Source organism: Trachurus japonicus, chromosome 17 (assembly GCF_045865225.1).
Source record: "Trachurus japonicus isolate A0001 chromosome 17, Traja_1.0".
In the NCBI taxonomy this organism is placed as follows: Eukaryota; Metazoa; Chordata; class Actinopteri; order Carangiformes; family Carangidae; genus Trachurus; species Trachurus japonicus.
In genome coordinates this window covers 25255907-25361737 of record NC_140923.1, presented here as the reverse complement: position 1 = coordinate 25361737, position 105831 = coordinate 25255907, and the positions used below count along the sequence as shown (strand labels likewise).

General features: G+C 41.9%; 4 protein-coding genes and 2 long non-coding RNA genes across 9 annotated transcripts in view; 1 reads left to right on the top strand and 5 right to left on the bottom strand.

The window, feature by feature from the left end:
• Positions 1–5008, bottom strand: part of plvapa (plasmalemma vesicle associated protein a) — a 5123-nt gene extending 115 nt beyond the window's left edge. Inside the window, exons 1-6 of the mRNA XM_085804247.1 lie at positions 4404–5008; positions 3972–4032; positions 3119–3837; positions 1900–2869; positions 1261–1318; positions 1–192 (exon numbers count right to left, since the gene is read on the bottom strand). The exon at positions 1–192 is cut by the window's left edge and continues 115 nt beyond it. Coding sequence (XP_085660373.1) covers positions 159–192; positions 1261–1318; positions 1900–2869; positions 3119–3837; positions 3972–4032; positions 4404–4799 — 2238 coding nt within the window. The 5' untranslated portion in view covers positions 4800–5008 and the 3' untranslated portion in view covers positions 1–158. The remainder of the gene's footprint in view (positions 193–1260; positions 1319–1899; positions 2870–3118; positions 3838–3971; positions 4033–4403) is intronic.
• A 5232-nt stretch (positions 5009–10240) lies between these two features.
• Positions 10241–12716, bottom strand: LOC146970687 (uncharacterized). Its single transcript, XR_015038040.1, has 3 exons — positions 12605–12716; positions 12345–12536; positions 10241–11588 (listed from the first exon to the last, which is right to left on the bottom strand). It is a non-coding gene; the product is annotated as an uncharacterized LOC146970687 (long non-coding RNA).
• A 1426-nt stretch (positions 12717–14142) lies between these two features.
• On the bottom strand, positions 14143–17446 carry LOC146970686 (uncharacterized). Its single transcript, XR_015038052.1, has 3 exons — positions 17183–17446; positions 16445–16636; positions 14143–14332 (listed from the first exon to the last, which is right to left on the bottom strand). It is a non-coding gene; the product is annotated as an uncharacterized LOC146970686 (long non-coding RNA).
• Positions 17447–23371: 5925 nt separating this feature from the next.
• nr2f6a (nuclear receptor subfamily 2, group F, member 6a) lies at positions 23372–34190 on the top strand. Of its 2 annotated transcripts, none has more exons than XM_085804257.1 (6): positions 23372–24308; positions 24681–25537; positions 28031–28125; positions 29563–29888; positions 30090–30336; positions 31610–34190. In XM_085804257.1, exons 2-6 carry the CDS (start codon positions 25269–25271, stop codon positions 31882–31884), a joined length of 1212 nt encoding a protein of 403 aa, XP_085660383.1. In that variant the 5' UTR covers positions 23372–24308; positions 24681–25268; the 3' UTR covers positions 31885–34190. The 2 variants fall into 2 exon arrangements, with proteins under 2 accessions (XP_085660383.1, XP_085660382.1); XM_085804256.1 differs by having other exon boundaries at positions 29560–29888.
• Positions 34191–34243: 53 nt separating this feature from the next.
• On the bottom strand, positions 34244–52245 carry ocln1 (occludin1). Its single transcript, XM_085804258.1, has 14 exons — positions 52194–52245; positions 49719–50939; positions 48071–48270; positions 47757–47928; positions 47508–47558; positions 47077–47182; positions 43938–44494; positions 42242–42445; positions 42001–42162; positions 36970–37115; positions 35931–36185; positions 35208–35379; positions 34885–34926; positions 34244–34744 (listed from the first exon to the last, which is right to left on the bottom strand). Exons 2-14 carry the CDS (start codon positions 50862–50864, stop codon positions 34643–34645), a joined length of 3315 nt encoding a protein of 1104 aa, XP_085660384.1. The 5' UTR covers positions 50865–50939; positions 52194–52245; the 3' UTR covers positions 34244–34642.
• Positions 52246–55571: 3326 nt separating this feature from the next.
• Positions 55572–105273, bottom strand: kcnn1a (potassium intermediate/small conductance calcium-activated channel, subfamily N, member 1a). 3 transcript variants are annotated; one of them, XR_015038021.1, is made up of 9 exons: positions 103496–105273; positions 82042–82515; positions 78214–78309; positions 77042–77460; positions 66085–66226; positions 65315–65425; positions 64546–64682; positions 61929–61998; positions 55572–60488 (listed from the first exon to the last, which is right to left on the bottom strand). XR_015038021.1 is itself a non-coding variant. In XM_085804230.1 (9 exons), exons 1-9 carry the CDS (start codon positions 104840–104842, stop codon positions 60183–60185), a joined length of 3093 nt encoding a protein of 1030 aa, XP_085660356.1. In that variant the 5' UTR covers positions 104843–105027; the 3' UTR covers positions 55572–60182. The 3 variants fall into 3 exon arrangements, 2 of the variants coding, with proteins under 2 accessions (XP_085660356.1, XP_085660357.1); XM_085804230.1 differs by having other exon boundaries at positions 64555–64682; positions 103496–105027; XM_085804231.1 differs by lacking the exons at positions 55572–60488; positions 61929–61998 and adding an exon at positions 62599–63998 and having other exon boundaries at positions 64555–64682.
• Between the last annotated feature and the right edge of the window lie 558 nt (positions 105274–105831).

Here is a 105831-nt window from a genome sequence, read left to right as displayed (position 1 = left end):
ATAGTACACACAATGTATAGTACACATAATGTAGGCCTATATAAGTTTTATATAGTACATTTATTCTTATACAACATATGAACTCTGATTAGCTTGCATTTGGCTGTGTGCAGTTGATGTAATGGATAAATCCCTGTGGCTCATCAAGATAAGGTGGACTAACCCAGCATCCTGGAGAGATCTTGTTTGTCCCTGAAAGAAAGAAAGAAAGAAAGAAAGAAAGAAAGAAAGAAAGAAAGAAAGAAAGAAAGAAAGAAAGAAAGAAAGAGAAAGAAAGAAAGAAAGAAAGAAAGAAAGAAAGAAAGAAAGAAAGAAAGAAAGAAAGAAAGAAAGAAAGAAAGAAAGAAAGAAAGAAAGAGGTTATTACATTGTACATCAAATGTAGTTCGTACGAGTCTCACAGATTTCAATTAATGTCCACAAACTAAAGGTCCCATATTTTACACATTTATTTATTTATTAATTTTATTTAAAGTGAGTCAATAAGGTGGGTGTGGTTTTAAGAACCAAAAACCATCTCTCTGGAGCTCTAGTAACACAAAATTTGGCAGTGCCAACCAGAGGAGAGGAGGGTTTTTTTGTCTCTTTTCTCATTGGCCAATCTTTTCTGAAAAAATGAACAAGAATAAAGCAGATGTGTAATGAACATGTAGAGAAACCATATCCTGCAAGACCGGGTGGGGGGTCTGGGTGTGCTGGGCTTGAATCGTGGCTGAAATCAGTGACTGCTCTGTTGTGACATCACAAAGTTATGGGAGACTCATGTCTCTGTGGTGCACTTTGATACTTTGTACAGTACAACATGTAAATCTGGCCTTATACAATATGAGCATACATAATTAAAGCACACCATTGCATGAGGTAGCAATAGTATGACTTTCACACACGCCGTCCTAGTGGCAAAGATCATGAAATATGTACTCATGTGTGACTGAAAATAGTCCCCAACAAATGCATTATTTACCTCTGTTTGAACATTTGATTAAAACTAAAGAGCACAGCTGTGATCAAATCATTTTGCCTCTTTGAAAACTCAAAATTTTAAAAACTTAAAAAAAAAAATTAAAACCAATATGGTGATAAGAAGCATAAAGAGGGTAGGGGGGTTGTATTACACAGAGATTAATTAATGTGTTGCTGCTTTTGTCTTTCATTGGATTTATTGACAATGAACCAAATATAACATATTAATTATCAGCCTGATATGAAAACATCTTCACATGCACTCTGAACCTGCAGTTGAGAAAAGTTTATACTCACTCCGGGCTCGGGGGGTTGATGATGCGCTGCAGACTTTGAATATGCTGAGCCACGTTGACTGTTGGTAAAACATAAGAGAACAGTGATTTGTCATTATTTAGCCATTAGAGGGTCATCAATCAGATGCTTTTGACCTTAATACTATTAAAAACTGCAAACAGGGAACAGGTTCCACAGATGTTAAACATCATTTTAAGTTTAATGAGCTTGTGAAATTATTGATTAATACATGCAGTATGTAATGTCCTGGTTTTCACATGCATTTTATTTAAGGTCTAGTTCACCCAGATTATCTATTTGTCGACTCAGATAGTTGTGGTTTTAGTCATCTGTTTTATCCATGGCCCCTGAGAATTGTGTTTGTGCTGACATTTCAAACGGACTTTATACTAGACAGACTGTATAGAGGGAACAGTTTCTGTTTTTATTTTTTATATTTTCCAAGGTTTTGAGCACTGCGCGAATACATGTCCATTCAAAAATGTCAGAAATGGATTTTCTCAGACCCTCTGCAAATTATCATTATCTCCATGGCTTGATTCCATGTACTGTATGTATGTTTGTGAGCAAATCTTTGTAATCTGGGTAGAGCAAGCCTTTATTTTGAAATGCATGCTTCTGCATTTACATTAGTCTTACCTGGGCCACTTGTCCTTCCAAACGTTGATCCAGTATTTCCACTTACTAGTCCTCTCCCTGTTCCACTCCCAGGCTTACTTGGACTTGAGTTACTATTCCCCATCCCAAACCAGGACCCAAACCCTTGAGAGCTTTTCCCATTTGATGGAGTCTTATTTGCACCTATCCCACGTGAGTCAAGGCTTGAACTTGAGCCAAGGCTCGAACTTGAGCCAAGGCTCGAACTTGAGCCAAGGCTTGAACCTGAGCCAAGTGACCCAGAGGATGACCCCAGGGTTGATGTGCCTCTTCCACCCAATGCTGGCTTATTTGCACCTATCCCACCTGTTCCAAAGCTTGACAAACCTCCCCCATTTGAACTAGGTTTATTGAATCCGGACCCAGTGGAGCCCAGGCTTGAACTTGACCCTGGTGATGAGAAGGATGAACTTGAGCCCATTCCAGTGGATCCTAGCTTGTTGAAGCCTGTACCACTGGAGCCTAGGCTTGAACTTGAACCAGGCGATGAGAAGGATGAGCTTGAAGAGCCCGTTGCAGTTGACCCTGGCTTGTTAAATCCTGTACCGCTGGAGCCGAAACTTGAACTCGACCCAGGTGATGAGAATGATGAGCTAGAAGCCCCTGTTGCAGCTGATCCTTGCCTATTGAATCCTGTACCAATGGAGCCAAAACTTGAACTTGACCCAGGTGATGAGAAGGATGAGCTAGAGGCGCCTGTTGCAGCCGATCCTTGTCTATTGAATCCTGTACCAATGGAGCCGAGATTTGAACTTGACCCAGGTAACGAGAAGGCTGAGCTAGAGGCGCCTGTTGCAGCTGATCCTTGCCTATTGAATTGTGATCCAAAGCTAGAACCCAACCCACCAAACTGACCCCCCGCAGAAGAACTGGACCCACCACCATTAGGCAAATTCCTCCCAGACTGACTAGATGTACCCATCCAAGAGGTCGACCCACCTCCAAAGCCCGGCTGGAATGAAATAAAAGTAACGTCAGTATGGGAACATTTGATTCTTACCCATGGAGTTCATTAACACAGCTCCTTTTGTCATTTTGTTCTTTAATAGTAGATATTACATATATGCTATATAAATAATCATTTACTTAGATAAAGATAAATACAGCCATATACAGTCATGCTGCTGTTCAGACCACTGTAGAGCCTATAACATGTTCATATAATGTAATACATACATAAGTAATGGTGCTTTTGTCTTACCTTAGGCGTACAGGTCATGTTGAGATGCCTCAGTTGCATTGCGAGGTGATCCATCTCTTTGCTTTTATACCTGACACTTTGCTCCAAGACCTCTTTATCTCCAATAAGCTTCATCTTCTCCATCAGGAGTTTCTCCTTGTCTTCATCATGTTTCCGCTGAAGCTTGTCAAAGTTCTGTTTGTGCTGCAGAATCAGGCCTGTGCGGTTCTGTGTGCACCAGCGGTAGTCCTCGGTCAGTCGCCAGTTCTCTGCCTTGAAGCGACTGTTCTCAGCCTGGATTTCTGACACCTGGTCGCCCACAATGTTCAGGTAACGCTGGAACTTGTCCTCCACCTCTCTGGACAAGTTGGTGCAATTGGCTCGGATCTGCTCCAGGTGATCCCTCTGCCTTGGACAGGTGAGCTGGAAGGGAATGTACTTTGGGAAGAGGGTTTCGATCTTCACTAGGAAAGCTTTGGAGACATTGGAGACACCACTCAGGGACTGGGAGAAGTCTTCTTTACATCTCTGTTTATAGAACTGCAACTCCTTCTCTTGTGTGGCTTTGTCTCTCCTCAGGCGGATAGCCTCCAGGTTAATGTAGTCTCTTTCTTGGGCAGTCTGCTCCATTTCCACCCTCATCAACCTGACTGTTTGGGTGAAGTTGGCCTCAACAAGATCAGACCTGGCTTTCATCCGTTCAAACAGCAAACCACAGTTACAGGTATCAGGCACGGCCACTAAAGAAGTTGTAAAACAAAAAAGAAAAGAGGGAAAAAAAAGGGGGGGGGGTCAACAAGATTAAGGAGAATAACTATGTTTCATTTACTGTTCGATAAATTTTGGGTTGACATAATTACTTAAACTAACTTACCCCGATTGTTGCAGTTTTGACCTGACATCCTGATCATCAGCAACTCCATTTTGCATTGTTGCTGTTCATATGATCAAAAGCAATCCATTAGTGTTTTAGTGATTCATTCAAGACCACTTGTGTAATGTAAAGAATCAGTTAGAACAACTGATTCAACTTGATTACAGTTACTTTTATATTCAAACTGTCCTAGAAATATGACTGTTCTCATTATCATTGTAAATATTCTCAGTATTTGAAACCTAACAGTAGTTGATGACACATCTTTTCTAATTTCATCACTTTTTATGGTGGTTGATACATGAGAAATCCAAATTAACAAAGATGTTAAATTACACAAGAGAACACACAGTAAAAGTAAAGAAAGGAACTTGCATATTAGAAATGATAATTAAAAGTAAATGAATAATTTAAATAATCTTAGCTCCTCACCTGTGCCTTGTCCATGTCTTGGATAATGACCAGTGAGATGTTGATGTGGTGGCGCATATTGACCAGGTCCCAGTCATTACGGGCCTTTTCGGTCAGGGTGGCGTTGAGTAAGTTGGTCAGGTTTTTCCTTTGTTGCCTGAGGGCGACATTTTCAATGGAGAGTCTGCTGAAGCTCTCCTCCAGGTCCTGGATGCGGGCTGTGGATGCAGAGTCCTGATCTTTACCATAGACCAGGAAGAGTACAAGACTAACTATGATGAGAGACTGAATAAGTGAGGAAAAGAAGAAGACAATGCGCATGTAGTAGCCACAGCTTTTGCCCTTGGAGCGGTACTGCATCTTCTTTTGGGCCTGCGGGCTGTGCTTGGACACCTGGGAGTAGCCGCTGCTGTACATGGCTGCTGATAGCTAAATCAGGATGAGAAAGCAGTAGTACAGTCCCGTTCAAGACTTGAAGATTACTATGAGTGGCTAGTCAAGTTCAAAGCTCAGGGGTCCATCTCTGTCTCAGACTGACCTAACAATTTCACAGTCCATTTCGTGCTAAACTTGTGCCCCTTCCTCTAAAAAAAAAAAAAAAAAAAACCCCAAAAAACCAAGATGCTAAAGATGTGTGTGAGACGTTCTCTGCAGTGTTGATAAGATGAGGGTTGGTCAGGTTGTGGGCAAAGTGTAAACATGGATATGAATTTATAAACTCTTCCTGGGATGGGAAGTTGTCCTGCCCCCAGTCTCCTCCCTCCATTTGCAATCTCCCCTCACCATTGGCCCCCGTTATCCTGAGGTTATCAACACACACGGCCAAATCTGATGCATGTACAATGCAATCCAACTCGCTATCTCTCTAACACACACACACTTCACACGTCAGTATTTTTCTTGGATGAAGCTCTGCACAGTCAAAGCGAGAGAACAGCAACTTGGGCATTTCCTCATTTTGTCCTTGCATGTGTTGATCAACCATTTTTCAAGCATCATAGCAACAATGCTGAATGGATCTAAAATAGATACAATACTTATTGATTGGACATTTACATTGACACCACCTTCTGTTTTCTATTGTGACCACAGGCCATAAAGAGCCATGTGCAGCTCTTCCATAAATGTGCCAAAAACATTTTTTATGGGATCATGGACAGTGTTTTCCGGTGTAGAGCCGGCCAGGAGGACAATGGATCATGTTGTTCCTCTGACGTTCTTGTTCAGTGGCTCTTTGATGCTGTGGGTCTCAGTCCAACATGATGACGTGGGTAAGATGCCCTCTGTCTCATAGGAGGTGTGCACACACACTCATACAAACACACAAGCGGACACACACACACACACACACACACACACACACACACACACACACTCCATTTGAAATGAAATTCAAGAGTCTGACAGTTACAGTCAGATCTTTTTCCTGTCAGGCATTGTTGACGTGCCAGGCCTCATCTTGACAGGAAGCAGTAACTCATAGAGGAACTGGTGATGGCGAAACCTTCAGCAACATTTAGGATGAGATCCCAGATAAAAGGCGCAAACAAACGCAGGATATCAGAGGCAAATAGAAGACATAAACAGATAGAGTGTTGATTTAATTGAGGTTGAAGTGTGTTGTTTATATCGCCATGTTTAGACAAGGGTGTGGGAGGGCATTTGTTTTCTTTTGCTATATTTGCAATTTGGATTCATTCACAGGATGGTGTCAGCCTGGCTCGCACACCGTTGACAAATGAGTAAGAAAGGCCTGTTGCATAATTTACACACTCGAGTAATTGTCTTTTATCAATTAGAGAAATCTTAGTTTATGAAATTGTTATTCAGGTAAAAGGTTATGGGCGTTTTGCCGAGTGTTGCCACTTGATTCCCAGCAGAGCAACTGAGCATGTAATGCTGTTCAGTTAAACTAAGAACCAATCATTTATTATAACTAAAACATAAAATAAACATACAATGAGTTGTGCAAGTCTGCATGACTCACCATGAAGGCAGTGATTGGATGAGTGCTGTGTGTGCTGTGGAGGTGTTGGATATGCAAAACAAAAAGGATGTCACCAGATGGAAGGGAGAGACAACTAATGTGTTTGTGAACAACCAATCTCCACAACCAGTCTAAGGTTTCAGAACACATACATAGGTGTAGTTGTTTCTGAAATTAGCAATATCTGACAAAGTTCAGTCATGCTGACATGTTAAAACTTTCGTGGAGTTAAAACTTTCGTGGAATATAATTTCTTGACTAATCCAGCATCAAACCAACAGTTTCTGCAGTGGATATAAAATATAGTTCATAAATTCATCGCAACACTGTTGCAGAATTTCCCATCACTGTGTTGCACCTGCAGTACTTTTGTACCTTTTGTACACTTCATCAATACCAGCTCCATGAAGTTCAAAGGGATAGTTCAACATTTTGGCAAATTGACCCATTGCCATAATCCCATAATCCCTATAGTCATAGCAGTAGGTTCGTTACCTTTAATTGTCAGTGCAAGCTATTTTTAGAACGGCGGAGCAGAGCCGCAAGCTGCTCAGAGCTAAGCTACGGAGGCTAATGGGATTTCTTGGTTTCGCTCATCAAACTCATCAAATACACAATCCAACAACTCCAAAACGCTCTCGTGGACAAGTTGTGACCTGCACATTCACCACGCTATGAGATAATAACAGAACGTTGCAAGGCAGAGTTGTTTTCAAGGTAAATGCAGAGACTGCTTGCCGAAAAACTGCCCCCAACAGGTAACAAAGCAACTGCTATGACTATAGGGATTATAGCAATGGGCCAATTTGCCAAAATGTTGAACTATCCCCTTAAGTCTACAGACTGTGCTGGTCTTCCATCATCTGAGGTGTTGGGTCATTATTTCACGTTTTGGGTCATTAACTTCTTGTATCTACAGTGTTCTACTTAAGTTCCACTGCAACCGCCACACATTAAAAATATTTAACGATCACAATGGTGGAAGCAGTTTTAGCTATAGAAAGTAGTTCTAGAGAAAACTTTATCTAAACCATATGTTTCCAAACCAGCCAAATACTGTAATTTAAGTCTCCTCAGAAGCAACTTTCACATCATGTGTGAAACAGAAGAATTACATCCAGCAGCCTCAGAGTGCAGTTAAGGTTACACAGTCTGAACAGAACGTCACAGCTCTTACAGGGGGCTCTGGATGTCACTGATTACACCCTCAGTGGGTCAAGTAGAGAGGGAAGACAGCTCTATTGTTTTGGTAGTGTTTATGATATAAAATGTTCTGCTGGCACAAAGCAAACTGAAGTTGTTTACAGGGATGGCTTCCTGTCAGCTGAGGGAGTCTGTTCAGATTTTCTTGCTCTGGTTTGAACACTCTGTGATGGACACTAAAACTAGGTCTGTGACTGACATTACCCCTTCACCTCTGTGGTCGCAGCTGGAGCACAAACCAGTGTTTGAGAAGAATTCCTCAAACTGACCGGCAGATTCAAAAAAAATGTCTGAATGGATTCAAACTGACTGGAGGATATGAGATGATGAGAGAGTATATATTGCAGTGTTTGCTGTGATATCTGAAAGATCAAGAGTTTACAGCAAAGTCACCTGAGTGAACCCAATACTCAACCTATACCCACAACATCGACAAAGTGGCCTGTGTTGACTTTAAGTTAACTTATCTGAGGTATTGATCCCCGAGTCTGTTTTCTATGAAAATTGAGCTTTTTCAGTTGTTGGTGTCAGCTGCTGAATAAACAGGACCATTCCTAAACTTTAGACCATAGATATGCTTCATATTACATGAATAATTTTATTTTTATTTTATTCAATTTTATTGCAGAACTATTTATCTAAGTTATAAACTATAGAAGAAAACACAATCATAACAGAGGATAGATGTATAACTTTTCACACTTCCGTCTGCTAAAGTCTTTTTGATCATTAAATCGACATACCAACATGGACTAGTAATTACCTCTTAGTGCTACTTCTACAAACAGCATGAGGATGGTGAAAGGTTTAGTGGTGTGCGTGCCTGGAACGGATATATCCAGTATAGAAGGATATAAGTCTTTCCTGTGTAAAGGGTGGCTGCACTGTACTTTTGTAGAACACCCTGAACAATGCACGAACATCGACAAGCGAGAACAAACAGGTACATACTCTACTGGTCTGAAAATCACATTAAAGGTGCCCTCAATCCTGCAAAATGTCCAAAGATAATGTCCAGATAAATCTGGATAGTCACAGACACCACATCTTTAAAAGCTCTAATTAAGGTCACTGGTCCTCAGATAGACCCTTACAAACATGCATACAGTACAACAAGAACAAACAACATAAAATGCACAATAGTAAAATAAAAGTCCAATTACGAAAACTAATGAAAGGCATGTGATCATCCAATACAAATTCTTCTAATTTTGACATAAAAATGATCATTTCTATGATTCATTTTGATTTCTGTGACTTTGTGTCTATGTGGAAGAAGCTGACAAGGATTTATGAGAGAAAATGTTATTACACAGACAATCCCCGAATCACTGAACTACAAAACACAGGAGCTTTCATCATGTCACTGAGCACCTAAATATATTAGCAAGGTTAATAAAAGACTGAACATTTTGCTTCTTCAGAACAACAGTAAGATATTTGCAAGTCAAAAGTATTAAATGATCACTTTTGATTATGGTAGAACTGTTTTTTAAAAGGTTGATTTGATTTTAGAAACTAGTTTCAAAGAACTTTTATCTGAACCGAATGTTTCCAGACCAGTCGAATTTTGTTTATCAGCTTAAGAAGTGCTCTCAGAACGTCACAGCCACAGTCATAACAGAACGTACAGCTCTTAGAGGGGGCTCTGATTACACCCTCAGTGGGTCAGGTAGACAGCGAAGACAGCTCCATTGTTTTGGTAGTGTTTATGATATAAAATGTTCTGCTGGCACAAAGCAAACTGAAGTTGTTTACAGGGATGGCTTCCTGTCAGCTGAGGGAGTCTGTTCAGATTTTCTTGCCCTGGTGAGAACACTCAGTGATGGACACTGAAACTAGGTCTGTGACGTTACTCTCTAACTTTGACCTGAGTCGCTGCAGCTGGAGAACAAACCAGTGTTTGAGAAGAATTCCTCTAACTCAGTGGTTCCCAACCTTTTTTGTATTGTGTACCCCCTGAGCCTTTTCACCGTGCCATGAGTAACCTCTCACTCATACTGTACCTGTTGATGATTCTACAAAAGTGGTCATACACAACTGTAACTGTAAGACATTTTACATGTATTCTCCTGCATTTTAATTGTTCCTGGCTGTTTTTGTGTTTATCGTCTCCACATTGTCACACTAAAAATAAAACCCTTTTTCAAAAAAAGGGTCTTATGTTCCCCGCTGTTGCTGGTCCATGGACTCTCTCTATTTGTCAATTCAATTCAATTCAATTCAATTCAAAAAACTTTATTGTCTGTCACAGGGACAGAAAATTGTCACCAGTTTGGGCTCAGTTAAACATAAACATATAGACACCAACATAAAAACTCACATTAAAAAAATCTCACATGTCTGGACTCTATCTATCTATCTGGCCTGTCTAGCCTCTACCTGGTCTTTTTACTAAACTTAACCAACTCCTTTCTTCATTGCCTAAACCCAACCAATGGGACAATTCCACTTCTCGCTCAAAGTCACAAGTCAACTTCTCATTCAGAAATAGGCAAACTACACAACTACACTTGCGACCAAAAATTGCATGTTCCCCGGGTCCTTTTCGGAAAAAGTGGGGAACATAGGACCCTTTTGGGCAAAAGCGGAGAACATAGGACCGTTTTTCAGAAAAAGGGTTCTATGTTCCCCAGTCCCATACAAAGTGGGGAACATAGGACCCGGGGAACATAGGGGATGATCCCGTGCAATTTCAGTGTCTGTGTTGCTATTGTTTCATTACATTCATTACAATGCATTTCTCCTCTCCTCTGACGGGTGGGGGGGCTCCCCCCTCCCTCCTCTCTCACAACACACACACGTGCACTCAGACAGCGGAGAAGAAGAGAGGAGGCGAGAGAGGAGTGTTGCCGTAATATCGCCGTTTTTTAAACGATGTATACAGATGCGCCGTTTTAGCTTCAATACTTTTGACAACCCTACACAGAGTTGTGCCACAGGTTGTTGTCTTCTGGTGAGAACCAATTGTGGTGTGCACGTACTATTCTAGTAATGGGCTTATGAAATGACATAGTATTTACTTGTATTTACTCATCTTGGAAATAAATTAATAAATGTTTCCACGTACTCCCTGCAATGTGCCCTACTGGTTGGGAATCACTGCTCTAACTGACTGACTAACTAATAAAAAATAATCTCAAAGTTACTGATTTAACAAGACCATAGCATGCTGTTTACTAACTGTCTTAACTGAGGATAGGAGATGATCAGAGGGGAGATCTTACAAAATAGTCACTTGACTGAACCCAACACTCCTCAACATACACCCACAACATCCACATAGATTTGCATGTGTTGACTTTAAGTAGTACTAAGTACTACTGCTTTAAATGACTAGCCTAAAACATGGAACACAAGCAAGTCTTCGTGGCATATTGGACTTGAAACTTTATTACCATTACAACTCATCTTACACTTTTAGTGTGAGGGGGTAAAGAAAAAGTCTTAATATATGCCCAAATGTTATGTTGATACATATACAGAGATACAAAATAATATAATATCATATTTCTATTACTATTTTTGTAGTCCTTTTTTTTTTTTTTAATTTGGCACTAAAAAAAACGTATAATATAATATAAAAGTGGCTCATGTATTTAACAGCTAATACACTTGTCTTGTCAGTATTGTACATAATACTGACATGTATTTATGTAAACATTAACCATGTTTAGATGCACACAATTCAGTTCATTATTTTCAATGGTAGGCTACAGCGGAGAACGGAATCAGTGCAACGCACACACACACACAGACAATGTAGTCAATATACTATGTAACACACTGACACCTAGTGGATCAATAAGGCTACAGCAGCTGGAGGCTGTCTATTGATCAGTGCAGTGGGTGTTTGAGATCTCCATGAAGTAAATTTAACTTCAAATCAGTGAAATCTGCTCTTCAAGACGTCACACTGATAGAAAGCTCCATAATCCTACCTTCAGCTGTAAGTTGTCCCACACGGCCAGTAGCTGTGCCCCCTCCAACACCTCCTGCTCCTGAAGAACCATCACCTGGATCAGTGGAAAGACAGCATTGATAAGTTGAAGATGGCCTCTTTACAATTTCCAAAGTGTATAACCAGTGGTGGCACCTAATTGGGGGGGGCTACGGTGGGGCCTGATTGTTTATAGGGGTGCAAGTGAATTCTGATGCAACAAACATCAACAAACAATACTACAATGGATATTGATATAAGAGTTACTGATCCCAGGTTAATAGGCTACAAAAGTGAAATGCATGTTACTAAATGTTATCATACAACAAAGCAAGCATATTTAACTCCTTGTATTTAGAATCAACAAATGCCAAACAACAAGCACAACCAACAAACAATAAAAACCATAGCCACCACAGAGAACATCTGTGGATTTACAAAATAGTGTAACTGTGAGCAGAAACAACTGTAGCACAGCTTATAGTTGAATATAGTGATACAAAGCCATTTTACAAAATAATCTGTTGCATTGCTTGTGTGTCACTGCTCTCACCCACTCTTACTACTGTCTCTCACTGACTCTTGCATCTCTGAGACTTTTACAGGAGGGGCTTAAGACTTTGATTGACGTTGATTCATGAATTTAGACACAGAGACATAAGTATCTGTATTTTGTTTGTTTTCTTACAGTGACTTTAGGGGAATCTCTGTATGAACAGAAACAGGAACAGGAACAGGAACAAAGTTGTGGAGGATTGATTGACACTATGGAGCCAGACAGGTAGCTTGGTTAAAACTAAGACAACTATAGATGTATTTAGGGAACACATACCTATACATTGTGCCTGATGAGACCATTCGCCATTTTCACATGCGATTGTGGCCCACCAACCCTTCACTGCAGGTTTAAGTCCTTCATTGCAGATATAGGTGAGCTGGGTTCCACTAGAGTAAGTCTCCTGCCTCGGGGCAAAGACACCACCAGGCAGTTCAGGAGCGTTACAGGACTGTGATTCACTTTGTGCTGAAAAACAACAACAGGCAAGATGACATAGTTAAGTTATTGTGTATGAAAATACTCAATGCCCTCACCATGTAGCACTGCAGGAAACCAAACGTGGAGAAGACATCCAAAATATCTGTTGCACATCTTGTCAAGGCTGAATCATCTCACGACAACGCAGAGCAAAGACTGCCGTCCAGGGGCCTGTACCACGAAGCAGGATCACTGGCTTAGCGAGATAACTTCAGGGTTAACCCTTACTTTCCGGTACCACGAAGCTGGATTCATTCTTACCGAGGTGAGTTACCATGGTAACTTACTCTGAACGGCAAACCTGCTCCGGGGCAGGGTAGCTTTCAGGATTGATCTGAACTCCGGTGCGCTCACCTCGTTTCTCTCTGACGTGTCGGTGCTCATGGTTGTGATTGGTCTGCTGCCTTGAATCCGCCCTTTATACGTACACGTTCACAGATTCACAGCAAGACAAGCCGGGGTTGAGTTACCGAGTTGATAACCAGCGTCGTGGTACCGCTGATCCGGAGTGACAGTGTTGTGGATAGGTTCAGCTGGATAGGCTGACAGTAAGCCTGGGTAGGCTGAGCTCGCTTCGTGGTACAGGCCTCAGATCTGTTCTTCAAACATAATATGCTCTCAGGCTAGATCCACAAGGCCATGGAAAATTATTTGTTTTACAACTGTCAACAAAAAACTAATGATCAATGATGATTCAGAGTCCAAATTTACAAAACGATTTCCCGGATTGCGGTGTTTTCAGGTTCAGGTCAGGTGCCTCCACTCGTTTAATTATTTATCCATCATTACCTCGGGATGAGCATAATAGTTCAAAACAAGACATTTCTGATCTTTGGCTGCTTCTGAGAACAACACACACCTGCAGTCCAGTCTCACAAATCAAGCTTGACTATTCAAACAGTTTTTCAACATAAAGACATTGAATGGTGGAAATGTGATCGGCATGTTCCAATAATGCATTCACGAAGGCCTCATAAGGCATGACTCAGCATTCATACATTGGGTTACATTGCTATGGAATTATGAATTGGGAAATTATTTCAAAAAGTGAAAAAGTGAAATGCATGTTACTAAATGTTATCATACAACAAAGCAAGCATATTTAACTCCTTGTATTTAGAATCAACAAATGTCAAACAACAAGCACAACCAACAAACAATAAAAACCATAGCCACCACAGAGAACATCTGTGGATTTACAAAATAGTGTAACTGTGAGTAGAAACAACTGTAGCACAGCTTATAGTTGAATATAGTGATACAAAGCCATTTTACAAAATAATCTGTTACATTGCTTGTGTGTCACTCCTCTCACCCACTCTTACTACTGTCTCTCACTGACTCTTGCATCTCTGAGACTTTTACAGGAGGGGCTTAAGACTTTAATTGACGTCGATTCATGAATTTAGACACAGAGACATAAGTATCTGTATTTTGTTTGTTTTCTTACAGTGACTTTAGGGGAATCTCTGTATGAACAGAAACAGGAACCGGAACAGGAACAAAGTTGTGGAGGACTGATTGACACTATGGAGCCAGACAGGTAGCTTGGTTAAAACCAAGACAACTATAGATGTATAGGGAACACATACCTATACATTGTGCCTGATGAGACCATTTGCCATTTTCACATGCGATTGTGGCCCACCAACCCTTCACTGCAGGTTTAAGTCCTTCATTGCAGATATAGATGAGCTGGGTTCCACTAGAGTAAGTCTCCTGCCTCGGGGCAAAGACACCGCCAGGCAGTTCAGGAGCGTTACAGGACTGTGATTCACTTTGTGCTGAAAAACAACAACAGGCAAGATGACATAGTTAAGTTATTGTGTATGAAAATACTCAATGCCCTCACCATGTAGCACTGCAGGAAACCAAACGTGGAGAAGACATCCAAAATATCTGTTGCACATCTTGTCTAGGCTGAATCATCTCACGACAACGCAGAGCAAAGACTGTCGTCCAGAGGCCTGTACCACGAAGCAGGATCACTGGCTTAGCGAGATAACTTCAGGGTTAACCCTTACTTTCCGGTACCACGAAGCTGGATTCATTCTTACCGAGGTGAGTTACCATGGTAACTTACTCTGAACGGCAAACCTGCTCCGGGGCAGGGTAGCTTTCAGGATTGATCTGAACTCCGGTGCGCTCACCTCGTTTCTCTCTGACGTGTCGGTGCTCATGGTTGTGATTGGTCTGCTGCCTTGAATCCGCCCTTTATACGTGCACGTTCACAGATTCACAGCAAGACAAGCCGGGGTTGAGTTACCGAGTTGATAACCAGCGTCGTGGTACCGCTGATCCGGAGTGACAGTGTTGTGGATAGGTTCAGCTGGATAGGCTGACAGTAAGCCTGGGTAGGCTGAGCTCGCTTCGTGGTACAGGCCTCAGATCTGTTCTTCAAACATAATATGCTCTCAGGCTAGATCCACAAGGCCATGGAAGATTATTTGTTTTACAACTGTCAACAAAAAACTAATGATCAATGATGATTCAGAGTCCAAATTTCAAAACGATTTCCCGGATTGCTATGTTTTCCGGTTCAGGTCAGGTGCCTCCACTCGTTTAATTATTTATCCATCATTACCTCGGGATGAGCATAATAGTTAAAAACAAGACATTTCTGATCTTTGGCTGCTTCTGAGAACAACACACACCTGCAGTCCAGTCTCACAAATCAAGCTTGACTATTCAAACAGTTTTTCAACATAAAGACATTGAATGGTGGAAATGTGATCTGCATGTTCCAATAATGCATTCACGAAGGCCTCATAAGGCATGACTCAGCATTCATACATTGGGTTACATTGCTATGGAATTATGAATTGGGAAATTATTTCAAAAAGTGAAAAAGTGAAATGCATGTTACTAAATGTTATCATACAACAAAGCAAGCATATTTAAAGCAGAAGTAAGTGGTCCGGTCGTTTTCGCTAATGCTGCGTTCCAGGCAGGCTTTTGAAATCGTAAATTACAGCTTCAAGTCACAACTTACGACTTTGTAGCGTTTCAGGCAACCCACTCGTGTTTTTCCGACCTGTTTTACCGGTGAAAGTCACTATAACGGCCACTCGTAACTTCCGACCGGTGAACTCGTGCCAGATCGAACTGGTACCACTTCACGGTCGGAAAAATACGAGTTTCCTTGAACGCACCATAACAGTCCTCGTCCCTACGTCGCCACATTCACGGCGTTCCTTGGCTGCGCACACAGCCCTGCATGCCGTTCTCTCTCCTCATTGGATAAAAACTGTAGGATACGATAAATGTTTTCTCTTCGGCTCAGAGCAGAGCAGAGGGACTGAGAGACCTGTGTTTCAGTCCAAACACTCTATGTAAGTGATTGCTGTTGGAAGATATAACTATTTAAGACTTATATTAACACAAATATATCACTTACTTCTGCTTTAACTCCTTGTATTTAGAATCAACAAATGCCAAACAACAAGCACAACCAACAAACAATAAAAACCATAGCCACCACAGAGAACATCTGTGGATTTACAAAATAGTGGAACTGTGAGCAGAAACAACTGTAGCACAGCGTATAGTTGAATATAGTGATACAAAGCCATTTTACAAAATAATCTGTTACATTGCTTGTGTGTCACTCCTCTCACCCACTCTTACTACTGTCTCTCACTGACTCTTGCATCTCTGAGACTTTTACAGGAGGGGCTTAAGACTTTAATTGACGTCGATTCATGAATTTAGACACAGAGACATAGGTATCTGTATTTTGTTTGTTTTCTTACAGTGACTTTAGGGGAATCTCTGTATGAACAGAAACAGGAACAGGAACAGGAACAAAGTTGTGGAGGATTGATTGACACTATGGAGCCAGACAGGTAGCTTGGTTAAAACTAAGACAACTATAGATGTATTTAGGGAACACTTACCTATACATTGTGCCTGATGAGACCATTTGCCATTTTCACATGCGATTGTGGCCCACCAACCCTTCACTGCAGGTTTAAGTCCTTCATTGCAGATATAGATGAGCTGGGTTCCACTAGAGTAAGTCTCCTTCCTCGGGGCAAAGACACCGCCAGGCAGTTCAGGAGCGCTACAGGACTGTGATTCACTTTGTGCTGAAAAACAACAACAGGCAAGATGACTTAAGTTATTGTTTATGAAAATACTCACATATCCAATCAATAGCGGACAAATATTTAATGAAGATATTATTGATTGGAGCAAAGAAAGCTATAACAAGGAAATGGCTACAACCCAACGCACCGACACTGGAAGACGGGACTGTTCACCAAATCTACATCATGGAGAGACTGACATTTGCTCTAAAATTGCATTCGGAGAAATTTAAGAGTTGGTGGTCCAAGTGGATCAGATATACAAGACCACTGAGACCTGAACTTCTTTAAGTACCTCTATTACAAGGCTTGAAGTACCAGTCTATTAATCTTGATGGAAAAATGAGTAAATGTAACTTCTTTTGTTCAAATGTTCTTATTTAAAACATTGTAAAATGAAAGGGGGAGTAATAGCTTGGTTAATATGTTAACACTATTGTCCAAATACATGTTTTTGTTTTGCTCTGTATGAGTGTAATGGCGCTGAAATGACTTTGTATGTTTCTCCCTGATAAAAAAAAAAAAGAAAATATTCAATGCCCTCACCATGTAGCACTGCAGGAAACCAAACGAGGAGAAGACATCCAAAATATCTGTTGCACATCTTGTCAAGGCTGAATCATCTCACGACAACGCAGAGCAAAGACTGTCGTCCAGATCTGTTCTTCAAACATAATATGCTCTCAGGCTAGATCCACAAGGCTGTGGAAGATTATTTGTTTTACAACTGTCAACAAAAAACTAATGATCAATGGTGATTCAGAGTCCAAATTTCAAAACGATTCCCCGGATTGCTGTGTTTTCCGGTTCAGGTCAGGTGCCTCCACTCGTTTAATTATTTATCCATCATTACCTCGGGATGAGCATAATAGTTCAAAACAAAACATTAATGATCTTTGGCTGCTTCTGAGAACAACACACACCTGCAGTCCAGTCTCACAAATCAAGCTTGACTATTCAAACTGTTTTTCAACATAAAGACATTGAATGGTGGAAATGTGATCTGCATGTTCCAATAATGCATTCACGAAGGCCTCATAAGGCATGACTCAGCATTCATACATTGGGTTACATTGCTATGGAATTATGAATTGGGAAATTATTTCAAAATAAAAAAGTCTCCTAATTGCGCCTGGAAATACAAGAACAAAATACCCCTGTTCAGTATTCTATTACAATGCTTCATAACAGACACAACAAATGTTAAATTGTATAATTATGATATCATTTTTTACTAAATACTAACCTCCAATTTGTCTGTTTAGATGACACCTCCTGAGCCAACTTAACTGGGTCGCTCTGTCAGTTTGGCATCTCCTGACTTTAGTTTCAAAATAGCGCCAGATCACACATTTAAGTCTTTGCTGTCATTTACACTTTTTTTTATTTATTCAAATGTAAGAATGACAATTTGCCTTTATGTCTTCCAAAAAAGAAAGCCCGAGTTACTTCACTGTTCTCTTTTCCCTCCTCCATTTCTCACTCCTCCCACCTTCCATGCTGCCGTCCTTTACCTCACCAACCTCATACAACAAGCAGATTGATTTTCCCTGTGACGAAGCCTAAGCAGCACAAAGAATCACACCACGAGGTTTCCCTCCAGAGATGCTCGGCTAATTGGTAACTTGCTCTGAAAGATCTGATTACACAAACCACAGCCGTCTGCTATATCAGATGGCCGGCCTGAAGAAACAGGTCTCTGTTAGTGAGGGACACAGAGGGGGCAGGGAGGGGGTGTGGGGGTGGTAAATACTTGGCTGACCAACAGACTGAACAGAGACAAATAAACAATACGGTGCTAAATAACTACATATGCACAGTTTGTGTTAAGTGGAGAGAGAAAGTGGGAATGCTTGCTTTTGTTGTTTGCGCTCAAGCTACTGAGTGGGCAATATCCCATCGTCTGAATTCAAATGATACTGTACTGCTTCAGCAGGGTTAAAAAAAAAAATTCAGACACTCATTTACCATGACAATGCATGATGATATCAAAGCCAGAATCATTCAAATTAATTTTCTCAACAGGCGCTGTGATGTGCAATCCTCTCAGATCATTTATTCAGGCTTGAATTTAATTTAAAAATGAAAGACTGGCTGTGACCAGTGGCTCCTGTGGTGCTGTGATAAGAGACACGGCAGCATTCATATCAAAGAAATTCTCCCCTCATATTGTATTTATCTGCGTATTTTTTTAAATCAATTTTTCCCACTAAGCCAGGGAGGCAGCTGGGGCGTTAATGGATGAAATAAGGAGGATTTGGGTGGTAATGATGTGATGTACAGTGGCTTTCTGCATGTTCCCAGCAGGCACCTCTCAACAGAGGTGGCTGAAAGACGGAATGATGGATACCCGAGAGTTAATCCCACCCCCTCCTCTTCTCTCTGTGTCTTCGGCCCAGCAGATGTTTTTCCTTTGACCCGCACAAAAGGCCTCTGTTTTTGTTTCCAGGCTTGTCCATTCCTCAAAGGTCACAGGTCACTCTGGTCTCAGGGTGAAGCTGTCACTGCAAGTCTAAACATTTGACGGCCACCAGAGCGTGATGAAAACGCCGCTCCCGCGAGAAAGCTGCACAGACACCTCATCATGATTACTTTAAGTAAAGACCTAGTTTCCATATGCTGATGCGGTTGAGAGCACACTGCTAACACCCTGTGATTGAATTACTGTCTTTGGTGGGGTCGCCTTGGGGAGAGGGGTGGCCTAACTTTAGAGATCCAGACATGTGTGATGGGGGGTTGTATTTGTTATGGGATGGTCTTCTGTAACGACCCTTAAAGGTTAACTTAAATGGTTAAAATGTTAACTGGATCAATAGCTAGAGTGAGTCGTGTTTGGGCCTGCACAAAAATGTCAAAGGGTGGGGTTTAATGACCCACCTTGTGGTACGCCAGCTATAAAAGAACTCTGACATCTAGACAAAGAAAACAGAGAATCAATTGGCCTGATTGGCTTTCTAAACAAGATTACAAGGTTCACAAAAGGCAGACCGCACACCAAGTCACAAAACGAACCACTGACATATAACATTGTTCAAGTTTCTGATGCTGTAGGTAGGCATTGTTACACATGTGGAAAACAGGGTCAGATCCTAGACATAAATTCACAGAGTCAAACAAAGTATTAAAGGTGAAGAAATTGTGACCTGAATGACTGAATGCTGAAAATGTTAAACTATTGGGTCATTAGAGCAGATGGATAGAGTCTAGCAAACAAGGCTGCCATGAAGGACTGACCGGTCATTTTAACTGATCTAGAGCCTTTTACACCACAAGGTTATGCACTGATCTCTATAAACTAGCTGACTGACACAGACTCCAGATTTGAAACAAAGAGGCTGTTTATACATTTTCCTACTACAGAACTGTAGGTAGGTCACATACTGTGATCCCAACCAAGCATGCTCAACTTCAAAGAAAGGTTTCAAATTACAACCATGACTTGTTAATTAACTTCCTCAAATTACACACCAAACTTGGAGACCTTTCACCCCAATAAAGCAAGACCCGGCCAGCTGAACAAAGACATGCAGTTTTTAGCTAAGATGCGTCTTCCGAGTGCACTCGATATATCACAAGGCTGATGTGTGCTCCAGTCACAATCTGTCTGCAACAAAAGTAGGAAAAAACAACACCACGGTCCACCGAAAAAAGAATAATGTCAAACCCTTTGGAAGAGACATGGACAAACATGGCGCTGCATACAAATACGTGTCTACCTGCTGCAGTGTATAATTATTTATTTATCTATGCTCACTGGTGGTGGTGCATGAAAACTCAACAGGTGTGTGTGTGTAACCATGGGAGATGAGGAACACAAGTGACTCTCAATGGCTGCAGGAAAAGAAAGACACACTTCTATTGTAAGTCATAATCTTTGCGTACCAATATAGCCTAAATATTTGGCAATCAAAAGACGTTAACCAACACTTCCTGGTGAATTCGGTCAACACCATAGCAGTATTAACCTTTTAATAATTCAAATATCGATGCACTTGTCTAAGAGCTATAGGCTATTTCTATTTAGATCCTCTTTAGATCCAAGTTCTGAATTATTTTCTCTCAAATCAATACCATAATGCACTAACTTCTTTGCCCTCAGCACCCAATAATATACCATTGTTGTACTGTTCATATTTGACCTATTACTTTTGCTAGCCAAGCTGGTAGCTGCACAAATCATTATCTGTAATGCAGTGCAAAATAAATAGATCAGGTTTTTGGACAATCTAGATGGCTGTCCTGGATTTAAGTATTATTTTGTCCTTGACATCTGGCTATGTTAACATCTTTTTTGGCTGCTTCAAACAACAATGTTTGTTTTGTTTTTTGTTTTTTAACATAGGTCTTGGTGGACATCCAAAACCTGACATGATAGATAAGTTTATTTTAGAGCGTAAACTATGCACAAATTGTTGCCACGATAATTCAATGATAAAGTTAAGTGTCAGGGTCTGCCACCAGGACAGTTGGAAAACTGTAACCCAGAAACACTTAGCCTAATGTTTAGTAGCTTGATGCTTCATAAATGGCACAAGTTGAGTGATTCTCAAGTTTACAATTTGGGGCTGCCAAAGCCTTTAATGTTTTGTGTAAAGACAGTGTCTGAATTATAAATTACAACTAGACTGTTGTGCCTCACTGTTTGCTGCCTGTGTATCCGTGTCCATTTGTCAGGCATCTTTTGCAGTCTTGCATTTCTGGATTTGTTGCTCTCACCATCCAGATTCCTAACTGTCAGTTCAAAGGTCACATCACTCCTGTCCCCAGTGGTATCTCTCAAAGTGGAATCTGTGGGGCAGCATGCACACGCACACACAGACACAGACACACACAGACACACACACACACACACACACACACACACACAGAAGTGGAAATGACAGACATCCATGCCATTTTTGCATGTTCTCACTTTCATATGGAAAATTCTGTCTGTAATGCACTATTCAGTCTGCATAATGTTATTTTAGAAAGTACTGACTATTTGTAGATATTCTAATTTAATCAAATTTTGCTCTTGCAAATGTATGATCTGCCAACCTAAGAATAACCCACTATTGAAAATATTCCATTTCATATCTACTAGAAAGCTAACAGGAGTCTTCTTTTTAGTTGATGGGTAAGAGAAATCTCAAGAATGTGCCACTGTCATGTCATGATAACAACCTGTTGGAAAACTGCCACAGCTCCATGAGCTTAAGCTGAATGAAATCTACAGAAACATTGAGAGAGAGATAAGTTGCTAGTCTAATAAATGTCAGTGTGAATAAAACTCTCCGACAGTGTGATTTCAGATTTTCCAGAGCAGTGATGGTGCTGAAATTGAGTAATATTTTTCAAACATTACAGAAAATAAAGAAAATGATGTTACAAATAATGAACGCTTAACTAATTATGCCACATTTTTCTAATGTGTAGTCTAAACCCTATACAAAACCTATTTACTAAAATGTACTGTATGTTTTTTTTTTGTTTTTTTTTTACTTTTGATCAGCGACCCCCCCCACACACACACAATCCTTTGCAAGTCCCCTTTATTTGACAAGCCTAATCTTACCCAACACAAGAAGTGACAATAAGCAGGCACAGCGGCCTAATTAAAGGGACTTTCATTCAAATTAACACACACACTCTCTCTCTCACACACACACCCCTCTGATGACCCATTAGCTACACAATAGCCGAGACAATGCCTCTGTGTCACACACACACACACACACATTTCTGCTCTCCAGGGGGTAAAGATGGGTTGAGATTTTAGGAATGCCATAAAAATGTCCACGGGGTGAAAGAATGCCTTTAAAATCTCTGGTAAATGCTGCCTAGATAAGACAACAGGTTGCATATAGTGAATCTCCAAAGGCACTGACACTTTCATCTCTCCATATCTGCAGCTGCAACCCCCCATTCAGCCCCCAAAGAGCTGCACATTTACAAGCAGATTCACCACTTATCTCTTAAAGCTCTTATCCAGGGTTGTTGTGTGTCCTCTCCTTCCTTTATCTGCATTTGACCCTGGGCATTTAAGCGCGGCAGGGGCGTGAAAGTCAGTTTGACCTCTTGGGGTAACCTCGAACACAAATCACCGCGTGCTCCACAAAGCGCTGAGACAGAGGCCCTTTGAGAAATGAGCAATGACCACAAAATGGTAACCTTTATTTCCAGCACAATAAGGTGTTCTGGAGAAAGCTGCTCGCACATATGCAGGAATCAGGATCAAAGTGTCTTTTATCCAATAGGTAGAAAAAAATATTCTCGCTTTGAGAGATGTAGTTCATCTGACTGCTGCTCCGTTTGGCTTCTTAAATTGTGCGCTGCCCTGTGAAAACTTTCAGATACAGCATTCAAACGGTTTCTGGAAGACAAAGAGCGTGCAGGCGATCGGCATGCTTGTATTTGTTGCGGGGCTTCAGGGTAATCTGGTATTGTTGAGGTGGTTGTGAGGCCTTGGGGTCATGCTTTCTGCATCTCTGAGGAGAGAGATCCTCCACATTCTTCCTGTGTGTGTGTTTGTGTGTGTGCATGCTGCCCCGCACAGCCCACTCTCTTTGCTCTTTGACTCCAATGGCCATATAAGGCAGCCGGCACCATGGTAACCACAGGGCTTGAATAGCAGTGTCAAATCCCTGGGAGCACACACACACACACACACACACACACACACACACATAGACTGCCCCCTCCCCCTCTGCACACACTCCCCTCTCTCTCTCTTTGCTCTCTCTCTCTCAAACCCACACAAATAGGTTGGAGGAAAACAGACAGGACGAAAGAGGGCGAGAAGGGAAAAAAAAAAGAAGCAAAGGCTAAGAAATCCAGCCTGTCTCCGGCTCTGGCCATTTCCTTGAATCATAATTTGATTTGTGGACTCTGAAGCTGGAAGGAGAGAGGGAGAGAGGGAGAGAGAGAAAGGAGGAGGAGGAGGAGGGGGGGGAGAAGAGCACCCATCCCGTCCACCCCCACCTCCTGTTTTGCCTGAGCCACAGGGAAAGGTTTCACACACACACACAGACACACACACACTGGCGAACAGCAGCACACAGGGCTAGGCCGCAAGTCATTAGTTCTTGGTGGGCAAGCACTGACAAAAGGCTGGAGGCAGAAGCCTGCATGAGTGCCGGGAGAGGGACCAGAGGAACTATGGAGGGCTGAGCAGGCGGACGCTCTCTCCTGCTTTCTTGATTTCCTTTTTTTTTTTTTTTTTTTGTTCCTGAAAGGAAGCAGCACAGAGGATCCTGTCACAGCCGATCACTCGTGCTACAACAAGCAAAGGGGGGAGAGACACACAGCACTTCCTTGTGTTTCAGGATCTACTTGTGCTGTGTTATTTGGGAAGTGAGCACAGGCGGTCCACGTCGCCCTCGTCCACCACCGCCACCGCCACCGCTGCAGCTGGCGGTGCCTTGAAGGGACCCACGACCCCTCGACAAAGTGATGTTGTTGTTGTTGTTGTGGTGGTGCCGACGTCAAGTTGATTTGCTTGATCTGGAATGTCTTGATTGTGGGTCACAATGCTGTTACCGCCGCTGCCGCTGAGAGGATTACAGCAGAATAGGAGAGCTGTGTCTGCACTCTCTGCCTCGCTGGATGGAAGGAAGATCTAGAGCGAGAGGAGGATTTATTTTCCAGTGAGGGGAAGCCATAGACACAGGACATTAATGTTTGCTCTGAGGTAAGCTTGACATCATTTCTAGGGGGGTTAAAAGGTGGAAATGTAGATAGACGGCTGCCTAATATGTGGAATAGCTGGTGCGAGCGAAGATCATTTCAGTGTGAGGGGTACTTTAAGAGGGGCGGTCAGAGCCTCTCCAGGCATGTGCTAAGGCGAGCTACACTGAGGTCCTTTTTCAGCCATTACTGTTGCTACAGAGACAGGGCTGGGGGTGTGAGGGTGAAACATAGACTGTGAGGAGCCGTGCCGTGCCGTGGGTGATTTTCACCTTGTGTCATTTGCCTCGCGTTTGCCTTCTGCCCTCTCTTTTGTGGGTTGTTTTGTTTTGGAGAAATGTGCACGGTGTGTTTGACTCATTGTTTCCTGTGAAAGGTTCCTGGGCTGAGAGCGTTCGACCGGGGCAGCGCTGGAACGGGCTTCTCTTCAACCGTCTCGGGGACTGCTCCAGAGAGAAAGAAAAGGGGACAAAACACAACACACGGTGGCTTCGAGTGGGATAAAGAAAGGGAGAAGAAGAAGAAGGAGAAGAGAAAGAAAGAGAGGGGGGAGGGAGGGGGACATTGAGATCCACAAGCATGCAAAACTAAAAGTTGCAACAGTGAAGACTGTTTCCAGGTCATAGTGGAGGGGGAGGAGACTGAACTGCTCCGGTTTTTCTGCCAAACACCCTCCTCCTCAATGTTAGAACCTATTTTTTTTCATTGACATCTGCTTGTTCAGCCTGAGGACAGTTTTTTTTTTTTTTTTTTTTCATCTGTTATTTACTCTAAAATAATCAAGAGACTTAATTAACTAATGAGAGCACAGCCAAGCAGCAGCAGCAGCAGAAGACACTGATTCCCTCCAGCTGAAGAGGACACAAACATTCAGGACTTTTTCTTGATATTTATGTTACCTTGACAGCAACAAGCTCTTGGCTGCCTGTCCCATTTCCCTCCGCGGTGGTTCGGTTACCAAGCGATGGCCATGGTGAGTGGGGGCTGGGGAGATCCCAATGGGGGCACCAACGGTTTAGGGGACAAGAGCTACCTGAGGGGGGAGGAGGAGGACGGCTCTCCTCAGGCCGGCGGCAGCGACATGGAGGCCGGGGACGAGGACAAGGCGTGCGTGGTGGACTGCGTGGTGTGCGGGGACAAGTCCAGCGGGAAACATTACGGCGTGTTCACGTGCGAGGGCTGCAAGAGCTTCTTCAAGAGGAGCGTCAGACGCAACCTCAGCTACACTTGCAGGTGAGTGCGCGGGGCATTGTGGGTAATGTATTCTCTGCAACTGCACGTCGATATAGCCCGAGGATTTTATAAACAAATGTGGTGAGAACTCTGGCGTCGATGCTGAGTGTACTATAGTGACTCACATCTATCGGAGCATCATGATAAACAGATAAACACAGCCAGGGCCGTGAGTGAGTGCACGGTGTGGTGTGGTGGTGTCGGGATCTCGTGCCAGCATGCACAGATATGAGTCATGTGTCAGGTGGAGATCAAACCAAAGGCGTCATGTTTTTAAACAAGATTTCTATAAACTGATTGTATGTCAATCTTTGTGAAAGGTTGGTGCAGCAGTAACACCACGTTGTGCTCCCTGCTTGCTCCAGATCTGCAACATAGTACAGCTCATTCATCAATTCGCTGGTTGCTAAAACCTAGGTTAGCATTTTGAGAATTTCATCAAGTAAAAATTCAAAACATTTTCTGTCTTTCTGCTTTCTTTGTCTGGTCTGATCCTTCAAGAGAAAGAGAACAACTTTCATTTTGAACATATGTGGATAGAACAAGTCAAATACGGCATCACGTGTTGGACATTTTCACTATGAAAAAATGAATTAATAGGCTAACGTTAATTACAGCCATGCGTTGGTATGATACTTAAATAAGTTACTGTCATGCATGGAACTATACTAACACAACATTCATAAATTAAAAACTAGCCTACTCTATATGCAGTCACATTACATCCACTTTCTTAACATTAAAGACTCCTGTTGTCATTCACTGACCTAACACTACCTGAACTTATTTTAACTGTGAATGAGTCATACTAGCTAGTAGGCCTACTTTGAATACATAAAATTACAGTTTTAGAGCTGCAAAAATTGTGAAAACCTAATGCGATCTCTTCTAAATTGTTGTTATTTCTGGTCAAAAGTCCAAAATTCAACAAAGACAAATACACAATTTTATAAATGAGAAAAAAAAGCTGCAAATCTTGAGATTTGTGATGCTGGAACTGGATGATTAATATATTTAATTGAGTTGAACAGTCAATGAATCTTTAAAGTGTTGATCAATTAATCTCTCCATTGGCTCATTAAGGATGTATTAATTTTGTGTCAAATCATTGCTATTGCCACAGCATTTTCTGTCATCAGTATTAAAGCACCAGCTACCATAATAATAGAGTGAATTCAGGTATATTGGGACAATTTTTGTAAATTCATTTTCTGAGCCACTTTTTGTCATCAAGATTAATAAATAACCCAACAAATGAGATGTGTCTGGATTCCTCTAAGTGTCTGCATTCTTTATGTGAAACAATTATGTGCTAAAATTCTTTTGTGAGAGCACAGTACTCTTAAAGGTTTTGACACAAAACTATTTTTTCGCAACTTGTTTGGTAAATTGGGACAGTAGGTTTGGTAATTTGGGACACAGGCTTGTGCAATGGGATATTGCATGGAGCTGCAGTTACATTGAGAAAGACATGAATAGATTGCTTATTTATGTATATTAGGCCTATAGCCTATTATTTTTATGTTGTGTATTGTTTACAATCTCGTGATTTGTAACCAAATCAACCAAATATACGAATTATTTCAACAAACAGCAGATTTAATAGCCTAAAACATATTGTGAGCAGACCTCAGGAGAAGCAAGCATGTTTTTAAAAATACATTTATTTTTACATTTTGTTAAATATAAATATATAAAATAAAGATAACTCATGACATAATAAGAGATAAAACAATCTGACCTATTTTGGAACGTCACTTCACATATTCCACATTAACCGCTGATTTGATTTTCTGAAATGTACAAAGGTATTTGTTTTCCCTATATGTGTAAGAATTTCTCACTTTTAAGCATGTAAGATATGACTACACTATTGAAATATTTCAATATAAACCCAGAAACACTGTCCCAAATAACCTGAACATGCTGTCCCAAATTACCATACCACTATTGGTAATTTGGGACAGCAAGAAAATGTCCAAATTAAGAAAATGTAAACATCCTCACAAACCAATGTTTGTTTATTTTAGTACACCAATGCATCACACGTCTTAATATAACTTTCATACCTACAGTAAATTAGTCATACAAATGTAATAGCCTTATATTAAATTCCAACAAAAGCACATGCCGTTTTGCTTACCTCCTGATATTTGGGGTCAGCGTCCTGTTTGATGCTGACCCCACCCCCCTGTGTGATGTCACCCAAAATATTTAATGTGACTTTTAATGTAGACATCCAAAGGAATGTATCAGCACCTTTAACTTTGCCATAGCCCATTCAAGGCAAGTGGAAGCATTGTTTTTCCTTATCTGTCCCAAATTACCTGATGTCCCAATATACCTGAATTCACCCTACAATAATACAACCACTTGTTGAGGTGAAAACAGGTGCCTGACTCCAGCTGTAAATAACATAGGATGATTACCCCCCCCCAAAAAAAGTCATCATTTAATTTCATAATCATCATTTGTTCTTTGTCTGTGTTTCAGGTCTAATAGAGAGTGTCAGATTGACCAGCACCACAGGAACCAGTGCCAGTACTGTCGTCTGAAGAAATGTTTCCGTGTTGGCATGCGCAAAGAAGGTATCTGTCCACCCTGATCCGTAGCTACATCCTTCAATAAATGTTTTGCTTTGGAAATTGTGAGAGACAGTGTTGGCCACACTGGGATCTTGTAATATTAGAGATAGACTAATGCAACATGAAAATGAAAAAAACAAAATAATTGATATTTAGTGCAGCAGGGAGTTCTCTCATTAGTCCCATCAGCTGTCCTTAGAAAAGGGAGAAAAATTAATTACAGATAAATTTGCCTGAGTCATTATCTTTCCTCCTCTGCTCCATGAGCGCCAAAGAGCAGTGAAAAGGCCACACATGGGTGTCGAGGCCCTATCATGGCCAAGCTAACCATGCGTGTCAGCTCACTGCCATGTACTAAGTGGCTTAATCTAGTGCCTGCATAGGAATGACTGAGAGGGATACAGTGCTAAGACACCTGCGTCCCAGAGCCTTAAGCCTCTGGTTGGAGCTGAAGCAGAAACCCTCTGACTCGTTGGCTCAATCAAGGAGAATCCAATATGGGGATTTCACCACCTTAAGTGGTGGAGCCTGGGCAACACATCCTTCAATATCCTCCTGAAAGATAACCAGAGAGACGGATATCTGTGCATACGGATACGGAAAGGAAATGTATTTTACCTTTGATGTTTTTGATAGTGGCTTGCGTTCCCTGTGTCTCCGATGAGCTGTTTCTCTCCCCTCACACTCACAGTACATAAAACACATTAATGAGACACGTTATGGCTCCCCACAGAGAAATCCTTCTCCCTCCACAGGGAGGTCAGAGTCAGATGTCAGGGTCAGCGACAGAGGAGGATTCCTCTGCCTAGAGAGGATTTAGTGTCTTGCTCAAGGACACTTCAGCAGGAGACAGATGCTTACCACATTAATTCCTATCGCCAAAATGAAGGAGTGTCTCTTGAACAGGCTGCCCTGCTTTCTTGGTTTTGGCAGAAACGCCGTCTGTCACGGCTACGGTACTTTCTCTATGCTAAGTGATGTTCTTAGTCTCACTGGGTGGTTCTGTCTGTACAAAGATGAATACACACTAAGGTTCCTGCAATAGTATTTTGTCATTCTCCTGCAGAATTAATATTGCAGTGGTTTGAATTTTTAATGGAAAGTAAATTCTTGCTTCCAAGTCTTTGTTTTATGTCTGCAGATGACCTTCACTTAGCCTGACAAGCACCAGAGTGTTTCACGCTCTTGTTTGAGGAATAACTCTGAGCTCAGTTGTGCCTCATTTTAATGATGAATAGTTTTCTTATCGAGTCTCACCTGTCTGCCCGTAATCTGACGTGCACAGCTGGATGGACTCAGTTTTAACTTTTCTTCCTCTCCCCTTTTCATCCACAAATCCCCTTCCTCCCCTTCTCCTTTGTCCTTCACTATTTTCTCCTTTCCTCCCTCCTCCTCCCCTCCTCTCCCCCTCCCCTGTGTCCCCCAACCAAACTACAGCAGTTCAACGCGGTCGCATCCCACCTCAGCCGAGCCTCAGCCCCTCTATCACGCCCATAGGTGGCGCCAGCGGCCTTGGAGGCAGCGAGTTTTACAACAACAACAACGGAGGAAGCGGTGGTCAGCCGGTGTCCGAGCTCATCTCTCAACTGCTGCGAGCGGAGCCTTACCCCAGCAGTCGCTATGGCCACCAGTACAACCAACAGCCCGGTCCAGACAACGCCATGGGCATTGATAATATTTGTGAACTGGCTGCCCGGCTTCTCTTCAGCACCGTGGAGTGGGCCAGGAACATCCCTTATTTCCCCGAGCTGCCTGTTTCAGACCAGGTCAGTACCATGGATTTCATGTGAAAGTTGAAAAAAGTTTTTCTCTCTCTCCTTTGCAGAAATACAGGTCAGAATCAAGCAGGGAACGCTGGAAAAATCATGTTTACATGAAATATAAATATACAGTGCATGCAGTAAACATAAATAATGGATGAGAACAGTGAAGTAATGGGTCTAATTAACACACCAACAAATCCTCAGGTGGCCCTGCTGAGGCTGAGCTGGAGCGAGCTGTTCATCCTTAACGCGGCCCAGTCGGCTCTGCCTCTCCACATGGCTCCCCTGTTGGCAGCGGCCGGCTTCCACTCCTCCCCCATGTCTGCGGAGCGCGTGGTGTCCTTCATGGACCAGGTGAGGGTGTTCCAGGACCAGGTGGACAAGCTGACCCGGCTGCAGGTGGACTCGGCTGAGTACAGCTGTCTCAAGGCCATCGCGCTGTTCTCACCAGGTGATTGTCTTTGCTCAACATGGTCTGCTCAGTGAACTGCAACACCACATCAGGCTGCCTCCAGTGATCTAGTGTTGCACCTCACACTTCCAGCTTATTACACAGGCTTTCTGTTACTCTCCAAGAGCACTTGCCTCCACTGAGTGGGACGAGTAAATAGAATTGACCACACCAGCAGTAAGAGTCTAAAAGCACATTACAGGACAGCAACACTAAAGGTAACTGTTGAAAAAAGCTTTAGGACCTGAAAACTTAGAAACTCTGAAAACATCATAACTTTCCTCAGAGTAAGTGCAGTGAGGTGTGCTACATCAATCTGGGAATTTACCCACTATGGCACCATCTCCTGGCTCATTAATGCAAATGCGCTAATGTCTTATGTGCTGTATCATTAGTGCTGTCATCGATCATTATGCAGCACTGTGCATTTCTTAACTTACATCTCGTATAAGTGGCTACATCAAAGGAACTGCTCATTGTGAGTGCCTCTAAAAAGCTCTCTAGTGTTTTTTGAAGCTAAATGAGTGAATGAATGAATGAATGAATGAATTTTATTTTCGAACATGTATAAAAAGAAAAAAATGTATGTAACTATTGTACATACAAAAGAAAGAAAAAGAGAAATTAAAAAAATACAATAAAATAAAGAGCTAAGACATAACAAAACACCGCACATTGTTCGAAAAAGGAGCTGATGATAGTTTTAAGTTATAGTTTAAAGCAGTGTTTTTCAACCTTGGGGTCGGGAGCCCATGTGAGGTCGCCTGGAATTCAAATGGGGTCGCCTGAAATGTCTAGTAATTGATAAAAAGAATGACTGATAAAACATTTTTTAATTATTGTTTTGATTAAAAACACCACACACAATCTTAGAAAATTGTATTCTATACTTTCACTTTCTCAAATATAAATCGAGTTCAAATAAAATGCAACATATAGAAATATCTGAGCTGGCGCATCTTGATTGACAGCTGCAGTTACGTAATTGCAGGGTCGCCAGAAATTTGTGATATTAAAATGGGGTCACGAGCTAAAAAAGGTTGGGAAACACCGGTTTAAAGTTAGGTTGGGGTGTGTAGAGTTTTAAATGTTGTGTTTTCCAAGCCTATGCATATGACGAGCCACTTTATTTGTGTGTGTTCCCCTCACGGGCATTTTATCACATTATTTGCCGAGAGTTCAACCTTCTTCCTCTCAGCTCATCACGACTCTTTATGTAACCTGCCCACACTATTAAGTAACTACCTCCTCCTCCTCCCTCCCTCTCACTCAGACGCCTGTGGTCTAACAGACCCAGTCCACGTGGAGTCTCTGCAGGAGAAGGCCCAGGTGGCTCTGACAGAGTACGAGAGGATGCAGTATCCGAGTCAGCCTCAGCGCTTCGGCCGCTTGCTGCTGCGCCTCCCCGCCCTGCGCGCCGTTCCCGCCAGCCTCATCTCTCAGCTCTTTTTCATGCGCCTGGTAGGAAAGACACCCATCGAGACGCTGATCCGTGACATGCAGCTCTCCGGAAGCTCAATCAGCTGGCCGTATGTCCCAGGACAGTAGCCCCCCCCTCCCTCAAAAAACCCCCTCTGACGGATGAGGTCTCCGTCTGGGATTAGTGACGACAAGGACCCACAGGAAACCTCTTGACTCATCACTATCCATCTGTGTAGTTATCAAACTGCAGTGCCAGCTGGCTGTCATATGTACTGTACTGTATCGCTCTGCACCCCCCCCCACCCCCCTCCTTCATGAAACGAGCCCTCTGTCTCAACACAGGCCTTCGGAGAAGAGAGAGGAGCCGGTGCCAGGCTGGATCTGTCTTGTTGCCAGCTCAGTGGTTCTGGTTGCCAGGTCTCAGGCCAGAGAGCAGCTCTTCACGCTGGGCTCCGATATGGCCACCACAGCCAGTCATGTCACCACCCACATGCCATAGTGACTAAGGACACCGCAGTTCCATGTAGAGGGCAGCAGCACCCTGCTACAAATACATCTACAGGACAAAACTGTCCCGCCACTGAAAGTCAGAGGAGTGTTTTTTTTTTCCCACACTGGGCTCATTCTCCATGACTCACCATTTGTGAAACGGTGACCTTTTTAAATCACACGACTGATAACGTTACAATCCCGATTCTATCAGAACACGTTTAAAGCTCCAGAAAACTGTGTGTTTGCGCTGTGAACTGAACATTAGAGACACAGCGAGGAAATCTGAATTCAACGCTTTCTTACCTCGACACCTGAGGAGGAAGCCAAGGAAGAGACACAAACAAAAAACCAAGGAAAACTCACCAAAGTCTAGCGCGCGTCATCCTCAGATGATTCATTTGAACGCAAAGCAGAGAGAAGGAGATGAACGGACTTTTGTGACTGCCTGACCATCCAGTGAACAATGCATTTAAATTCATTCACAGGGCTCACTGTTGGAGAAGATTTAAAAAACAAAACAAAAAAAAAAACACACAAAACAAGAAGCCACACTTACATGAGAACGGACTAATACCTCACTAGACATCAGAATGCTTTAGTCTGATATTTCCTAAACACAAACCTCTGTAAATGTCGTTCACCAGAAACCGCCTTCTTTTTGACAACTGCCTTGTTATCAGTATGAATTTGGGACACGTGAAATATGAAATGAGTCTTATAAACATCACAAACATTTGTCTTGTAGCTTTTTTTTAAAAAACAAAATATCCCCAAAATGGTTTTCACTTGTGATTTGAATATGGTTTTAGACTGATGGTGGATTCAGCAGTTAAACATTAAACAACCTTTTTCTTCTCCTTTCTTTTTTTATTATTATTGAGAAATGGCAGGTTGGTATATACATGAATTTAACATGGGTTCCAGTATGACTATTGAATATTGATGCATATTCAACAAATAGTTTTAAAAAAAAGTGATCAGAGAGTTTATAATCAACACTATCAGTCGACCAGTGCTGTTTCTGGAGGTAATGCTCCCTTGAAAAGTGTATTGAAGTGTATATATATTGCAGCCAACTTTGTCTTTTTGCATGTTCAAATGTTGTTTTGGATGTCTGCTAAGTTGAGACTCTTTCCTTCTTTCACATTGTGTAATTGAACTTCATTTAAAGTATTGCTTCCTCTGTTAGCTTCTAAATGTTTTTTTTTCCTATATGTATTTACATGAAAAATACCTCTTGTCATTTGTTCAGATGTCAAAAAAGAAGCTTCATCTACATGTCATTACAGCAGATACGACGCAGAGCTGTTCACGCTCTCATCTCTGAGCATCTAAGTGAGTCTCTCCTGTTAGCGAGTGATGTGAGACTATGTTGTGATGAATGAGGACGCACTTGGAGGATTATTCGATGCCAAAATATCATACTGTGTGTGATGAGTCTGGAGAAGACGGGCCCTGATTTACCGGTCCACCAGGATTTACCTCACAGGGGTATTTCAAGTAGCAAGTTTACAAAATCACATGTACTCTAGGTAGTTAAAAAAAAAAAGAAAGAAAGAAAGGAAAACAATCAGCTCTAAATAAAAAAATCTCTCAGCATTTATTAACGAGAACGACTACATGAAATAAGTATAAGTATTTAACTCTGCTTCTTGATCTGCCATCGGGCCTTTGGACAGCTATTGGTTCTTCTTTTAGGCAAGAACTCACTCCACCATGTCATAGAGAAAAAAAGATAAATATACTGTTAATGTTTTCTTATCTTTGTGTAACTCAGTTCTTAAGTTTTTAAAAATTTCATGTGTATGGCAATGTTATTAAAAAAAAATCAAAGGATGAAGATGTGTCTTTTGATATGTTTTTTTTTTTTTCAAACTACTTGAAAAAAGTGTTGTAATTACATCTGTATGAAGAATGCCAAATAAACACTGCAACATGTACCATAACCGTAGAAGTGTATTCATGTCAAACCAATTATTCTCCAAACACTGGAGAGTTTTAGTTACTTTATTTACATTTTGTATTCATCTTCATTCGTGACATTATCTCCATATAAAAACTGACATTCATTATTATCACCAAAATACAATATTCTCCAATCAACACATTAAATCAACATTTCCACCAACATGTGAGGTAACAAAGGAAAATCTTACACAGGGTGAAACAAGTTCAAGTGTGAACAGTGCCAGTTTAAATTACAACCACACAAAGTAAAGCAGGTCACCGGCTTCATTCTGACAGCGGCTGTAAACATCAGGGTCAAAACCAGAGTTGAGGTTCAGCGATTAAGAGGCCGGCACGAGGGCCTTGTCAGTATGGACCCAACTGTTATAATACAAACACCAAAGGGAGGAAATGGAGGATAAATCCTCTTTGTTACGGAGACACACTAACAAAGACCCTGGTCATAGATTTTTACCAAGCGTTTGATGTGGAAAAGCTTTTGTCGAAGTTCTTTGCACTGCTTCTTCTTTGCTTGATAATCTGGTGTCTAGAGAGAGAATTTTAGAGACGAAACCATCAACATTATTTTAATCCTCAAGAACAACAAGAAACAAGAAAGCAAATAAACATATACCCCAACATGTCAAAGTCTTCCTTTAATTTCAGCACAGATGGAAGTGCACTCACCTTCTTGAGGTCTTTGAGTCGGTTGTACTCCTCTGCCACTCCCTGAGGGTGGAAAGACAAATTCGGTCAGTGGTTTGCTGGGGACATTTTTAGTCACTTGTGTTGATGTTGTGTTAGAAGTGAATTCTGAGAATGTAGCACCAAAATATGCAAAAACGCTTGAAAATATATAAAAATATATACAGTGTAAGTAAATGGCAAATATCTAAAGTCGAGGTGAATCTGTTTTGGTTTATCTCTTAAGCTTTTTGGTGCAAAGTAAAAAAAGAGCAGCTATGACTGAATTTTTCCACTCTGCGCTCCTCCCTCCTGTGGTTTTGTACCTGGTACTTCATGGAGCCCTCGTCCAACATGTCCAGCTCTCGGCTCAGCTTGTGCATCTGGTCACTGATGTCATCCATGTCGGCACAGAGACTCTTATAGTGGGCCAGGTCAGAATCGAACTCCTTCTTGTACTGCTGCCGCTGCTTGTCTGAAGTTATCTCTGGATACAGCCTGGGGTGGGGTATTAATGTTAAGACATGAAAGGATTGTTAAATTCACAGTATTACTCAAAAAGTGGCACATACACGGGAGAATGAGCTTTCTTATGAGTCCTCTTACCACTGTTCAATCACACCCTTGATTCCCATTGTTGAGGTATTACAACATTTTCCTCTGAAATAGTTTTAGGGCAAGACTTATTCTCTAAAAAACCCTTGATCCATTGGCACTATAAGCCAAGATAAATGTTGCCCTACTGTCAGATAGTGCTAAATGCTTTTATTTAGGTTGGACCAACACTGATTTATAAAATATTGATTGAATTGATTTTTCCTGCACTTAGCTGTTGATATTCATCATTTTTTAGACCCCTGCATGTTGCTACATAAAACTACAAAAATGTTTAAAATAGAAATGACATTCACAGGATACAGCCCTTTATTCAATAAAGAATGGTAGTAAGAACAGGTTTTCATTTAATAGCTTAGGGAAACCTGACTTCACTTGTGTTTCATGCCCACATATCTTTTGTTGTGTTTTTATTGTCTATATAACTGGCCCACCTGAAAAGGTAATCTGTGTGGTTGCAGTCCAGTTCATTTCCAGTGTCTCCGGTGGTGTAACCAGTTTCACACTGAGACTCCACCATCTCCTGAGCAGCATGGCGGGGCTGTCGCTCCTTCCTCTGCTCCTTCTCCACATGATAAGGAGGAGGCCTCCAGGTGCTGTTAGTCTCGTCTGAGGAGCTGTTTGCTGTCGCCCTGCTCTTCTCGTACAGAGGCTCAGCCCCCCGATGGTAACTGCTGTCAGCAGGGAAACTACACATGGATATACAGTGTTTGTTAGCGTGTACACACATTTATGTTTGGACGACTGCAGCCATTTATACATAACGGCGTCATCATGAGTTTGAGCTGCAAAATTAGGAAAAAGTGTGTTGGTTGTGCTGTCTACGCATGTCTCATGTCACCTATCAGCCATAACATTAAAACAAGTTTTTATCATTGTGACTGATTGATGTATGTGTGGCATGTTTTCAGAATTGATTGTGATTTGATTTGAAACTAATTTGTAGTAGTAGTAGTCTTAATTTTCCACAGTTTCACCAGTCACATGTTTTAATGTTCTAGCTGATTGTGTATACGACATATAATGCTTCAATGTCGGAGGGTTGAAATAACCGAAATACTGACTTGTTGGAGCGCTGGAGGAGTCTTTAAGCCTCATCATCTGGGCACAGTGAATGTTAATGCAAAATTTCAGGACAACAGGTTCAGTAGCTGTTAAGATATTTCAGTCTGGAGCAAAGCAGTGGACTGATGCTCCAGGTTGACACTGTGTAGCTGACACTGCCACACAAAATACACCTACAAAGCAGTTTACAGTTTCCTCCATGCAACTGCATATTCAGCAGTAAGATTATTTTTGGTTTTATGCCATGAAACAATCAAAGCCTCACTGTAGATAAAAGCACGTGTGTCAATATGTTTCTCTTTTATAATTATTTATTCATCGTTTGGTGTGTGTTTGTATGTTTTAAGGTTTAAGATTGAAACCTTTTGTTTACTGTGTCCTGTGTGTTGAGTGCAGATCATCACTCACCTGTTGCTTTTATAGTTTCCCTCGCTGTAGATGCTGACCGCTCCATTGCCGTAGGAGACCACGCTGTTCTCCAACCTGAGGTCAGGCGCTGCTCTCTCTGATAACACAACAGTTGGCGCCTGCTGCACTTCTCCAACATGGTTCACCTGAGACAAAGCCAAGAAACTGGAATCAGAAACATTTTATTTATTGTTGGAGTCACTGGTTTTTGGATGAGGAATTCCCAGAATTTCATTTTTAAACGAGAAGAGCAGGTGATTTGATTCCGTTCATGTGGAGATGCACAGTACAGAACATCAAACGCAGAACCGCAGAACCATAATACTGCCTTTATCTTCAAAGTAAAGTCCTGAGAAGGAGTCAAAAACATTTTTTATGCAGCAGAGAATCTTTTCTGGGCAGCAAACTGGAGAGCACACTGTGTTCAGGGGAAAGAGTGCCAGACATGTATGCATTTAGACACACAGATACAAGGACATACACAGACACACGCAGTTGTCTTGGCACGCTGCAGTAAAATGATGATCAGTGTCACACCTCAAGTCCTTCCTTTCAACAACCATCAGAGCCAATTAGTTGGAAGGAAACACATAAAAGCAATTTTCTGAACTGTGTCTGACATGAAATCCATGTTACCAGAGCAAGATTGTGTGTCTGTATCAGAGCACACTGAGAAAGGCTTGAACACAGGGGTGAAATCAGTGGAACAAATATTTCTGCTCTTACATTATCTAAAGCCTCAGGTAAACAGCAGCAAGCGCGTCAAACAGAGAACACCTCAGGTACAACTCACTAATGTTAGAGCCTGTAAAATTAACAGAAGTGGGAAAAAATAAATATTACATTACCAAAAAAAATTGCATGGCCAAAAGAAAAAACAGCCATTAATGATGCAGAGTAGCTGCATTATGCCCCATGTAATCTGCTGTCATACTGTATAATGCATCATTAATGACTTATAGTCTTCAACCTATTTCTGGATCAGAGTGTAGTCACACAGGATGAAGATCTAGTGAGCTGATGCTGAGTGTCTGGAAAAAGCAGCCTGTGAAACAGATCTCATGAATGTGCAGTCGGAGGACGATGAGCCTCAGTGTGGAAAAACTCCCAGAAACTGCAGGGAATCCGATCGGCTGCAGCAGCAGGACGCTGTGACAGCCGCAGCTTTGTGCGACTCCAGTGTTATTGATTGCTGTGCTCGGTGTTTATGACATTAATAACAATGCAAAAAAAAAATTCAGTGAACAGAGACAAGGAAATCTGAGGTTTGATTTCATTGTTTCATCTCTTTACAATTTTAGGGTTGCAGCTTATGATTGTTTTCATTATGGACTAATACAGTGATTTAAAAAAAAAAAAGTGCAGTATATGGGATATTCCAAATATACACCTCAATGCACTGAATCCCAAAGTGATGTCTTCATATTGTATAAAACCCAGAGGTATTCAATATACACTATCGTGCTATATAAAAGGAAGAAGAAGCTGTAATGGAAAAATGGGCCCATTATAAATTTCCCCGCCATTATTATTTTTTCTTCTTCTCGTCATTTCAGCTTTTTTTCAGATCTGCAACATAAAATAAATTCATATTCCCACTAAATATTTCTCTGTGTTTCCTGATCCGCCCTCCTGAGACATGCAGCCACACATGTGCCACCTCACCACCTCATGTTTGTAGTCTTGGTTCTGTGCTCCTCTTTGACTTTGGGGAACATGCTCGTGTTGATAAATATGAATTGAGACATCCCATTCAATGCAGGCTACACAGAATTTTTCCAAAAAAATTATGCAGCGTTTGCTTTTAATCTAATTCTCCTATACACCCTTCTCTCAATTACCACAGTTTCCACTTGCGTTAAATGAAAACGTGGCACAAAACACAGGGAAATTAATTCTTTGCCAGGAGTCTAATGTGCAGCCGTGTGTAGCAGCCCCTTCGCAGACTGAATCATTTAGCGCCACCATGATTCACACAGCAACACAGAGGCAACTCAACCCTTTTTATACATTATACATGCCACATACATTATATATGCCTCCCTGCAAGGCAAGCATCTTCACTGCGAGATGAGAGTGCTCCAGAAAAGGGGCCTGTATCTCGATGAAGCGGCTGGCTACATGCGTATAGTGACAGGCACTATGTAGGCCATGGCCTCGCCAGATAAACTGACTGAATATGTTTTTTTTTTGCCTTTCCATAATGAGTCATAGTGGACTTAATACATTCATAGTACACTGCTACTCTAGTAGATTCATCACCACTAAATACCACATGAAGCCTCCTCTGGGAAGCACAAACAGCGCAGCTTCCACAGCGCTCTGCAACCTGGAGTACCTGGTAAATGCTGGAGCGCTGATGCTCCAGGACAGCGGTTCCCAAACTCTGGGTCCGATTAGAAGCGACAATTTATCTCACAGCTAAAAATGCATTAAATGAAACAGCCAGAGAAGGAAACTCAAATCTGAGGTCACAAAGAAAATGAACTGCAGTGTATGGAGACTCTGTGACGAGGACTATGACTCTACGATCTATGCAGCTTCTCAACATTAATACATGTAGTTATCATACAACCAAAGGTGTTGTCTTTCTTTAGAGAAGAGGTTGTTCATCATGTGAAGCATCTCAACCAGTGTTTACATGATGAGTCCTTTTGTGATTATGTGTTTAAAACCACACTTGTTTTTTCTTCCACTTGTACCCACTGTTTGTGAGACTGTAACCTGCTGCTATTGTTGTGTGCCGACATACCTGGATAACAACATGGCCAGAGTGGTATGAAAAAAAGGTAAAGGTCCCCTATCAACATACAGACCCTAATCTAATACTCTGGGTATGTTCAGTACATACGGAACTATAACACCATGCTGTGCACGATTGCAGTGACAATTTAATATGCTAGTGCTTGGCAGGTATAATATCATCATGTTCACATTCACAGCTGAAACTGAGAGTCTTTTGATGACTGGCTTTGTTGAAACAAATGATAAATAGTGATATAAACTTGTTTGATATGTTGACATAGTGTCTTATATATTCATATTATAATTAATCATAATTCTGTTACTGATATTGCATCAGCACTAAAGCGTTTTGTAACTTTTTAAAGAAAAGTGCTACATACATTTCATTATCATTTCTATTATTATAATCATTATTATAATAATTATTACTATTAGTCATAGTCGTAGTAGTAGTAGTTGTAGTAGTATCATATATGTATTCAGAACACATGGATTTTCACGAGAAACTGTTTCCTGTTTGGTCAAGAGCACAATGACTCATTTACAAAAGTCCTGACCATCTTTAATCATCATCACAGTATATGATTATGACTGTGTACAGGAAACGTGTGGGTGACAAATGCTTGTAACCTGAAACCTAACCATGCAAGAGTCCTGTGACCTTTTTCCTATGATGCTGGTCTTTGAGCCGCTGTTATCACTAGTCAGGTTAATGATCAGTTAGAGTGAAACCTGGGTGTGTCGGGGATAAACACCAGCGCTCTCAACAGCAGCAGCTAGTGTGAACTGGTGAAACCTCATGGGCACCAGTGACTCATGAGAATCCTAAAGTTGTGTTTATATCGGCCCTGCAAACTCAAACTTAGTAGAAACATGTAGTTGTGTAAACTCTGGGTCAACTGAATTTCAAATAAAATGCTTATCAGCTCTCTCAGCTGTCTTTACTCACTCATTTAAAAAACGCTACAATAGCTGACACATCCTTTTTAAACATTAATGTGGCAAAAACTTAAAGGGATAGTTCACCCAAAATTCAAATTTCACTCATTATCTACTCACCCTCATGTCGACTAAGGGCTGAGAGAATTTTCAGAGTCCTCCGTGCCTTCTCTGAGTTACAGTTTTTGCAGTATTTGTCCGTATAATGGTTGTGAATGGTGCTCACTTTTCTTCGTTCAAAAAGACACACCAAAAAACATCCAAATACCTCCACGCTGCTCGTCTGTAATGTCCCTCTTGTATTGAAGCCCCGACATGAGAAATTGTTCCGCCGGTTGACACAGGAAGAGCAGTGAACTGAGACACTGGGAGCTTCCGCTACAAACAAGCTTAAAATATAGACTTATTTAATTTTTTTCGGAACAACATTTGGATGTTTTTTGGTGTGTCTTTTTGGACAAAGAAAAGTGAGCACCATTCACAACCATTATATGGACAAATACTGCTGCGCGGACCCCCCCGTAACTCCGAGAAGGCACGGAGGACTCTGAAAATTCTCCCAGCCCTTAGTCGACATGAGGGTGAGTAGATAATGAGTGAAATTTGAATTTTGGGTGAACTATCCCTTTAAGAAATGTGCCTCGATTTTAGGAAAAATCCCACTGCCATCTCCCGTTGTGATCGACAGTGCTGCTGTGGAACTGGGGCAGCAGTACAAATACCTTGGTATTGTGATTGACAACAAACTGTGCTTTGAATCCCAGGTCGGTGCCATATGTAAAAAGACACATCAGTGCATGCACTTTTATCCCAAGCTTCGCAATTGAAGTGTTGACATAGTTTTGATGAAAATGTTTTATTCCAGTTTTATTCAATCTGTTCTTACCTTTTCTTTATACTGGCACGGGTCACTTTCTGTTAAACTGAAAAATAACATACGGAGCATAGTGTGCAGTAAATTTTCAGGCAAATTACCTCCACAACCTGTATAGGGTAAGGTGCTTGAAAAAAGCACAGGCAATCCTATCTGATCTAAGCCACCCCCATCGGTGGCTGAACTCAGGACACTGTGATTGGGGCGCAGATATATCATGCCACGATGCAAAACAAACAAATTAAAAGTGGCCATTAACATTACAAGTTAATAATTCCATGTGATTTGAATTATTACTTTGTATTTTTGTTCGCTTTTGTTATGTGTATGCATGTGTCACTAGTGACTGTAAATCAAATTGCCACCCGCGGGTAAATAACACCTTGAACATTGACCCACAAGCATTTCCAGTCATCCTTCTCCTATCACCTGAGGAAATGAACATTGAAGTGACAGATTTTACTCACACTCACCCAGTCCTGTACGTCTTGCCCCTCTGATTGCATGACTCGTGGCTGATCCCAGTAGATGTTAGCTTTGCCGTGGCGCCAAATCTTGCTGCGGGTCTTGTATGCATAGTAAGCAGACAGGGACAGAACCAGCACTACCATCAGGCCCAACACTAATGCCACCGCCTGAGGAAAGGAAGTACATTTTACATCAAAATGGAAAAGGACTCACAAGATTAAAATAAAACAGAATAATCTAACTGACCTCCTCAGGGTCCATGTAGCAGTAGTGGTGCAGGTATTGATTGTACATGGGGAACCCCCCAGGAAAACCTGCCCCCACACTGCCGCTGAGGCTCGGGCTGCCCTGGATGTTCTGGCACATCATCAGCATGGGGTTATACAGCATGCTCTGTGAGCTCTGAGACATTGGGTTCACCCCAATCACAAAGATAATGTCGATGATGCCCTAAAAAAAAAGAGGTATGTTCAATCACACAGTTGATTTGGCTTGAGTATTTTCACACCACATTACTGCAACACATCAAGTGTAGCAGTTTTAACATTTTCTGCCTTTCTTACCAAGTTAAAGCAGAAGTAAGCGATATTTTTGTGTTAATATAAGTCTTAAATAGTTCTATCTTCCAACAGCAATCACTTACATAGAGTGTTTGGACCTAAACACGGGTCTCTCAGTCACTCTGCTCTGCTGTAAGCCGAGGAGAAAACTTTTCTCGTATCCTACAAGTTTTATCCAATGAGGAGAGAGAACGGCATGAAGGACTGTGTGTGCAGCCAAGGGATGCGCGTGAATGTGGTGACGTAGGGACGAGGACCAATAGATCCATGACGAGGGCGGGGGCTGCTAACTCCATCGGCTGACAAGACGTTATGGTGCGTTCAAGGCAACCCGTAACTCGTGTTTTTCCGACCTGTGAAGTTGTACCAGTTCGATCTGGTACGAGTTCACGGGTCGGAAGTTACGAGTGGCCGTTATAGTGCACTTTCACAGGTAAAACAGGTCGGAAAAACACGAGTGGGTTGCCTGGAACGCTACAAAGTCGTAAGTTGTGACTTGAAGCTGTAATTTACGGTTTCAAAAGCCTGCCTCGAACGCAGCATTAGCCAAAACGACCGGATCGCTTACTTCTGCTTTAAGTTTAATTTCTTAACTTTAATTGTCTCAGAATTTCTCTGTGACACACAGTATAAATAGCCGAGTGATAAGTCTTGCAAACCTGACATTAAACAGTGTTATTTGATTGTGGTCAAGTTATTTTGAGTTTCGTGACTGGCCAGGAAGTTCACGAGTCGATTTCCTGGGATCTTTTTAAGTTTATATATTACAATAAATCACATGACTACGTGTAGGTGACATCGTTCACTCGCGGTGACGAACCCACACAGAATTATTATCAAAATCTCCTCAGCCCTGGCAGGCAGCCGATGACTTCAGGCGACAGTATGCGACCTGCCCAGCACTGAACAAACTAGCTAATGAACATAGTGGAGCATGCAGCAGCTAATGACTTAGATAATGTCTTTCAGAGTTGCAAGAGACCAAAAGCAAAATGCTAAATGATTAATGCTGGACTTCATCAGCAGACGAGGAGCGATACATTTCTCCGAATGCTGGTGAAAGGAGGCAACAGTTTGGGAACAAGTTCAGGATAGAAGTTTAAGAGTTTAAAAAGGTCACTGTTGTGTTCACAGTTTTTGCGCTGCCCCCTTGTGGCAAAAGGTTAGTTCTTATAGCTCTTGACAATTTATAAAATATCTTCCTCGCTAGCTTTTTGAATGTTATTTGTCAGAGTGAGTTTTCAAGTATAACCATACCAATCAAAACAATCATGCAAAGTGAATTTCAGGATGAGAGGAGCAGAGCTGAGATTGATAGACCAGAATGCAATGCAAAAGGACTTTGAGAGAGAAACAAAACTCTTTTCTTTTAGGAGACTAACCTGAAGCACTGCTAAGATGATATCGGAGATGAACACAATCAGGTAAAACTTGCATCCCCTCGTCATCCGGGAACGTGAGAAACTCCCCACAAGGAAGCCCAGTGAAACCAGGAAGTTAATGGCTGCCATGGAGATCATGGCCGCCTTGGCAGACTGTGGTGTCATGTAGGAGCTGCCGTACCCGTAGCTGCCTCCATAATACCCTGACCCCGTCCCTGCAACACTCCCTACGCCCGTGACACCGTATCCACCGTATCCAAATCCGTTCATGTCCCACACCAAGGTTGAAGCCACAAAGGCAAAGATGAGGAAACACATGAGCACAGTGGTTCCCTTGAAAACCTTGACAAAACCGGGAGGAGAAAACCAGCGGTAGAAGTGTTGAGGCCTCTCCTCCATGTAGTTGGACTCCGGGGGGACATTGTAATTGTAGGGGATGTACTGGCTCTGAGGGGAACGTACGCTCCTCGGGGGGTAGAAGCTTTGCGAGGCGGTGCTGTAAGGTGGGCTGTACACAGGGGGGCTGTCGTACATCGTGGATGTTACTGCAGTTTCACCTGGAAAAAGAAGAAAATATAAGAGACCAAAATCATGGTAAAAGCAATGTCCTTACATGCTGTATTATCACCATATCACCAAATATTGGCCTTAAAGAGCAGACGTGAAGGCCTGTAACTCAGACCTGCACTGCAGTCCCTCTCTGCCCTTCATTCACCTCAGCCCAGCCCTGAACCCTCTATCTGGTATCGCTGACCCACACTTCATCGCTCCAGAGCAACTCAACCCAACGCGTTTCAATAATTCAGACAGACAGCAGATAAGAAGCGAGCCAGGGCTCCCCCCCCCCCCCCCAGTGCTGTTTCCTGTGTGCACCTGCTGAGTGTCAGTCCACTGAGGGAAAGCACTGGGAATCTACAAATGAAGCCCAGTCAGGTGTGGAAGAGCTGTTTGTCCTTTTGATCAATTTCATGCGTTATTTAACTTTATGTAAGTAAGTAACTTATGTGTGGTCACTGTCTCTGCTTCATCCACACCGCTGACAGCTGAAATATTTAGATCTGACCACTTCAACTGATAATGGTCACAAACGTCCTATTGGTTTTAAACTCTCGTAGGCCTACGTTTCTACACACTCAACAGGTCAGATAAGAGAACACAACACATGTGATGTAGGAAACACTTCAAATCAGTCAACAGGACATACACTACTCACCTAAACACTATAGAAAACGTCCAGTCCAGCTCATTCCGCGTCATGCACGGGTCTCTTCTTTAACCGTCTTTGCCTCATACGTCACCGAGGGTCGTAAACGTCGTCACTTTCTATGATAGAGAGGTGGGGTGTTCGCGCAATGAGCCAGTAAACGAAACTCGTGGAGCTGCCTGACTCACCGCGGAGTGTCTGAGTGTCTGAGTGGGGACACAGTCCACCTGCTGCTCACCTGCCCCTCCAGCTCCCTCATAGACGCTTTATAGGCTGCAGGCTGCGGCCAGGTCCGAATACATGAGCAAAGTCTCTCCTATAAATTATGTTAGATGGGTGTGGTAGCCTATCACTGTTTAGATCGAACAGATAATGGTTCAATACATAACATGATTTTTAAATCAAAATGATGTATAGCTTCATGGTAGTCTACCATATCAAGACTCATAATATAGGCTACAACATAGAGCAAAGTCTCCTTAATGAATATATATCAGATGGGAGATGGGACTGTTCAATATTTATTACTGTGTAGATAAGCTTTAATATATACTAATAGGATATTTAAATGCTGATCCATAGCTTCAAGGTAGTCTACTTAATAGTTCAACCAGAACAGAAACAATTCACTGATTAATGGACCTGTGTGACTGTTTTTTGTTTTGTTTTGTTTTTTTAGTTAAGTTATTTTTCAAGGATTTTCCCCCCCATAATTCATTGGGAGTAGGTACTGGTGTTAAACAAACATGTAAATTGAAGATTACACATAGGATGTAAGAAATTCTGACGACTTAATCGTTAGTTGTAGTCCTGGAGCATGTACAGGCCATATACAGATTATGATAGGGCAAGTAACAACACAAGAGAAGTGAATACAATGAAGAGAGCTGACACTGAACACAAATTAAAAAAGAAAAACTTTATTAAGTTTTTGTACAAAAAATGCATTCATGGGGTGGTGTTTAGCTCACTTGGTAGAGCACCCGCACCATGTGTTGAGGCTATAGTCCTCACTGCAGGCGACCCCGGTTTGAATCCCACGTCTAGCGGCCCTATCCTGTGTGTCACCCCCCCCCCCCCCCCCTCTACCTCCCATTTTCTGTCTCTCTCAACTGTCCGGTTCCAGGGTGCCATTCCGAAGGGCCGCCACTCCGAACGTTTACTTTAATTTGTCGGAATGCCGACCCTTAATTATTTATGGGAAAAGGGTGCCATTACGAACCTGAAAGAAAGGGTGCCATTCCGAACCTGAAAAAATCTTGAATGGTTTACGGCACGGAATAATTAAGCTTAATTTCTGTGGTAGCGTAGTGGTCAGAGCATCTGCTTTTGACGCGGTGGATCAGGGTTCGACTCCCGGGGGAGATACATATTAACTGCGATTTTATTGGCCTCTACCTAACCTTTTTATTAAACTTAACCAACTCCTTTCTACATTGCCTAAACCTAACCAAAGCACAGAGCAAGGACATTTATTTTCAGCAGGAGTGCCGCGGCTGCATCAGACCATGGATGTAATGCATCAGACTCGCACCTGGGTGAAACTTTGGAGGCGGAGGGGGAGGGGGAGGGGCCGGTCGGGCGCTGTCCCCGCGGCGCGTCGTGTCAAGCCGGGCAGGAAGTCAAACCACGAGAGAATCCGGTCAATTTTCAAAATAAAACACATTCGGAACGGCGGCCCCTCGGGAAGTTCGAAATGACGAACCTTCGGGAATTTTCGGACTGGCAGACCGTCGGAATGGCGGTCCTTCGGAATGGCGGTCCCCCCCCAACTGTGCTGTCCATTAAAGGCAAAAAGCCCCTAAGAATATACTTTTAAAAAATGCATTAATTGGCAAAATTTTGATTTTACATCTAGGGTACATTAAAATCGACAAAGGCACCAGTGGATATGTTCTGACTGCTCAGGTGTTTCCCATAGTTTTCACATTTGACCATTTCCAGTGGTCTCCTGGTCAAAAGTGCGGATTCTGTTTTTGATGTGGCTTAATTTGGCTTTCAGATAGTCACAGCGTTCCTTTTTCTCCAAGAAGCCAGGGTCCTGTAAAAACACAGGCAGATTAGTGTCTCTTTTACCAATACAGCAACCATCCCCTCACCCCCGCTGCTCACTGTTGTCTGGCCTGATTCATTCTGTGATGATGTTGCGTTAAATGAGAATTTCCAGAGTTATTCACATTTCATGATGGAAACAGTATCATTTGCATCAGTTGACTAATTTTTAAAAAGCATGAACTGGGTGTTTACGCAACAGTAGCACTTTTAATACATCTGTGAAATAACCATTAGATTTTTCAGTGGTTTTAGATGGAGCAGAAACAGAAAGAGGACTGTGCCCTCTGTTTTTCACAAACACTATTACTTACGCTCTTTTTGTCCTCGTACTTCTTCGAAATGCTGTGGATCCTGAGCCGATCCTGAGAGAAAAACATACAGAATGATTGAAAACACACCTGTACCTGCATCATACCTGTATTATACACAAACAAAAAATTTGATCAGAAATAAATTGTCTGGGAAATTTGAAGACTCAGTTTCAGACTTTGGTCTCAGATTAAGCATGGTACATGAAATGTATTTAAGGTTAAACAAAGTTCCACACTCATCCATCTCACCTGCTGCCTTTTTCCCTCTCTAAGGAGTCGTGCCATCATGGCATCCAGCTCTCTGAACTTATTCAGGGTGGAGCTGATGTCTTGGTGAAGGTCTTTGTATTCCTGATACTGGTCGTTGAAAACAGCTTTGTACTTTTCCCGTTCTTCCACACTGCTGATCTCTGGATACTTCCTACAGTGGCAACACAGTGAAAACAAAGTGACTCTTCGTTTCTTTATCTCCGTCATGTATAATTAGACAAGCTACAGTGTATGCATTGTATACACTGTGACAAAAATTTTCCTGAACATGCATGATTAAAACGTTCACTCACTTGATGTAGTCTGGGACGATGTGTACTGCAGGGATGTGTTTGGATGCTGTGTCTCTCTTCACGCTGACTGAGTTCTCAGGGACGTGTGCATGTGGACTGTTGTAATCTTTACCCCATGACCGGTCTGTTTCATCCTTGAATGATATGCGTTTTTTTGGTCGGGGGCTGAGCGGGATGGACTGGTGGAACTCCCCCTGTGGCTAAAAGTCAGAGAGAAAAAAAAAGTTATATTCAGAAACTACAAACCAACACATGGATGATGGGTCAGTATGATCATTATAAGAAGCTAATTGCCAAGTGTCAGAGAAATTAAAAAAAAAAAAAAAAGACTTGAAACCCTCTGAAGTCGTCTCCTTGGCTCCAAGATGAAATTATTAAGTTCATTTGTGGCCTCTCACCCTTTCCTATTTGACATTAAATATATTAGCTGAAGTGTGCTGTCTGTGATGCCTGATAACATGGACGCTATTTGCAGGCAGTAACAAGCTTGGAAGCTGCTGAGATGAACAAGGCTGAAGACAGAGGGAAACAACAACAACACTGTGTTGGTTTTATGAGCTAAGTTCAGTAAACTAAAAATAATAAAATAAAGCAAAAACATAAATCATTCTCAGCATTTGTGCAAATATTTTTTATCACACTTGTAGACACAGCTGTCTGCAAGCAGCTGACACAACAATAACATCTTGCCTAATGCTTTAAAATAGTGTAATGGATGTGCACTAGATTACTTATTTGGCATGGTGTGCTAATTAAATTTGATCTGATGCCAGTGGCCAGAGCCATATGGTCCACTTTGTTTCCTATTTGTTCTGAGCTGAGCTGGTTCTATAAGGATAGTCATGTTACAGACTCCCCATAGATCCATAGAGAGCAGTGACAGAGCTCTTACAGATGCAACGTCCTCATAATTCAGTATCCATACAACGCAACCACAGCTTTTTTTTTTTACCTTTGTGCTATTTAGAATGATCATAACAGCTCTATTGAGAATGCACCACACATGATAGAGGTGTAGCCTACTTCTTAGATATCTGCATGTGTTGAATTTTTTATAGAGATTACGACATGGTCAGTGGTGGCATGAAAAACACCAGGTTGCAGCTATGGGATGAATCCTGGCAGCCGTGGCATCAACCGGCAGAAAAGGCTGACATATCAGTACTGACAGCCAGAATGCTCGCTGCAGATTGTCTTGACTGACTTTAAATTTCATTGGATTTGTGTCTGCCACTGTTGTTTTAGGGCTGTTGCTGGCACATTTACAATCAATAATGGTAGCACCCCCACACTGTTGCCTACAATAAATTAGGCGATTGATGTTATACAAATACTTAAAATACCACCCCACCCCACCCCCCTCCCAAAATGATTACAAACACAAGGCACATCCGAATCCAAACGCAACAAAGACAGAAAGAGAGCCACACAAAAAAGGGAATAAAGCATGGGCTGAGTATTTACAGGAGCTGTCACAGTGAACTCTTTAAAAGGGGAACTGTTTTAGGCCTCATTCGGTGAAGTAACCCACACCTCTGCAAAAAGGAGAAACTCTCATATCAGCTTTATTTCCCTCCCACTTTGAATTTAGAAATCATGGGCTTGTCCTTCATCTAAAATTTGCCTTGCATGCGTTTATGAACTGCACCTGGTTCTCAAAGTACTCCCTCTCCCTCCGTGTGGCCTCATGCCTCCACATCTTCAGACACACCAGGAAGCTTCCTAGATACATGGTCATGTTGATGAAGATGAAAGCTGTTCCCGCCATCTGGCCTCCATCAACCCGACACAGGTTAGCCATGATGGGGTTAACGCCTATTGTCGTGTAGCACAGCCCCCCGCGGTTCAAGTCATTCAGATATACGATCCCTGCTGCCATGAGGAGGAGGAACAGTGCCACGTTAATGAAGGCCTCCGTCAGAGGCCACCAGGGGGAGTCGAGGAGGATGGTGCGATAATACATTGTCATTCCCATCACCAAGAGACAGAGGGTAATGATCCAGGAGACTCCAGCCACAGCCAGAATGAAAGGAGTCATGGGGCCTCTGTAGGTGTATCCGGACACACCAAGCCCATTGTTATATGCCCCGTTATAGAGTCCGTAGCTGTTGGACCACTCACTGTCTTTCTGGACGTAGGCAATGACACAAGCGATGACCATGCCCCCAAACAGGAGCTCAAGTCCAGCGAGAAGTCTGAGCAACCCTGGCCAGGATTTCAAATACGAGTACTTCTGGTTATAGACCTGCAGCTTCTCAGCGTAGTACTCCGCAGGGTGGATGCTGGAGAGTAAAGACTCCTCTCCGGGGCCTGGATGGAAAAACTCATCAGTGGGGCTCTCCCTTAACAAAGGCTTATGGGAGCTGTGTGTGGAGTTGCTCAGTGATTCTCCCCAGTTCTTGCGCTCGATCAGGGGACTCACAGGAGGGCTCACCCTGGTCCCATTGGGAAGGATCTGGATCCCAGTGTTTCTGGGTTCAGAGCTGTTAAAGCTGTCACTACTTTCCTTTGTCCATTTATGGATTATGCCCTCCCATGACTGAGGGATGAGAGATTTCAGTCTGTCTTTCATGCTCCCTTTTTTTTCATCATCCTCCCTCTCTGTGTACGGTGGAGTGCTGGATGTGCGGACCGTGGAGTTGTCATCATCATCATGCGTGAGATTACGTGGTGTGGGTGTGTGAGTAACCCACACAGGCACTGGTGGATCACTAATGGAGTTCCTCTTGCTGGAGGAGGACCCAACCACACTGTCACACTCTTGTCTCTTGAATTTCCTGCTCCAGCTTTTCATGTTGAGCGCTGATTTTAGTAAATCATTGAGAAAGAAGTAATCACAGAATCCTTACGAAACATGGAGTGGGAGCAACTGCAGAGGAAAAAGATAAATTATTAGTTTTGAATAATAAGCATGCATGGATATATAAGCATTAGTATACTCTCTGAAATTTATAATTTACATAGTTGAACTTCAGATGTTTTGTTTTTCTTTTTACAAATCTTTTTCATATCATTCAAACTAATATAACTATAAGAGTCAGATTTTTAAAACTCAATATTACCTTCCATTACTTTCTTGGTTGACAAGTGATTGATTTTACCTTCCCCTCTAAGATAAAAGATAAATAAAGACTCAGCCTTTCTAAACTTAAAGGGCCAGGTTGGTGTGTGCAGGTTGCACTTGTGTATTGACCTTTGTCAATTTACCACTTATTGTTATCATTCCACTTGGATTTTCTTTCATTTCATTTCATTTATTGGATCTCCATTAGCACCAGCACATTAGCATAACTATTCTTCCTGGAGTCCAAACATTATGTCAAAATTGTCATGTACTTTCATTAATGAAAGTTATGAAAACAGTTAGCCAACACTTAGCTGGCATGAACCGTTTTTGTTGTTGTCCCAGTGAGGGCAGCAGAAACAAACTGGCACAAACCGCAATGACGTACAGTGAGTTGATAAGGCAAAACAAACTGATACCTATTTACAGTCCAGCAGATACGGAATAAAATTTAACTACAGTTGTGTTTGCATCCAATTAATGTATCTTATTTCAGTTTTCAATAGTCGCCACTACAAGAAGCTCTTTCACATACTTGTAGACGTTGTATTCAATGCTGAAATAACAATATTGTAAATACTTTTAATCATTACAATGGACTGCACAACTCAAACAAGTTGTAAGACTCTCCTCAAAGATATTCATATTGAATGGAAATAAAGGGGAAATTATTGCTTTAAAACACACCCGCACAGTTTGTAACACTTCCATGTGAAGCCTGGAGTGCGATTTGAGGCACAGAGACCAAAACAATGCCAAACCACAGGAGTGATCCTTTAAACACTCACTTGTTCTCACTGGTGAAGCAGCACCAGAAATATGACAGTGCCTCTGCCACAGCAAAACAAGTCAGAGAGGGACCATAACACGACCACAGTGCAAAGTCAGACTCAGATAATAACAGAGGAGTTTAAGCTGAGCCGTGACTCACTGGAAGCCGCTGCACAAGCTCCAGATACACAGCAACAGTCACTGTCACAGCAAATCAAAGTGGAAACACGTTAACGGCAGAAAGCATAAAGTGACATTAAGAAAACCTTCAAACCTCAAACAGCTCACCTCTTTGACCCCGGCTTTCTCAGGTGGATGTCAGTTTGATGTTGGACTTTGAGTGGCTGTGTTTAAGGAAACAGGAACTGATACCTACTGTAAAATGGCCGCTGTGTTCACCAGGCCCACTCAGCTCAAACTCTCCAGTCTCTCTCAGGTGACTCACTCCCCGGGTGCTGGGCGTTCAGTTCCACACACGTAGGGCAATTGGCCAGTGTGTGTGTGTGTGTGTGTGTGTGTGTGTGTTTGTGCAGAGAGAGAGGGGGGGGGAGTTAGAGCTTAAATATTAAACCTGAACCGCCCCTGTGCTGGTGCTGACTGGCACCACTAGGTTAATCTGTGGGGGAGAGAAAGAGAGAGAGGTGAGACTGTTGACATTCATACAGAAGAGAGGAGGTGGTGACCTGAAATTATGCACAATGACTGCTTTAAAGGAGCCGTGTAGATAGTTTAGACTTCAAATCGATGGGATGGGATGGGATGATATAAAATAGGTAAAATAAATAAAAGAGCATAAGTCAACACTTCAGAGACTCTACATATACACACCAGCCATGTCTTGTAGTACTTTAAGGATTAAGGATTAGACTATCAAAAACATCTAGAAGGCAACAAAGCTTGTGTGTGATATCAGCTCTACATGATCAATTACATCTCATATCTACGATCTGTGAAATAGTGCTTTATCATCACGTCATTTATGAATTATTCATTCTCACCTCAGCTGTGTCATATTGTTCCACATAGGGAGCTCAAGTGTTTGGCACTAGAGGGCAGCAAGCTCCTGCGCTTCTCACTGACAGCTCATGGCCACCTCTCTCTCTCTTTCCCTGCTTACTGTACATTTTCATTTGTGCATTGTTTTCTTTCCTGTCCTTATGTGAATCTCAATTTAAACATGTGCGCTGCTATCTTTTGCCCGTGTTTCTTCATTTATGTGAAAACAGAAGCTGAATCAGTGAGACACATTCTGACATTGAGGTGTTATAAAGTTTCCAGGGAGCAATTCAAACCCAGTCTCTTACTGCAGCGCTTCCCCTTCAGCGATGACACCAGGAGCTGCTCCTGCTGTATAATATGACGTTACTCTGTGGCAGTGATGCTTCCAGAGCGCTGCTGATTTTCATGTAGAGAAGAGCTCAGGGCAAGGACAACTGTAGTGCCCCACCACCATCACCCCCACCCTTGTCTTTCCACTCCCACACAAACACAAACACACACACACAGCACACTCTGCAGTACTCACAGCCAATACAGTAAACACATAATGCAACCCACTCTCTCAAGTGAGTGGTGAGTCCCACGAGTGGCCGTGGCCTGGGGCTACCTCATCTGGTGCTGCCGTGCATGTCCCCTACTGCTGGCACAGGTGCCTGCTCAGCTGCAAATAATATGTGGAACAATGCTAAAGTCATGAGGAGTGATACAGTATATGCAGCATATATAAAAGAAAATCCCAATCCTGCATGCACAATATTTGTATGAGAATCACCATGGGTCTCATTGCTCTTTTTGAAATGAGTTACAAAGCTTTTGCAGTGTTTTGCTTTTTGATAAGACTGTATGTTGTGTTGTGGCAAGAAATAAATACCTTTCAAAGGTGACCCCCTCATATGAATCAATAGACTGAACTTGAGTGTCTCATTAAATGGTTGCTGAGTGACATCACTCTTCAGCACAAATATCAGTGGCTGTATAGAGAAAGTTAATCTGTAGAATCAGTAGATCTGAATTTCTAGCGTTGCTTGAAATTATACTGTCAAGTAGAGGACACATGCATACGTCATGTGTGTGTGTGCACATACACACTATAGCTTCATGCTTGACGTCCTGACACATGGCTTTAGGGCTCCGTAAAGGGCTTTTTTTTTTCTTTATTCCTCTGCGGCTAAATGAAGCAGGGAAACTACGAGAGCCTCCAACAGACAACCTCATTTGTATCAGTTCACTCGGCCTCAGATCTCTCAGGGAGAGAGGAATGGACAGCAGAGGAAGAGACACAGATAGACGCGGAAAGAAAGATAGAAATGATGGATGCTGTAATAAATGACACTCAAAAAAACATTTGATGAAAAGAAAAGGCTCTTCACACCCACTCTCAACCGCTACAGCACCATGCATTTAAAAAAGAAAAAAAAAAAAGCCAAGATCAATACTTCTATTCTCTCTGATTTCCCAAAGTGTATGCCAAACCACGTTAGCTAAAAGTGATAGGGAGGGCGTTAAGCATAATGCAGCTGCTAGCTATTAGCTCCCAGGCTAGACAGGCAGAAAAGTGGGGCCTGTAATAAATTCAATAAATGACTTCCTCTGCCTGCCGCAAGCTGTCCCTGAAGAACCTTTTCACACTAGGGTGGGGGGGTGAGTGGGGACCATCCTCAACGGCCTGCAAGATGATCCCTCCCTCTGTCCTTCCCCAGTCTGAGGGTCATCTTCAGTCCTCATGGCAGCCTGCTTTCTTTCTCTTGTCTTTTCTCACCCTGGGCTGATCTTGAGTACCCTCTATGGGAGATCCCTGGTAATTTGATGCCTCTTTTCCTTTCCTGCCGTTCTCCCTTAAACATAAGAATAAGTTGTAACTGGATGACTGAATATGCTCATTAAGAGACTGATGTTGTTACAGAGGGAATGATGGAGGCTTGCTTGCTCAGCAGATTATTCTGAGTATCTATGGGTGCTATTTTTTTTTGTTCTAGCTTGCACATATATACTAGATTTAAATCTATGAGTGCATGTGCAAAATCACAGGCGATAAGGATCAAAACCATATTTCATTTAAAATGATCCTGCACCCATGGGAGGGATGAACAGCACAGGAGCAGTGCCCTTTGTTTCAACTGCTGCGTGTCTTTGGGGTTGTGTAGCAACAACTGCAGGGTGACTGACTCTGCCACTCTTGCGGGATATCGGTCCGCTGCCAAGTCCCTCCTGGTTTGGCTGTAATTAACCAGGCTGAGCCTTGTTTGTGCTTGTGGACATGAATAGTAGCTTGTTATTTGACCATTAATGGCTGTGTGTGTGTGTGTGTGTGAAGCCCATAGTTCACCTTGGAACGGTGCCCCAGCAGCTGTGCGTCCTCTGGAGCAGTGTTTATGTGTACATCAATACATCCTCCTGTAATCATGTTTTAGGACGTCCCTGCCTCACCTCCTTCACGGGAAGAGACGTGTGGTGTCTGCATCTGTCAACATGTGTGCCAACCCACCTTCTCAGAGTCACAATTGACTTTAGGCTGCTGCCATTGTGCTGCCATCTTTTTCACTCAGTTGGAAATTGTGTGGAAAAGCTTCAGACTGGCAGGAGGAGGTAGAGTACAGTATGTTGTTGGTTTAATGGCAAAATAAATTATTTCAAATTTCAAAATGTTCAACCAAAATAAGAGAGTGATGATCATAGCTGAAGATAGTCTTTAATGATTTCACCTTGGTGTCTCTCCTTGCTAGGACAAAAGTTCACCTGCAAAATGAAGGAACAGCGAACAGTATACAGAGAATATGTTAAACCCATTTGCCATCCATTAAAAGTTGATTTATTCCAGTGCTACTACGTACATTATGCATCATGTGGCAGTGTACACAGAACAATGATTGGGTTACATTTCTTCACTTTTGGGGTTTTTTCACTCTGTTATTGTTCGGTAGAAGTGCGTTCTGATGCCTGCTCTATGAGAAAAGCCTACTTTTTCTGGATAATAAAAGACTCTGGGATGTGTTTATCACTTTGACTCATCTACCATCATCAGAATAACATCATAAATGTCCCTCACTTCACTACAAAATACTGTGTATTTTTTTTATTCTCTAGTGGAGAAAATTGGGTCACTATTAAATATTGGAATGGTGTTTTGGCAGGTCTTTGTCGATGACAGAGTAAGGACTGAAGAGAACGAACCTTTACAACTGGATAAAAAACAGCAGACCCTGATCATACCTCCATCAGCAGAAGATTTAAAAAAACAAACAAAAAAAACAAGTGAAACTGATAAAATGCTAGAATTTCTAACCCTTTCGTATTCTCTCTAGTATTTCTACTGCATACCTGCAACATGCTGTGCATTGCACCCAGCGACCTTTACCCCTGTGGTTCACCATTTGTCCCGTTTACGTGGCGACATCTACAATGAGGTCATATTTACAGGACACCCACTCTAGCTGTTCACAACCCCCCTGAGCCAAAAACAGACTGTCAGTAAATGAGCTATTGGCTCTCGCCTGTCTCTCTTTTTTCAACCTACTCTTTCCTGTTGGCTGATGAAGGATGAAGTCCTTAACACCAACACCGTTACGTCTCTCTGGGGAAGGCACTCCAGCATCTGTGATCCTCCTTGGTGTAACTGAAGAGTACACCCTGAGTGCAACATGGAACATGACCTGAGGGCTCCCCTGCTTCTTTCTTTCTTTCCTACTTTCCTACTTTCTTTTTTGAACCAATCACAGGCCTTTGCTGCAGGCCATTGGGAAGCCTCATTGTGTGGAGGTACTGATGTTCTTAGTGACAGACGTGAGGCTGAAGCTCTGATGTAATGAAGAGGTGGAGACCTTAGATACGGACTGGCAGGTGAGGTCATAATCAAGCAGACAGTCTTCCATTAGCCATCCTGACTCGTTGGATGACACTGATTGAAACAGAGACTGTAATGATATGACAGATCCCCTCATACTGAAGGGGTGGAGTGTAGCACTGTACGAGAAGTGGTGAGAGGTGGGGGTAGTAAAGAGTCATGCTTCATCAACTCAAGTTGAAAGGAAAAAAGCTAATATTCATGCTTGATTAAGTTCCACTTGTAGCAAACTCAGTACATTCTTAGCTGAAGTGCTCTCTGGCCGGACCAGAACCTGTGGGAGAGTGGACTCACTCTGTCTCACAGGGTTTGACCTGGCTCGGCCCAAAGCAACTTGGAAATAATTAAGATCCAAGAAATAATAATGATCCTATTTGTCTGTTAGCTTTATGGGCCATAAATAATGATGATTTTTAACACTAACATCCTTTTTGAGACTCAGATTATCTACCATTCAAACTACTTTAGGACAGCATGCTAGCCCGCTAACCCGCTGACTTCCTGATCTGCTTTCATATGTGCTTTTGAAAAAAAGAAGAGAAAAAAAACCACAAAAAAATAATTAAATAATTCTTTACAGATCGGAAATTTACTAGTCATTCGAATCTATGAATCTATGATTCATTGTACCATGCCTTTAAAATTTCAAATTTAATTTCTCCATCATCTCAGTGAATGTGTGTCAGTGTTATTTAGAAACACGCCTTATATTGGTCTGATATGGTGATTTTAAAATAATTGTTCGATATTTTGGAAAATTAACCTATTGTTACTTTGTTGAGAATTAGATGAGAAGATTGATACCACTCTTGAATATGTACAGTAAACATGAAGCATCTCTTTGTAGCTTAGTTTGGCCTAAAGACAGAAAAAGGAGGCAACAGCTTCTCTCTTTACATTATGACATTTCTTTAACCTGTACAAAAACTGAAGGGTATATACTGCATTTATACTGCATTACACTACATTTCAGCTTTTGTATAGATTAAACAAGCAAGATCTAATGTGTTAACTTTGGACAAAGGCCAGGCTAGTTTCCCTGTTTCCAGTCTGCATGCTAAGATAAGCTAACCAGCTGTGTGCATTAGCTTCATATTTACCTTTCAGATATGACAGTGGTATTGATCTTGGTGTTGTGCAAGTTGATGGATCGATTCACACAGAATAAACTATGAATATAAACATTCGGAAGCCAAGAAAAACAAATCAAATGTTTTACCACTTTAAGAACATGTCATAAAGCAGGACAACTCAAAATGCATTCCCATTTCACAGTACCTCTACAGTACTATATTTACTGCACCTCTACTCTTTCTGCATAACGTCAATGTTTGTAAACTGATCTGATTTAAGTTGTCCTGATTTATGGCACATAGTGTATTGGGTAAAACATATTCTGGCCTCAGCTGCACCATCTGTAAATCGTTCAGTGCCACTGAAAATCACAGTTCTTCTTACTCTTCATCTAACACTCTTTTTTACTGCTCCCTTCTGGTGCACAATCACAACTCTTACAACAGTTAACGTTCATTAGTTGCAGACTGTTCACCAAAACATTTAGCATATTCGTACACAACACTGGTCGTCTTCTCATGTAACACTCAGCCACAGAGTAAATAGGCATAAGTCCCAAAAATGTCAAACTGTTCCTTTAAACTTGAACGTGAATAATTCACTGTTCTGTAACCATCAAAACTTCTTCCACTTTTATTTGTGTCCTCTGAGGATTCTTTCGTAAATTTTGTAAATTTTCTTCACCTAATATTTTAAACAGGGAATGCATTACAGAATCACATTACTGCAACTCTCTAGGTTCTGCAACTCTAAAAACCCTAGTATTCTACTTAAAAAAGAGAAACTTGTAGTAAAAAAAAAAAGAAAAAATAACAGAAGAAAGAAAGGCAACAAACAAACAAAAGTAAATGAATAAAATCAAAATCAAGAAAATCATCAAGCCATTGTAATTTTTGCACAGAACCATGCAAAGGAGCAGGGTTAGTTTCTCAGTTCAACCAGTGATGTGTGCCTGTGTGGCCTTATATACCAGCAGACCTCAAGCCATGCCATTATCTGAAGACCACAGGAAGCTCTAATTAGTGTTGGTGAGAAAGGTAGACTACTACATATTTCATTGTTGTGTGCATGAGTGTGCAGCATTGAGCTAAAAGTGAACTCGTTCTTTGACAAACACACTGACAAATATTCTCTGCCCGTCTCACTTTCGCTTACTCTCTCAACATTTTTCGTTTCTCACGGTGTTAGTAGAAAGAGAAGGAAAAAAAAGAGGTTTTCAAAACATTTAGAGTTGCTGTGTAATGGAGGCAATGTTATGCATTACATTAAGACATTTTCTTTAAATTTTTGGAGAGGAATGTATCTGAAAAAGGAATGCAATGCTGTATTCAGACTGTTAACATCGTAAAAAAGCTCTGAAATTAGTAATTAAATAACCCTCTACTATTTATACATTCAGGCACTGAAAAATCACATGTCAATATGTAACTAAAAAAGATAGTCGCTCTCATTTTTCCCTTGGTAAGAACAAGGAAGCTGAAACCTTGAAGTTGGCAATTGTGTAAATTTTTCCTACCCAGTAGTAATGCCATATGCATCCCCTTTGCTCTTCTTTTGTGTGACAGTTTCCCATCAAGCTTAAGTGCATTTTCAAACACTGACCTGAAGTCAGAGCTTTCATCACCTCTCCTAAAGCTTTCACCCTAACCTATGGGAAAGAATCCATGACACTAGTCTTTTGAAAGGGAAATCCAATGGTTTGTCTTGCTCTCCTCACCGGACAAACAGATAGACGGACGGATGGGTGGACGGATGTCCCCCATGGCCTCTGAGGGCCAGCAGGTGAGCCGAGGCCCTCAGCTCCACAGACCAACTTCCCCCCTTGTGGTTAAGGACTCTCCGGTGTGATAGCCAGCTCTCACCCCAGCGACCCTGAACTCAGTCATTTTTTAACTATACAAGGGCTTTTACAAAAAAGCTAACTTGAACAGCCATACAATGGCTAAAACATAAACCATATCTCTACTTTATCTCGGTTTTTCAGTCATTTTTTAATTTTTTTTTCTCTTTTTTCTGTTTTTGGATGCATTTGTGTTTTTACTTGATTTGAGTCTTCATTTGCCTTTCTTTGTTCTTCTGGAGTAGCTCTGATCCAGTCCTGTGCTGAGAGGCTCAGTCACAGAAGAATTGGATTTTGGATTTTGATGATGGATGGAGGAAGGAGAGAAGAGATGGGTGGGAAGGGAGTGTTAGGGAGTGTTAGGGCCAGGGGTCAGGTCAGGGGTCAAGATATGGGTTCTTTATTAGTCCAGTCATGGACTCTCCAGCAGTTACAGGGACGGCTTTGGATGGGACAGAATGAGGTGATGAGTCGAGTTGGTGGAAGGTGGGGCTCAAATGTGACTGCGGAGGATTTGTCAAGGTTATCCGCTATCGGAGGAGGTGTGTGGTGCTGTGGAGGGTGAGCGCCGCCTACGGGCGGTGGAAGTCCAGGATCGCTCAGAGCGTTCAGAGCGCTCTGAAGCTAGGGAGGCGGGCCGAAAGCGGTGAACAAAGCCGTCCAGGAAGTCCTGCTGCTGCTGGGTTATGGCTTGGGAGATGAGGCAGGGCAGCGCCTGCAGGCTGCCCGTCACCGAGTCCAGCTTGTCCTCCAATGTGCCGATGCGCTTGTCCAGCTCCTCACTGCGCTCCTGCAGCTCTGACACCAGATCATACATCACATTCTGGGTCTAATGGAGGAGAGAAAGTAAATGTGTTGGGGGACATGCAAGAAAGAGGAGAACAGGGCAGGAGGAGGAGGGTGGGACAAGAGAGAGAGACAAATACAGATGAGAAGATTTAATATGTATACACTGCCAAGGGAAATCCTCTCATGTAATACTTCATCATAGATTACATAAGTATACCTTCTAAATTTGACTTACTCCATCTGAATAGAAGGAAATACTGACAGGAAGCAGTGTGCAGGAGAGCTGCACTGTTTTACCAAGTCAGCATAGATTTTATCTTCCCATTGATTTAACCACCAGCTCCCCCAGTCCATTTAAAGCAGGAATGTCTTTAATGCTTTGATGTATTTGCGTGACATAACTCATTCCCATAATGAAAAGTGTCTCTATTATTTAGGCATTTATTGTTCCATCTGTAGATGCAGTGGGGCCAGTGTCAATGTTAGTGCAATAACTATATGCTATTCTTCTATTCATACTATGACAATTTTATATATTAGATTATAAAATATCATGTAATATATTCTATTCTATTCTTTATTTCTACATTGTGAATTTCAGGAGACAAAATTTAATGGGAGCACAGTCACAAAATATTTCATACCCACTTGGGGCCTTTTTGAGGCATTTGCGCACCTCAGAAATCAAATGATTTCTGTCCTGCGTTTGGGACAGAAATAAAAGGGTCACTTCTCTATAGGGCTTGAAAAAGAGGCACTGAGCTGTTGAACTACCGAAGGGTGTACACAGATGGATCTGACCATCAAGCAGAGTAAGGGCAAGCAAACACACATTAAAGGAGTTGGCCTTAGAAACCTTTTAAAATACACGCTGGAGTGCAAATGCCACCCACATCAAATGAGGCTGCAGTCATGCACCTCCCTTTGAACCCCCTCTCTGCTCTGCTCTATTGGGTCTGCTGACATCTATACAGCAGGACAGAGGCTGGGGAGTCACGACTGTATTCACCTCTCTTACAATGTGTGTTTACATTCAAGTTCCTTAAACTCATTCAAACTATTCTCAAAGTCAGTAGAGAGTCTCGTATACCAGGACCAATAGGATCAGCTAAACGAGCACAGATGTTTCCTAAAACATTTGGTATCAACATAAACATAAAAGGAGGATGAAACAGCTGAAAAATATGTCTGACAGTGCCTTAATAATCTACAAGTCTGTAATAACGTCCTGTTTAATAATTGTAGCCTCTAATGTTTTCCCCCGAAGCTACTGTATGGGAAAGAGAGATGGATGGTTGGGTGGATGGATGTCCTTCCATGGCCTCTGAGGGACACTGATTATTAATACAGTACTCAGATCAACTTTATAATCTATATAAAAAGACCTGGAAATTTCACGTCATACAACTTGGAACCTTTAAAGTTACTAATAGACTTTAAGTAAGATTTTAAAATCTTCATGGCAAATCAGAGGGCTTACCTTCGCCAGGTCCACCAAGGTGTTGGCCTGATCGTTGAGTTTCCTCTGCTCCATCTTCACACTGCGCAGTCTGGGAGGAGGCACAGGGAGGGTGGGGGGGTGAGGAAGAGGAGGAGGAGGAGGGGAGGAGGGTGGTTTGCAGAAGTGGAGCATAGAGAGACAGGTTGTTTGGGGTCATGATGGGGCAGAGAGGGCCGGTGGGGAAGAAAGAAGGAGGAACAACACATCTATTATCAGCAGTGCTCTCTCATTGATGACACTGAAAAGAGAGAGGACAGCCTGCATGCATCGTAAATGTATGTTGTACGTATGTATACATATCTATATGTATACATATATATAAAAATATATATGTATATATACACATACATATATATACAAGCATTCCAGGTCTTGGTCAATGCAACCAACCAAAACATGCAAATTGAGGAAGCATACTACGCTCATTTTGAAAAAAGTGAAATACGTACATAAAGGCTTCATTGGTAATATTTTATCTTGTTATAACAAGAGCTTTTTCTCATAATGGTGCAATGCTTTCAGCAGCACTGTCATGATATTAAGAGATGATCTTGTTACAATCCCCCCCAAAAAAATGTTTCTAACCCAAAATAGATTAATGGTTACATGACAAAACATGTTTGTTTTTTCCAGCAAGAGAGCAATATGCTTCCATATCAGGACATCCCAAAATCTATGTTTGAAATGAACATTCCCATCTTTCCACCCAAAAGTAAGACATTTAAAAAATAAAAAAAAGATGACATGCCCTTTGTCAGTGCTACACACAGCTCAGTGGTAGGACTTCATATAGACACACTGGTCATTCAGTAAACGTGCAGTGACTGTGAGTGACTGACTTTGTGCACAATGAAACGTGAGTCTTTCAGTGTGTGTGTGTGTGTGTGTGGGATGTCACAGATAAAAGATGAAGGTTGCCAGAAATAAACTGTCTAATCACACTTTTAAACATACTGCAACATGGACATTTCAAATAACTTATACAATGATACATGTTTTGTGCTGCCTCAACATTGCGCCTCCTTATCTCTAATCAAATACATTATAGAACTGTAAGGACTGCAAAGGCTGATGTGAATAATGTGTCATTGTTAGCGGTGGCATCACACAGCCATCATCTGGATGTGTGAGAGGAAGAATTTCCCTGTTCGGCAAATTATGAGACAGGATGACATTCAAGGGCATTTATTCATGTGCAAATCAGTATATCAGAGCAGAGTGAGACTGCTCGCTTACGGCTCTATCTCTGTGGGAAACCGTTTCAGCTCGTATGTGTCTGTTTGCTCGGCTTTATTATCCCTTATGGCTATCGAAGAATTGGGGCTAAAAGCTAAAAGCTCATCTTATTAGCGCAGCACATTATGAGTTCCATTTTATTCTACAAAACCCCAACCTGCATGTTGTGTCATGTCTTTTTGTACTAAGTCATCAATGTCATGTGCAAGCTTTGTTGTTTGATCTCTCTTTGTATGAGAAAGGAATACAAGAAAAGCAAAAAAAAAAAAAAAAAATCAATATAAAGGAAACAGCAAACATTTCAACCTCATTAGAGCTACAGTACATTGCAGTGTGTGTGTTCATGTCATCACAAAACCATCAGGAGTGTAGGATGAGTTCTGCTGATGCAGGTTAATATAGCCTCCAGAGCAGCTATATTAATCATGAGCAACATTATACATAGTAGATGATTATGAACCGCTGGCCAGGCCAACGAAGCTTCAAGCTCATTCTGTGCAAGATGCTTTTCCTTTCACACATTCTCTCCAGACAACCCTCCACTATTGACACCAGTGGCAAAATGTTGATGCTTATTTTTGTTTCATTCCATTCAAAAGGGGGATGGGAGGGAGAGGGAAGTTAATGGAACACTGAAGTAAAGAAAACCAAAAACCAAAATCAGCATCCAGCATTTTTTTTTTCTCTTTTCTTTTTTCGTTTCTCTTTTTTTTTCATGCATGTCAAATGCAGACATGGAGAGAGGAGGAGTAGGAGGATGTTGAGGAAACAGTAGGAGGAGGATACATAGAAGACTCAACTTACTTCTGAGCTCTGCAGTGATAGAGCAAAACAAAGACAGAACACAGTACAGAGTTTTAACCCCACAACATTCACGAAACGAGTGAAACCATTACACTTCTCACTGTAAGCACAGGGTAAAAGGGGGTCGGAGGGAGAGGGGGACGGGGAAGGGAATAGGAAGGACCATTACAATAGATTGCAGTGTGTTTGCTTGTGTGTATGTGTGTGAGAGAGAGAGTCTACATGTGTGTGAGCATAACAATCAAAGGAAATGGCTCTGTAGGAGGACTTTGTAACAAACACTTCAAGTGATTAATACTCAACTACATTTCATCAGTTTTATAGCAATACAACTATTGATACTACAACAAAAATACTTTGTGCCCAAAAATATAATTAAACACAATCACATAGACCGATCATCTTATCAGCTATTTTTCAATATCATACTGTCGATTTTGTTTTTTTGTTTTTATTGTGCATGCTGAGAGACTCCCCTTGGTGGTTGGTGGTGAACAACTCGTATATTTGTCAAACACTGTATTTCACATTCAATCACACAAAACCAATACGGTACAGGACTTACTGGTGAATGGCTTGGAGAAACTTGCGCTGGTGTTTCCGCACCTTGGCGTGATCTATCTTTTTGACCAACTTGGTGTGTTTGTAGATGAGCCAAGTTTCCCTGAGTACATTGGCAGCTGTGTTCTTTACCTGTAAAACAAGGTTGAAAATGACATACATTAGTACAGCAAGAATATAAGGTAGGATACAACCTAACAACTCAATAACATGGAATACAACAAGAACAACGAAAATCTGAACTTGAGTAAGAAGTCACACAAAAAGAGTCGATATAAAAGCATTTAGAGTTAGTTGTGAAAATGCCAGAAATTGTTTAAATATGTGGCAGAAGCTCAGTGGAGCTGATAGTGAGGGAGAGTTCACGTGTTTACAGTCCTCACAATATAAGATTATCGGATTAGCACAAATGTAGGACATCTGCACCATGTAAAACAGTGGCTCCCTGTGCTGGACCCCAGAGGGATTGCAAACTACATCAACACGACTGCAAGATAATTAGTTCGATAAGATGGAGAACAAATGTTCCTGTAAGACATCTTTTTTAACATGTCTCAATCACTGTTTTCCTGTTTTCCCACATTTTCTCTCCAGATTTAATGTAGACCTACTTATTTAGGCCTCTAAGACAAGAGCTGGGAGAACTGAAGAGACCCCTTGGATGGGAGGTGAAACGTCTTCAAGCATCTACAACTACGTGTCCCTGATTAAACTTTTCTTACATAACCATTAGGTGGAGGACACAATAATATGCAACGACTCACTCGTTTGCAGAGTTGTGTGTCCATCATGAAGTTGTGGACGTGCTTCTCAGCCTTGGTCAGCTCCAGCTTCCTGGCCACGACTGCAACCACCAGCGCAGTGCAACCAGCACCCTGTTGCACAAACAGCAGTATTTTTGTTAGCGTTCACTATGCAACTTGTTAATTTAACTAGATTAATTATTAAAAACAATTGAGATCCAACAAACAAACCAAACAAAGCCCCAAAAAAGGAATATCTCCACTTGTCTTGGAACGTTTTATTATAAACAGCTATGAATCAGGCAATTTCAGGTTTCTGTTTTCAGAAACTGTTTGAGATCTTCAGCCAGAAATTGTTTTGAATCCAGTTAATCAGAGAGAAAAACATAAATGCACTGGGCTGTAAATGAAAAGTAAGAAAGGGCTGAAGTATAGAGTATACTGTATGTTTGAATGATGATCAGATGTTGTACAGGAGTTGAATAACGGGGCAAATTTATGTGATAATGACTCTGTTAGTTGTAAAAATGTCAAGTGAAGATTCAATTATTGCAGCGTGGACTCTTTACATGGTCTCTGGTTCTTCACAAATTGAACAAAATCTTCACATACTTAGAAACTCCATACACATTACACAAGAAAAACAAGCCTGACGTTGTGTTTGTTTTTGCAGTCAGTACACATGATAGCTAATGACGAGTGTGGAGCTGAGGTTTAATTTTCTAAGTGTCCCCATCTGAGTTGCCGTGTGACAATGTTGTGTTATGCGAGTGCGACAGAGAGGAACCTACCATAATCCCTGTAAGCAGACACACGCCTTTCCCACAGTACGTGTGTGGTACCATGTCCCCGTAGCCAATGGAGAGGAAGGTAATCGAGATGAGCCACATGGCTCCCAGGAAGTTACTGGTCACTTCCTGTTTGTCATGATACCTGAAGCGATGAAGATAAGCAGAGGAGGGAGACACGGAGTCAGGAAAACTGCACACAGCTTCTTGAACGTGAGCATGCTGGAGAATGACATGGTGCTGTGTGAACCAAACAGGGGTGGTGGGTGGAGGAGGTGGAGGTGGTGAAGATCGAGGAGGAGGAGGAGGAGGAAGAAATCATGGTGCAAGGTTGTTACACCTGTTTTGTAAAGCCAGTTTGGTTCACAGTCTAAAAAACTGAATCCAAGACGATTCTGAGTAACAAAAGTGAAGAAAAAATATCTCTTCAATGGATTTGAGACACTATATTTCATTTCTATTGTTCTTTGCCTTGAGGTCATTTCTATGTGAGACAGTTCAATGGAAAAATATGTTTAATGGGGAGGAAACTTAAACTCACATGTGGGCAGAAAAAAATCAAATAGTGTCATTTTGTAAAGAATTTGATGGAATGATTTCAAACTGAGAGAAAAACCACTGAACATGTGTTTCATGTTCATGTTGACTTACTCTGGTTGTACATTAGCACAGACAGTACAATTTAAGAAAACATGTTTCTAATGACACAGACACATGTCGCTGTAAGTGGCTGGATTAAGAGCAGCGATCAAGTCAGACTTGATTTGAATATGACAACCCAACAATTGTAATGTCAGTGCATCTGAAAATGCATGTACTGCTGCGTTAAATCAAACTAACAATTGGCTTATTGGTCACGGTTTTGCTGCAAATCTTCCTCCATAGAGTTTTTACGTTGCCCACCCCCCACCCCCACCCCCACCCCCAAGAAAAGGTTTGGCAATGCAAATCATCACTTCAAACATGTTGTTTGCTGAAAATAGCTGACAGCCATGCTTGAATTGTCAGTCCAAAGGCCTGCAGTGCATACGCAAAGATATTTTCTATCAAAAAGACACACTGTACAAAGCTGGATTGATGATGACATTCCCATACCTTTTGCAGCAAGACAAAAGTCCATCACAAAGGCAAATCTGCCTTATCAACCCACCCTCATTCAACTTGCCTGATTATTCCCAACGGGCTGTCTAGGAGGAGATCAGATAAGATTTAATTTTGGAGTTAAAAAGCAAACATTCACTAAACACTTTGAGACAACATCTCACCAACATCGTTGTGACAAACAACAGAGATGGAGTCTAATTTCTTGGGATCATATTGAGGCTTTTCTAAAGGGGATTCTCAAAGAGCCAATCATGAATTGAACTATCCAACAGTGGCCCAGCATGTGGACTTAAAATGGCTGGAACAATCACCTCTAATTAGTGCACAAGTCCAGACCAGAACACTTGGGGCTGGACTGTGAAGTTTTTCTTTCCACAAGGAAAAAAAAAGTAAAGATACTGAGTTGGTTTTGTAGAAATACCTGCTCCTCCTTCTCCTCCAAGACAGTTCATTGTTATCAAATATCATAAATGAACTAATCATGCCCTCTGCAGTTCTTTAAACTCCCACTCTCAAGTTTCTATTCATGCTCAAAGTCGGGGGTTGGGGGAATAACTATGACCACTTTTTTTTCCCTCAGTGACAAAAAAGTGTGCAGTCTGTGGGGTTCAAGCTTCTTGAATGACATGCAGAGAAGCAGTCTGTACAATACCATGCAGGAATGAAAAAGATCTGTAAACCTGCATGCGTCAGAGCCAGTATATTGAGAGCAGGGGGGAGCGATGGGGGCAAACCTGGGGTCCATTTAGAGAAGAGAGCCACCTGACAAATAACTGCAGTATCACCAGGTGGAAGGGGGATCGTACGTCTTCTCGGGCAGGGCTTTCATTTGTAAACAGTGGGGTAGGACTGGATGAGTAACAAAGCAAGAAGCTCATTGAATTTGACACCCCTGTCTCTTTTACCTGCATCCCAACACTTCAGCAGCTGCCCTTTGATAGCTGCCAGGGGGCTAAACTTGATCAGCTGGCTAAATATTGTAATTACAAGTGACTAGTATGTTAATTTCATTTATCTTGTCATCAAGGCGTGCAGAGTGAGTCATGTCTTCAAGGCAGGCAGAAATGTGCAGCACCTTATAGCACAGTGAACAAAGTATTACAGTGGATTACGGAGGCCTTCTCTCTGGTTTTAATCATAAAACTCTTGCTTTCTATTTTGCTAATGCCAAAAGTGGCAATATGTTTTTTTTTCTTTTCTACACACATGTTTCAATAATTCTCTACTCTGAAATAAGAGTAGAAGACAGCAACACGGGAACAGAGACAGAAGCTGGATGGGGAGCTAATCAATCGCATTTGAAGGCTCTCAATATACTGTGTCAAGTTTTGGAATAGCATGGAGAAGAGCTGGCACCACTTTCAACCTATTCCACGACAAGAAGTATATAGTTTCTCGAGCAGACAGTTTTATCCCCCACTGTTAAAGTCTCCCTCACAGACACTCTGCAGCAGAGCATTACCCTGACTTCCTTAAATACTTCAGACATGACAGTATTTATCCACTGCTGTATAAAATAATACTGTAATTTACTTCCAAACAAGCTCTAAAACTTACTGCTCCAGCCGTGCGTTTGAGGAGTACAGCATGAATCACACAACATAAGACAAAAAAGGTGACATGTCTCCAGCTAAACACACAACTACACAGGTCAACAACATCAACATCAACAACAGCAGCAGCAGCAGCAGCAGGTACTGTAACAGCAGTGTGCTTCTTTATCAGTCTCTTCAATCCATCACCAATTTATGAACTCTGCATGTTAGGCAGATGTAAAACAATCACTGGGATGTTTTCTGTTTAAATGCCCTAACAAACAATTCCCAGCCATTAAATTTTTTAGCTGCCACTGTGTATAGGTGAGATTATGATACATATGATGAGTACTGGAAATATACAGCAGTCAAAGCTGACAACACAGCCTTTGATCAAACAGAAAAGTAATGATGGTTCCAATGTAAGAGCCACACATTTCCCTCTGCCAACACAAACACACACACACACACACACACACACACACACAGACATACGTACACACACACAAGCGCGTGCGTGCACGTGCACACAAACCACAGGGAATATACCAAATGTTCAGTTGAAAACACTACAATATTTGCTATTTCTGATTCAAAACAAAAGGAAAGCCTTTGAACATGCAGGGTTTGATAATTATTACGCTGAATGAAACACAACTAAACTCCAGTCTCAATGGTTTTCAGCGAAAGACAAGTTCTTGTCAGTGATTTTTTTTTTCTTTTTTACTGTAAGATTTAGGCGTCATTTTTACAGTAAGTGCCTCAAATCCATGAAATCTGTGAAACCACCAAGACTCTCTGCTCAAAATGAGGATAATGAGTCACAGTCAGCTTCCTAAGAAGAAAGCTGATTGAAGTATCAAACATTATAATGCTATTTTTGTGTCCCAAAAATATACATCTGGTAAAACTGAACAAAGATAGACTGGATAGATAGATAGATAGACTGGATAGATAGATAGATAGATAGATAGATAGATAGATAGATAGATAGATAGATAGATAGATAGATAGATAGATAGATAGATAGATAGATAGATAGATAGATAGATAGATAGATAGATAGATAGATAGATAGATAGATAGATAGATAGATAGATAGATAGATAGATAGATAGATAGATAGATAGATGTAGAATCCAAGATGTATATTTCATACTTTCTTGGTGAGAGCCACAGACTTGCTCCTCTGTCGTTCAGCTGCAACAACAAAGCAAACGACTTCCACCACAGTGAAAAGTTCCTCTTTACCATTCTGCAGCCATCGCCTGCGTACAATAACAGCACTTCCCCTTGTCCTCCTGCATTGGGCTTCACATCAACAAAAACAAATGTAAAAGATTTTTCCACGAGTGCAAGTGTTGTTGATCTAAATGAATTTGAGCGCTGGCTGAGATAACTTGGGGACAAATATGTTGGGATGCTCCGTGGGGAGCGTGTTAGTTGCAGTAAACATGAGCAGATTAAACTCAAAAGTGATGATGACCTAATTAAAAAATCTGCAAACCTAACAGTGTCTTTACAGAGCAGCCAATATGCAAAGCAAGCAAGCAAGCAGCAGCAACAGCACATTTGAAGTGGATGGTGCACATATCTTAAAATTAACGGGCAATTTTATGATATGCACATTTTATAGTATGGTTCCAAGACTAAAACAAATACATCAAAAGTTATTCTATCAACACATTTGCATAATGTTTTAATTGCAAAACAATCTGGATATAATTATTTGGCATTATTTGAGAATCACAATATCTAAAACAAACATTTTAATGTAGTTAAAGTTACTATTAGTCATGATGGCAGCATTGCCCTATTGAGTCAGATACACCGTTTAATCAGATTCCTACTCCCCAGAGGCTGAATCCTCCGACTAATTCTTACTTTTCTACCTGAGGTCCATCAGGTTTGTGTTCTGAATCGAAAACGACTGCCAAAAGTCCTGCCGATCAGTCCCATAAAATACACATTCATGTTCCCTCAGGATGATCACCAGGTCAAAATTTTTCACTTATGTTCTATTAGATCTGATGACTTTCCCATCAGCTTCATTAAAGATGATGAACATGACAAACATTATACTTGCTAAACAGCACCATATTAACACTGTCACAGCTTGTGAGTGTGCTGACACAAGCATTTAGCTGAAAACAGCACAGTGCCAAAGTACAGCCTTATGGAGATGCCACAGTAGCGTGTCTGTAGAGTCATGTCAAAACTGTATGTTGTACCTTTAGGGAACAGAGAACTACAGGTACATAAAGGAACTATTTGGAAAGTTACTCAAAGTTATTTCTAGCTCAGAATATACATCTCTATTTGGAGAAACAGCGACTTTGTGTCACCCCATATTTTCTGTACTGTTTCCCTGTGATGTGTTAGTGTTAGACTGGTTTCATTATACTACGTGTCACATCTTATTGATTTTTTTTTTCCATTCACTGCAATTAAAACGTGTATTCAGGGGAGAGAATGTAATACCTGCCTTCATGTCTTGGCTTTATGCCAGAGTTTAACAATGAATGATTTCTTAAAACACACTTGACCAGCTGTGGGGCTCAATATCACAGTGACCCTTTATCTAAAAATCATACATGAGGGGATGTCACAGTCACACAAGGTGTGCTGTAATTATACATTAGCTAATTAATTAATATTAAGTATAAAACCAGGAGAGAGGCATGCTGTATGACAGAAAAGATGTCAGCTTTCCTTTAAGCGTGACACTGTAGCATGATGTCACTGCCTGCCTGTTGCACCAAATGTTTATTTGTAGCCAAGCTCTGAATGATTTTACTTTACCAATAGCAATATGATTGCACTTTAATAATGAGCTACGCCTAATGTATTGCTGCCAACCAACTAAGACGTGATTCCAGAAGTGAAGAACTGCTCGGATTTGCTGACTTGCAGTTTTGGCAGCGAGGCAGGCTTCAGGCTTCAGTTGCAAGAAATGATCAAGTGTGTGTTTGTGCATCTCATCCAGACTAATTAAACTCCCAAAGAGTACACCACAGTGATCTAACCAGTGAAATTTCCTGCAAGTCATCCTACTGCAGATGCTGAGGTAAAAGTTGTCGGGTGGAGAAAGCTCTTCACACAGTCTTGTACTGTAGCACTACCCCTTGCAAACTTTCATATTTAAGATGAGAAATTCAGTCAGGCCTTTTTCTTTGACCTGCTGCGAGCGTCCTTCTTAATCTACAAGGCCACCAGACAGGAAGCGTCGATCACGAAGCCCTTAATCTTAATGTTTCAAGGCTGGAGTGTGGTTATGTCTCTGGGGTTATCAGATAGCAAGTATTCTATTACAGATGTTCCACTGAATTTGACTGGAGACACGTGCAAAAGCACATTCAGCAGTGAGCACCGCAATCCCAGTCTCTGCCATCATGCAACGCAAAAGACAACTGTAAACAAACCTGTGCTCATGCTCAGGCAATTCTTTTTTGAATTAAGCTTAAAAAAATCTGCAGTCGATGTGTTACCTGGTGGCATTGTACTTGTCATGGTGTACATACCAAACCCGCTTGGTAATACACACCTACATGACTGCCCTGGCTCAAGTCTTTTATCATTTTCTGCAGTAAGACTTCAACAGGATAATCAAAGGCAACTGTCAAAACTCAGCTTAGTTTAGTAAACGCTCCGAAATCAAACTCTAATTCTTATCTGTTTCTACAAGTACTGTAGATGAGCATTAGGCACCAAGAAACCGAGACATTAGGCAGATGGCAGCACTTCACGGTCACAGCAGCTACATAAGAGTTTTGATGTTACCACTGCTAGAAAGGCTTTCATAGCACTTATTGTAACCCTCAGATAGAAAAAAAATAATCATTATAAAAACCGATTGTAGCTTTTGGATGTCATGTGCATCTCTAAGTGGGCCTAAGAATAATAACAGAAACATGTACTGTAGAGGCACAACTGACTTTAAACAACTTCTATCTGTCTTTTTTTAAGTAGAGACCAGCACTTGGTTCAGTAAATGATCCTCAGTGCATATTCTGATGGTATCTCTGGACGTTTATCACCTCCACACTCCTTGTTCCTTGTTATGCAAACATGCTTTATGGGCTCTGTATACTTTGCCATAGGCTGCAATCAATACTCTGCCTGCAGAGTGTGCATGGTTTAAAGCACGTTATCAGATCAAGTCATCAAACCATAGAGAATCCACCTGTCCTTGAGGTTGCAGCCCTTTGTGGAGGAGATGCATTTTAAAGAGATTTTAGCTGATGGTAAAAGTCTATTAGACACTGACAGTGGTACAACGTACACATATATTTATATAGACAGTTCTCTTTGTGAGTCTTGGGGTTCAGTCGTTTGTTTTTAATGGTTTTTCAATGAGCAGTGTTTTTGTTCTGCAGCGGCCGTCCACCTGATTTGTTGGTATGTGTGGACAGAAATTCTTAGAGAGACTCAACGTCTTGAAGCAAATGGCTAAATTTGACTTCAGTCAGTAGAATAAAGGAGGTATGTTTTGAATGCAATGATGCTGGATCATAACAAATTGAAAGGTACATCAGCACTTGCAAAGTTGTGCCTGTTCAGTGATGGATCTTTGTGTTTGCACTAATCTACCTGAATATTTCATGCAAACCTGTGGTTGGTGTGAGAAAGTTCAGGTTGCACTGGTGTGTGTTTCTCCGGTTAGAGGTTTGGACAGTGTGTTCTTGGCTGGCACTGTTTGTGTCTTGTGGCTAAGCGATGACACAATCTGGATGTCAGACCTTGGGTGTAGGTGTAGCTGACTAGTAACTCAAGCCTGATAATCCAGAGCCGTGCTCTGAGGGAAAGTCAGCTAAACTTTCTGAGAGCTTGTCTTTTACATAGCCTACGGGTCCTCGCTGGAGAAAGCGAGGTGAGAAACAGCAGTCTCATATCGCCTTGAAATAGAGCGTTTTGTTTCAGATAACAGAGTTAGAACAGGAGAGGAAGAGAATTAGATAACAGTTAAAGAGAAAAAGGAGCGAGAGACCAGGGAGGCAGGCAAGGCATGCATGCAAGTGTGTAACTGAGTTCTGGCCGGACTGGGCCTGCTTCTCATGGATAAGGAAAGGCAAAGGGACAGGGGAGTATTAGTAGGGAGAGATGAGGAAAAACTGCAAAGCATGCCACGTTAGATGGGTACAGTAAGAGATCTGCAAAGGATCAGTCAGGAGTAAGAGAGAGAGAGAGAGGGAGGGAGCCTTATGGTGGTGAGGGAGAAGCCAAAAGAGCTTAGTTAAGGAGCTTAGTTGAGGTAGGTTAGCTCCGAAGATGGGCTGTATCAAGAAGGAAGGGAAAGGGGGGCCAGTGACCAGAGTTAAATCCATCTACTGTAACATTAGCATCCCTCCAACCCCTCCGCCCCTCTCTGCTCCTCTGGTTGCCTGTCTTTCATTCCCCCCAACTAGGCATTTTCCAGGTAGAATCTGTGCTCGTCCAATCTCACATCCCTTCGATTGGCTCAGATGCGTGGTCAATGTGACTGTGTAACGGCGCATTCAAGATACAAAAGTCACAAACAGCACTTTGGGAAACAAGCGCCTCTTTTTTCCCCCCACCTTTTATATATATTTATTTATTTATTTTTTTTACTGAAATGATCGATAAGTAAACATGGAAACCCGCATGCTGTTTCCATGTTTACAAGAGGAGGGGACGAAGGGGGATGAGGACATTCGGTTCATGGATGTAAACAAAAACTGGAGACACTGCTTTCAATGCAGAGAAAACTCCTCCTTTAATTAATAAGAGTGTCTCCATTTCAGAAACAGGCAATGCCTTCCTTCCTTCCTTTACCTGGCTACCTCTGAACTGCGTAACATGAGTCTACGTGTTTGCCGAACAAAATCATGCTCTGCTAGATAAGACACACCCCAGACCACGATGAGATTAACTAGTGTGCAGAATGACTTGACATTTGCCCTCTCCTTGGATATTCAGACCTCTTTTTGGAGACAATGTCTAGAGCAGAATCTTTGCAGCAGAAGCCACAAAAGTCCGTGGAAAACCACTACAACACTGTTCAATTAATTTTGTGAGGGGAGACACATAATGGGATGGTAATGTGTGAACACAAAGAACAGAAAGGCTTTTGCTCCTCTGCAAATCTTTGGAGTTGCTGTTAAAAAGACTTTTTGTGCTGTATAGATCTATAACAATTGCATAAGGAGAGGGAGAGAAAAAATGAGAAAAGACAAATTGCCCTCTGGCAGACTCGTGAAGGTGACTTGAAGGAGTTGCTCCATTTTAGCACAAATTTCCTCCTCCTCCTCCTCCACCTCCTCCTCATCCACCTCCTCCTCCTCCTCCTCCTCCTCCTCCTCCGGTCCCTACCGGCCTAACACACAACAGTTAGCAAAGAGACGCTTGCTTCAAAATGCTGCTCACACTGTTGGTCTCTGCTGTCCTCCTATAGCCACTAACAGCCTGTTTTCTTAGCAGAGGGATGGTGCCACTTTCATACCACCTAGAGGGCCTACCTAATCCTCCTTTGCCAAACTTTGGAAAGGATCATCGGTTAACTGTTAACTGGGCTGCCCTTTCTCCCCGCTATCACCCCCCACCCTCCAAACCCTACTCAGGGCAGCAGTGGCGCCAGCTCGGTGCAAAAATGATAAAGTTGATTTTTCCACGGCTAGAGAACGAGGACTCACATGGTATCCCTATGGAGCAGCATAGTGGGGAAATAGAAAGTACAACAAAACATTATACAAACACATACACACACACATGCACACACACACACACACACACACACACACACACACACACCTACACGTGCATGCTTGCACCCATCCGTCGTAACACGCATAGACATACGTACACAAATCCACCCAGCTGAGCACACATGTTATTCTGAAACTGAAACCAAAAGACTGACGGCATGCACTGCTCATGGGAAGTGTGTCACAGAATGTGTGAATGCGTGTGTGAGCAAACCGATCTACCAAGACTCTGCCAGAGATCTCACCTCATCGTCTATTTAAATTCAGATTTCCATATTGACACCAGCATGCGGTAGGATTAGGGATGTGCAGTGTCAAAGGTCCAATCATGTCAATTTCTAGCCGATTTAGGATACTTCATGAATTTAAGGTGGGGAATAATAAAGACAGGCAGAGGAGGTATGTAGCAACAGCTATAAACTGGACCATGTGGAGACATTATGACATTCAAGCTCGACTTCGTGTTGTTTTTGAACAACACAAATCTCAAGTGAGGGGTGCGCTCTGTTACACCTCACTGTCCTGCCTCTGCGTCCCAGTGGAGCTGGTGTCAAAGATCAGCGGATTGAGTTCCCCCCAAGTGAGGCTCAAACCCACCAGCCAACACTTCAGAGGTGCGACGGGCGCCGAGAGGATCCGGGGGTCGGGCGTGCGAGGGGGGAGGGCGGTGGTTAGTGACAGGTGTTAACACGGGAGAGGGGGGGGTAGTTAAGAGGAGAGGCGGAGGAAGGGAGGGGAGATACTTAGTAAAAGCAGGCGAGGCGAGCTGCAGGAGGACATTGAGCATCTGTAGTCAGGGCCCGGCTGAAAGACTGAGAGCAAAGCCTTCCTCTGAGCCGAGGCTTAACTTTTACACTGCAGCACATGTACAGTATCATATTGGGTCTGACAAGAACTGCTGCTATAGATCTTCGACTCTCCACCCACCCTACTCAAGTCCCCTTTCCACTCCAACTATGCAAAAATGACTTTAAAACATCAAAGCTGGCATTAACGTCTCATTTCCCTATGCAAATGCAAAACGAGAGAGAGAGAGAGAGAGGGGGAAAAAAAGCTTTTCATTTCTCCCTGCCTCTTTCATTTTCAGTGAGAATCATTGCTGCCCCCTTGAGATGAAGCCCGATGCGCAGTTTTGGGGAGAAAACGGGTTAGGGGATCCTGGGGGCTGCTCTGCATTACCAAAACAAACCATTCAGCAAACAAACAATTAGACACTCATGAATTATGGACAAGCCATCTAAAATAGCAATAAAAACAAGGAGTGGGGAGTCGTGGAGCAATTGCTGAGCTAATGAAACGTATGTAAGGGTGTTTTTAAACAGTCAGGCAGTGAGGTAGTGTGTGGGCGTGTCTGTGTATCAATGCCTTCCTGTACACATGTGTACAGCAGTGACGTGTGGCCTATTCCACACATCTCTGTGGACCAGTGCAGATGAGCGACAGAAAACAAGGTAACACTGAGAAGCATGGGACAAAACAGTGACGAGAGTGAAGGAAGAAAAGGTGTCTAGTAATCCACAACGTGTGATTTGTGCATCAGCCATTTGGTTTTTCAAATCGTCCGTTATTCGGTCATATTATTCACAACCCCGTGTTTACCTCTCACAGACGCGCACAGTCCATGCAGCAATGATCCAGGAGGATATACTGAACACGAGCAGAACAGTTCCCGGACAGATGGTCATAAGGGTCTTCATGACAAAGCGTGTGTTGAAGTTGATCTTGTTGAGGGCGCCGATGCTGCGAGACGAAGCGTCCGTGAACAGTTTGCTGTGGAGTAACATGACCCTGCCGATCAGGTAGAGTCTCAGGAACATGGGGATGGAGAGGATGATGTCCACATCGGCGTCGGCCACCGACGGCGTGTAGGTGAAGGCCAGCCGCGCCGTCCAGGTGAACACGTACTGGCCCGGGATGGGATGGATGGCACACACCAGCAGCTCTAGCACGATGAAGAAGATCCGCTCATACGTCATGGCTATCCTCCAATCGTCCGCACCATTGTCGACCATAAACAGCTGAAGAGAAACAGAAAGACGTCAATGAGCTGTATCACCATCTCCTTCTGTGTGCCTCTTTTTTTTTGTTTGATATTTGACATTTTAGTTTCTTTCACCCTCAATAACACTTACATGTATTTATCATTACACAGTTGGTAGACTTTTTTTAGTATTACTATGTATATAATATATAGTTATTTAAAATTCTAGGCAAGATCCAGTGAGGTAAATTCAGTATAAAATCCAGGAGGAAACTTTTTCAAATAATTTATCACATTTTGATCTTAATTTACAGGTATAAAACAGATCAAACAGGTCAAACAAAGAGAAATACTGAACAGGGAATGTAATCCAAAGTAACTTTAAACCAAACTGCATATTAAAACCATAAATGAGACGTAGTAAATTCTAACAATAAAAAGACAATAAGGAAGAAATTGATTGACATGTTTTAAATAAAAGGAAAAGAGAGATGCTGTCAATAAACTGAACGTTGTTATATTAAATCAAATAAATGTTGCACATGTGGATGTTTGACTAGGCTATATAATGATTAAAATAATAATCAATGTAGTTTAATTAGCATACACCCATGTGTGTGGTATTTTCATGTTAGCATGGCAAAAACAATATTCCAGCTGTTTTTAGTTGCCAAACAAGAAACCTTCCTCCTCCTGCTATTATTGTTGCTATCATCATTATCACCACACTGATCCCAAAAGCTGCTGGTATAATGAATAAATTGTTGTTTTTTTTGTGTGATAGACTCACCTGGATTTCCCGGGCATGGTACATTATTATAAGACCAAGCAATATAACAGTGGAAAGGCTGATAAGGCATTTCAGTGCAAATGAGTATGAAGATTCCTGTGGTGAGAGAGAGAAAAAAGAGGGGAAAAAAAAATTAGAAACAGCCATTTTAAATTGAAACAATTATTTATTACGATATAAATTTAATCTCATAAATAGAAATCATAGAAAGATAAATTGTGAATTTATTGTCAATGGTGCACTTTCCATATTTTGAGAGTCTCTATTTAGCCTCAATAGGTGGCAACAGTGATTGTTTTCTGAGTTGTATGTTACTGCTTAGCAACAGGGTGAACTGAGGTAGTTGGGAAAAACAATTCAATGTGAAACCTGAGAATATTCATATCTGATTGGTTTAGAAAAGGAACATGACCAATTAAACATACGCATACACATAAGAACATGCATGCAAAATATATACAGTCACATACACACAATAGGACACACACACACACACACACACACACACACACACACACACACACGCAGACACACTACTGATTAGTTTAAATGTCTGACTGAGAGCAGATAATGGGGTTTTACACACAAACAGTCAGGATGTTACTAAACAATGCAGACGCAGGTGTAGGTGCAGCCTGATATTATCTGTGGATGCCGTTCCCCACCATCTAAACTACCAATTAATCAAAGCCCGTCACTAACAGGGGGACTTTCCATTTAATGGTAGGTGCAGAAAAGGCAAGGCTAGCATTAGCAGGGGGGCCACCACAGTGAGCGTTGCAGGTGATAAATGGGCCAGCTGCATGCTAATGCAGCAGTGTGTGCGTGTATGTGTGTGTACGTGGGGGCCATAGATCTCGGAAATGAGAACCTGTACCACTCAAGTACCCCCCTCTATGTCGGTAAAATGCCATTTGATAAATCAATTTAACAACGATGATGTAAAAATGCCGCTCTGTAGCAGGCTAATGATCAGAGGGTTGTTATTTTAATAACGATGCCAACAAACAAATGACAAAGACAGCAAGTGGAAATATTGCTCATAATCGTTAGTGCGATGACAGTGAGAGCTGCTCAATATTACTCCGTCCTTCGGTGGTCCATATTACAGAATGTATTTTTAGCTGTCAACTAGATTGCTTTGCCCCTCAGGTCAGCTACATGTTCGGAAGACAGTCTAATGTCTGAAATTGTTTTGAGAAGTCCCTGGTGAAATAACATTGAGTAAACCAATTAATCCACCTGCCAGAGGTTCAAGGATTTTTCAGTCCCAGCGCTCACTCCTCTTAACGCATTTCCCTCCTTCAGGACTTAGAAATCCTTGGCGGGGCCTCAAGTGTCTGCTGTGTGATGTGACCATCCCCTGCACATGCTACCTGCCTGATGTGGGGGACGGGGGGAGGGAGGGGGGGAGGAAGGGAGGGCGGAGTTTGCCACTCAGAGATGGGAGGTCATTTCCATTTCAGCTGAGGTTAGCTTGATGAATGGACTGAACCCTACTCAGTAACAGTCACAGACAAACGTATTGACTTTCTTAAAACCCCATAAATCATCCTATGGATTACTACACCACTTACTATATTGTGCACACACGCACACACACACACACACACCCCTGTGCAATCAAAAACACATTTGAAAAATTCAAATCCACTGACAACTGGAAAAATAAGTCTATCCCTTGTGAAAGGAACCAACAATTGTAATTCACAACTCGCATATTCAACTCAGTGCTGACGATTTTCTACAGTGCACCAAAAGCTTCTATAGGGCCTAACGTTTGAGGTTTCAGCTGACATACAATATTTCTGACAGTCTAGATCATGAATTAAAAGCTTTTTGGCAGGAGACTCAAACTTTTGGACGTCAAAGCATCTTAAACAGCACCATATTTTGAAAATGCTCCCTTCTCACAGCTGCAGCAGCATGCAGCAATACTGTAACTTTAACGCCAAAATATAAATCTGAAAGGCCATTATACAATATGTAAAAAACAAACCAAAAAAAGAAAAAAACACTTTTTCTGGAAGCCACCTTTCCTTACAGTAAGATGCTGCAGTATGCTCGTCTGAATTCTTTGGTTGTGGCAACATAACAGTTTCCCAGCAAAATCAAAAAATATGTATTTTTCGGTATTCTGGCTACATATTTTTTCTTCTAGCCAGATAATAAGGTTGGTTCCTCAGCCCATGTCCAATCCACATACAGCATGACTGTCACATACTTCCACATTTGGCACACAAATAGAAAACCTTCTTGGCTGTCAGTCAACATTAGAGGGCAACAGCTGGAATCAGCCTGGATACGGACATGTGGGCTAAATTAAGGCTAACGAAGCAGGCATACCCTGAGACAGGAGTGTCATTGTGCTTAAATTTTAAGACTTGACATATCCATTTTGAAAGGATAAATTCAAACCAATGGTTGCCAAAGATAGAAAACAAATACAGTATATTGTGTTCTGTTTTAATGTTAATGCTGGACAAAAAAATATTAAAAGTCAACAGCAGTGACAAACCCTCAGACAACTGTTAACTAACCGTGAGCATTAATGTCTCTCTAGAGCCCACATCTTTTTTGTTTCAGTCTTAACAATTTTATCAACTTCCACAACAGTAAAAGTTTGGAGGTAGGTTGTGAACATAGTACTTCTACTACTAAAACTGTTTGCTAACATGTTAAGATATTTCTTAAACATACACAAATGTGCTCAAAGTAACAACAATCTTCAAGCACAGGCCTCAGTATTCAGGTTTTCCCTCTCATACAGCTGTATTGTTGAAAACATGGTCTTCTTGTGAAAGACACATAAAGACACCTGTTCTGTGACCTATCACATACTGCAGTGCACTGCAATGTCAGCTCCAGAGTAAACAGACGAGTAAATACCATGGTAAAGGCAGCTCTAAATGCACTGAGTGAATGATATTCTGTCATAAACACCCTGACGCAGCAGAGCTCATTGGCTGACACAAAAGGACAATAACAGGTCAAGGGGTGGTGACTTGGTCACCGTGACCCTGAAGCTGAAACTGCCTGCTGGTGTCCTTGCTCAAGGGTCTCACTTGTTCCAATACCATGCTGCGTCATCTCCGCTCTGATCTGATCTGAGAGTGGAAGGAGGCTCTTGGGCATTACTAAGAAACATCTGGAACTTCATCTGACTGTTCACTTTATCTCTAAGTGTCTTTATGTCCTCACTGTATTAAGATAGATAGATAGATAGATAGATAGATAGATAGATAGATAGATAGATAGATAGATAGATAGATAGATAGATAGATAGATAGATAGATAGATAGATAGATAGATAGATAGATAGATAGATAGATAGATAGATAGATAGATAGATAGATAGATAGATAGATAGATAGATAGATCTGCATTTTTCTCTCCTCTCCTGCTGTGAGGTTGTGATTTTAGATGCTGGCTTCAAAGGGAATTACAGAAACCCACAACAGCCAACCAGGAGAGAAACCGTTGCTGTTGCTCGGCTCTAATCTAATGCCAATAATGAAAAATTTCGACCACAAACAAAACCAGGCCCGCAGTCAAGCATTTACAGAACAGAACATTTTACAAGGCGAAATCTGAGATTTAATCCATTGGGCAGACTATTAGTCACTGTGCAGATCACATGACGCTAAGTTTTATTAGTATTTGTGCCATATTGCCAACACCTTTGTTAGATAATGTATGTCAGTGTCTGTGTTAATAATCACTCTTCATACATCTGACAGCTGCCAACCCCACACAACTCAAAACTTAACAATAGCGATGACAACACACAAAGCGCCCACTCATGCATCACACACATGCCCAACCTACCTTAGTGTAAACCCCCCATGACAGTTCCGTCTCTGTCACCATGACGACAATCCCAAACATCCCGAAGATGAGTGCGTAGTCGCTGAGTCGCTTCCGCTTCTCGAACAGCGCCCTCCGGTGGCCAAGCTTGTAGCCAATGTCCCTGTTCTTCTTTTGCGGCGCCCTGCCTCCGCCGCGCCCGCTGCCCTCCCTGACCAAGCTCTCATTGGACGCCTTGCTGGGGTCTTCGCCGCCGTTGCCCTTGGACACCACCACCTCCAGGCCAGAGCTGTGCAGCGTCTGCAAGGGCTGCGTCTCAGAGTCGAGCTCCGCGAGGTTGCGGCGCGACGAGGACGCCAGGCTGCCCACTAGTGGTCTCCCCACTCCGCCATTGTACTTGCAGGTGTTCATGGCTATCTGAGGGAGTCGGCCACTGCTCTCGGAGAGGGAGGGCTTGGATCCAGCATGGCTCAGCTTCTTCTGCTCGGTAGTGGCCTGGTTACAGGGAGGAGAGTGATAAATACAATACTATCACAACAAAAAGCTTGTAAAAAAAAAACTGACAGTAGACTGAAGAGGGACACGCATACACATACACACACAGGTGGACTTTAAATAGAGCATTGATGTGGGAGTTATATCTGTGTGGCTCTGGAGAGGGCATAGAGAGAGAGAACGATCTTGCAAAACAATTTTTGGTTATAAAAGTGGACAGACTTAGAACTCAGCAGGACATGTGGCCAACGTACAGTACGAACCCAAAATATCAACAGTTCTGATACTCCAAGGTCTGTTTTCCTCTGCAATACAACACTAAGAGCTGGTGAGAGTGGTTGCTCATTAAGAATCATTTATATCTGTGTTGGGAATAAACGCTGCAGTTTCACACTTCTACAGCTAAACACGAACTGTCAAGAATTCCCCTTGTGTTTTTCCATTATTGGACAGTATGTTTCATGTGTAGCAGCTTTTCCTTCCAGAAAATGGCATCAAAACTAGATGGCTCAAAAACAAATAAATAATGGATGGACTTTGATGTATAAATAAAACCATATAACCAATATTGGACCCTACAAAGTGCAGAAAATTGAATCTTTGCGCTGCACAAATTTAGATATGAATGATTAATGTCCGGCATGACCCTGTTTCCTGTCAGAGAAACACTCTCTTCCCCTGCAGAGACGAGACACGGGCTTCCCAAACGAGAGCAGAGACGAAGAAAACATCTTCTCAAATCAGGCGTGCCACCGAGAATCTGGCTTTTTCAAGAGTGAAAACAAGGGAAACCATTTGTTTTGCAACTCGGAGGATATTGTATACTGTACATGCGTGTGAGAGGCAGGGCAACTTTGGAGCAAGTTGAAGAACACGTTGATACTGGCACGAAGAACGATGTTCAACCAATACATTATCCAGTTTTGAATGACGTAGGAGAGAGAGCACCTTAAACTTCTTTTACTTACATCACCTGCACATTTGTTTTCCAACCTGATGCCATGGTGACTCTTCTCTTCTTACATTCAGCCGTCTATCGTATCTGCTCTTCCTGGCAGATAGGAGCAAGTCTCTGTCCCAGTTACACAGACAGAAAATGTTCTATCCATGCAGACGCTGTAGAGCAGTCACCCCAGAAGCATCTATCTGCCTGTCTATCCCCTGCCCTTCAGAGACTCAGCTAGATTATCATAATGGGTTATGAAAACTTCACATGGAACAGTGCTTTTTCCGAAACAAGTCGGGGGGTGTGTGATAGCACCGCTGGCCCTTTTTATTAGCCTTGACAAAGCATGCCTAATGCCTTTAAATGTGCTGGTGGGAATAAAGAAGGGCGGCCCTAATGGAAATTTACTAACTCCGGTCCTGTGATGCTATCGTCTTGCGCATATTGTGGCTCCATGAGAACAGGACTAAAGGTTAAGGATTAGTGCAGCCCATAGTGTTTCTAATCCCCTTTTCTGTATTAAATTGCTTTTTAATCTGTGCCATTAGGACCCCTCTACACTTTTGAAGACTGCGCAGTGAGTGAACTTTTGGTTTGAATGACAGGAAATACTGCAGAAAAAGATACTGATATGGCAATAATGGTCAAGATGAAGTTCTTTATATGAGGATAAAAAGTAGAACAGAAAGTACTGGACTTTGAAAAAACTGATCTCGGTTCAACAAATTAAGATAATAAGTTCCTTCAAGATGCTCAGTGTGTTTTGACTAATTTGCACACTGCAAAATGTGAACTCTTGCAGTTTACAACAAAAAGAGCAAGAGGTGCAACAAGAATCGGTCCCTACATTTAATTATTTCACTGTTTCAAAATGTTTCGATGCAAACTTGAACTAGCATGGATTTTGGCAACTCAACACACCAGTACAGCAGAGATGTGCATAGTATGATTTAAGTTCAACAACGTTTAAAGAAAGAAAAATATCATCATTATTGCCAGTTTCTGCAGTGATTAAGCATCATACATGCAGAAATGTTGTTGAATTGAACTTAACTACACCAGTTATTTTAGTAGGCAACTGTAATAGGTTTTGGTGAATGTTTGTGAAGTCTTCAGCAGGGCTTTTCTTTTTTTAACCAAGTTATACAGTTGATCTCTGCCTGTCACTGTTAGACTATTGAATCCACAGTGATCTTATACTGAGCAACTACAAAAACTGATTATTCCTTTGATTTTCAGTGTCACAGCATGATGTATGATGTTATTCATTCTCAAAAGAGAATTTCCTGCTTTTGTGTAGGAAGTAAATAACTGTGTAGTATTTTTAGTCCCAGTCAAACTTTTAGAGTGGTTCTGAGATGCTTGATATGCAAATACGGCTCCTGGACTATAATATCTGAGAAACAGTCCAAGACAACTGCTTCAAACATAGGCTGTTCATGTTTAAAGAAAACATACAGTAGCTGATATAAGTTTGTGCATTCTTAAGAATATGAATGTATGTTTACAGTTTTTTTTTTTAGTGCAATTACAATTTTATGTTTAATGTACATTTTACATCATTTACATTTTGTACAGTTTTTTTTAATAGGTACCTGAGAGACAACAAATGACATGACAAACCACTGGTCCAAGATGTGGATTCATCAGATCAGAGTGACCTCTGACCTCTGAGCATGTATGACTGTACAATACCTGACAATAGATGCCTGACAAGCCTCAGTTTATAATCACATAAATCCACCCTGCTGCAAAGTCCAGGCTCTCACTGACTCATGTAATTGTAATCTGGCTTTGGCTTCCTCTCTTAAATATTAAAACCAGAAGCCTCTAGAATGTTTGAACCTAAAAGCTGAATAATGACACACAAAATGTGGTCCCCTAATTTGGTTTCCAATGACCAATTACATGACCATAAATCAGAGTAATATAGCCATGTTGTGACAGCATGGGACAAAGTGGGAGCTGGAGATGTAAAAGGAGAACACCCTGAGAAGAGTTGCTCCAATAACGTAAATGAACAGGATTGATGATGCAAACCAAGGGTGCAGGGCTGCTGTTACATCCTCAGCTTTAGTTACCTGTTCCTGGTGCTCATTCCTCACCGAACCAGGTCGGGACTGACCCAAATTTGTGCAAACGCTCCATCAGTCAGTTTGTGTGAACACTGACACATGTGTTTCTGCACGAATTGCCACACAAGAGACAGCCTCAATAAAGAGAGAGGATATAGAGGGCTGCATGTGTGACTTCTTCCTCTATAAGACTAAAGAGTCCTTCACAGGGTTTTACAGCAGCAGCTCTCTCACCCTGTTCCAAAACCTCAAACCACTCAATCACTTCCACGCTCTCACTCACTTAGCCAGCCAAGCTCTTGTCTCTTTTCACATTTCCCCCGCAACCCCGACTGAACAGTGCAAGGGCACCGTGGGCCAGCTTTGCCCTTATTGTCCCCTCATGCTCCCGCAGAGGAGACATGGGGAGGCATCCCGACCAGTCGACCAACGGCTCAATTTCATTCTGAATGGCACGCAGCATCCAGGCTCTATGAAATGGAGCCTCATAATCAAATTGAAAAGCCTCAGTGCAGAACAGTTTAAATGAAGGCAACTCTCTGTCTCTCTCTTCTCTCCCTCTCTCTGTCTGTCTCTGTCTCTCTCTCCAGCTAGCACAAATCTAATAGAAAATCCTCATTCTTCAGTCTTGTACAGGGCTGCTGTGTTGCAGTCTGGAAGGCTTATACACCCTAAAAATGGAGTTGTGCTTTAGAAAATCAAATGTGTTGAATTCTCTGTGTGTATGTTTGTGAGTTCGAGCATGTGGATGCCAGTCTGTTTAACTGTGTGTGCGTGTGTGTGTGTGTATGTGGGTGGGTGGGAGGATGTGTGCATATGTGTGCTAGTTGAACAAGCTGAGCCTCAGCCAGGCATTGGATTAGGTCGGATATTGACGCAGACAGTGTGCAACAACGAAACAAGCACGAGGAGGAATTGTTTGAGAGGATCCACGTGTATTTGTAAAAAATCTGCGAACAGAGGACAGATGCCGACAAGGCTGACATGAAAGGAGGATGAACGACGGAGAGGAAAAAGAAGAGGGGAAACGCGCCAGAATAATGCGAAGATCTAAAAATTGAGGGAACATGAGAGATGGAGGGAGTGAAAGAGAAGATAAATGAAAGAGAGGGCAGACAGCTCCCCGTGGGTCTCTCTGCCAGCCCCTGGAGTGATTGAGAGCTGCAGGCTATACTCTCCAGTTTGTCCCTGCACACTAGACGCTGTCACATTTCTCTGACAGGCCAGCAGGCATCACGGCTCCTCCGTCCATCCCTGACCAGCATGTGGATCATTACTCAGCGCTGGTAAAGACAGAGGAGAACCAGAGGCTTCAGCCCAATATCTAGGAAATAGGAATAGGAAAATCCTCCATTAGTGCGCTCCATCTGTGTGCTGCACTGGTACAGTATATATTTAATGTAGAATTCTGTCGGAGCATCAAATGTTCAGAAATCAATACTATAAGAGTTCAAATCGCCATTCAAATCACGAAAAATTGTCATCTTGATCAAAAAAACTATTTCCTTGCAGAAGTACTTCATGTCCTTACATCTCTGCTTGTAAAATAATGGCAGCTTCTGTGGTGTAAAATAAAGCTAGCGCATTTAACAAAGACACGACATTCCCAGGGATCGAAGAGGCAGCCGCTGTTCAAAGATATTTCACAGAATACTCTCACACTGACTTCACAGGTCTGGTAAGGTCAGCAAGTGTGTGGACAGCTGCATGATGTGTACTGGGACAAGACTGGAATATATCTGTTGAAAGCCCATTGCAAAGTGTGCACGGTCTTATTTTTCACCTAATACATTCATCCAAACTCTTTCATACGCACATCTACTCGTGTGTGTGTGTGTGTGTGTGACAGTGCTCATTGTGTATCATCACCGATGCTACAGTTAAGATAATACAGTACAGCGCGGCACACGTCTCAAGCAGCGGTGTATTTCAGAAACCCTGCATCTCTAATAGAGGCTCCGCAGCTGTAGCTATCTCACTTCATTCCTGCTCCTGTAGATTTATTTAATATTGATACTGTAACATGAGACTTGATATTCTATCTCAATTCAAACTAGCTTTCGAATGTGGGAAAAGTTAAATATTTTATGAGCTGTTTGAATCTAAAATTAACACAGTGTCAGCACATTAGACCGTGCTTTGTGCTCCAGAAGAAGGTGTTCCTACTAACTAAACTACTTCAACTAAACTGAAGTCAGTTCACACCTCCACTGAGGCACCTGGGCAGCAGAGACACTGTCGAGCAATATTAAATCTAAGAGAGGCAGATTTGGATTTGGCTGCACATCGACAGCCCTGATACAGTTTAAATGCTGCATTCACTTAGCTAACCCAAAATACTGATCTGCTATCAATACTATCAATAGTTGCTGCTGAGTCACATCTTAATACAAACTCAAAACTTTCAGTAATACTTTCAGATTAAAAGCCCTGCAGCCATCTAGTGGACAGACACCTTCTTGTAACAGGGTTTTTGTTGATGTGCTTTCCTGTTGCTGGCTTGTCTGTTGAACAGGCCCACACACTATTCAGATTTGCTGGTTGATTTAGCTTAGCAGTTAGCAATAGCCCTCCCACTCTCCTGCTTGGTCTTGTTCAGTTTGTCAGATTTTTAGTCCTTCCTCTTCCTCCTATTAATAATAATACATGTAATCAATCATTCACCATAATAAAGGAGATGCAGATTGGGGAGTGTGGAATCCAGGCTGGCAAGGTAACTGCCTGGAAAAAGAGTTGTTTTGCTAGCCAGTAGCCACGCATGGTCCAGTCATGTAGACTTTGGCAGGGGAAAATCTGAACCAGTCAATCACTCAGTCAGTCAGGAACATACATTATACCGTCCCTCCAGAAAAACGTGATAGTACAATCATATAATTCAACGCATAATAGCCTGCATATTATGTGGGAATTGCATTTTTTTAAAGACACCACACTTTCACTGGAGAAATTGGCGATTTCTGCACAAAATGCGTCACTGAGTCATGTTTATTAAGTTTTGAAATAAAACAAGAGAAAACCTAAATATTCCCAGCACTTTCTGTTATGTATTATGCTTGCTTATCATAGGAAGTCATTAGAAATGACTCTTTTTACATTAAGGTGGCGTAACCTAGTGAGAACAGAGTGTTGGGGGAATTACTTTTTTTAAAAGTTTTTCATCAAATTGCATTTTTTTCCCGCAAATTCCTGCAATTTCATTGCATAAAATTGCATAAATACTCTGCGTATTTCATTGCATTTTTAAAGAAAACATGCCGCATAATGAAGAATTTTTGCCTGCAACAATCACAAAAAAATGGAATGACTGGTTATAGGGCTGAGCCCTTTTTTGTGGTCCCATCTATAATTTATCTTTTTTTTATATACATATACATATACATATACACATACACACATATACACATACATATACACATACACATATATATACATAGTGTATATATATATATATATATATATATACACATACACATATATATACATAGTACATATATATATATATTTTTTTTTTTTTTAAGGTAACTGAAAGATCATTGTCGTGGTTGAATGGTGATAATGTCAACACTGCCTTGGCCTTTGGTGGCTTTTCTCAAACCACAGTCTTGTCCCTTGATTACCTAATTTTACAATTTACGATGGAGGGGCAAATGACACAAATCTAGACCTCAGCTGTCAAAGTCCAGTGTCCAGTGTCACTCAGTGAAAATTGGTGATTCTTGTTATCATGGTCAAGGATTGTTTTGAAATTACATTAATAGACATCTTAAATGCACATTGTCATTCAGCGAGGACCATTAGTTGCATGTGGTAGAGATCTTGTCTACTACTTCTCCTCAATTAAATTCCCATGGTGAAGATCTAACCCAACAACTCAGAAGGAGGAGAAAAGGCAACAATAAAATCTACACACAATAAACTGTGAGAACATTATAAAAAAATTAAGTTCAGCACTGCAGTCGCCTGAGGGATGTTATAACCTTTACTGAGGCAAAGAACTAGACTAGAGAAATATGGGACAATGGCATTAACTCACAGCAGAAAAAGAAGAGATTCTCTTCGTGTTTAGGGCTGGCACCATTTAAAGATCACATTCAATCATTCTATGAATCATCTGAAACATGATGTGACCATTATTAGTTTGGCTTTTGTGCATTTACACAGTATTACAATATGCAGTCATGGAATAGAGGAGAAAATCCTACAATTATGTGAAAATTAGAAAACAGAGGATTTTCAAAAGCTGACACAGATGTTTAGTACCAAAGGGACAAATATGTAATGTACAATCAGTGTCCAAATCACTGTCTGAACACTATCCACAACAAGGAGGTTCAAATTATATGGAAAAGCTTCCTACCTTTTCCCTCCTTTTATTATTCAATTAGTGATTTAAAAAATAACAGCAGCCAAAAACAAGGCAAAACCTCCATGGGGAAAAGGGACACAGGTACATGCCTGTGGGAATGTGTTATTGTTAGGACTAATAACATACTGTGTTCAACAGGGACACAATGCTATTATAATTAGCACCCAACAAGGTTACTGCATGTGTGCTTGTGTGAGTGTGTCTTATAAACTAGGTCCTGGGGAGATTGGGGTTAGAACTGAAGGGGGGTTACTTTCCCTGTGGGACACCCCTGCCTCATTAGGAGCAGTTTTAATTTTCAACAAATTAAGGAGGAGGCTGTTAGAAACTTGATTTGTAGATACGGGCCATAAAGTATGGGCTGATCCTGATAAAATACTGAACAAACTGAATCTTGGCTTTGTGGATGCATAAATCTAATATACTATGCGTATGAAAAGAGTGTGATCAAAACACTAATCTTACAGATATTTTTAGATTCAATGTGCTTTACTCTTTCCAAAGATATCAGTATCTCTGTTGTCCATCACCAACACACATCCATAGATCCACTTAGAAATCATAGATAAAAGATGCTCCTTTTAACTTGAGAACTTTTTAAGTTCTCTTCACTATCAAAGAAATGTAGTGACAGATGTTTGAAAATCCATGTGTATATTACAAACAGGAAACTACTGAAAGCTATTAATGGGGCCAATTTGTTACAGTGAAAACATGTTGTTACTGTAGTATATGTTGTTGCCATGGAGTCTGCTTGGGCAGTACGCTACACCTCCTGTTTGCATCCTCCATGGGGGACGAGGGGTGTTGGTGCAGGGTTAGCCTTTGAAAATCCCTGACTTACAGCAATCAGAAAGAAGGGCTTTGAAATACATAATTATACATTATATAATAATTATTGCAGTGCTTTCTGATGAAGCAGCAGCATTAGTTATTGATTAAGGGAAGTGAAGGCAGCACTCACTGCTGCAGACTGTTCTGGAAACCAGTAAATATCACTTAACCAAAGATGGTTACCCAGCCAAGAACAAAGACTTGTGGCTCGTAAAATAACCAGTAATGTCACTCAAAGCTCAGAGAGTTTGTTTGCCCTCACTGGTGGTAAAACCCAGATGACATAACTGCAGAAGAGGCCGTGCTGCATGTACAGTAAGCCTTGGAGACCACATTAGACTCGGGTGTGTGAGCAGTGAGTGTTGATATTCAGAAAAAAAAAGTTAAGAAAAAAAACAACCACTCAGTTAAAATGGATTTAAATTTCTTTGGGAATGGATCAGCTTTTCTAACAAAAGGCTGTTACTGTTGGTTTAATTGTAAAGCATTTACAGTTTTAGTTGAATTTCCATGACTGTGAGGATTTACTTTCAAATCCCTGAAATCTTTTGCCTTACTGCACTCTTGTTATTTCATATCTTTTTTTTACCCTACAAAATCTATTTTTACACAGTAGGAAAATGTGAGAAAATGACACACGACTGCTGTGAGAGCTTTTTTTTTTGTCCTGAATGAGTTGTGATATTGTTGTGAAATTTAAAAGAAGCATATTCCAGATGAGATGGGTGATGGCACAGTATACTGTAATGTCAGTTGAATACCTCAGATCTGATCTTCTCAGTGCTGATGTGCGAATGCCTCCATAAAATCTGCTCCTTGAGGTTTGACATTGTACGTGGAAATGGAGGAGCATTTCTGCGTTGCACCAATCAGCTCTCCAAAGCATCCTCTTTATTTTAGTTAATCAACAGTATTGCCCCATTCGCCTCCATTGACTCCCATTATGGCTGATTGCTTGATTGATGCCAGATTTGTGCTGATAAACCTCTCATGAAGAGGCAGACCCAGTCCTTGACATATTCCCACACAAACTCAGACGTATGAGAGCAAGCCAGAAATCACACTCGCTCTTGTGCAACTCTGATACGCATTTGACCGAAGTGACTTACACATGTTTGTGTCCTACTTAAGAGCACTTTGACATGTGGAGCTCAGGAATAGGCACATCAAAGATTAACTTAATTCACACCCCTCCCCACTAACTCAGCTCACATGCATCATTATAAGCTCTATAGTGGCTTATAAAAGACAAATGATAATGCACTTACTGAGCAGCGTAACGACAAAAGGTTAGTATCAGCAAAATATTCCCTGCCAACTTTCTCTGAAGTAACTGTCTACACTTTTTCCCCTCCTGACATACTGTATGCCATGTGATTACGACTTTGAGAGTTTCAAATGATTTAGCATATTGCTTGGAAACCATAACGACTGGTCATGTTAAGTAAGACTTATAAGTTAAATTTAACTTTCTCAATCCTACCATTAGGAGATTTTTTTTAAATCACTGTTGACTTGAAGCATTAAATGGGCTACAAATCAATATCATAGTTAGACTTTAAGGGATAGTTCAACATTTTGACAAATTGGCCCATTGCCATAATCCCTATAGTCATAGCAGTAGGTTCATTACCTTCATTTGTCGGTGCAAGATATTTTTAGAACGGTGGACAAATTGTGACCTGCACAGCTATGCGAGAATAACGGAACGTTACGAGATGGAGTTGTTTTTTAGGTAAATTCAAGCAAAATCGCTGCGCGCATTCCCGTCAGGGGCAGTTTTACGGCAAGCAGTCTCTACATTTGCCTCAAAAACGACTCCGTCTCGTAACGTTCCATTATTATCTCATACCATGGTGAATGTGCAGGTCACAACTTGTCCACCAGAGCGTTTTGGAGTTGTCTGATTGTGTATTTGATGAGTTTGATGAGGGAAACCAAGAAATCCCATGAGCCTCCATAGCGTAGCTCTGAGCAGCTTGTGGCTCTGCTCCGCCGTTCTAAAAATAGCTTGCACCGACAAATAAAGGTAAGGAACCTACTGCTATGACTATAGAGATTATGGCAATGGGCCAATTTGTCAAAATATTGAACTATCCATTTAAATATCCAATTGTCCCTTCGACTCCCTTCCCTTCCCTATGGTTTGTACAATTTATATATGACAGCATTGGAAAAAACATATACTGTATCATCCATAAAATATAATATAAAACAGAAATCAGGACATATGCTGGAATGAATAGGAGAATAAAGGAAAAATGCATGTGAATGAATTCACTAACTGTACATGAGTTTATATGTAACAGAGGTCCGCGGGTATAGCCACAGTCACAAGGTACCAGTGAGGAGAAGTGACGGTCAGTGAAGTTAAACTCACTCGCTCATAAAAGACATGCTAACCCACTTGCCAAGCGTTCTTTGACCACTTGGCGAAACGTCGCCCGCGGTACGGGAGACCCGGGTTCGAAACCCACTCAGGGCAGGCCAGACAACATCGGTCACATAGAATAGCATTATTGTAGCGTACAGCATGTGAAAGTAAACAAGTGAGAAAGAATGGCAAGTGTACGTGAAAAGATGCAGCTTACAAATGCAATAATATAACTGTGTGTGTGTGTGTGTGTGTGTGTGTGTGAGTTTGATAATCTATTAAAGAGAAAATCGTTATTTGTGGGACAAATAATGATGGCATAGTTTATGTGTAATTATGTGAGGACAAAAAAAAACCTATAAAAGTGTATGACCAATAGTAGCAGCTTATTAAATGTGTGAGTGTTGGCACTTCAGTGTAGATTAATGTCACGTATATACCGTCCATTATCATCCACATGGACAATTATCCTCTCATATGTATACTTTATGCCTGAGTCTCAGATAAGTATAGTTATGTGTTGGACAAAAGTGACTATGATTGCACATGTAAGAGGGTACAGTGGTGTGTGTAGGAGAGTACAGTGTAACATTATGTAACATCATGATCCTGTGAGAACAAATATGAATTATGACCTAAAAGCCCCCTCATACCCATGTCCTTTTTTTTTTCCAGCTAATCAAAACGACCGGTAATGCATGTGGTCAGGGACACTGGAGGCACACAAACACACTCAAAACACACCAAACCACAAAGGCTTGAAATATAGTTTAGTCCAAGTGGACTCTGAAGACTAAACCATCTTCATTAGGTGACTGTTCCCCTGGCGGCCATTTAACATCCCAACAGCACCACAGTGGCCATATATTCCTCGCAGAGATTATCACCCTTAAGTGCTCCATAACCCACACCACAATCCCACAATCTTTACCTCCTATGAAGCTGTATCCTCTACAGGGAGAACCAACAACAGCATCAATGTGTAAATGCCACCGCCCTGACAACTTCTATTTTCATTGCGAGGTGATTGTAAGTCATTTGAAAACGAGCCGCTGGTAAATTTAGGCTGAGGCAGTTTCTTTCTGTCCCGAGGCAAAAACATCAATAGCGGAGAGAGAAGCCAGGACAACCTATAGCACATGACAGATCGATAGCTGCAACAAACTCAGTAAAGATTGACTGGAGAGTTGCCTGGAAACGTCCTGCGTGAAATTTATGACGGGAGGAGGACACGAGCCAACAAGAGAAGAAGCTAGAGGACAAGAAAGGCAGAGAGAGAGTGATGGGGAATCAGAGGAAAGTCATTTTGTACCATCTCACCAGTGTCTTATGGAGAATATATCAATTTTAAATACCAATAATAGCTTTTAATAGGGTTCTCTGCATTATGCGTGGAAAATAAACACAGACAAAAAAAAAGTCATAACACAGTGTTAATCTGAAGGCCATTCAGATTTATATCAGTTTTTTTTACTCCAGTTATCTTCTATTTTCCTTTCTAAGACAAGACTTTCCCATTGAGAAAAGGGGGGAAATGATATCTACTGAGACAGACAGTATGTGTTTGACATTCCAATGGGAAAATTACTGAAACAGTGACAAGATGAAATGAGAAGATATCAGGTTTCATTGTTGCTCCACTCTGACAGAGAGCCCTTACCATATGTCACCCGGCTCCAGCATGCTCTGACTGGTGCAGCGGTCTTCCATAGACTCAGGCTAATTGAATATCCTTATCTGGCTCTGAACCCCCCCTCCCCTCCCCTCTTTTTCTCTGGTGAAGTGAAACAGAGGCCAGTTGAAAAAGCAGCACATTTGTATTCACCCACAGAGGCTTCCAGAAAAAAAATTGTAAGACATATAGACACACATCTACTGTACTTTAAGGCACTGCATGTAATCTTGTTTTCAGGTAGGTGAACCATACCCAGTACTGTACTACAGTCAAGACTAGCTGTCTTTCATGCTGGTCTATTACGTCTCACATGATAAAAGTTCTGGGAATTGTGCTAACAGCCTCCAGCTACAGTTTCCCTCTGTGATTTTTTTTTTCTCTTTTTTTTCAGTTATGAAATTAAGTGCTGCAGTTTTCTAATGCCCCTTGGGCCCTCTAATGTAAATTGATTCTATTTAAAAAGAAAAAAAAAGAAGCTTTTTCTCCCAGTCGGAGAAGAAGAGGTGGTGGGGCAGCAGAAACAAGTGATCAAAAATGGACTCTCAAAAAAAAGAGACGGGAGAGAGATGGGAGGCAGCTTTGTTCGTGAAAGGGTTAAAGAGAAAATGGCAGTGACAAAAGGGGAAGTGCAGAGACTGGTGGCCCATTAAGGGGTTAACAGTCGGAGGGAGGCCGATAATGGACGTTGGCGCAGCTGTATAGGAATTACAACACACATAGAGCCAAACACCATGGAAACCCTGAACATAAACCAGAGAAAAACACAGGGAGATGGACTGAGGGAGGAAAACAGGCACCACCACGTTTCTTTTTCTTTCTTTCTTTTTTTTCATGTCAGCATTGTGTGAACACTCACGAAATCTGATGAATAAAAATAGCATTCATGTACTGTTGTAAAAGAAACCGATGCTTTTATCCATTCACTTCCCAAACACCCATTAACACGTACGGTACAGTTCAACCTCTTTGTAAACACGGCTGCAGATGCATAATTAAGCACAGAGACCAGATGCTGTGGCTCAAAAACAGGAAATTGTTCTTGGAGACGACTACAGCGCAACAATGCGGTGAAGGATTCCTGTAGGAGAGGGTCTTCCACATGACTACAAGCTGCCACAGAGTTAATGCGGCCTTTGCCACCAGAAGGCAACAGTGGCATCCACATGATAATGATATACTAAAGCTATCCTCCCACTCATTCACTCACTCACGCTCTCTCTCTCTTTGCCTTTATACATACACACACACAGGTACAAACAAATGTACGCGAGTGCAAATGTGCTCAAACACGCTACACACATGCAACAGGACAAAAACACACACACACGGCTAAAAAAAATGCTCTGTGGAGCAGATGTTTTTCTGCAGCTTACGTTGCCTCCAGTCGATCTCAGCAGACCCACAACTGTGTTATCCGTGAAGTCTGTTTCATATTCTCCAGCTAGGTGATGTGAGGTAACGAAGGAGGGGGGGGGAAAGGAAAAACTGACAAAGCTGAAGGAAAGCAGCTTCATTCAACTCGTCTTCTGTTACAGTGTGTAAAGCTTGTGTCTTGGAGAAGAGCCACTATAGCTGATGATGAAGACTCACACATAGTAATTTACATATATTAGACACACATATAGTACACACACGCATACACAAAGGCCTCCAGATTAAAGGCTGGGCTCATGTTTTTATTCCCAGACAGAATATGTTTTGTTTGTATCAAGGTAACAAATCGTACTCAGATTTTTTTGTAAACTGCTGAAGGCAGGGTAGATCTAGCTAGATGTGGATCAGCGGAGGTTTTTGTTCTTCACTGAATATTTATCAGTGGACAGAGGAGGCTGTGATTGAGTTTTACAGGGGAACGCTTGTGTATCATGTGCTGTAAATTAAGTAGTGCAGCAGCTCAGGGGATCAGCAGGCAAACTCTGACCTGAGGGCATAAAGACCTGATGAGAAAGAGGGGGGAGCGAGCGCATCCAATGAGAGAGCACAGGCAGAGCAGAGGACTGAATATACGCATATGTATTCGCATGCATGGCTGGTGCTCACGCGCTACGCACACATGTGCACAGGCGCGCACAAAGCAAACACTCGCAGTATGGAATTTCACAATGGCAGGAGGAGAAGCTCTCCAAACTTACATTTTCAAGGGCAGGCTGCAAGCGAAGCGTTGGTCGACTGCGTGAGCAAAGTATGATGAAATCACACATCTCTCACATCTCGTTAATGCACTCTGCTCTCCCACCAAACACTGTGTTTAACAAACATTTGAAAACAGCCAGCAGGCAATATTGAAATGACTCAATGAGCTCGCACGTCGACGGTATTAAAAAGGTGCGCATGCTCGCACACACGTACAGTATGAAGCCATCAACTGTACATCTGAATCTCTCCAGCTTTGTAATGAATGACAAATATCTGCTTACAGCTGCATTACTCATACTCTCATACTCTTTTGTGTTGCGATCATGCCCTAACGCAGGAACAGCCTCAGATCAATAACCTAATTAGCCATAAGGCATATGCATTACGGTGATACATTATATGCCTGACATCCCTTGGCTAGAATCTCACAGGAATTACCATATAAATGAACTGCGGCCATTTATTAAGCTAAGAGCCGTGGTGGGAACTTGGCATGCTACAGGGTAGAGGGAAAAAAAAGCCAAGTTACAACACACATTAGAAAAGGAAAACATCGTGAGAGGTCGAGCAGTCAAGTTACAAATTGCATCGACTGCTGGCAGAGCGAAAACATCTGCCATGCTTTGACTCTATCTGCCGAGTAAGTTTGCAACGAGGCTCATGGCAACTGAGGAAACCCCCCCAACACTCTTTCTTTCCACCCTTTGTATTCAACTGGACTGCAAGTAATTCAATACACCTCTCCTTGTGCAGGCTCACTCAAATGAAACGCAAAGTGAATGAACTATACCAAGTGGAGCAGTGTTGGAACACCACTTACAGTACCATCAGCATTTGTGTGGGCTGCCCTCCACTGTGTGTATGTGTATGTGTGTGTGACGTGGACATGTGTGCAAGCCCTTACTGTATGCGTGTGTGTTTGTTAAAGGCAAGTGTGAAATGAATCGTAAATCCAAAATATAATCTTGTTCTGCACATGATTCCTTGACCAAACTCAATACCCCCGAGAGAAACTGCTACACAATACCAAGCTGATCTCTCCATAGCAACACACATGGTAACACAAATCTATTTCAGAGCAGGAGTGCAGCCTTGCACTTAAACACAGCGGATGGAAAAAAAAAAGAAAAAAAAGAAAAAAAAATAGGGAAAACAGCAATCAATTTTTAAAAGAGCTTCATGTTCGTACTTACTGCCTGTGTGTTGCCAGCCGCAGCCGAAACCAAGAGGCTCCCACAGCTCACACCTACCTCTCCTCATGCAATTGTGAGCATTATCAGAGATCTACAGCAGTGCCACTCCTTCGTCACATACGGAGGTTGCAAAACTAGGATCTGCCCCTTGCCTGACATTTAATTGTTCAGTGGGGTGTATGTTTACTTTCAAGGTGTTGGCTGCCCTTCACAGACTCGCATGCATAAGGCAGTGGAAACATGGACGCCTAATGAGAGAAAAACAAACGGAGGCCCCGTAACAACGGCCCAGAGATGACCGATAAGAGAAAGTTTACATCAACATAATGTTTCTCCTGGCATAAACCCGCTGGTAAATCAGAGCCGTAAACAGATCTGTTCCAAGCTTCAGCATTCAGTGTTACCTCAGTGTTATTACGGAGCCAAGACAAACACATGACTGATAAGATGAACTACTTTTTAAAGAGAGCCACAGTGGGTTTTTTTTTTTTTTTTTTTATCTAGATGGGAGGAAAGCCACACTAAATATAAGTGTAGTGGTAATGATCTTAATTATAAGAAAACGTCAACACTCAAAATGAAAGCAGAAAAACTTTTTTCCTTCTTTTTTTTTAAGGAAAAAGTGTTTGATTTGCCCCTCAGTTGTTCATGTTTCTGTTCATGTTTCTGCAAGGAAAAAATTCACACTCGACTCTTCAAAGCTTTCACACATAACCACCACTAAACACGACCACGCTAAATCCTCCAGACAGCGTCAAAGAGACACTAAGTTGGTTGCAAGTGCCACTTTGATATATACTGTGTTGACCTTTCCTAGATCATATAGGGTGATTATACGCGTGTTGCACTGCAGTTTGGCAGGAGCTGCACAAAAGGCTTTACTGTAATAGCTTTCCTCCTCTTTCGAGCCATCCATTCTGCAATGACACATACAACCTTATGTTCTCCAGAAAGGTGGGCTGGCACTTGTCTGACACACACACACATATACACAAAACATACACACACTTACAGCTACAGGAGAGCAGTTTACAGGCCCAGGGCACCCAACAAACATGGGTGGTGTGACAGCAGAAGGAAACATTGGCACCAGTCTATGAATATTCTATATTTCTTTTGTTTTTCGCTTTTTAACCCTTGATCCGATTTTTTTTTTTCCAATTTGAATTACGAAATCAAAGACTTGAATTGCATAATAACTAGTAAACAGTGAATATAAAGCACAAATATTTGTTGTATTTAAATTTATATTACAGCATCAGAAATCAATTAATCATTTAAGTCCTTTTCCAGGCAGAAATATCAAACGTTCTCCAGTTGCAGCTTCTCAATTTTAAGGATTTGTTGCTTTTCTTTGTCTCGTGTGATAGTAAAGCGATTATTTGGGGCTTTTGGACTGTTAATTGGACAAAAATAAAGCTATTTCAAGAAATCATCATAGGCTTAGTGAAATTGTGACAGACATTGTTCGCCGTTTTCTGACATTTTATAAGAAAATGATGAATTAATTTGTCAAAAATAATCAGTGAGAGCTGGGTCACAACATTACATAACATTTTCTTTTGGAACGTGTAAAGCTGAAAGAATTACTCGACTAATCTATTGTTTGATTAACTGAAGACTTTTCTTCTCATCAGTTGTGATAAATGATCAGTTGTCTTTAAGTAAAACTACCCAAACATTCACTGGTAAAAGCTTCTTAAATATTCAGATTGGCTGATTCTCTACTAAATATACAGTATATAATGGAAAATTACTGCATTAATTGGATTAATAAACTGAATAATCTTAAAATGTTGCCTTAAATTATTCAAAATCAATATAATCTTCAACATCAATTAATTGAAGAACATTTTGACCTTCCATCATGAGTTGTTAACTAAAATACTGGTCGATTTTGTCACCCAAATGCAATAAAATCACCTGTGATGACCCAGTAAGGAAAGGAAGTTGTGTTATTGTAATTTCTAAAAATGTCTAAAAGTGCACCCCCATTTCTAGGGCATTTCTCGTGTTCTCATTTTGACTTCTGTTAGTATTTTATTCTCTTTCAGACTTCAGAAAATCCCTGTTCATTTCAGGCCTTGTGTGGCATCAAATCTGACAAACAGTGTAAGAAAAAAAAACACACATTGAGAAAGACCTCGGTCGAAACGTCTGTGTCCTGCCTGTCCTGGTGCTTTACTGATTAAACTTTCCAAAAGGATTTTTGAGCGTGCTGGCTTTTCTCCTCTGATCAAATCTGACAAACAGGAAGTGATTAATCACAGTTTTTTACTGAACACGACATCTGTGTTTCCTTAAAAATCAGCCTTGTTAAACAAGGGCAAATCCACCACTGTTTATGTACTACAGTGACCCTGTAGGGGATATCACCATAGCAGTAAGTGGCAAGCATTAGAGTACTTACACAGCCTATCACAATAGAAGCAGCAATGCACCTTTCAAAGCACAATGTTATTGAGGCAGGACACAATATCGTACTACCTGCCATCAGTTCAGTGGGCTGGCTATAGAGTTTCAGGGTGTGCTGTGGGATACTGTAATCGTATACACTTTATCAGGCTTGTTCTGTCAGTGTTTTGTTTAAGGGATTTCAAATGGGAGTGGGGGTAGGGACTGTCTCATTAAGGGCGAGTCAATAAGATGTAACCACGATCCCACAAATATCCGTGAATAGATAAGCATGTCTAGCCATATCAAACTACTTGGCGTGGTTGGATCTGAGCAAGTGGAAAAGGTTTGATACCTATACAGAGTCTGTCATTGGAGCACTTCTAAGATTTTCATCCTTCAGATTTCCAGTTTCATGATTGAGACAGGATTATGTCATACTTGTGAAATAAAAAGCAGCATACAGTGGTCCCGATGTAAACCACAGCACTAGCTTGCAGTGGGAATTAAACACTAAGTGTCTGAAGAGAAGCTAATTATAAAACACGTCACCGTCACCGCCGTTTTGATCGTTCTCAGTAGTCGAGTTGTTTTAAGTTATAAGTTGTTCCCTGCTGAAAGATGGCATCGCTCTCCAGCTTTTAGCTTCACTTTAGCCATCACATCAGTTTGGAAAAACAAAGAAATCATGCAGTAGCATAGTCGAAATGGTTATGAAAGACATAACAGTCCTACAGCTGATTAAAATCCTTGCTGCTTTAAACAATAATGACTATTCACTTGGACTATTTTAGAGCTATCAAGGAGTCTTTGTAACAAGGTTTTACACTATAATTAGTACAATATGGGCTTTCATTCAGTATTACATAATGATAATAGTGTCATAACATCCTCCTGATGTTAACAAACAAGATTTTATTTTGGGAAATAGTTGGATTTGTGTATTTTTTCCTTTCTTGGTTTAGATGAAAAGAAACAAAAAAACTGCATCCCTAAAACTTACAAACTACAGTTTCATGATGTCATACCGGTAATATTATCTTTAGGTATTTAGAGACGAAGTGGTAGTTTATTTAGACAAACACATCTGGATCCACTAGTCTTGCTAAGCTCATTTGCATCATGGTTTTCTGTGCTGCCCACCTGTCGACAAAACCACCCAGTGATTTTCACAATAATGGCAACTTCAAGAGAAAAGTTTACTTTGCCTTCAGTCATTTGGTCATTTTGCTGTTCAGTTCTGCTGATGCTCCAAAATCGAGCCAAGTTCAGAACAGTCATGTCAAGGTGGTTCGATGTACCACCTTTTGCAACTGGTGCCAGCTCAGCCCCTGGAAACAGCTGCAGCATTTTAAAAAGGAGTCTGGTGCTTTTTATTTAGATGCTGCACCCTCATCAGGGGCCTGCTCGTTCCTGCATGCTCTACAGCCATAAACACTTCACCTCGTGTAAATGCTGCGGGAGGAAAAACAACAACAAACAATGGTGGAGACCAAATGTACAATCATCAATAACAACTAAAAAATAACTTTCACAACCATAATGAACATGTGAGACCAATAATTAGCCATAATGGGATGTGCAGATTTCTTGTGAGAAAGATGCATTTCAACACCTTGATGTCTTTAGCTTTTTCAGCTTTACCTTTGTCTTTAAGGTCCAAACTGTGCCAAGACGTGTTTTCTGCTCTGATGTGACATAAAGACCATTAGACTCTCTAATATTTAACTAAATATTGAACCAATGACATGAAGATGGTCTTTCATGCTCTCAACCACTTTCACATCGTCTCTCTTTTCTCCTCAAGACAGTGGATGGCGACACACACACTGCCAGTAAATCTGCATCTTGTAATAATTAGAGATAAAGAATCAGCTTTAAATATTACCTCAGAACAGCCTATCGTCTTTGAGTCTTATTTCTTTCTCCTCTACACACACACACACAGACTTTTCCACTTGTTACCACACTTTTACCTAACCTGTGATTTCATTTTCTGCTAGGATATTTTCACTCGTCTTACAACCTTTGCTTGACATCACATCCGAAAGATGTTTCCATCCATGTTGTTGCTTTATCTGTCATCCAATAGGCAAGCTCTAAATTTTCTGGTCACAGATTAGAGATGGGTTTTTTTAAGCTCTATATCGTTTTATTCACCATAAGGTGTCTTTACATCTATGGTTATTGTCCGCATATTATAAAAACCCATTAGAATGACAGGAGTATTGGACTATAATGTGCAAGAAAGCTCTACCAACCTTCCAGCACTGCAGAAAGTGAGTTTGGAAGTGTGTTGAACACCAAGCAGCAGCTGCTCACACTGACAGGTACAGGCCTAATGATATAAAGCTATAACCATTAAGTCAGAAACGGTGTCTGGAAGCCAAAGTATTAAAATTCCCCCGCTCAGATCCCCCTCTGTTCTGTGGAAACAACAGGCGCTTTGTTTCCGATTCAGCTGCCACGGAGCGTCATTTGAATATTTTCAGTGGGCTACCCAAAACAACACTGCAACATGGAACAGGTGTGTGCGCGCGCGCATGTATGAGTGAGTGTGTGTGTGTGTGTGTGTGTGTGTGTGTGTGTGTGTGTGTGTGTGTGTGTGTGTGTGTGTGTGTGTGTGTGCTTCCGCGATCGCGGTTTTTTGGGGGGGACGTGCACGCGCCTGCCTGTGTGACCAAATCAAACAAACAGTAGGTCAGATGAGGAAATATCGCGTACATTTATGGCACTTACATCGGTGTTTTTTCTGGAAATGCAGCCCATTGAATGACGACTCCAACACCCCACCTTCACACATTACACACACACACACACACACACACCACGCGCGCGCACACAACATACACAAATGTGATTGTGTTCTATCAAAATCATATGACAGGCGTGGTCATTGAGTGAAAACGCTTAGGCCAATTTGTTTTTGTGATTGGAGGCTAATTAGCTGAGATCGCACATGAGATTATGTGAAAAAGGCAGGCTACCTTATGGAGGTCGATGCGTATCCTCTCCTCTCCTTTATGTGGGCTCTCTGGCCACAGGTGATAGCTCGAGCCGTAGTTGGGGCTGTCTTTGCTGCTATTGCTGCAAGTCGCAGACGAGTTCCCCGCGTATGCCTGTTGTGTTACCGGGGGGGTTACGCGGGAGTCGCGGCTGTGTGGCTGCGCTGCTGTGCCTTGCGCGGCGATCCTCCCAGACTTATTGCGGTCTTGTTCACAGTGCTGCGGACGCTGGGGACAGAGCCCCAGTGCGCCTTGCTGCCGCTGCTGCTGCTGCTGCCGCTGCTGCTGCTGCTGCTCTTGCTGTTGCAGCAGTGGAGCCTGGTGAGTCCTACATAGCTCTCCCGAGCCGCTGGCGCAGTAGTTGATAGGCAAGCTGCTCCCCACCAGTAGCTGTTGCTGCGCTCGTAATTGTGGGATCTGCTGTTGCTGCTGCTGCTGCTGCTGCTGCTGCTGCTGCTGCTGCAGGTCCTGAGTCTGAGACTCAAATGCTCTCCTGTTAGCCTCGGTTGACTCACATACATTTAAAGAGCGCCCTTTCTGCGAGTTTGCACGGATTCCTTCAGGGGAGGGGTCCCTCTGTTGGAGTCTTAAATGACTGTGCTGTTGATGCTGTTGCTGCTGCTGCTGCTGCTGCTGCTGCTGCTGCTGTTGCTGCAACAACTGCCTGTGGTCTCGGTGCCCTCCTGCTCCTCCTCCTCCCCTGCAGCGTTCCACGATGCTTGCCTGTTGGTAATTATTGGCACTCCTTCGGAGTCGATCCCCCCTTTTAGATTCCCGGGAAAACAGCAGAGAGGAGGAGGACGACGTTGGTGGCGGTGGTAGTATAGGCGGCGGAAAAGGTGGGGAGGGCTGCGGTGGGAGAGAATCGACAGGATGGTGCTGATTTTGAGAAAGGCTCGCCTCCTGCTCGGAAAAACTGCAGTGGCAGCTTGGAAAAACAGGCTGCTTCTGTGACTGCGGCGGCGGCGGCGGCTGCTGCTGCTGCTGCTGCGAGCCGGCCGGGGCCCAGGGATCCTGCTGCAGGTGCGCCGGCTGCCCGGTGCTGGGTTCACAGCCTCGGTGTGAAGGTCGCTGGGCGGTGTCGTAGCTCGCCAGAGGTAGAGGGTCGCCGCTGTGAACAGGTCTCCGAGTGGGCTGGCTCAGACAGGGGAGCTCCTGGAGGCTCTGGCGGTGAGCGGCGGTGGTCGAAGTGCGGTCTCGGTGGTGAGAAGAGGGCGGGGGCGGCAGGCTGAAAACAGGAGTGTCTGGGTCTCGGCTCTGCTTACTGCTTGCTTGCTTTTCGTCGGGGATTTGGTGCTGATGGACAGCTCCCGCGTACCGATGCCGCATCCCCTTGATCGCCTCGTCTCGCTGTGGTTGCTCCTTTGCCGTGCAGAGCTCCGACACCCGTTCATTGCGATCAGTCCCAGCAGAATAGGACCGACTTGTATCATTGGTAGGTTTGACCAGGACCTGCCTTAAAACGTCACTGTACAGCCAAAACACCGCCTTCGACTGAATATCGGTCCATTGCCTGCTATGCGCACAGGTTGCAGCGGATCGATCACTCCTTAAGGGTGTTAGGGATATTACAAGAATGGGACTATGGAGATGGAGAAAGGTGTTTAAATCCAGCTCACATGGTCGATCATCTTAATCCACTGTGGACCCAATAGATCGACTTTGTCAATGTTGCCATAACCACCCCGCATAATCAGAAATCACTTTTACTGCTACGTCACCCAAACAGATCCATAGGCCTGTCAAACATTATGTTTTGCTTAGATATAGCCCGAGCGTCACTGAACCTCATCATGATCATCTCTCACTGATCATATTCCCTCCAAGTTGGATGTCCGCAAAGTGTCAGTATATGAAAATAAAAAAACCGAGAGCAACAATAATCACACTCTTGATATCTATTTCCAAAGCACATTTCCACTTGTTGACCCATAGAGGAGCATATAAAGTGAACAGGGCTGTAACGATTACCTCATGCCATACAGCCTGTGCCTTGCAGTCTGCTATTTAATAATTTAGCAGAATATGCCTGGTTTTGTATTACCAGGCAGAAATATTGAGAATGGGTGTTGCATGCAGAGCCTGCAGTCGGCTCGCAGTGTGGTATGTGTGTGTGTGTGTGTAGTTGCGTGCGTGTGTGTGCGTCGCTGCTGTTGCATGCTGTCGATATAACACGGTAAAGGCTTCACTGTCACAGCAGCCGGGAAAAGCGGCTAGATGGAGACAGAGGGAGGCGAGGTGCAGACGGCGCTGTCCGCGGTGCTGAAGGAGTTGGGACGCACATCTGCAACAACTGGTTCTGTCCTGGTGTCGATAAG

Bases quoted from the DNA above. Each gene is read 5' to 3' on its own strand.
- kcnn1a (XM_085804230.1), bottom strand. From the start codon at position 104,842: ATGCGGCATCGGTACGCGGGAGCTGTCCATCAGCACCAAATCCCCGAC. The intron at 65,426-66,084 runs GTAGGTTCCTCT...TTTGTGCAACAG, and splicing joins GTCTGCTTACAGGGATTATG to GGTGCTGGTTGCACTGCGCT. The intron at 60,489-61,928 runs GTAAGCCCTCTG...CTCCTCCATTAG, and splicing joins CCTTGGTGGACCTGGCGAAG to ACCCAGAATGTGATGTATGA.
- nr2f6a (XM_085804256.1), top strand. From the start codon at position 25,269: ATGGCCATGGTGAGTGGGGGCTGGGGAGATCCCAATGGGGGCACCAAC. The intron at 25,538-28,030 runs GTGAGTGCGCGG...TCTGTGTTTCAG, and splicing joins AACCTCAGCTACACTTGCAG to GTCTAATAGAGAGTGTCAGA. The intron at 29,889-30,089 runs GTCAGTACCATG...ACAAATCCTCAG, and splicing joins AGCTGCCTGTTTCAGACCAG to GTGGCCCTGCTGAGGCTGAG.
- ocln1 (XM_085804258.1), bottom strand. From the start codon at position 50,864: ATGAAAAGCTGGAGCAGGAAATTCAAGAGACAAGAGTGTGACAGTGTG. The intron at 37,116-42,000 runs GTGAGTGTGAGT...GCTTTGTCTCAG, and splicing joins GGCAAGACGTACAGGACTGG to GTGAACCATGTTGGAGAAGT. The intron at 36,186-36,969 runs GTGAGTGATGAT...ATCCATGTGTAG, and splicing joins GGAAACTATAAAAGCAACAG to TTTCCCTGCTGACAGCAGTT.